This window comes from Monodelphis domestica, chromosome 4 (genome assembly GCF_027887165.1).
Source record: "Monodelphis domestica isolate mMonDom1 chromosome 4, mMonDom1.pri, whole genome shotgun sequence".
NCBI classification, from domain to species: Eukaryota; Metazoa; Chordata; class Mammalia; order Didelphimorphia; family Didelphidae; genus Monodelphis; species Monodelphis domestica.
Window position 1 is genome coordinate 231,694,769 of NC_077230.1, and position 121,896 is coordinate 231,816,664.

General features: G+C 45.3%; 3 protein-coding genes across 39 annotated transcripts in view; 2 read left to right on the plus strand and 1 right to left on the minus strand.

Annotated features, from left to right (window-relative positions):
• Positions 1–24,558, plus strand: part of DDX6 (DEAD-box helicase 6) — a 38,778-nt gene extending 14,220 nt beyond the window's left edge. For all 3 annotated transcript variants that reach the window (XM_001370589.4, XM_016433808.2, XM_016433809.2), the window contains exons 5-14: positions 6,128–6,257; positions 7,375–7,521; positions 8,084–8,178; positions 8,812–8,934; positions 10,208–10,336; positions 10,883–10,999; positions 12,643–12,706; positions 18,351–18,452; positions 18,956–19,138; positions 20,214–24,558. In XM_001370589.4, the coding sequence (XP_001370626.1) occupies positions 6,128–6,257; positions 7,375–7,521; positions 8,084–8,178; positions 8,812–8,934; positions 10,208–10,336; positions 10,883–10,999; positions 12,643–12,706; positions 18,351–18,452; positions 18,956–19,131 (1,083 nt within the window). In that variant the 3' untranslated portion in view covers positions 19,132–19,138; positions 20,214–24,558. The remainder of the gene's footprint in view (positions 1–6,127; positions 6,258–7,374; positions 7,522–8,083; positions 8,179–8,811; positions 8,935–10,207; positions 10,337–10,882; positions 11,000–12,642; positions 12,707–18,350; positions 18,453–18,955; positions 19,139–20,213) is intronic.
• Positions 24,559–46,599: 22,041 nt separating this feature from the next.
• On the plus strand, positions 46,600–60,176 carry TREH (trehalase). The gene is made up of 15 exons (XM_001380636.4): positions 46,600–46,860; positions 47,325–47,425; positions 51,086–51,230; positions 51,977–52,064; positions 52,378–52,478; positions 53,074–53,166; positions 53,524–53,640; positions 55,453–55,575; positions 56,876–56,925; positions 57,082–57,267; positions 57,617–57,834; positions 58,375–58,486; positions 59,156–59,268; positions 59,611–59,667; positions 59,884–60,176. Exons 1-15 carry the CDS (start codon positions 46,772–46,774, stop codon positions 60,022–60,024), a joined length of 1,734 nt encoding a protein of 577 aa, XP_001380673.1. The 5' UTR covers positions 46,600–46,771; the 3' UTR covers positions 60,025–60,176.
• Positions 60,177–60,382: 206 nt separating this feature from the next.
• PHLDB1 (pleckstrin homology like domain family B member 1) lies at positions 60,383–121,217 on the minus strand. Of its 35 annotated transcripts, none has more exons than XM_056794267.1 (26): positions 121,078–121,204; positions 115,551–115,631; positions 113,522–113,645; positions 112,220–112,390; positions 98,469–98,558; positions 95,276–96,615; positions 90,049–90,312; positions 89,050–89,190; positions 88,795–88,932; positions 85,059–85,187; positions 84,463–84,618; positions 78,074–78,184; positions 77,885–77,974; positions 76,507–76,650; positions 73,990–74,127; positions 71,467–71,607; positions 71,247–71,349; positions 70,445–70,489; positions 69,449–69,743; positions 69,255–69,345; positions 67,630–67,776; positions 64,888–65,004; positions 64,256–64,358; positions 62,942–63,027; positions 62,714–62,746; positions 60,383–61,926 (listed from the first exon to the last, which is right to left on the minus strand). In XM_056794267.1, the coding sequence occupies exons 2-26, from the start codon at positions 115,608–115,610 to the stop codon at positions 61,786–61,788; spliced, it is 4,398 nt and encodes a 1,465-aa protein (XP_056650245.1). In that variant the 5' UTR covers positions 115,611–115,631; positions 121,078–121,204; the 3' UTR covers positions 60,383–61,785. The 35 variants fall into 35 exon arrangements, with proteins under 35 accessions (XP_056650245.1, XP_056650243.1, XP_016289298.1 ...); XM_056794265.1 differs by having other exon boundaries at positions 98,433–98,558; XM_016433812.2 differs by lacking the exon at positions 121,078–121,204 and adding an exon at positions 118,708–119,131 and having other exon boundaries at positions 98,433–98,558.
• Between the last annotated feature and the right edge of the window lie 679 nt (positions 121,218–121,896).

Consider the following 121,896-nt stretch of genomic DNA (forward strand, 5'->3'; position numbering starts at 1 on the left):
CATCCCACATATCTACTCAGTTGCCAAATCTCATCATTTATTTTTCTACATTTTTTCTTAATTCTGGCCCTTATTACCTTTCACCTGAACTAGCCTCCTACTTGATCTCTCAGCTTCAATTCTTTGCCTATTTTAAATCTTCCTCTACACACTTACCAAAATAATTTTTCTGAAATGCAGGATTGATCCTTTAGGATTCAATATGAAGTCCTCTGACTTTTAAAAGTTCTTCACATCTTTTTTCATATTACTGTCCTCCATGTACTCTGTGGTCCTGCCATACTGGCCTTGTTGCTATCATCTTTGGAATGTGTACTCATTTCAATTTCTTGGAATCCTTTGCTTTTTTCAAGACTTCTTCAATATCACCTTGTGAAGGAAACTTTTTCTTGGCCCTTCTAGTTACTAGAACCTTTCCCTCTAAGGACTTGAATAATCCTGCTTTCTGTTCTTGTCATCCCTTGGGTTACACATAATGGTTTGGTAACTTTTTTTTTTTAACCTTATCTTCCGCCTAAGAATCAGTACTGAATATTATCAATTCCAAAGCGGTTGAGGAGTAAGTGCTAAGGAATGGGAGTTAAGTGACTTGCCCAGGGTTATATAGCTAAGAAGTATCTGAGACCAAATTTGAACCAAGGGCCTCCCGTCTCTGGGTCTGACTTTCTAGTTTCCTCTAGTTTGTTAACTTTCTCTGTGCTAGATAGATACAAAGGGAAAGGTAATGATAAGAAAGACTTAGTCCCTGACTGCCTGGCCATTACCATTTACTATTGTGGTTGTGCAAGTACAGTGTGCAAAGAAAGTACTTAAGAGAAGTGTTCTGCCCATAGTGTTTAGCAAATTATTGTTAAGCCTGTAGAAGTACAAATAAAGGACTAAGCAGTTCTAAGGAAGGAAAATTAATTTTTGACCTTGAAAGGAAAGGGTTAGAGATCACTAAGAGTTGGTCTCTGGGAACCTTTTTACCTACACCAGTCCTCCATTTCCTGTTTTGTAGCAGGTGTTAGACATCTCCCTTCAGTAAGACACTGACATCCAACCCCCATTCCTATGGTTGCCTTATATATAAAATAGTAATAATAATAATACTTATATTATCTCTTTCAAGGGGCCATTGTAGGAAAAGTTTTGATTTAATAGAACCATAGAAATTATTTGGCATTATTATAATAATAAAGTTACTGTAAACTTTGTATAATCCCTTTTTACAGATGGGGAAACTGAGGCTCAGGAAGATTAAATGAGTTGATACAATTAGTCACATAACTAATAAATAGCACACATTGAGGCAGATAAATTTCATGATCTAAACTATAGAGAATATTGAGATGCACTCTTACATAGTCTTCTGCCTCATGTTAAGGGTGAGGAAACTAAGGAAATTGGGTAACTTGCTGAGAATCAATAAATTTGAGTTCTTTAGTTTTCTAGCATTATGCAAAGGGGAAGATAGTCTTATGTTCATGACATTTAAGAGTAGAACCATAAGCTGGCATCAAGAAAAAAAACTTTAAATCCTATCTCTTCCTTCTTGGGATTTTGTCTTCTAATGAATCTATTTCTGCCTAAGCATGCTATTCCATCTTGCCCTGCATTATGGATGTTTTGACAGAATAACATGCAAGAACCCACTGAAAACATCGGGCTTAGTAGACCACAAATACATGTTGACTCACACCTATTCTACCCCATTTCTCCCCACTAATTACCCAAAACAAAACTAGGACTTGGAATAGACAGATCTCAAGACAGACAACCTAATAGAGAGAGTGGGGTTTTGTTTGTATTTTGTCACTGTCAAAAAGATAATTGTGGCTTTATATTTTAGGGAAGAGCAAAAAAACAAAAACAACAAAACTCAGATTTTTTTGAGTTGGCTTAGTAGAGAAAGACCCTTTTAAAGCTAAGGGCTCCAATTCATAATCTGGAGACCTTTTCTGTTGCCATATGTATTGAGTATGAAAATCAACTTTAACCTGACATGTCTTCTTCCCCACTTATTGGAAGAGCTCTTGGCATATTTAAACAATGAACTGAATTATGTAACGTGCTATGCTTCATAAATGGATATAGTACAGATCCATCATCACTATTAAGACAAATGTTTGAGGTTATTTTCTAGAGGTTGCTAGAAAGAACACAGAAAATTTTGATTTTTTGCCAGGAATAGAAATTTTGATAAAATATGAAATATATATATATAATTAAAAGTTCTTAGGCATCCTTTACAAATCTAAATCACTTTTTTATAAAGCCCTTACGTTCTCTGTCTTAGAATCAATACTGGTATTGGTTCCAAGGCAGAAAAGCAGTATGGGTGAGTAGGGATTAAGTGAATTTCTGGGGTCATGCAACTGAGAAGTATCTGATGCTAGATTTGTCTGTAAGACCTTCCATCACTAGGCCTGGCTCTTTATCCACTGAGATACCTAGCTTCCCCCGATCACAATGTTTTTTTAATACTTTGGTTTGCTCATAGACAAGTAAAGGAAGACATACATTCATTCAGCTCTTACAAATACAAATTTCTACTTTCTTTTTCATGAGTTTTTAGTAATTAAGAGTGTGCTGGTTAAGATTCTTATTTCTCATTCTTGCATAATAAATTAAAAGCACATTCAGTGTATATTATATTCCTAGACCTTTGAGGCCCAATATAGGAAGGCAGGAATATATTCACCAAAATTAAGATTAAAAATTCTCAACCAGACACCCACAACCTAGAAAAAAAGCACCAATTCTGTATTTTCATGCAAAAATAGTAGTGCCCCCTGGAGGCAGAATTAAATCTTTTTTTTTTCCCCATTGAAAAGTTCTACTACTATTGCCTGTGGTTGAATAGAGATTTCTATGATCTGTAGACCGTGAAACTATCTACAGCTTTACATAAAGAAATTCCCATTACATATTTTAAATAAATAATTTGGAGGAAATAGAGAGACAGGGAAACAATATGTGGACAACTACTTTATTGATCATTCTTTTTTAAATAATAATTTAATAATTAAACTTCTAAGTTTTAAGAACTTGCACCCTACTTCCCTATCCCCAAACCTAAACTTGAGGTTCCATGCCTCATTCCCCTTTTATTTTTTTTTTTGTTCTAACCAAGGCATAAATACCTAAAATGTCAGTTTAGATTCACATATATTTGAACATAAAAGAGCTATTCTCCATACAAAGCTTAAACACCCACACAATTACCATACTAGAGCCTGGAGCTTTATTCATTCCATTCTCTAATGAACTGAACCAATTAATTTTTTTAAACTTTATTGTTATAAGCCCTTTTCCTTCTGACTTAGTATTAATTCTGATTCAGAATAGCAGCAAGGGCTAGGCAATTGGGATTAAGTGACTTCCAGGTCACATAGCTAGAAAGTATCTGAGACTAGATTTGAACCCAGGTTCTCCTGACTCCAAGCCTGCAACTCTGGCTAGTGAGCCATTTAACTTACTCCCGAACTAATTAATTTTACTCTGTAAAATATGAAAGTTACTGTTCTCCATCTAAATAATGTGACCATTTTAGAGAGGTGCGCTGGAGCAACTGTGGAGCAACTGTATGGGATAGCTAAATAGAAATTTTGAATAGGAAGTAAAGAAGCAGATTGTCTGAGACTGAATGTAGGGAGGCAGAATATAATTCTTGTGCTCCCAAACACTGGTCTGGGAATCTGAGAATTGGAAACAGATCTTACAATCTGTATAGTAACGCCCTCCACAGCATCCTTCATTGAGTGGTTGTCTAGGCTTTACTTGAAGACCTACAATGAGGAGAAGACTGTTCCCTCTAAATCAGCTTCCTGCGGCTTCCACTCTTGCCTTTTGGAGCCAAGTAGAATCAAAAGGCCCAGGCTCTAATTCTATCTCTGCTGCTTATTTTTCAAGTTGTTGAATCTCTTTGGATCTTGAGTTTCCCCCACTGCCAAATAAGAGAGTTGAACTGCTTGGTCTCTATTGTGTTACAAATTAAATATTATAAGTCTACTTTAATTGACAGTCAACTAAGGTGTCAGATAATGCCTCAACTTCTACACAAAGGAACTTTATTGGTGTAGGTCTGATTGCTTCATAGGCTTTTTCCTTTTTTTAGCTTTGCATTGTGAAAAACTTTTATGGCCAAATTTGAAATGCTTACCTAAATAGTCATTTTAGCACCTCATGCCTTGGTGGGGAGGGATGAGAGAATTTTGAGAATTTTTTAAGTTTCACTGGGTTGGACCTTTGTCTAATGCTTTTCAAGATTTTTTTAATATTGGTTATTTTGTCAGGCTTTGGGCTAATAACTCTCATGATGGTGACTTAGTTTAATACCAGGGCACCCATCCCATGAGAATTTCCCAACAGGAGATAGAACTGCTGTTGGTATAGTCTGTCCAGCTTTCTAAGTTGTATGAATATCCTCTCATTTTCCTTTGCACCTTAATTTCCTTTAATTGTTTAATATGTGGATCTAATTCTACATAATCTATTATGACTGTTGCTTTTTCCAAGGGAATTATTCCAATCACCTATGTTCTTCTGAAAAGTTCTTGTGAATAGTAGAATTGAGAATTAATGTTAGTAGTGTGTCTGTGTTAATCAGATTGTAGCAGCCTCAGATCTATTATAGAAATGGTGGAAAGTTTAATATGCTCTAGCTGAGCATATTCCTTAAGTTGGATTTGATTAGCTATTGGCTGTAGGGATATGTGTGTACAACCATGCACAGAGAGAGAATTTACATATTACCCAAAATGTATTGCAGTCTCAGATGGCTATGTCCAACCTGCCATCCTGTATATTAGTATATGATACAAAAGAAAGCAAACTTGGCCTTCACTAAGGTTCTATTTCATTTTCTTATCTTGGTACTGAAGGGACTTAGATATTCTCTCTTTTTGGGCAGTGGGGAGGCAGTTGTTTTTAAACCTATACCTTCTGTCTTAGAATCTATATGAAATATTGGTTCTGAGGCAGAAGAGCAGTAGGAGCTAGGCAGTTGAGATTAAGTGACTTGTTGTGGGTCACACAGGTAGGAGATATCTAAGTCCAAATTTGAATCCAGGACCTCACACTTGTAAGCTTGATACTATCCAATGAACTGAACCTGCCCCCAGATACTCTCTTAAAGACTGTTAGTGAAATATAATTTGGAAAACTTTTGAATATGACCTGGTGATAAATTGATCTGTCACCCATGACTAGCCTAATTCAGTTTGGTTAGATTTATTCATTAGATCATTTGCCAGAATCTGGTGATAAATTTGTACCTTATGAAACCTTTTGCCATGGAGTGGAGGTAGTTGTAAAGGGTGTACACACAAAAGAAAGTATATATTATTGAAGTATTGAAGACCACGGATGCAAAATCTGAGTACATTTCCCACTCTTACACTTTTCCTCTATAATACCCTTCCCTATATATTTTACTTCCCATCTCTTCTGGGCCTGTTAATAGGCAATGCTCTCCTTCCTCAACTTCTGTTATATTAGTTATTAACTTTAGCATTCATTTGGTATTTAGCACATGTTACCTTGTATTTATTTTATCTTTTAATATGGAGAACCTGCAGTACAAAGATCCAGGACACTTCTGAAGGACTTAGGTCAAAGAATGCTATCCACCTCCAGAGAAAGAAGTGTTGGAGTCAGAATGCAGATGGAAGCATATGATTTTTCAATTGTTTATTTGGCTTTATGTTTAGAGATTTTGTTTTTATAAGATTATTCACAAAAATGAACAATATGGGAAAAAATAATAAAATTTTAAATATATATAGAGAGAACCTGTTTCTTCAACTAGATTATAAGTTCCATAAATATAGAAACCTAAAGTTTTATAATTTTGTATCGTCAGCACATAATACAGTACCTGTAATATGTACACACTAAGTTTCTATCTCTTGCACTGGATTTTAAACTACTACAGTGTCATATAATTGTTTGGCAATCAGGAAATATTATTAGTCAGTGATGATAATTTAAATGGGTCCTGATAAATCTGAATGTGCAATGTCAGACACTTGAAAGTGAACTTACATTTATGACAAAAAAGAATCATAAATCTTCAGTAGACTAGTGTGAAATATGCTCTAATGCTGCTTTAACATAATTTTGCATTGTTTTGTCCATTTTTTAGGAGGAGAGCATTCCCATTGCTTTATCTGGTAGGGATATCTTAGCTAGGGCTAAAAATGGAACTGGCAAGAGTGGTGCCTACCTCATTCCCTTACTTGAACGGCTAGACCTGAAGAAGGACAATATACAAGGTCAGTTGGAGAGGGATTTTCATATGGTAACATCAGAGAGGCTTTCTTTAAAAATCATGGGGGGTTTTATCAAACTGTTTAGGTAAACTGAAAAGCAATTGTAATTTGTATTGTTTGGCTAAGTTTTTTTAAATGAACATCTTTTTCAGGGTAAGACACCCTGGCAAATAAAACAAAGTTATCTTGATAGGCTGAGATAATATAGCATTTTAAAAAATTAACCTTAAATTTGTCATTCTAATTCACTTTCATAGAATTATATGTTTGCAAATAGACATTTATTCACAATAAGGTTATGCTTAGTGTTTGTAAAATGCAAGAATTTGGTTATTTAAATATTTTGAAAATGGTAATAATTATAGTACCTTTAATAGTCACGTGAACCCTTATTCTAGAGCAGAGGAGAAAGAGATTTAACTCTTCAGATCCTACTCCACCATATAGAAAGCTAAATAAAGAGAAGTTAAGAGAAAATTTAAAAAAAAACCTTTCCTAAATATTCTTAATCTACAATTAGCAAATAATCTACAATTATTAAAATAATTAAAATTTTTTCCTTCCTTATCTCTGTTCTCTCTATTTCCCCATGGTATAGTTTAGAGCCTTACAGTCTCAAGTCCTTGAGCCAAGGTTAGATATCATTAAGAGACCAGGTGATATAATTGAAAAAAAAAATTGGACTAATACTCAGAAGACTTTAAGTTCTAGTTCTGCTTTAGCTTACTCCTTAGTTTTATTACCTTAAGTAAGTCATTTAATCTCAATTTCAGTATCTGTAAATTCAGGATAATAATACTTGCCCCTGCCTGCCTTAAGGAATTGATATGAAGAGCAAATAAGATAATAAAGCACTTGAACTATAAAGTATTCTATGTTGTGTGGTTATGATGATGTCACCTCAGTCGAGAAGGAAATGAAAATATTCCTGAGTTATGTCCACATGGAACTTTGTAAAAATTTATTGAACATAGAAAGATTTAGTTCAGATTTTTGTGAGGCCTAAGAATCGAAGCTGTCAAGAAAGTTTTCTCATGGCTCCTTCAACCCTTTTGAGGAAGTAATTTACCATAAAAGCTAATGTGTTCTTTTTTATCTATTCTTTCTCTTTCCTGGTCAGCAATGGTGATTGTTCCTACTAGAGAATTAGCCCTACAGGTCAGTCAAATCTGCATCCAGGTCAGCAAACACATGGGAGGGGCCAAAGTGATGGCAACCACAGGAGGAACCAACTTACGTGATGACATAATGAGGCTTGATGACACAGGTAGGAAATTAGAATAAGGTGGTGATTTTTTCAGTGTCTGTGAAAATCTCTCAGGTATTCTTTTGCTTTCTCTCTTTAAAAAGGAGAGTTTGTGGGGTAAGCTAAAGATATTGATCATGCTTTATATGTGACATGGTCTTACATCACTGTGATAATAGGTACCTTGATGAACAAATTCCATGGGCTTAGAGAAGATTGGGGGGAAATCTCAGAAATTAGCAAGAATGCTTACTCAGGTGTTAGCATTTTGAGGATAGTCCAAGGCCTGGTTAACAGCAGAGTTCCAGTAACTTGGTCATTTTAGATTAGGAAAAACATTGCATGGCCTATAGCTATATGTAACCTCTGTGACCATACAGAGAATTATCTGAAGGCATCCTCCATCTTCATTCATCCTCCCTCTGAAGAGAAATAGAAGTATATTCTTTGAGAAAGTTAGGGATGGAGAAACTGCTTCAGTAAATTGAGAAGAATCCACTCCTAGAAGGTATCCTCTTCTTTAATAGACTTGTCCAATATGTAAGTTCACATAAGTGATATGTATTTTTAAAATCTCATGCAGTACATGTGGTGATTGCTACCCCTGGAAGAATTCTGGATCTCATCAAGAAAGGAGTAGCGAAGGTTGATCATGTCCAGATGATAGTATTGGATGAGGTAATTTCTCTTATTTGGGAAAAATACTATTCCAGGAATAATAATAGTAGCTGTCATTTATGTAGTTCTTTAAAGCTTATAAAAATATTATTATTTGATCCATTTAACTGCTAATGCATTGAACAATAGTTAATGCCTATTTCTCAGAGCTGTCACACTACTCACCTGTTTAGACCAACCTGATTTCCTTGTAAAATTTATTTACTCTTAGAAAGCAGTGGTTGATAAAAGTTCAGCTGTTTATTTTCCAACAAAAATACCAGTAGTTTAGTGTTGTTATTTTCCTACCAATCAATAAGGTTGAAGAGGAATCTTTGTTTTAGAAAGTAACCTCTTCATTAATAAAGTGGTTACTACACTAACACCAAACAATTGATTACTTTTACCACCTCTTCCAATGAAATATTTATGAAGAAACTCAACAAGCACAATTATCTTTCTCAAAAGGGTGACATTGAAGTTGAAGAATTTATCCTATTGTATTTTATACCATTGGAATATTAGGATTAATAACATAAAGAGCTTGTAGTCTAGAACTAGGAGAACTGTAAAAAGGACGAGTTGCCTCATATTGACACAAACTGGAAATTATTTGGGGTTTTGTTTTTAATTTTTTGTTCATTTATATTACAGGCAGATAAGTTGCTGTCCCAGGATTTTGTGCAGATAATGGAGGACATTATTCTCACGCTACCTAAAAACAGGCAGATTTTACTATATTCAGCCACTTTCCCTCTTAGTGTTCAGAAGTTCATGGTGAGTATAAATTGATTTATTTGGAAGCACTGCTGTATTGACATATCTATTTGCCTATGAAGAAATTTTTTTCTCACTACCCATGAGACATTTTTTATCCACTTTTAAGACTTGTCTATTTGGCTAATTTAGTATATTCAGCAAATAAGGTTGCTTGGTTCAACATTATGCTGCTAAAAAGATGACAAAAAATTTGACAAAAATTTTTAAGTTTCTGGAAAGACCTACGTGAACTGATTCAGAGTGAAATAAGGAGAACAAAGAGAACATTATACACAGTAATTGAAACATTGTGGGACAATCAAATGTAATTGACTACTACTAAGAGCAATGCAATGATCCAGGACAACTCTGAGAGACTTATGAGAAAGAATGCTATCCACATCTAGAGAGAACTTTGGGAATAGAAATCCAGATGAAAACATGATTTATCACTTGTTTATATGGGTATATGATTTGGAGTTTTGGTTTTTAAAAGATTATTACAAAAATGAATAATATGGAAATAGGATTTGAGTGATAATATGTGTATAACCCAGTGAAATTGCTTGTCAGCTCCGGGGAGGAAAGAGAGAGGGAGACAAAAAGAATCATGTAATCATGGAAAAAAAATTTTAAATTAAAAAAAGTTGTTACCTTTGGCATCTTATAGATACAGCTTTAAGTGTTAGATTTGATTGTACAATAAGTAACACAAGACATGTTGATTTGCACAATGATTCTCATATGTAAGTTACCTGAAAACAAGATTAAGAATAGTTGATTTTGTGTTTACATCTTTAAAATGTTCATTCCCTTTTAGCATCCTTCAGTTATAATTTGTTATTATTCAGTCATTTCAGTTGTGTCTGACTCTTCATGATTCCATTTTGGGTTTTCTTGGCAAAGATATTAGAGTGGTTTGCCTTTTCCTTCTCTGACTCATATTACAGAGGAGGAAGCTGAAGAAAACAAGGATAAATGGCATGCTCAGGGCCACACAGCTAGCAAGTGTCTGAGGCTAGATTTGAACTCATGTCTTCTAATTCCAGGCTTAGAACTCTCTCCCCTGCCCTACCCAATTGCCCCTCATCAGGGATGCCACCAGAATCTTTATCACAAAGATAATCATTAAAAGACTAAGGGATTTATCATGTGTCTTTATTATGAAGAACATGTATCCCCAATGAGTTTTTTTTTTAATCTAGTAGGAAATAGTATGGTTTTGTGTCCATTGATTATGCTCTGCTTTTATTCATTTCACTGTGGAAGTCTTCCTCTATTTTCTTCTCAGAATTCCCATTTGCAAAAACCCTATGAGATTAACCTGATGGAGGAACTAACTCTGAAGGGAGTAACCCAGTACTACGCCTATGTAACTGAGCGCCAGAAAGTACACTGCCTCAACACACTTTTCTCAAGGGTAAGAAATAAGCTTCAACTGTTAAACATCATACTTCAGTAAATTCCAACAACAAAATGTAGATGACTTGTATCAACAAGCAGCCATTTTCACACATTTTCACTGTATCAAGTTCCTAGCTTTTCTAGATTCTGTTGTAAAGGTACAGTCTCAGTTACTAATCTGAACTTGATATGATACAATGTTGTTTAATGAGTCTAAGCCGTTCTTAACTTGATTCTAAAACAAAATGGGCTTCTTATTTCATCTCAGACCTAGTAGTTTCATTTGTGGCAGTTATGAGAGTTAATCTGATATTAAGATGAAATTCTGAAAGGAAATGTGAAGTTTTTCTTTGATTTAAATTCTTTTCTGCCCACTAGACAGTAAAGAAAAAACACCCACACACCTGGTTAGAATTATTGTACTCTTGTGCATTTTGTGGAGGCAAGTTTCAGATAATGTACAATGGAAAGGTTTACTGTTTGCCAGTCAAGAACTCAAAACCTCTAGCAAATTAAATGAAGATTTTTGCCCTTCTTGCCAATATCTCTTTCCTGTGTTTAGCTCCAGATAAACCAGTCAATAATTTTCTGCAACTCCTCTCAACGTGTTGAACTATTAGCTAAGAAGATTTCCCAACTGGGCTATTCTTGCTTCTATATCCATGCTAAGATGAGGCAGGTGAGTGTGAAACTATATGACACTGAAGCTCACAGTACTTATTTTACTTTTAGAAGCATTGATAGTTATTTCCTAAATAGGTGGTTTTATTAAACTCTAATTGTTATATTAATTTAGGACATTTTTATTCTTCCCCTTAATGGATTCACTAGGGTTTGGTCTTTTTTCCTTCCTGAACCCATTAGAAAAAAGGATCCAACCTAGACTTCCCTAAGTTCTTCCCTGTACCAGAGCAACTGAATCTTAAACTTTTAGATTATAATTCTTTTGTTTATGACAACATTCTGAAAGTTCGCATGATGAAATGTTATCCCAAACTAACAAATGTTTATTTGTTCAGTTCTTGTGTACAAACTTAAGATCAAATACTCAAGAGACCTATTCTTTCTTTGGAATTTGGAAGTATGTCCAGATCACCAGTCATATATGCCATGAGCCAAGCATTAGAATCTCTCACTGAAAATGCATGTTTTAATTTTGAAGCAGATATTTCAGAAGGGGAAGAAAAATGGTCTAGAAACAGTCCATTAGGGTAACATTGCTTCTAAACATCACTTTGTCCTATAAGCACCAGAAATGTCACTAAAATATACTTCCTCTTATGGAAAATGACTGTTTTGGAATTCTCTCCATAAAGTCATAGATTTCAAGCAAGTAGGGAACAAAAAGACAGTCTGTTCTGTCCATCATAGCAATGAGGAGACTGATACCCAAAGAGAGTAAGTAATTTGCCCAAGACCACCCACTTAGTGAATGGCATAGCTCAAATTTGAACCCAGGTCATCTGAATCTAGCACTTCTTCCACTGCACCACACTTTCTCAAGTTTCTAAACTTATTTTAATTCACTGAATGTAACTGAAAACTTAAATATTTAAAACTAAAAATGCAGAATGTGAGATTTTAATGTTAGCTTCATTCTTCCATATACTCTATTCATATTTAGAGATCATACCAAAACTAAGTATCCGGCAAAGACAGTATAGTCGATGTTTAATAATTTACTTGAGAGCAGTTGGAGTGGTGAATGGAAAACTGGCTTTGGAGCCAGGAAGATCTGAGTTCAAGTCTTGACTCTGTCATGTACTGGCTCTGTGCGTGTCCAAGTCACTTTACCACCCACTGCTGTGGACCTCTCTTTAGACTGGAGAGAGGGTTGATATTAGTAGAGAGAGTTGCCTTATCTTGGAATTCTCCATACCAATGAAATAACAGATCCAATCCCTTTCTTCTCCCTATTGGTTTCAGTGGGTTATAAAAGCCACATTTAGAGCTTTAGCCTTTAGATAAAAGAAAAACCAAAGTAATTTAGAAAGCATATATTTGGCCATTAAAAAAATTTTTTTTAAGGATTTGAGCAAAATTTTAAAGGAACCCGAAATAAAATATTGTATGAAAACCAAATAAAGTTTTCAAAGTTGAGAACAAAACCTCAAGTTTAGTGAAAAACAAATATTTATTTCTAAGATAGGACACTGAATTTATTTACTCAGGTTTTTACTAATTATTTCTGTTTTGATATTTGTAAAGTTGCTCATAATTCTCTTCAGATATGAGGAAGAAGCAATTAATGGGGGAGACTTCTGTTCCTTATGTGATTTCATTAAACTTTTTAAATAAGATGACTTATTTATGTGTCTCCAGGAACACCGAAATCGTGTATTCCATGATTTCCGAAATGGCTTATGCCGTAATCTTGTTTGCACTGGTAAGAATTTTGTACCTCCTTTGCTCCTTATTTATCCTGTTCTGCTTTGATTTGCTTTTACTGTCCTGTCCCTTTTCTTCCCACCACTGCCACTGCCAGAATAATAACTAACATTGAGATTAAATACCATTTACTCTTAAAATTGTATTCTTTGTGAGAAATTACAAGAAAATTGTTCTGGCATTGAGATCTTATTCTTGCCTGTAAAATTTGCGTGGTTCTTTTGGTTTGGGTTTTTAGTTTTGTCGATTTGCTTGGTTTTGTTGTTGTTGTTGTTGTTGTTTTTCCCCCAAAGCTGAATTGGCGTACAACACAAATTGAATTATATTAAGGATCCACCTATATTTTTGTGATTTTGTTATTTTTTCCATACATAAATCTTATAAAACATAGTCTTGCTATATTGATATAAAATTGGTGACCTGTCATGTCACCTTCTCAAATATGACACCTGAACCTGTAGGATTTACTGCTATGTGATGATGATTCAGCAAAGGAGACTGAGAAAGAGCTGCCCTAGAGGTAGAGGTAGGAGGAGAACCAGGAGAGAGCCCTAGGAAGAAAACCAGAGAGCAGAGAAAACCTATGAGGTTTAGCTGAATCTTTTTTTCTTTTAATTCTTTGTTACAAGGGATAATAATTCACTAGATGGGGAAGGAATATCTTTAGAAATGAAGGTGATATAAAAACAAAAGATATCAATTTAAAGAAATTTTAACCCAAAGAATCCTCAGAGAAAAGAAAGGATAAATATTATGTACAAAAATATTGCATCTCTTTTTTGTAGCAGCATATAAAGGGTACCCATAAATTGGGGATTAGTTTAACAAGAGTATAATGGAATATTGGGCCACAAGAAATAATAAAGAGACCAAACCTGAGAGATCCTGTATGAACTGATGCCATATTAAGTTAGCAAAACCCAGAGATTTAAACAATAACCATATTGTAATGAAAAATAACTAAGACTTAAGAACTTTGATCAATTTAATTAGTGGCCACAGTTCTTAAAAAAAATGATAAAATATGTTCTTTACCTCCTGATGGTGACATGGTGAACTCAAGGTGCAGAACTGCAGGATGTGACATGTTTTTTGACAGCTATTATAGAGATACATCCTGTTCGACTATGCATATTTGATTCAAAGAGTTATGCTTTTCTTTTATTTGGGGTAGAGAGTGAGATAAGGAAGTCTGGCAAGAGGTGCCAAAATAGAAAAAAAAAAGTAAGAAAAGAGGGTCATTCTGTGCATTTAAAATGCACAGAAGAGAACAAAAGCAAAGTCAGTAGAAAAAAAACAGACAAGCAAGACAGCTTTAAAAAGCATGTGTTGAAATTGTATAACTTGACAGGCAAGGTATACATAATGCAGATTTGTGACTCCATGTTCAATAGAACTATTTTACTTTGTTTATGGAATTGTTTATTTGGTGTTAGGTTCGAAAGGAAAAGAAAAAAAAAGCATAGGAAAATAGCTCTAATAAGTTTGAAGTGATTATATGGTCAAGTGAATCCTTTTAGAGGATGGAGGAGGTCTGGAAATGCTTATAGGCATTAAGGATCCTAGGGGATTAAAGGTGAGATATAAGAAATGATCAAAAGGGAATTACTCCTGAAAGAAAAAAAGAGAATGGGTTCAAGGGCACAAGTTGAGGATCCAGCTTTCTTGGCAAGGCAAAGAGACCATGTTCCTGGTCTTCTGGGAACCTTATCACAAGGGGAGAGAATATGGGGTTATTGTGAGGAGATTTGAGGAGGGATTTAATTTTTCACACAAAGACAACTGGAGAAATATGAATTGCTCACAAGTAGGCTAAATCAATATAATAAAAATGACACGTTTTTCCTGTTAACTTATTCATTGCCATACCAAATTACCAAAGAATTATTTTCTAGAGCTAGAAATGATAATAAAATTCATCTAGAAGATCTAAGATCAAGGAATCAATGGAGGAAAAATAGGGCTAGCTATGCCAGATTTCAAACTATATTACAAAGTGGTAAATACAAATAGTCTGGTGCTGGTTACAGAATAGAGTGGTGGATCAGTGGAATAGATTAGGTACATAATACACAGTAGTAAATAACTGTCTGGTGTTTGATAAACCCAAGGATCTAAGTTTTTAGGATAAGAACTCACTGGCAAAAATTGCTGGGAAAATAGTTTGAAGTAAACTAGAAATAGACCAATATTTCACACTATATATACCAACATAAGGTGTAATTGATAAATGATTTCATCACGAAGAGTAATATAAGTAAATTGGAAGAGCATGGGGGCAATCAGATGTCTCAGTGAATAGAGAGTCAGGCCTGGAGATGGGAGGTCCTCGGTTCAAGTCTGGTCTCAAGGCATTTCCTACCTTGGAACTAATACTTAGTATTGAGTCTAAGAAAGAAAGTAAGAGATTTAGTCTGGTCTCAAGGCATTGCCTACCTAGTATTGAGTCTAAGATAGAAAGTAAGAGATTTTTTAAAAAATAAGGGAGCATAGAAAAATTTACCTGTCAGATCTATGAATAATGGAAGAATTTATGTCTAAACAAGAAATAGGATCATGGGAAGTAAAATAGATAATTCTGAAATAAAAAATAAACTTTTCTACAAACAAAACTATTGTAGCCAAAATTCAAAGGAAAGAAAGAAGAAAAAATGTATATCAAGTTTCTCTCATAAAGCACTCATTTCGCAAATCTATATAGGGAATTAAGCCAATTTTTTTTTGGTCATTACCCAATTTGTAAATGGTCAAACGATTTCAAATCATTTTCTTCAGAAGAAAAATTCAAAACTAGTAATCAAAGTTATCAAATCAACAAGTCTTGTGAAAAAATGCTCTAAATCACTATTGATTAGAGATACGCAAATCAACTGAGATAACCACTTCACACTTATCAGATTGGCTGGCATTGTCAGAAAAGAAAAAGGACATGCTAGAGGGAGTGTAGAAAAATTGGGATACTAATGAACTGTTGGTGACCAAATTTTGAATTAATCCAATCATTCTCCAGAACAATTTGAAACTATACCCAAAGAGTTATAAAACTTTGATACCCTTTGATCTAGCAATGGTATTATTAGATATTTATCCTAGATGGATTAAAGAAAAGGAAAAAGGACCTGTTTGCACAAAAATATCAATAGCAGTTCATTTGTGGTGTCAAAGAATTGGAAATTGAGAAGATGCTCATCAATTGAGGAAAAGCTAAACAAGTTTGATACATGGTTGTGATGGAATACTATTGTGATCTAAGAAATGACAAGCAGGATATTTTCCAGAAAATCTGGGAAGACTTAAATGAACTGATACAAAGTGAAGAGAACAGAATAGTAAACCATTGTACACAATATCAACAGTATTTATTGTAAGGATGATCAATTGTGAAAGACTTAGCTACAAGTGACCTAAGAAAATTGCAAAGGACCTGTGATTAGAAAAGTACTGTTTACTTGTAGAGAGATAACTGATGAACTCAATGCAACAATGAACTTCAATGCTGATTGAAGCATGCTTTTTAAACTTTATTGTTCGTGTGTGTGTGTGTGTGTGTGTGTGTGTGTGTGTGTGTTGCAACACAGCTAATAGGGAATTATATTTTGTGTGACTGTATAATTCATTTACTTCTTGCCTTCTCAAAGGGTGTGTGAGGAGCAGGAGGCAAAGAGAGAATTTGGAACTTAGAATTGTAAAATATGAATGGATTTTTTTGTTCCCTTTTTTATTTTTCCAATTACATGGTAAAAATTTAACATTTGTTTTTGAAAGGTTCAGTTCTGAATTCTCTCTCTACCCTTCCCCGGAACCTCATTGAGAAGGCAGGCTATTTCATATAGTTATATGTGTGGCCATGCAAAATATATTTCCCTAGTAGTCGTGTTGTAAAAGAAAATAGACCAAAAGAAAAACCATGAAAGAAATAGTATGCTTTGATTTGCTTTTGGATTCCATAAGTCCTTTGGAATTGTTCATTCACAGTTGATCATCATACAATTTTGCTGTTACTGTTCTGGTTTGGTTCACTTCATTTTGCATCAGTTCATGTAAGTTCAAGTTTTAAAAAAATGTCAAAAACATTTTTATACACAGTTGGGGAATATTGAAATAAAACTATTAAGAAAAAGAATAGATAGATGACAGATATTGCAAAGGAAAAATTATTAGGACTTGGTGACTAATATATTTTGGAGGAAGAGACAGAAAGATGCAAATTTTAAAGTCTTTTATGCCTGGGAGACTGTTATTGTCACTCTATTAAAAGGAGATTAGAATCAAGTTTAAGAGAGAAGATAGATTTTAGATGCATTAGGATCAGAGTAAAATGAATATGCAATTGGAAATGTCCAGTAGACCATGCAAGTCTGAGCCTGGAACTTTAGAGAAAATTGGGGACTCGAGGATACAGATCATCACTATGGTGATGACAAATGAAACCGTAGACTTCGGTGGGATCTCTGAGGGAGAGAGTATTTTTAAACTATTTTTATTTTAATAACATTTCCATATAAAATTCCCCAAGGTATAGAATCCAATTGTCTACCTCCCTTTTCCAGCTCCACCCCTTCCAGAGCTGACAAGCAATTCAATCTGGATTCTACATGTATTATTGTGCAAAACATTTCTGTATTCATTTTTGTAAGTGAATAATCTTATAAAACTAAAACCTCAAAACATATACCCAAATTGATTCTTAAGTCCCTCAGAATTGTTCTGCATCATTTTATTGCTGTTAGCAAAGTCTATCATATTTGATCATTCTACAATATTGCAGTTACTGTGTATGATGTGTTCCTGGTTCTGCTTATTTCACTCTGCATCAGTTCATGTAGGTCTTTCCAGCTCTTTTGAGAACATCCTGTAATAATGGTATTCCATCACCATCATATACCACAGTTTGTTCAGCCATTCCCCAATTGAGGGATGTCCCTTTAGTTTCCAATTCTTTGACACCAAAAAGAGAGGCTATAAATATTTTTGTACAAGTAGGTCCTTTCCCCTTTTTCATTAATCTCTTTAGAATACACACCTAGTAGTTGGTATTACTGGATCAAAAGGTATGCATTGTTTTATAGCCCTTTGAACATAATTCCTAATTGTCCTCTGAGAGAGGGAATGTTTTAAGAGAAGAATAGTGGGCCAAAGGTTGAACTTTTAAGGAACACTCAGATTTAGGAGTTAAGAAAAAGAGGGACTACTAGGTGAATGGGAAATCAAAGGAGAAGGGAATTTTAAGAAGGTTGGGAATAGTCACCAGCATCTGCTGCTACAGGGCACAAATGTAAGAATGACTGAGGGAAAAGAATAATTGTTGTCATTAGGCAGCATTAATAGTGGCCTTGGAGTATGTCATCACAGTTTAAAACCTTTTCAGTTTCATTCCTGAGCCCAGAGTTCTCTTATCCTTAGGGTATTCATATTTTCACATTTGCTTTAAACCGTCATTTCTCGCTTTTCAAAGATGTAGGAAATGAAAGTACATAAACAGATTTTTCCTATTAGGTGCATGCTAACTTAGAATAATGTTATTTTTGTTCAGGTGTATTTGCATAAGTTTAAATGGAATAAGACCACATAAAAAAGATGTTTAAAAGTGGTAGTGAAAAGAGTAATATTTGAACAGTAGCTTAAGGAAACTCTGTTTTCAGATCTGTTTACCCGAGGTATTGATATCCAAGCTGTGAATGTGGTGATAAACTTCGACTTTCCAAAGCTGGCAGAGACCTATCTCCATCGTATTGGCAGATCAGGTAAGGAAATGGAAGAAGGATATTCTTTAGTAAAGTTGGGTTTGCCTATGTATGATATGAATTTCTGGTTCTTTTGAACATGTGAAAGGTGATCTGAAGAGTTGGAGGGAAAAGTCTTAAAAGTTTCTAACTTTGAAGGATAATTGGATATAACTTAATCCTGCTTAGTATTAAATACCAGGAATTTAATCAGTTACTCATTTTTTTGGACCTCTTTACCAAGTTTTCTACTGTCTGCTTACTTGAGATAAAAATTTAACCTGTGTGAAACATGAATATTAAGCAGATAATCTCTCTGGTTGTACTATTTAAAGTTATGTATTTTGGTCATTTCAATTGTGTATCCATTTTGTCATGTGAAATACTGAAATCGAATTTACTTGATATGAAACCTGAAATTTGAGGAGAGCCAACAAGTAGTTTCATATATTCAAAATCATGTCAAATTGAAATATTCATTCCCTGTACACTAGTTTAAAATTTATTCTTTTCTCTCTTAACAGGTCGCTTTGGTCACCTTGGTTTGGCCATCAATTTGATCACATATGATGATCGATTCAATCTAAAAAGTATTGAGGAGCAACTGGGAACTGAAATTAAACCCATCCCAAGCAACATTGACAAGAGTCTGTATGTGGCAGAATACCACAGTGAGCCTGTAGAAGATGAGAAACCTTAACAAGCATGTGAGTATTTTACTATTATTTCTGAATGAAGAAAGAAGTAAAAATAGAAATAAGGCATTATTCTTTCATTTTTCCCCCTGAGATAGTGTTCTGGCCAATTTATGATATCTTAAGAGAGCAAAAGGGTGAAACTCTAGTAGTAAACCACTCCAATTATAAAGGTTCAGCAAGCATACACATATATCTCTAGTGAACTCTGCTCTCATTAGGGATCAATGTCTTTGTCTTGCGTTTAGCCTACTCAATGCAATAATAGTTTGTAGCAAAATCAAACTGTGCATTGGTTGAGAAGTGTATTTTAAAATAATACCCGACAAATGTAGTTATATGAAATAACTTTGGAGTTTGTCATGACAAAACTTAATTTGGTTTTTTAAATATACATTTATGAGAAGATACCTGTTATTCAAACTAATAATAAAAGGAAAACATAGTGTTGCTTAATAATTTTACATGAAAGGCACACATCCTACCCTTTTACTTTTCTCACTTCTGGGTATAAGCCTCTGAGCATTCACTCTGGCTACTGATGTTTGCACTAACAAATTAGATAAGAGTAGTTATTACTGTATCACAAGAAAATTAAATGAATAAATTAAGAGCTTATCATGACTACCTAATTCCTCTTTCATATTCTCACCTTTTTATTTAGAGGGATAAAGTCCTTATAAACAATTACTGATTTTAAAGAGTTAACTATTAAAAAATTTTTTTATTCAAAATTAGCTGTCAAGATTTTAAAACCTTATATCTTTGCCACTGTGGTATTGTAAGCAGGCCCAATTCAGATCTTTAAGATATCTTTTCTCTTGGTCTAATCGCTATAGATTGCCTGTGATAGTGAGAAAGATCGTTAAAAAACATTGCCAAAAGAATCATGCTCATCTAGTTTCTTTTGGGGGTACTAGCAGAAACTTCTTCTTATTCTAAAAAAGGAGATTCCCTAAAGGGATAGAAATTTATTGGGAACCCCTAGAGAAAACCCCTAACTCATAAAAGAGCTAGAGAAAACTTGGGGTGAAAGTCCTGGTTTACATTTCTTTCATTGATGTTAATTTCCTGTTTCTCCACTTAGGCTTTGACAAACTACAGAAGCCCATCTGGATCTGTGACACATCGTTTCTTTGGGAATGCTCTTCTCTTTGTGGGTTTTTCGTCTTCTTTTCGTTTTGGAACTATGAAGACTTAAAAAGAGCTCAGACTTTTTTTTTTCTTTTTAATCTGGCGGAGAGGAGAAAAAAGCTGAAAAGAAGGAATATACCTTTTTTGTTCCACTTGTTTGCACTGTGTGCTGACTGAACATTAGTTGCACTAACTGCTGGTTTTAAAAAATTTCTTCTGGGAGGCAGGGGAAGGAGGAAAAAAAAAAGGAAGAGGAGGGGAGAAACCCTGAAAAGAGAAGAATCTTGATAAACACAAGCTTGTCTACTATTTCAAAATCTCCAACAGTTGACTAGGAGTGCATTTCAACTTCTCCCTGGTTCTCATCCGTTTTTAAGCCTAAAGAGCTTGTTACTTATTTGTGCGAAGTGCCTTATGCTATGAGACCATTCAGAATATCATCTTTCAGACACAGCCCAAGGAATCAACAATGGCAATTCTTTCTTTTTTTTCCCTCTCCCCATCCCTTTTTGTTTTCAGGTCAGTCTCCTTCCCTTCCCCTCCTCATTCACCCAAATACTCAAGCCCAGGGCTGGGAAATGAAACATATTGGTAATGTTAAACACTTGTTTTTTGTTTGGTTTTTCATCGGAGGAGTTGATATGCAACAGCAGTTCACCCGCACTGTAAATACATGTATTTAAAAAAAACCCAAGTAAAAAAATCTGGGCTGAGTAGGTGCAACATCATCGCTCCCGAAGGAAAGAGCAGTCTATCATTGCAGGAGCCATATGACAAGCCTTTGTGCTCTTTAGCAGAACACTAAAGACTGGTTTACATAAGCCTCCATTAGTAGTTATGGCACTTGATGTGTAGACATGTCAGAGCCTTGACCCTCTTTCCTCTGTGGCAAAGCGTGTCCCATAGAAAATTGGATGTGTATACTTGTATAAACTTTGTAAATACGTTTTTTTCTGGGTTCATATATAACTTTTTTTTTATGAAGGTTGCTGGGATTAAGGGGATTAGACTGATTATGGGAGCAGCTAAAAATGAGAGGGGCTCAGTTTTTCGCAACACTAAACTCTAAAAAGTGCTCCGGCCTCTTACTGTAGAAAGCAGGCCTCTATGGGGAAATCCAAGAGTTGAGAAAGGGACTTTAGGGTGGGTGATAAGGGGTATTCACTTAAAACTTGCTGCCACACTACTCTACCCAATACTGTGGAGGAATCCTAGAGAGAGAACAAAGAAGCTTAAAAAATGTATAGCTCAAAATGTTTTTGAGATGCTTTCTGACATTCCTCCTTCCCCCCTCTTCAAAAATAAACAAAAAAACTTCATAAACTACATGCTCTGAAAAAGGGGGTAAAGATTAATCTACCTTGTAGAGTAAACATTCTAGCAGATGGTAGTATTGTTGAGCAGCATATATAAAGCACAGATTTGAGTTTCAGAATATTAGAAGATACCAGTTTATATAAACTGACTTCTGGAGCTTTTTTTCTGTGGATCATTTCTTTTAGTGTATGCATTTGTTGCCCCCAAACACCTTGATGAACAGATTTTGTGCAGGAATGGGCAAACCCTGAGACCTGTTAACTAAAAAGCTACAGAAAGCTGCTTGCCATCCTCTATGTTTTGGCATGATTTGCTGTCTGTCATTCTGCATTGTATATTGCTGGCAAACGCTTTATGGTCAATAGTGTTGCTTTAAATTGTGCCCCTCCCAATATGCTTGATGTTTGGCCTGATCTCCAGGCAAAAGGAGTGAGAAGAATCAAAACCAGTAAACTTTTTTGTTGTTGTTGTTTTGTTGTTGTTGTTGTTGGGGTTTTTTTTTCTTTTCTTTAATTCCCTTTTTAGCCCAGTGTACTGTAGTCAGTCAGGAGGCATCTTCAAACCACAACCTCACTTTCCCAACTCCAAGACAGTTTTTCCAGATCCATTGTTTTTAAAAAGCCCTAATATAATCAGATCCTATGTATTCTTCCATGTTTATCACCTGGACAAAAGAATTGATCTTATAAGTTATGGTTTTATTTTTTTTAACTATTCTTACTTTATTCTAAACAAAATTGTTTATAGACCGATCAGAAACCTGACCGGTGCCTCCTGATCAGACTTTACAATGATTCTTTTCCAACTGTGTAGCAAGAGCTGCGTTGCACAGTACAAACTCAGACAGTAATTAGAGCTATATGAGCCATATACTGTCTATCCAACAAATGTTAGGTACTAAATGTAAACAATAATTTAGGAAATAACTTTTTTGAGGGGGGAGGGAATATATGGGTAACAAATTTTGACCAAATTTTAAATTTTACCCTCGTACTGAAGCAGCTCATTTTTTTTTTCTGGCGAGACAAGAGGGATCATTTAATACAACAAAGATGGAGAAGCAAATGTAAATATAATTTTGTATCTCGCAACAGAGTTTGTGTGTGAGTGAACAAGCAGATCAGTCCCACTCTGCCAGTCATGGACTGTTCTGCCTGGTCCAGGATAGGTAAGCTCAATGCCATGCGCCATTGGATCCCTCTTGAAGCACAGATTTAAAATTGAAAGTATTACTAAAGCTCAGCCTCTGATGAGGAGTGGCACTTAAAATGTCTGGAGCACCATTATTGAACAGCTTTCTGTTAAGACTGTTGTCCAATTCTGGTTCTTGACTCTTGAATAGGAATTGCAAATGGAAAGATGCTCTAAAGAGCTAGGTAAAAAACCTGGTCTTTTGTTTTTATTTTTTTTTTAATCCCCTTGCAATAAGGAACATTGTAACTTTTGGGGGATATTCTCAGATTCCAATTTTGGGGTGTTTTGTTTTGGGGTTTTTATTTAACATCAACATTTTCCATTGGTTCATTTGGGTTAGAACAAGTCCTTATTTTTAATATTCAAACCATGGGTCTAGCATGTAGTTTGGCCTGTGGTAGTGCAGTTGGTGTAACAGAAAATATAACACTCTGCTGCTTCTCGGCCCATATTTTCCCCCTTATTCCCTCCTCAGTCCCCATTGGAAAAAAAAAATCAATCTTCTTCCCTTTTGAAATGGAATAAATTTTTGTCTAAATTGATCTTCCTGAGGAGGGAGAAGAAAGGGACAGAGGAACCTAGACTTGTTTCTCAATTATCTCCAATTTGGTCCCAAGTTCAATATGGGTTGGTCCCAATGGGTTGGTGGGTGGGTTGGTCATCAATATTTGTGTTCAGAATGAGATGAGAGCATCTTTCCTTTGCTGTGTGCTTTGTGCTTGTTTGTCACCAAGTGTGGGTAAGAACCAGACTGCTCAGCACAAAGCTCCTTCTATAACTGTTGGTATCAAAACATCTCATTCTGGTCACTTTTTTTGTTCATTTGTTTTTGTTTTAATAGGGATGGGAGGGCGGGTGTCTACACAAAGGATTTAGAGACACTTCAGAAGCTTGTAGCCTCACCATCAACTTCTCTCAACCACACTCTTGACCTCACAGATGAGTAGCAGCACAAAGGTGAAATAATTAAATTTTCCTTGTGATTTGAGCCTTGTTAGTTTAACTTGCCATTCGTTGTCATCCTAAATGTCTCTTTCCCCCTTTACTGCTGTGTATCAATTTTCTGGCAGTGTCTGGCCAGCATTGAATTCAACCAGCAACCAAACCACCAGCTCCACAGAGCAGTATTGGTTCATGGGAGCTAAAGCAATTTACTTTAGTAAACTAGAACTAAAGGCTCATCTGTTAGATTAGGGGTGTGTTTATGAAGAGGTGATGATTTATGAGGCTGAAAAGAACAAGTCTGGCACCTAGATTCTGCCCCATCTGTAGCTAGCAGATTCTAGAAGAAGTGTATCTAAATTCACCTGTGGACAATATGGGGTAGGGAAGGGGTGGGGGGAGGGGTGGGGTTATTAAGATACAGGCTACTGTATTTTAACCAATGATTGTGGGGGAGGGGTATCTGGAGAAAACAGTCACTATTCCCTTTATTGAAACAAAACTGGAACATGATTTTTTTTCTTAAAGAAACAGAAGCTATTATTTTTTGTTCAATTCAAATGGGAGACTTAAATCCAGTGTCCCTAGCCACAAGGGACCAGTTCCTTCCACTGAGAAGTAAACAGTGGGAACTCAAATTTGAAAACATTTGGGCAAGGGGAGAATTGGCTTTCTGTTAATTGGCTAATAGTCCAGTGGGGCTGTGTTTTTGATGGGATGTGGTGTATTCTATGTATATGGATATGGAGCCAAGAGTCTCCACTCAGTTCATAAAGTTCAGAAAAGATGGTTGGCAAAATCTTGATTTTGTTCATTTATCTCAATAAAAGCCCACTGGAACTCCAGCCCTCTGTGTGGTATTCATTCCTAGAAGTGTGTCAAGTTTTGATTCTTACCAAGACAGAATCTATTTTTGCTGAAATGATCCCAGAGAAAGCATTCTCGTAGATTCCTAATGAACATGGCAGCTGATGAAGACACCATGTCTTCATTTCTCTGAAGGAAAGAATGTGTTTCTTCCTTTGGTTCCCCCACTATGTTTTATTTTGCCTAAGTCAAACTTCACAACCAAAATGAAGAATCAAAGCAATGAAAGGACTGATTTAGAATAAGGGAGCCCAGATCCAAATTATAAACCAGTAAATTGGCTTCCATTTCAAGGATTGTACTCCAATAAAATAAGAATGTTTTGTTTAAAGGAGCTTTCAGAGAATATTGTTGGCAGGCACTTACATTTGTTGTGCAAAGACCCTATTATACTAAGTGATGCAAGAAATAAAATTTTAGAAAAGAAACAGTGATAATGTTGCTCAAAGCCCTTTTTTACAGTTAAATAAATAAAATGGTACATAGCTGATTAGCTACAGAGCTTTTTAAAAATTTTTAATAAGTTATGTCTGATTCAAGTGAAAGCGATAACAATATGGCACAGACATCAAAAACTAAAATAAAATTTTTTTGTATAAACTAAGTTAAGGTTTTAATGCAAACATTCAAGGAAACTTAATTTTCTAAAATAAACATGTCAATACTGGCCTTCCCAAAAAGAATCAGCCCAATAAATCAGGGACACTTAATCACCTTTCAGTTTCTTCATAACTGCCAATGGAAATTACTTGATTTTTTTCCCTTAAGTTTTTTGCCTGCATTTGTATTCATTGCTCACAATTTGGTGTTCATATTTTAATTCAGGAAAGTTGTGACTTTGCCTGAATTATCCTAATCATTTTACACCAAATCCAGTCTTGGGAAAAATAGTACATCACATGTTAAAACAAGGAAGAAATGAATCATTTTATTCTTCTAGCCCCTTATAACCCACTATGTTGCTGAAATGATGTCCTGAGTTAACAACATAGCTTTAAGGACTCCTTTTCTGTAGTTTAAGATATTCAGTATTTTCAATGTTCAGTAATAACTTTTTCCTTCAGGTTTTTAAAACTCGGTCTATGGCCCTGAAATAAATGAACAATACATCCAACTGTAAAATCACTCATCAAAACTACAAGTAATAGTATACTCTTATCATATATTAGGGTAGAAAACCAAAAAAGGCCACTGCTGCATGGATTTGCTATTCAGGCATAGCTAGATTTTTCAATATACTGAAGCCTACCACAGATGATTCGATTCAGTGTATTTCACAAGTCTTTTTCTTAATACACTACCAACTGGCAACAGAGCTTTAGAAGTTATAGATCATAGATTAAGAACTGGAAGGTACTTTAGAGTGAATCCAGTATTAATTTCTTAACCTATGTAGGAATCTTTCTACAGTGTCCTTGAAAAATAAGGAACTTTGAACCAACATGAAGTGATTTTGCCCATTGCATTGATGAAATCCAGATCCACTTAGTCTATACCATTTCCCTGACACACAACTAAAAATCTTATCAAACTCAAATTTGCATAGTTTGTTCTAGGTGATTCCATGCTGACCCTTTCAGATAACTCCTTCCCAAGGTTCTTCAGAGTATGAACACATAACATAAATTGTTTAGCAGGCTCCAGAATTTTGCCAACAATTGGTATCAAGTTATCAGTATTGAGGTTATAGAATCTAGTCCCCTACCTTCTAAAAAATTTTTAATTAACCTGGGTATCTCTTTCATTCTCCATGATTCCTCAAATCATCACTAATACTGGTTTTCTTATTAGGATTTCTCTAAAAACTGGATGTCAAAATTGACAGTTAATATAGATAATGATTAAAAAAAATCTCAGATGGGGTAGAAATTAGAATGAATTTAAACAGTGATAATTGTCAAATTCTACCTTCTAATTCAATGCTCTTTTCACTAAGTCTGCAAAGTTTTCAGCATGGAAGAGATAAGAATGCAACTTAGAAACAAAGCAACATAGACAAATATGTATCTTTGTTCTGGTAAATGCATTTGTTTTTCTGCCCTTTGAAGAGTTTTTTTTTTTTCACTCCATTACCTTTCATTTTTTATTCCCAGTTAATTTCAAGTTGAAGGAAATTTTGGGCTACCCATGCTAAAAAACCCTGGCTCTCTGTAGCAACAGGCATTTCAGATTCCCAAATAGGCAATTCTGGGGACAAAGTTTATATGCATGCTCTGGAAAACTAAAACTTACAAAACTAAATTCAATTTCTGTTGCTCTCACTTTGCGGCTGTTTCTTACTCTGTAAATTGGTGAAATTAGAATAGGTTAGGGTTTTTAACCTTTTTTTGTCATGGACCCCTTTGGCAGTCTGGTGAAGCCTATGGACCCCTTCTGAGAAAAAAAAATTAATTCATAATTGACAGAAATACTACATATTTCAATTTGAGATTAATGAGAGTAAAGGTGTTCACTTTTTTCATATCAGAGTTAGTCCCCTGAATTCTCTCTGGACCCCAGGTTGACAGCCCTTAGACTTAATTGATCCCAAGGACCTTTCCAATTCTTAAGATAGCATGATTCCCTAAGTTTTCAGCTCTCACTCTTTGGCAAGTCAGGTTCTCCAAACAGCAGAAGACAACTGATGACTCTCCTCAAAGTACTAGTGGTAATCTCAAAGAGGGGATTTTTTTTGTATTCTTGCTCATGAGATCTTAGCTGGTGTGCTACCATTTACTGTCAGCCAGTTAGTAAGTTTTTAAAAGAAAAGAGTATTTTACCCAGCAAATAAAGCAAGAATAATTGTTATCAAAACCGCCTCCCCGTCCCCTCAAACAACAAGCACACCCTCGTTCAACATACAAAAGATTGGCTGGAGTTGGGTCAAATACAGCACTTTGTAACCAAAGAGTAAACTCAGTTCTTTGTTCCTGGGAGTCTTTTTTTCCCTTTGTGGAATCCTCATGAAGTTCCCCCTTTAAGTATAGTTCTCAGCTAGTCTCTGAAGTAGCTACACCTTCCTTCTCTCTCTCTCTCAGCTCTGCTATTGGAAGACAACTACTTTCTCTCCTAATAACCACCATCCAACAGTCTTGTTGCTGGAATGCCCTATTAACAAGTAGGCCCCAAAGTGTAGCTAATTAGCCAATCAAGACATTTCCAGTGTCTTCTTCCCAGATATATTAAGGAATCATTTGCCTCTCTCTCCTCCCCTTTTTTCAGCTTCCTTTTGTGTGCTATCTTCCCTGCCCCACCCTCTTGCCCACAACTTTCCATAGCATTTTCTACCAGCTACACTGCTTTAGGGACTCCACTGGAACTTTCCAGCATGTCTACATTCCCCAGGAAACTAACTCATCATGGGGAAATCTCATCCTGCAAGACTGAATCTGCTTGATACATCCCATTGGTACCATCTGCTCTGATTGGACCCCCTAACTGGAGGGCAGGGCCATGGGCTCTAGGGCCTTCTTTTTAAGGAGGCAGCCTAGCATTATCTTCTCCCGTTTCCCTCCAGCTACACTGCTCTTGGACTTTAAAACCCTACCTAAAGCCGGCACCCACTATGGCCACTCCTCCCTCGTTTCCCCCTTCCTCGATGCTTTTCAGCTTCCTTTTCTCTGTTTTCTTTCCATTAAATTGTAAATTCTCAGAGGGGAGGGACTGTCTAATTTTTTAAAAACTTATATTTGTATCCCTGGCACTTAGCACAGTGCCTGGCACATAATAGGTGTTTAATAAATGTTTGCTGACTGATAGCACCAACTATTTCCTAATGCCACATGTGAAATCCTAATATAGTGTGATAAGGTCCCAAGTGCAGTCTATTCATCACATATGGCATGGGGGTATAACTAGCTTGATGAGAAGCAGAATAGTCATCTCTAATCTCTTCTCCCTCCATCCTTCTCCAAGGGAAACTTTAATTCCTAACAAAGAGAAGCAAGAAATTGGAGAGGCTACTGTGCTTCTGGGGAAAGGGGGTGCCAGGCTAGAATTTACCTAACTTGCTCTCTTAAATGTTGTTGTTTGGGGGCATAGCTGGGTGGTTCAGTGGATTGAGAGTCAGACCTAGAGACAGGAGGTCCTGAGTTCAAATGTGACCTTAGACACTTCTTAGCTGTGTGACCATGGACAAGTCACTTAATCCTCATTGCCTAGCCCTTACCACTCTTCTGCCTTAGAACCAATAGTGGAAGATAAGAGTTTTTAAAAAAAAAAAGTCTTAGTTGTGAGCCTGGGCAAGTCATTTAATCTCTGTTTGCCTTAGTCTCCTTAACTGTAAAATGGAGCTCATAATAGCACCTTCTTCACAGAGTTGTTGTGAAGATCAAATGAGATATTATCTATACAGTGCCTCATATGTAGTAGTTAAGTGGTATATTATTATGATTTTCATGAATTTCAGACCCCTACAGTAGACACACACACACACACACACACACACACACACACATATAGGAGAGGTGTTATCAGGCTAAGATTATATATAATAAAAATAATCAATATGATATATTACTTAATGAAATATAATTAATAATATAATAATATATATAATTCTAGCCTGATACTCCTCTCAAAACCTAGAGAAAAGAGTACCCATAGGGCAGCTAGGTGGCTCAATGGGTAAAAAATAGGCTCAAGCCCAGCCTAGAGATGGGAGATCTTGGGTTCAAATGTGGCCTCAGACACTTCCTAACTGTGTGACCCTGGGCAAAGTCTCATATTTAGTATTGATTCTAAGATGGAAGATAAAGGTTTAAAACAAACAAATAAAAAAGCAAAGATTGCGCATCCTCTGTGGTGTTTTTAGAGCTTGTTTGCTGCCTCCCCATTCTGTTCCCCAGCTTGTATATTGGTGATTCAGGCATTGCCCTTAGCTCAACACAGGCAATGCAAACCCCAGGTTATAACTATTCATGACTATCCTATTGTATAATTAGAAAATCTTGAACCCTTGAACTTCATCTCCCAGAATTCTTTTCCCTTCATTCATGTTAACATCTTTACATTATTGTTTTTAAGCTGTGTGTGACTCCTCCCTCGCTCTCTCTTTTTCCCCACATGTGCAGCTGGATGAACTCTTTTTCTCTAGCCTTTTATTTTTCTTTTTGCTTCAAGTTATTATTAATACATTTTATTAGATATTTTTTTAAAAGACCGTGAAGATAGGAAGAGCACCACAGGAAGAGAAGAGAGCTAAACACAGAACTCCACCCAATTTATCTCCTGTCTATATCAGCACAGAAGGACAGGAAGTGAGTGGGCTCCTGGGTAATGTAGTTCAAAGTTACAAAATTTTCTAATTACATACTATACATTTAGGAAATCTATTTGTATGTCACCTCTCTTGTATATGTGTGTGTGTATTTTAAACCCTTACCTTCCGTCTTGGAATCAGTACTGCATATTGATTCCAAAGCAGAATATCAGTAAGGGCTAGGCAAGAGGGGTTAAGTGACTTGCAGCTGAAAAGTGTCTGAGGTCTGATTTGAACCCAGGACCTCCCGTCTCCAGGTCTGGCTCTTTCTATATCCACTGAGCCACCCAGCTGCCCCCTACAAACATTTATATTCACTAGAGTGAGAAACCATGGCACTTGACAGTTACAAAATCTCTAAATTGACTGATCCCCAGTACTTATAAAGCACATACTCTATAGCAGATACTATGTAGACACTGGCAGGGGGAATGCGGGTACCAAGAGAAAAGAGAAACAGTTCTTTCCCTTAAGAAGCTTCCCTTCCACTGGGGGACACAATACACTCAAGGGTAGGAGGGCCAAGAACAGCTGGGAAAGGTCCTAGCAAACACACTGACAAATTCATTGTGGTCACCATCCTTTATCAGACCCTACAATTCAACCCACTGCAAAGTCAAGAATTCCAACTTCTTTTCTTCTTTAATTAAATGTATTTATTTTTAAGTATTTTTCCATGGTTATATGATTCATATTCTCTTCCTCCCCTCTTCCCAACCCCCTCCCAGAACTGACAAGCCATTCTACCAGGTTATACATCTATTGTCATTCACAACCTATTTCCATATTATTCATTTGTGTAAGAATCTTTTAAAACCAAAACCCTACATCTAATACCCATATAAACAAGTGATCAATCACCATGTTTTCTTCTGTGTTTCTGCTCCCACAGTTCTTCCTCTGGATGTGGATAGTGTTCTTTCTCCTAAGTCCCTCAGAATTGTCCTTTGGTATGTAAAGGGTGAATATTATGGTTGAGATTGAAAAAAATCTAAATTTAAATGGTCACCAAGGGAAATCCCAAATAATAAAATACCCAAGTCAGCTGCCAAATTTTTATGGTGATTTAATTACAACAGGAGGAAGAAAATATTAGAAGGAGAAAGAGAGAGGGAAAGAAAGAAAGAGGGAGAGAAGGAAAGGAGTTTAACTCAGAACCACTCTGGCTCAGGCTGAGCCAAAGCCGGCGTTAAGGCCTTGGAAAGCCAAGGCAAAGAAAGGAGTCAGTCCTTATCATTCACATGACTGGTCTGAAGGAAAGCTATCTGTGGGGCTCCTCCAAGCTCAAGCTCCAGGATCGAACTGAACTCTAGCCCTCCTCACAGGAAGTCACAAGAACTCCAGAGGCTGTTCTCTACCTCATTTCCTGCATCTCACATTTGCCAATGGTGGCTCAAGCTTGATTTAGGACAGTCCAGAGGTCTGTCCTTTTTTTGCACATGTCTGTTGAAGGCCATTTTCTTAGATGATTAAATCTTGAGTTTGATGCAGACCTTCCTAATCTTGTTAAACTAAGAAGGGAGGAGAAATGTAGTTTCCATCCAAGTATCTCTATTGTTATTGATCAGGAAATAGCTAAATCAGATCTTCTAAAGAATGGTCTGATTAGGGTGGAATAGTTTTGAAATTCACAGGTATTAGTAGTAGAGTCTATCACATCAAGAATTCCAACTTCTACAGGGACTAAGGAAACTCCCTGGAAATAGGTGTCTACTGGCAAATGCAGAGGTTTCTTATGACTGTGGCTTTGTTTTCAAGCTTTCCAAGCAAGCACCTGTCCATTCTACAAAAGCCTTGCCTAGATTTGCTGAAGCCAGCCCTGGTTCATGAATGAGGCAATGGACTAAGTCCTTAAAAATCTATTTCTATTTCTAGTCCCAATAATCATTTTTTAGAAATTCCAATAATCTTTAACTGATATCAAAGGAGCCAGTGTGAATTGCCCATTCTCATCCTTTCTCTCTTGATTCTTCTCCATCATAAACTCAACAAACAAGATCATTGAGCAGTTTGTCGATGTTGGTACCTGTTTCAATTGCAGCTGCCAAGTGCTTGAAAAGTCTTTTGCTGTCACAGATTCTTTTTTGGACATGACCACCTTCCTCGATTTTGGACATGACCACCTTCATCAAGGGTTTCTGGGACAGTTTCACTTTCTGTTCAGACGTTATTTTTTAAACATCTTTACCTTCTGTCTTAAAATCAGTTCTGAGGCAGAAACGTGATAAGGGTTAGGCAATTGGGATTAAGTGACTTGCCCAGACAGCTAGGAAGTGTCTGATGCTAATTTGAACCCAGAACCTCTTATCTCCAGGCCTGGCTATCTATGGAGCTGCCTGGCTGCCTCAATGACCAATTGTGAAGTATGTTTTTCATGATAATACATGTATAATGAAGATCAACATTGTAAACCTCAAATTTCCTTAGACTTATAAATGTTGGAAATTTCACCATTGGGATATTTCATACTTGGAAAATTTCTTACTGATAGTCTATTGGAATGGGAACTCCATTGGCATGGGAGGTTCCTTCTCTTCCCTTCTTAAGATTACTTTAGGACAGAAAACCTTTTGCTGAACAATGGAAAGGACTTTGACCTATGCTTAAGCATAGAACAGGAATTTCTTTGAGTCTTGATTGATTTTAGAATTGATACAATGGAGATACTTGGAATAAATCTCCACCCTATTCAGTCCTAATAGGATTGAGTAAGGGCTGCAGCCTAGATCAAAATTTAATTATTCCAATCTCTACCATACTCAAGTTAACAGGATTTAGAAAGGGCTGTAACAAAAGAGTAAAGATTTAATCATTTGAAAAATATGACCTTCAACAGACATGTGCAAAAGCCAGAAACCTCTGGGCGGTCCTGGGTTAAGCGAGAGCCTCCATTGACAGGGAAATTGATGAAGAGTGATTGGTAGATGTGAGGACTGAGGGGAGGCAACTTGGATGGTGTCCTTAAAGATAGGAGGGTCTGGAGACTCGAGAGGGAGGTGGTTGAGTTTTTGGTCGGTGGTTCCTGGGCTCTGAGGAAGCTTGCTCTGAAGGAAGCTGAAAGTGGGGGCCTCTGAGACTGTTTCTCCATTTTGGACATGTGAGTGAAAGGGACTGATCTCTTTTCTTTGCCCCAGCTATCTAAGGGCTTGGGCCTTTTGGCCCAGCCTAAACAGAAGGGGTATTTAAGCCCTATTCCCTTCTCTCCCCTTTCTCTCTCTATATATATCTCTAATTCCTTTCTTGCTCCTATTGTAATTAAACTCCAAAAAGGCTGACGGCTGACTTGAGTTTTTCATTTAGGAATTACATAGCTGATTCCTTGGCGACCTTAAATTAATATATATCAGTCTTTTAAAGTGATTCCCTTGTAACAACTTGCAACATCATTGGGAGGAGGGAGGGAAGGGAGGAAGGGAGACAATTTCAACTGTACAATTTGAGAAAATGTATGTTGAAGATTGTTACTACACGTAATTGGAAAAATAAAATATCTTTTTAAAAAAAAAGAGGCTCTGTAGACCTAGTACTTCGTTGGTCAGTTTCAGACTAGTGTCTCATGCTCTTCTCTTATTTTTTTAAAGTCTTATTGATTTGTTTTGTTTTTACATTATAGACATCTACTTATTATTCCTACTCCATGAGAGGTACCTTGTAATAAAGTAAATAGTTAAGTATAACCACAAATATGGTGAACTCATCTGAAAAGACACATAACATTCCACAGTTGTAGTACTCCTCCACCTCTCTATTTTTAATTTTTTTAATTAATAGAAGTCTATTTTCTTTCCCTCCTCACTGGGAAAAAAAAGAAAAGAAATTCCTCAGAACAAAAATGTATAATCAAGAAAAACAAATTCTCTCATTAGTTGCATACAAATGTGGATAATATGTTTCATCATTTGTCCTCTCCAATCGCCAATGGTCATTGTATTGAACATGGTTTTTATAGCTTTCAAAATTGTTCATCTTTAGACTGTTCTTGCAAAGTTTTTCTCTGGGCTCTGCTCATTTCTTGCTTCATCAGTTTATAATAGTCTCTAAAATTGTTTTTATAACATTGATGTCACAGTATAAATTATTTCCCTGGTTGTGGTCAGTTTATCCTGCATCAATAAGTTTCCTCATATCTACTGAAAGCAACTATTGCCTCATTTCTTATAACAAAATAGTATTCCATTATATTCTTTAGGATTAAGTTATTTAGTTTTTAGTTGATTTTTACCTTTTTTCAGCAGCTCTTTACTTATTATAAATTCTTGTTATATCATCATCAGAAATGGATATATCCAATATTTCCACTTCTGAATTTGTTTGTGTGATTGCTTATGCCCTAAGACATGGTTAGTTTTTGTAAAGGTGCATACATATTCCTATTCCCATTTGCTAATCACCAGAGAGCTATCATATCTAATTTTTCTCCTCTTCAGGTCCCTAACTTCTTTTTTTGTTTAGATTTATCTAGAACCAAAAGGGGCAAATTGAAGTTTGCCTTTCATATTCTATTCCTCCTGGTTATTAATTATATTTTCTCTTTTAGTACTTAAAAGCTTTATTATTCAGGGCATGTATGCTAAGTCTTGACATCAATTATCTATGTGATCTTTGAGCAAAAAGTAGTTTCCCTCATCTCTTTCAATTAAGGGATTTTTTGCTGTTAACATCTGAAATCATAATTGCTATCTCTATTTTTGTGTGTCTAGCTAAAACTTGGTATTTTACTCCAAACTATTATTTTAATTCTTTATGAGTCTTTAAGTTTCAAGTATGTTTCTTGTAAACAATATGTTGTTAGATGTTTTCCTTTCTAATTGATTCTGTGAACATCATCCATTTTATAAGTGAGTTCATCCCGTTCATATTCATAGTTATGATAATTAATTATTTATTTTCTCCCATTTTATTCTCTTTTTTTTCTTATATTTTTTCTTCATTAAGTTGTTACCCTTTACTTTTTTCTTTTATCTATCTTTTCATTGTCCCCTCTACAGGCTTAAAGTTTTTTAACTTGTGACTAATCTCTTCTGAATCTACCCTTCCTCTTATAGTCCTTTCCCCCCTTTTCCTATTGCTATCTGTATCCTTGTTGAGTGTATTCTTACACCAAAATCTGTGTGTGTGTGCATATATGTGTGTGTGTGTGTTTGTTCATTTTCTGCCAAGCTGTTCTCTGATACAATTTGCTGGTGTTTCAGGACCAGCTGCTCCCAGACAACTATGTGACTAGGTGTGAGAAAAATTTATTTTCATTACTGTTAAACCTTTGGTTCTAATTCTTTGTCCTTGAAACTTTCAGGGACTGAAGCCAAAGAAATCCCACAGAGTGCATAGGGCCTGCTGTGATGAGGCCCCCTTCTTCCCACTGAATGCTTAGATTTGCATGCAAAATGGAACTAGGGTAAAGAAGAAAAGCTGGCAGGGCCCTTTACTTCTACTCCACATTTCTGCCTTATTACCAATATCTACCAGCAAGAAATGTACCAATTCTTTTGTGCTACATCAAGGCTTACACAGACCCTACAGGTGGAAAGCACCCCTTCCTCTTCAACACTCAAAATCCTTAGCGTCCTCCAAAGTTTCACGCAGGTGTCATTTCTTCTGTGATCCTCCATGGTGGTTCTTTCCCTCTTCCAATCTCCTTGACTCTATTTACCTGTGTACAGGTCAAGCCCTACCCACTTCTACCACCACTCCCAGCACCCTGACCCTGGTAGAATAAGCTTCTTTGTTGTTGTTGTTTTTTAACCCTTTCCTTTTGTCTTAGAATCAATACTAAATCTCAGTTCCCAGGCAGAAGAGGGGTAAGGGCCAGTCATGGGGGTTAAGTGATTCGTCCAGGGTCACATAACTAGAAAGTGTCTGAGGTCATATTCAAACTGGGACCTCCCATCTTTAAGCCCGGTTCTCTGTCCACTGAGCTACCTAACTTCCTCTTGTGATGGGACCTGGGACCCCAGAAAAATCTTGGAGATGCCTGAGCCCTATAAAGGATACACAATAAACAGCCAGGCCTCAGGAATGCCTAGTGGCTGGAGACAGCCTGAATGCAGTCAAGGTGGCAGCTGTGTAAACACTAAGGTCTACACATTTATGATCTGAGCCCCTCCAGGAATGTCTCATCCTCCCAACTTGTTAACTCCTCACAGCAATGTGTAATAACTCACCTCATTGATACGTGCCTTCTGTTTGCACATCAGACACTGATAGATGGATATGTTATGTACCTCTGCCTGAACCCCAGACACCAAGGGCACCACATGCAGTAATGCATTTCCTCCTCCTTGGTCATCCCCCTCCTCACCTTTCTTTCTGGTCATTGAGTCTCTATTTTTCAAAGGTATAAAAATCCTGGACCCCCTGTCCTCCCTGGGGCAGTTTTACACCTTCACTCTTCCCCCTGGCCATTTAAACCTTTCTTCTAATAAATTTCTCTGTTTTATTTATTTTTAAACCCTGACCTTCCGTCTTGAAATCAATACTGTGTATTGGTTCCAAGGCAGAAGAGTGGTAAGGGCTAGGCAATGGGGGTCAAGTGACTTACCCAGGGTCACACAGCTAGGAAGTATCTGAGGTCAGATTTGAACCTTGGATCTACCCTCTCTAGGCTTGGCTCTCAATTCACTGAGCCACTCAGCTGCCCCCTCCTCTAAACAAATCTTATGAAACAGAGAATTTGGGGGCAGCTAGGTAGCTCAGTGGATTGAGAGCCAGGCCTAGAGAGGGTAGATCCAGGGTTCAAATATGGCCTCAGACACTTCCTAGCTGGGCAGGTCACTTAACCCCCATTGCCTGGCCCTTACCACTCTTCTGCCTTGGAACCAATACACAGTATTGATTCTGAGATGAAAGGTAAGGGTTTAGAGAAAATAAAAGAATTTTTAAAGCCCATAATTCTTTAAATAAGTATTCCACCCAGACCAGACAGGACAATCCCTCCCCACCCCACCCCACAACACCCTGAATGTAAGCTTCTTTTTCCCCCATATTATATTCATTTTTGTAATAGAGTAATCTTTTAAAGCCCAAGCCCCAAATCCTATACCCATATAAACAAATGATAAATCATATGTTTTCCTTCTGCATTTCTCCTCCCACAGTTCTTTCTCTAGCTGTGGATAGCATTCTTTCTCATAAATCCCTTGCTATTGTCCTGGATCATTGCATTGCTACTAGTAGAAAAATCAATCACATTTGATTGTCCCACAATGTTTCACTTTCCGTGTACAGTGTTCTTTTGGTTCTGCTTATTTCATTCCACATCAGTTCATGGAGGTCTTTCCAGGTCTTATAGACATCCATTGATTTATCTGAATGTAAGCTTCTTGAAAGCAAGGACCATGTGTTATTTTTGTCTTTGAGTCACTATTGTCTAGCACAAAACCTGACAGAATAGATGATTAAAAAATGCTTATTGAATTGAATTCGATTGGATTAAATTAGACTGAATTAAAATATCTGGTCTCCTGAACCACCTTACTAACTGAGCCTAGAGGAAGGGGAAGGGAGGGAAGAGGAGAGAAGGGAGCAGTTTTAACTGAGAGTAATAAAAACCACACATTTCTGTATCACTCTCATGTTTAGAAAGTGTTCTTCCATAATAATCTTTGATGAGAAGTCTAATGCTCCCCATGGAAATATTGACATTCTCATTTTATAGATGTAGACACTGAGACTCAGACTAGTTAACTAGGTTGCCCAAACTCATCGCTATTAAGTAAAAGAGCTGGGGTTCTTTTCCCAGCACCCCCAGTTGCCTCTTACCCAGGACCCTGGATTGATCTGAATTTTCCAGAATAATACAGAGGTCCTTTACTTTGCAGTGTTCAGGCCCCTAGGACTAATGACCTTCTCTCTCAAGTGGAAAGGAAGGGAGGGTTCTGGGATAGTCAGCTCATGGTGAGGATTTTAGTTGGCTCCTGGAGGTTGGGCAGACAGTGGGTGGGTGGGGCAGCAGAAGGGCAGATTTTGTGGAAGGCAGCAGACCAAGGCTGGCAGGTGCTCCTGCTCTCAGATGCACCCTGTAGAGCCACCCACAGCTTGGTGTCAGCTGCTGCTAAAAATGCTTACAAAACCCTGCAAACTCTAAAGGAGCCACAGATACAGCCTGAGTCTTGCCTGGCCCCCTCAGCTTTCAGTTCTCTGCACAGAGCTGCAGAAGAGATGTGGGCTGGGGAAGGAAAGAGAGTGAGATGCTTTAGATAAACAGCTGCTAGGTAGTTTGAGGTTTAGAGGGCAAAGAGTTTATAATAAACAAGAAAGGAACAAGGAACTGAATTCTGGGTCACTAATATTTTCTATTCAATCAGTGATTATCTTCACTCACTGGAGAAAACTTGACCTCCATGGATGATTGTAATGGGATACTCTTGTACTCTAAGAAAAGATGACTAGAAGACTTTCAGAAAAACCTGGAAAGACTTAAATGAACTGATGTAGAGTGAAGTGAGCAGAACCAGGAGAACGTTGAACACAGTAAAAGCAATATTGAACAAAAATGTTAAAGGGATTTTCTTAATTTCTTCCTCTGCCTAGCTTAGGAGGGGAGAGAGCAGGGTTTCTCAGTAGATCAGAGAACTGACAGGTTCAGTGAGCAGTGAGCCAGAGCTAAAGATTCCATTACCAAGAAGACCAGGACTCTGAGGAGAGGAAGTAGGAACTGCTTTCTGGCAGGAAAGTGGTAAAATGGGAGTTGGTCAGTGAGGAGATAAAAGGAAGTAGCTGCTGAGGGAAGGGATCTTTTGCTTCTAGGATCTGAGAGCAGGAGGTCTGGCTCTCAGGCAAATGGGATTTTAACAGGTTGCTGGCAGTTGGCTGGTAACAGTTGGCTGTCAATTGTTTTAGGGGGTTAGTTAGTTAATAACTTAAAGATAGAGTAGATTAGGTCTGGTGTGCCAGGTGGCAGAACGTGTCCTGAGAAGATAGTTAGAGATAGTATTAGGAAATTTTAGGTAGTTAGTAGGAATTATTTATTAGTGAGACTTAGTTTAGGTAGATTTATAAGGTATAAGATTAATACTCTCTTTTTCTTTTTTCTATCTTCCCATCTTTACTTCTTTCTAAATTAAACAAAGTTTTTTATTAAAACTGCTCTCCTCACTTTGTCAAACTCCTATATTTAACACTTACAATACTTTGTGAGCCAGCTGGGAGTTTTATTAACCTGTTATCTTCTTTTCCTCACTTTTCACTATACTATCCCTACAAAGGCAAAAAGTAGAAGTGCAGGAAATTTTTATAGGCAATTCAACATGGTGCTAGAAATTATGACACATGTAGTGAAGGAGGAGGTTCCAGCCTATTTCAAACAACTCCCATTCCCCGAGGGCACTGATGAGCTGGCACAGCTCACAGTTTCTGATTTCCTCTGGCTGTTGTTATTTTGGGGAGTATTTTTTCTGATAGGATTACTTCAAATATACCAAATTTACCAATTAATTTACCTAGTTCTCTTTAAGAAAAAGAAACAACGGAAAGAGACTCAAATTGCATACCTTGAAGATTGTATTTCTAAAATTATTTCTCAACCTACTGAAACTATCTCTCACTTTAATCAACCTATCTCTCTTATTGTTCCTACTATTCCTCCTTTCACCAATCCTATGACAGCTCAAGCAGAAACCCAAGAGAAAGAAACAACAAGAAATAATCAAGTTAGAATCTATTCCCCTTAAGAGCAGTACCAACCTTTAATCCTAAAGAAGTCAGTTACCATAAGACATCAAAAACTATTTACCCCTCAGGATATTGAGGAATTTAAGGGGAGTACCCCTTCTTTTGAGGATGAGCCAACAGCTGTTATCAAAAAGCTAGAAAGCATATGTCAAATTTTTGATCCAACCTGAATTGATTTTGAACATTTGTTAGAGGAGTTGTTAATAAAGAGTGAGAAACATAAGGTTATCTTGCTTGTTAATGAATCTTGGGGAAGAAGAGCAGTTCACTGGCCACTAAAAGACCCCAAATGGGATTTTAACAATGAATCTGATTACACTAGATTGTGTTAGGCTAGGGAGTCAGTTCTCAAAGCCATGAAGGTATGTTCTGACAGACCGGGTACCTGGACAAAGTTTGACAAACTCAGACAATAGATCAGTGAAAATCCTTCCCAGTTCATGGACAGACTTATAGAACAGAGAGAAAGATTTATAGACCTAGATTTGGCCAGAGAAAGGGATGTTAGACAATTGAGAAGACTGTGAAAAATTGTTGTAGGGTGGTGAAGGACTATTTCAAAACCAGCTGTCCTAACTGGCCAAATATGGACCTTGATGGATTAAGGAGAGTGGCTGAATATGTGTATAATGGGCATGAAAAAGAAAGATGAAGATGATAGTGTAGGCATTAAGAAAGAAGATAAAAGTATTAAAGGGAATACTTGGAAATAGAGATACAAATTATGAGGTAGCTATGGCCCCTTTGCGAGAATCTACAAACCAAATACCAACATGTTACTTATGTGGAAAAAGGAGACACAATTGCAGAAGCTGGACTTGAATATTCAATAATTTTAGAAATAATGGAAACTTTAGGAACAACTATTCTAGGAACAACAACTATTCTAGAAATAATAGCAACAGAAACAATTATAGAAATAACAATTATAGACATTATAATGATAGATAATCAAAATGAGACAAATGACATGTTACAATATATTCAAAATGGTGCTCATTCATGCAATAGCTGAAATGTAAATCCTCCTCAACAAGAGGAATCTCAGAGAGGTGCACACGGACCCTTATGAAGGTCTGAGAGGGGAGAAAGGACTCTGGAATCAAAGACTGAAACATTTGGTTTTCTAGACACCTATTTCTAGACACCAATATAATTACACCAGTCATCCCAGTCCATTCTCCCCTGAATAGCAACGAACAACATGTGACATTAAAAGTAGGAAATATGTTCTATGATTGTCTTCTAGATACTGGGGCATCAAGATCTGTGCTGATTAATATACCTGATTCTAACTATAATTCTAAAGGCTCTATCAATGTTGTCGGGTGGTCAGGAGCACCTCTGAAAGTCCCAAAGTTTTCACCATGAATGGTGTCTGTGGGACCTTTACCCATGGAACATTTGTTCCTTTTAATGCCTAGTTCCCCTGTGAATTTATTGGGGAGAGATCTTTTATGTAAATTAAGAGTCATGATAATATACACTCAAGATGGTTATATTACATTAGAACTACCTGAGGAATCTCTAAAGTTGTTCCCTGTACTCTTTCTAGATTGTCAGGAGGTGGATAAAACTCCCACCTTTGAAATACCAACAGATATACCCAAATCTCTCTGGGCTACATTTTCTTCCAATGTAGGCCTACTTAAATCAGCTATTCTGGTTCAAATTAAACAAAAGATGGCTGACCTCCTTCCATTTCTCCGTATCCATTATCAAAAGAGGCAATCAAGGGAATTTCCCCAGTGATTATTTCTTTAATTGAACAGAAAATAATAATCCTATGCAAATCAGAATACAATACACCTATCTCACCTATTAAAAAACTGAAATTAGATGAAAATGGAAAACCTGTTTATTAATTTGTTCAAGATCTAAGGGCTGTAAATAATCATATCATCAAAAGATACCCTGTGGTTCCAAGTCCATCCACCATTATTTCAGTATTGCACAATAATCAACTTTGAATGACTTGCTTATTCTCATCAACACATTGATACAAGACAATCCCAAAGGACTCACCTCTATAGAGGCCATCCACCTCTATAGAAAGATCTGATGGAATCTGAATGCAGATTGAAGCAGAACATTTTCCACTTTATTTTCATCATGTTTTGTTTTATTTTATTTTATTTTTGCCAATTTCATGTAATGACAAATTTCCACATAAGTTTTCCAAAGTTATATGATCCAAGTTGTCTCCCTCCCTTCCTCCCTCCCCACTTCTGGAGCTGGCAAGAAATTCATTCTGGGTTATATATGTATTATTGTGTAAAACATATTTCTATAATGTTCTTTTTTTTTTATCAAACCCTTACCTTCCATCTTAAAATAAATATGGGGGTTAAGGGACTGGCTCAGGATCATACAACTAGAAAGTGTCTGAGGTCAAATTTGAACTCAGGACCTCCTATCTCTAGACCTGGCTCTCTATCCACTGAGCCACCTAGCTGCCCCCAATATTGTTCATCTTTGTAAGTGAATAATCTTATAAAACCCAGACAAACAAGTGATAAATTATATGCTTTCATCTAAGCTTTTCATTCTAACACCAACAATTCTTTCTCTGGAGGTAGATAGCATTCTTCATTCTAAATCCCTCAGAATTGTCCTGGATCTTTGTATTGCTGAGAATAGCTAAGTCTCTCACAATTAATTATTTCACAGTATTGCTGTTGTGATGCATAATGTTCTCCTGCTTCTTCTTATTTCAGTCTGCATCAGTTCACATCATGGTCTTTTTAAAGATGTATCTTCATCCACAACATGACAATATGGAAATATATTTTATATGAAAACACATACTATAGAGAGTAAAGAAAGGAGCCTAGTCTACAAATATGAATCAGGTAGGAGATGAGTAATTTATTGCCACACAGAAAAGGGAATACAAAGCAATACAAACTGTGGATTAAATAACAATTCAGTGGTGTATCCCTACCAGTACAACTAGTTGGGATGCAAACCTCACTGGAGAGTTACTATTTTGTTTAAGATGATTAAACAGTTCATATCTTACTACCAGTAAGTGTAGCCCTTTCAAACACCCATTGAGATCTCCCTTCTAAAAGGGTCTATTGCTGACAATGTTTGCTACCACAATCACAGCCACCCCATTAAGTGCATCCCTTGTCGCCAGCACTCACAGTCTTCCTTTTTGTATAAAGGGAACCCCTTCCTCTTCAGATCGGGAACATTCTGCTCATCAGAACCAGCCCATTTGCTTGACTGGAACAGTCCAAATAGAGAGACTTTGATTGGTTCCTGAGATGTGATGGACCCGCACAGAGGGAAAGGAAGTGATATGGAGAAAAAAGACTATAAAAAACAAGACCAGAGAGAGAAGGGATCTTCTCTGGAGGTCTTTGGCTGGGGATCTTTCTGTGATCCAGTGTTGGTGGCTAGGGTGGAAGACACTCTGGTGGGCTGGTCAGATTAGAGTGGTAGGCTAGGAAATATTTTATTTACTTCCCTCCTTATTTCTTTATTAGACTATATTTATATTGAAATTATGTTGTTAAAAGCTACTATCATCCTCATGACTTAAAAGGTTAATTATTTTATAAACGACAACCACAATAATATTTTTAAACTAATATTATATTTCCAAATCAATTTCTAAATATTTCATTTGTTATATTAATTTTTCAATATTAAATTTTCTTTTCTTTTTCTGAACCTTTACTTTCTGTCTTAGTATCAATTCTAAGAAGAATGACAAGGGATAGGTAATTGGGGTTTAGTGACTTGTCCAGGGTCAACACAGTTAGGAAGTATCTAAATCCAGTCTTGAACCCAGGTCCTCCCCACTCCAAGCTTGGTACTCTATACACTGTGTTACCTAGCTGCCCCCAGCATTCACAATCTTTCCAGTACCTTGGGATAAGCATAAGCTGGATGCCAGAGGAAAATAAATACTAAAGGAGAAACTAGACAGCTAAGGACCTCCTGACTAGTTAGATCCACACTTTATGAGAGGAGAGGGTCCAGACCACTCTCCTGATATGGGGAAAGACCTTTCTACCAGCTCCATTTGCAACTGAAGTCACAACTTGTCTTCTCAAGAGCCACCTTCAAGAGATCTTTCCTTTTGCCAAATGTGACACTCCTTTCCCCATCAGCCTTTCCAGCTCAGGAGAAGCAGAAGAAGAATCAACCCAGGAGTGTATTTATCCCTGAAATAGGCACAAGCTCAAGATTCTACCAGCAGAGAATATCTATGCATGTTCCAAGGGAGGAACTTTCTCCTTTGCTGAAGAGAACCTTTCGACTTGGAAACCATCATCTTTTCCATAATTATCAACTCTACAAGGAAGGACTACATTGGCAGAGACTTGGGAATGTGTAGACTGGAGAAGAGAAGACTCGTGAAAGCATGGCAGCTATCTTCTAATTATTTGAAGGGCTATCTTATAGCCTTTTTTGATCCAAAAGAGCAGGATAGGGACCAGTAGATAGAAATGTTGTTGTTGCTCAGTCATTTGAGTCATGTCTGACTCTTTGTGACTCCATTTGGGGTTTTCTTGGCAAAGATCCTAGAGTGGTTTGCCATTTCCTTGTCTATTTCATTTGATAGATGAAGAAACTGAGGTTAAACGACTTGTCTAGGATTGTGCAGTTAGTAAGTACATGAGGCCAGATTTGAATTCAAGATGAGTCTTCCTAACTCCAGGCCTGGTGCTCTATCCACTCTGCCACCTAGCTGTCCCTAGATGAAGGTTACAGAGAGCTAAATTTTGGCTCCCTCTCAGGGAAAACTTCCTAACAATTATGTTTGTCCCAAAGTGGCATGGGCCACTTCTGGGGGTAGTCAGGGGGATTCTCCTCACAGGTGGCCTTCAAAGAAAGGCTAGAAAACCACTTGTCAGGGATAGTATAGAACAGTGATGGTGACTCTATGGTATGGGTGCCAGAGATGGCATATAGAGCATTTTCTGTGGGCACAAGCCCCCTCCCCCAATAAGTTTGTTTCTAGAAAAGCAGAGGGATTCAGTCAGAACTGCTCCCCTCTCCCTCTCCACCATGCCTGGAAATTGTTTCCCATTCCCCACCCCTCTGCCTAGCAGCCCAATGGGAGCACACAGGGGGTCTGGGCGGCAGCTCACAGGCGGCAGAGCTGGAGGGGAGCAGAGTGTTCAGGCCACTCTCCTCCCCCTCTCTACACTCACTGAGTGACAGAGCCATCCCCTCTGCCCAGAAGCCCAATGGGAGTGCTTCCTCCCTTCCCTGTGTGGGGTAAAAGGGTGGGGCAGAGTGTGCTTGGCACTCAATGTGGGGAGGGGCATGGCATGTGATCTCTGGGGTGGGGGCAGGCCCAGCACTCTATCTCTAAAAGGTTCACCATCACTGGTACAGGGGAATCCCTGTCCAGGCACAGTTATACTCTAGTACATTGCGTTCTATAAGAAGGCATGGATTCCTGGGGTTGGCACAAGGGAGCTCTCTCTTATTCCTATGACATTTTCTGGGTCCTGCCCTAGCTGCTCCATGCTTTTCTGGGTTTACCTTACCCAAAGGCATATTCTGCACCCCTTTAGGTTTGCCCATCTGTCGAGTGGTCAGGGATAAAAACCCTGCCTCCAACTAGTTTCATGTCCAATGTCTGTCCTGGAGGGATCGGCAGGCAGAGGAAAACATGGAAAGAATCTGGAAGGAGAAGATCATAGTCAGGAAAGGGAGCCCTCAGGAGCCATTCAGGCTGGCCAATATATCTGGGCAGAGCAGAGGTTGAACCAGCCTATTGGACGGAGCATGTTCAGAGTTGACTTTCCTGTTCTGGTCGGCTTTGTGAGAGTTTGAGGACTTGCTTCTGGCCCAGCGGTGAGCCAAGGCTTAAAGGTCTTAGAGTTTTAGTATGAAATAACAAACATGAATGTGCTCTTGTTCCTCATTCTGCCATATGACAACAGCATGGGGGGAGGTGCTGCATCAGTCAAAAAAAAAAAGAACTTCCAACTGGTGAATGCTTGGCTAAGACTCTCCATACAGCAAGTAGGGCACTCTGTAGACTCTCTGTGAAGGGAGGCCAAGGGTATGGACTAGGCTTCTTCCCTAGTGCACACCCATGACTCAACTAGGTGCGTCTTTTCTTCTTGATTTTTCCTTTCCTGAGTAGATGCTTTGAGCGTGTCTCTGAAGGGGGACGTGTCTAGGACAGGCCTTGTGAGCTCTAGAGCTGTGTAGCTCTTGGCCCCCACTGAGTCAGAGATGACTGGGGGCCTGGGTCACAAGGGGCAATAGCCGGCGATTATTCTAGGACTCTCTCTTCAAGATGAAAAGCACCAACAAAAGAACTGACTCGAGCCTAGCTGTGTATCACAAGATGTTTGCTAAGAGTTATTTGGACAGAAGTGAGAGGAAATTGGAGATACCCATTTAACAGCGTTGGAAACTGCTTTTTGTTCCAGTGAAGTTTAAGTACCAGCCTCTCGGGATTACTGACAATTTCTGTGTTCATGTAGAGCTGATGATTTACTAACAAGAGTTTTTGGTTAAGTTACTGAATCATCCTTAATGCATTGTGTTAATGCACACTTGGAGTCTTTTTATGTTTAGTCTTCCTTTTGTTGTAGGAATAAAGTATCTGTCCCATTTCTGATTGTCCATTGAATATCTTTTTTTACCTTTTTTTGGTGGGAGGCTCTAAATGTAGGCCTTAAGCAAATTTTCCCCTGGGCACCCAAATGGGGGGCTTTATGAGGAAAAGGAGCCCCCCTCTCATTAGAAGTTAGGCTCCTGGGGGCAGCTGAGTAGCTCAGTGAATTGAGAGCCAGACCTAGAGATGGGAGGTCCTAGGTTCAAATCTGACCTCAGCCACTTCCTAGCTGGGTGACCCTGGGCAAGTCACGTGACCCCCATTGCCTAGCCCTTACCACTCTTCTGCCTTGGAGCCAATACACAGTATTGACTCCAAGATGGAAGGTAAGGGTTAAAAAAAAAAAAAGAAGAAGAAGTTAGGTTCCCCTGGGCTGGATCCAGAATGAGAAGTAGCACAGCACCCCGAGTCAGGCGGGCCCAGAAGTGGCCACTCAAGTTAGGTCTGTATTTCATCTTCCGATCCCTCCGCTCCCCCAATAGATTGTACAGGCTAAGGAAAGGAGGAGTGAAGAGGAAGGGTGAGTTGGGTTCTCAGGCCCAAATCGACCAGCCAGGACGTGTCAGAACCAGGTGTCGTGCCTCACCCAATTCCTGTTATAGACTTCCTCCCTGGACTTTGACAGCAGATTACAGGGCAGGAAGGACTCTGCCCTTCCCAACTCTTGGCGGCTCAGTGCCCAACCATGCAGGGAAGGAATGGGATACTGCAACTGGTCCTCCTGCTGGGGCTGGAGCTTGGACTGGAGGGGGCCTTGCCCCCACCCTGTGACAGGTATCTGGGCCCGGGGGTAGGGGAGGAAAGGGGAAAGAGAAGAGCAAGGAAGCCTGAGATCCCGAAGGCTGGGCAGTTGGAGAAAGCCACATCTCTTGATGGTTTGAGCTCCGCCAGCTTTCTGGGAGAAATGTGCTGGGGCAGAGCATCCAGGACCACAGAGACGTCGGATTGCTTTCTAGAGACAGGAAGAGAGCCATCTCTGAGATGTGGAGGTTGTGGGCATCCTGGCTCCCTCTTAGGGGGAGCCCACATTACTGGGGAATGAAAAGAAAGTCATAACCAGGCTGAAAAGGAAGTGAGGGCTCTACGATCCCCATTTCTCCACTTCTCCATGCCAACTCTTCCTGCTTCAGGCTACCCCCGGGGGACCTGCATCCCTCAGAGAACGAGCAAGTGGTCTGTCACTGTCTCTGACCCTCTCTGCTCTCCTGCCTGGGGGCCTGCTCCCTCTTCTCTCCCAGTCAGATCTACTGCTCCGGCGAGCTCCTCCGGCGGGTTCAGATGGCCAAGCTGTACCGGGATGACAAGCACTTTGTTGATATGCCTCTGAACACGACTCCAGGTGAGCACGACCTATGGGGGCCGAGAGAAACTAAGTATCAGGCAAAGGGGATGCGACGCTCTTTGTCTCCCAGTGGGTCTTGCCATGGGCTCCCATTCTGGCAAAAGAGAGAGTTTCCTACTTATGTTCGGGGGCTGATCATGGGGGGCCGGCACCATGGGCCCTTGGGAGGAGAGGCGGCCTCAACTTAGAGTCTGCGGAGTTTTTAAACACAGAACTGCACATTTTTATTATGTAGGGTTCGCTTTGTGAATGGCTTTCCTGGGAAAGAGGGATTAGATGTGTTCTGCTTGATTCCAAAAGGCAGACCCGGGACCCGGGGTGTTTGTTGCAGGGAGGCAGATTCTGAAATCAATATAAGGAACAAGTTTTGGCAAATGCTACCATCAGTTCTTGATTTATTGTTTGACTGTTTGCTGGAATTAAGGAAGCATTAGTAAAGCAGATTAAACTTAAAAAGCATATCATGCATGAAAAAAGTAAGGACCAGCTTTGTAGAAGTGCGAATATTGTATACCAGAAAGAATTCAGGAGTAGAAGTCAGGACATCTGGGTCTGCATCTCAGCTCTTGCAGAGACTACCTGGATGACCGGGACCCCAAGCCCCGCAAGCCTCCAGAACCTTAGCTCCCAGGCCTAGTAAGACTCCCACTTGTCTGTATCATGTCCCTGACGTGACGACAGAAAGGGCTTCTAGAAATCTTTTGGAGCCTTTCTCTTGATCAGTGAGCTCTTTAGGGTCTATCTGGATTTTCTTAGTGGAGCAAAGGCCCCAGCCAAGGAGGGGCTGCTGGGCTGCTGCCCCAAGGCTAGCCTAGCTAAGCTCCAGGAGACTTATTAGCAGGTGAGTCACAGCAGGGAGACTATATCAACCACAACCAAGATCATCTGGCAATCAACAAGCACTGGTGAAATCATAGATCGATCGACATTTATTAATGTTAATCAACAACCACTTCTTTTTTTTAATTGTTATGACTCATTTTGTTTTTAATTGAAATTTTTACTTAATTAATTAAGAAAAATTGTCCCTGGTTGCATGATTCATGTTCTTCTCCCCTCCTCCCACCCCCTCCAGTAGCCAACACGCAATTCCACTGGGTTTTACATGTGCCATTGATCCAGACCTAGCTCCATATTATTGACATTTGCACTGGGGTGATCATTTAGAGTCTACATCCCCAATCACATCCCCATTGACCCTTGTGATCAAGGAGTTTCAACAACCATTTCTTAAGGATCTATTGTGCACCATGTACTGGGTACTCAGTCCAAAAACAGAGTAGTCCCCTTCTCTCAGGGAGTTTAGCTCCTCATGTTGCTAAAGCGCTGAAAGAATCAATTTGAATCAATGACTCCAAGTGGAAGGAATTTCTTTAATTTTTTTATTCTGAACTTACCAAAACCCAAAAACAAACAAATTAAGCCAAAAAAACCCAAAAACCCTTCATATACCCATTTCCATATATAAAATAGAATAGAGGAAGAAGATGTGGATCTTGATTCTATACCTCTTGCTTTTTAAAAAAAAAGTATATAAGAAGAGGCCGCTTGGTGACTCAGTGGATAGAGCACCAGGCCTGGAGATGGGAGGTCCTGTGTGAGCCTGGGCAAGTCACTTAACCCCAATTGCCTAGTTTTTATTCCTCTTCTCCCTTGGAACTAATACATGGTATTTTTTTCTAAGACAGAAGGTAAGGGTTTAAAAAAAAGAATGGAAAAAAGGATAGAATAAATTCAACCCAACACTCAAAACTGTCCTTGTCTGTGCTTCCTTCTGGACTGCTTTTTCTGTAGACCTTTGTACTCTTTTAAAAATGTTTCGATGTCCTTCCTCTTTTTCCTTTCTTCCTTTTTTTGTACCATCATAGCTACCATCTCCCACTCCCCTTCCCAAACAAAATTAAATACAGAAAAAAATTCCTTGTAACACATTAACAGAGTCAAGCAAAGCACAGTCACACAGCGGCCATGTCTAAAAATGTTTGTCTCTTTCTGGACCTGAGTCCGTCACCTCCATCAGGAGATGAATACTGGAGACATGAGCGGGGACGCATTGATCAAAATTCAAAGACAAACACACTTTCTTTTTTTCTTTACAATCCATATGGAAATTGTTTTCTTGATTCACCCATTTTACTTATCAATTCATACCCTCCAGGACTCTTTCCAGTCATCTCTTTCGTCATTTCTTGACTTACTCTCTAGATTTAATTACTGAATTGGGGCTTTAGTGCCAAGAACCAGGCTGTCTCCTGCTCTGCTTTGGTGTGAGTGAGGTGGTCAGTTCTGCTTCGTCCGGCCTCTTGAGCCGATCTCCTCCTGGAGTTGGCCCCAGCCCTGGATCTTTGAGATTCAAAGTGATGGGTCTTCCGGGATCTCTGGAGTATTTCCAGACAGGGTGCTGATCTCCAAGCTCCTCTGGGTCCCAGCATAAGCCATACTCACTGTGATCACTCCTGGGTTGAGCTGAATCATTTTTCATTCTTGTCTGACTCTTCATGACTCCATTTCAAGTTTTCTTGGCAAAACCACTGGAGTGGTTTGCCATTTCCTTCTTTGGCTCATTTGACAGATGAGGAAACTGAGGCAAACAGGGTGAAGTGACTTGCTACGGGTCACACAGTTAGTAGGTGTCTGAGACTGAATTTGAACACAAGAAGATGAGTGTTCCTGGCTCCAGGCCCAGCACTCTCTTCACTGTGCTCCCTAGCTGCCTCATGATCACTCCTGCTCCCTTGCAAATTCTCTCCAGTATCAATTGATCCCCCACCCTGGGGCTTTCTTGGGGAGGCCCTCTTGCTCTTGCTGCCTCTAGACAGAGAGTACCTTGCAGGCTACACGTGTCACTGGTCACAGTAGGAGGCTATGTGGCTTTCTGTATGTGAATGACTTTAGCTGTAGAACTCTTGGTAAGCCACTTAACCCTGTTTGCCTCAGTTTCTCATCTGTAACTAGAACTAGAGAAGAAAATGGCCAAATACCATAAAAGCACCTATTTCAGAGAGTTGTAAGGATCAAATGAGATTTTTTAAATCCCCCAAAACAGCACAGTTGTGGGGGCAGCTGGGTAGCTCTGTGGATTGAGAGCCAGGCCCAGAGATGGGAGGTCCTGGGTTCAAATTTGACCTCTGACACTTCTCAGCTGTGTAACCCTGGGCAAGTCACTTAACCCCCATTGCCTAGGCTTACTGCTCTTCTGCCTTGGAAGCAGTACACAGTATTTATTCCAAGATAGAAGGTAAGGGTTTAAAAAACAAACTAACAAAAAAACAGCACAGTTCTTGGCACATAGTAAACACAATAAATGCCCATTCCCTTCCCTCCGTCCCTGATTTTTGTGTAGCTGTAGGGTGGAAGAAGCCACTGTAGTTCCTCATTGGATTTCTTTCAATCATTATATGGTATGGTGCGATTTTTAAGTTTTTTAGTTATAAAGGAGCTACACACTTTGCCTCCATTCAGGCCACCATCTTGCCGGAAGTTGAAATGGACTTCTTAGCAAGGTTGTTCTTCATCCCTAGATGCCTTCAAGTAGAGGCCGTGCGGCCAACCCTTCGAGATTCGTGTCTCTAAGGGAGGTTGGACTGGCAAGGTCCCTTTTTCACTTTGGAGAGACATTGGCAGAGGCCATTCAGGATGGCCTTTCTTGTCCCCTAGACCAGGTTCTCAAGGACTTTAGTACGCTGCTCAGCTCCAGTGGAGGCTACATCTCTCGGGATCTGCTGAAGAGCTTCGTTATGGAACACTTCAATGACCCGGGGCAGGAAATGGAAACTTGGATTCCTGAGGACTGGAGAGACAGGTACACTAACTGTCCGGGTGATGTTCCGAATGAAGGCAAGGCGGTCCAAAGACTATTTCTCTGACCAGAGGTTACAAAAAGCTAATCCTGGGGTTGTTGTCTTACAGCCCCAAATTCTTTCTTTTTTTTAATTTGGTCAATTTCAAACATTATTCCTTGGTTACAAAAATCACATTGTTTCCCTCCCCCCCACCCCCTACCCTTCCCGCAGTAGACACGCAAATCCACTGGGTATTACTTGTGTCCTTGATCAGAACCTATTTCCATGTTGTTGTTTGCACTAGGATGTTCATTTAGAGTCTCCATCCCCAGTCATATCCCCTCGATCCATGTATTCCAGCAGTTGTTTTTCTTCTGTGTTTCTACTCCCACAGTTCTTCCTCTGCATGTGGCTAGTGTTTTTTCTTCTAGATCCCTGCAGAATGTTCTGGATCACTGCATTGCCACTAATGGAGAAGTCCATTACATTCAATTGTACCACAGTGTATCAGTCTCTGTGTACAATGTTCTCCTGGTTCTGCTCCTCTCGCTCTGCATCACTTCCTGGAGGTTGTTCCAGTCTCCATGGAATTCCTCCACTTTATTATTCCTTTGAGCACAATAGTATTCCATCACCAACATATACCACAATTTGTTCAGCCATTCCCCAATTGAAGGGCATCCCCTCATTCCAATTTTTTGACCCCACAAAGAGCGCAGCTAGAATATTTTTGTACATGTATTTTCCCTTATTATCTCTTTGGCAGCCCCAAATTCTTACAGAACATTCTGGACCCCAAACTCCGAGCATGGGCAAAGGATCTGCATAATCTGTGGAAGAAGTTGGGAAGGAAGGTACTAAAAGATGAGACCCTTGGGAGAGGATGGAGACCCAGGCTAGAGAGAGGGGCTTTTTTAGTGGAGTCCCTGGAGCTTGTAGACCTGTGAGGCCTGAAAGCAGATTTTCATTTCTTCTTGGCTTCTGCCCCAGCGAGGGAATCCCTCCAGGCTCTCAGCTCATTTCCAGAGCAGAGATGACAGACCCATGCCTGGTCATCTCTTTCCTGGCTCCACTTGTAGACACTGAGAAACCCTACCAGACCACTTCCCTCTCTGCTCCCACCCCCAAGAGGGTCATCCACTCACACTCCTGTGTTCCTCCCCACAGATGAAACTCGAGGTTGGGAGGCAGCCTGACCGCTACTCTCTACTCTATGCAGCTCAGCCCTTCATTGTGCCCGGCGGACGCTTTATTGAGTTCTACTATTGGTGAGGAGCCACACTCCCTCTGGGGAAGAAGGGAGGAGCACTTGGGTCCTGGGGACAGTCAGAGACTCCACGGCACGCTTGGCATCTCATGCTGCCCCTTCCTCAACTTAATCCCTTTGGGGCCCAAGATGGCATGGAAGAGGGGAAGGGAACGGGCAGAGCTGGTGCTTGGGGAGCGCTTGGGATTTTTTAAATGATATTTTATTTTTTCCAGTTACACGTAATAGTCATTTTTAACTTTATTTCCCTGAATTTTGAGTTCCAAGTTCTTTCCTTCTCCCCTTCCCTCCCTGAGTCGGTAAGCAATTTGATCTGGGTTATACATGTGCGTTCACACAAAACCAATGCCCACATGCTAGGACCTCTTGGATGTTGCTCCTTTCTCTCCATTGTAAGGGAGGCAGTGCCATTTAATGGAACATCCACTGGCTGGGGGACCACAAGCCTTGGGTGCTAGTCTGCGCCCATCTTGCGGGGTGACTAAGGAAGTCACTCCACCTCCTCCGGCTTCTTATTTCTCTTTGTGAAAATCAGGAGCCAGGCCTAGATGATTGCGAGGGTCCCTTCCAGCTCAGCTTTGTTCCCCTTCCCACAGGGACTCCTTTTGGGTAATACAAGGGCTGCTCCTGTCGGAGATGCCTCAAACAGTCAAGGGCATGTTGCAGAACTTCCTAGATATTGTGGAACGGTAAGCACGGGGGGTTTGGGGAGGGATGGGACAGCTGGGGGACTCAGTACTGGAGACAGGAGGTCCTGGGTTCAAATCTGACCTCGGACACTTCCTAGCGGTGTAGCCCTGAGCGAGTCACTTAACCCCCATTGCCTAACCCTGACTGCTCTTCTTGCCTTGGAACGATTCTTAGTATTGATTCTAAGACAAAAAGTAAAGGTCTAATATTTAAAAAAGAAATATAACAAAGAGCATGGTCAGGAGAGCACCAGGATAGGAGAGATGGCGGCAGGAGCTGGAGCCGGGCATGGGAGAGGGGCAGGCTGGGAGAAAAGGAGCAGCCCCCATCCTCTGGAGTACTGGCTATCTCAACAGCTACGGACACATTCCCAATGGGGGTCGAGTGTACTACCTCCAGCGGAGCCAGCCCCCGCTCTTGACGCTCATGATGGACCGATACTTGGCATACACCAACGACACGGACTTCCTCAGGTGGGTTCTGCCTGCCTCTGACAGTCAGGGCTCGGGTTTATTGAGGGCTCGCACTTTGGCAACACGCTTCCCTCATGACTCTGCGTGAAGTCAGGGGTAAAAATACTGCTGGTCCCATTTTGTAGATGAGAAACTGAGCTTCAGAGAAATCAAAGGAACTAGCCAAGTTACAAAGCTCGCAAGACTGAGTGAAAATGTGACCGACATCTCTTGCCTTGGAGTGTTCTAACCCTGGGCCCCACATCCCATCGGTATAACGGCTAAGGACACATTTGTATGGCCTGCCAAGGCTTCCTTAGAGGACTTTCTTCACAGTGGGCCACTCTCCATTTTAAAGAGAAGGAGTTTGTTTTTAAACAGAAAGGAGTTTTCCGTTATAAAGCTAACAAACACCAAAGCTGGATTTGAACCCATATTTCCTTTTTTTAAACCTACATTTCAATACTTCATGTGATGTAATGTGGCATTGTTGCTAGAGAGCTGGCTTTGGATCTGGGAAGACCTGTCTTGGGTTCAAGTCCTGCCTCTAATACCTAATGGCCCTGCAATCCATAGCAAGTTATATTGCCTCTCTAAGCAAGTCTCTAAGACTAGAATTTGCAGAAAGGGTGCTGATTTACGTTGGTGGGGAGAGTCTCCTCATCTGGGAGTTCTCTACATCAGTGAAATCACAGGTCCAGCCCCTACTCCCATCTCTTGATTCTTGGCTCCACACTTTCCACAACACCACAGGGCCCTCCCACCCCTGCTGTGGTACCTTACACCCAAACAGAAGCCTCAGTGACCTCCCAGAGAATAACAAGACACACAGAGAAAAGAGGGAAGGGGAGAGGCAGATGGACAGAGAGAGAGGCTGAGAGAGAGGAGGCAGAAAGCCAGAGAAGCAGAGACAGACGGGTCAGAGAGATAGACAAATAGATGGGGAGAGGGGGAAAGAGAGAGAGGAAGAGGAAGAGAGAAAGATGGGGGGGGAGAGAGAGGGGGGAGGGAAAGAGGGAGGGGGAGAGAGGGAGGGGGCAAACTTCTAATTAGACAAATTGTCAATTTCAACACAATGACAACTGATTTAGGAGTGTGAATTTAGTATTCTAGTCACTGAAAATAAGGCCTCACATTGTCGATCTCATACAAGCTGATTTCACCTGATGGAGGAAGGAAAAGAAGATGAGGGGAGGGAAAGAGGGAGAGAGAGACACACACAGACAGACAGAGAGACACACAGAGACAGACAGACAGGCAGGCAGAGAGGGAGAGAGAAAGGGAGAGGGAGACAGAGAGAGAGAGAGGCAGAGAGAGAGTGTGTGTGAGACAGACAGACACAGAGACAGACAGACAGACAGGCAGAGAGGGAGAGAGAGAGAAAGGGAGAGGGAGACAGAGAGAGATAGAGGCAGAGAGAGAGTGTATGTGAGACACAGAGACAAAGAAAGACAGAGAGTGTGTGTGAGACAGACAGACACAGAGACAGACAGACAGACAGGCAGAGAGGGAGAGAGAGAGAAAGGGAGAGGGAGACAGAGAGAGATAGAGGCAGAGAGAGAGTGTGTGTGAGACAGAGAGACAAAGAAAGACAGAGAGTGTGTGTGAGACAGACACAGAGAGAGAGAGACGGAGACAGAGACAGAAAAGGAGAGAGAGGCTGAGTGAAAGAAAGAGGGAGAGAAAGGGGAAGGGAGAAACAGAGAGAGAGACAGAGGGAGAGGGAGAGAGAGGAGAGAGGCAGAGACAGAGGCATTGGATTGCTCAAGGACAAGAAGAGAGAGCCCAGAGTTCCTGAGCAGTGGCCGAGCTGATGCTGGTTCTTCCACCCAGGGCCAGCCTCGGCACCCTGCACCGGGAGCTGGAGTTCTGGAGGCATAACAGAAGTGTCAACATCAGCCACAAGGGGGCGAGCTATACCCTGAATCGCTACCATGTACCCTATGGGGGACCCAGGTGAGGCAGAGTCGTCCTTCCTGATGCTCACAATCCGTGTTCTTTCCCCAAGCCCTTCTTGGGGCACCTTGGAGAGGCCCGGGAGATGCGTGGTCCCCTCAGGACTTCTGGGAGGCCGGGCGAACGCCAAGAGGTCGTCTCCTCCCAAGGGTGATTCAACAAGAATCTCTACACTCCTCCCCCAAACAAGGGGCTGTCCAGCCTGTGTGCAAAGACCACCCATTCCACTTCAAGAGTGGAATTACTACTTCCAGTATTTTCCCTGAGGTTTTGGTTGTTGTTGTTGTTTTACAACTTACTCCCATTGCTCTAGTTCTGTCCGCTGGGGCCAGAGCGATATTGCCCCTCTTCTACCGAACAGCCCATCAAAGACGTAAGGACAGCCGCTGTGTTCTCCCTTTATCCCTACTTCCAAGTTTTCTCTTCTTCAGCCCAAAGGACCTCCGTTCCTTCAATTAGCCCTCATCTGGCATGAGCTCAAGCCCCCTCCTCTTGACATGCGCCAACATCTTTCCTTACAAAGTGCCGAGAACTAAATAGAGAACTCCAGGATGGGGCTGGGATGGAGCCAGCTCCAATTGGCATTCGAGAGGCAACGGTTAAAACTCCAATATGAGCTTTACACCTCCGAAATCATCAATTACGTCCAATAGAAGCTAATTTTATTATTTTGTTGATTGTTTTGACTTAAGAAAGTGTTAAAATTGGGGGCAGCTGGGTGGCTCAGTGGATCGAGAGTCAGGCCTAGAGATGGGAGGTCCTGGGTTCCAATCAGACCTCAGCTACTTCCTAGCTGGGTGACCCTGGACAAGCCACTTAACCCCCATTGCCTAGCCTTTACTGATCTTCCATCTTGGAACCAATGCATAGTATTGATTCCAAGATGAAGGCAGGGGTTAAAAAAAAAGTGTTAAAATTGCAGATTAAATTGAAAGGTTTGTAAGTGTCCATTTTTTTTCTCCCTGAGCCTGCTTGTTAAACATTTACCTAGCGCACAGCTGTTTTATTCTATAAACAATGCTTGAGTTCAATAAGAAGTTCAGTAGATGGTTCAGGGAATCAAGTCATCACCAGACTGGAGGCTAATAATAACTCATTTATAGAAAACTGTCGTTTTAAGGTTTACCAAGTGTTTTGCATCTCTTATCTCACTGGAGCCACCCCTGATCCCAGCACCCACCCTGCCTGGCCTCTAGTGATTCTTGTGGCCCAGAAGTCTTCCTTGAGTCCCGGCCCCCAGCGCCACTCCAACACCCCCACCCCGGCCCTTCCTGCAGGCTGCCCTTCTCTTTTCCTGTAGGCCAGAATCCTACAGCAAAGACCAAGAACTGGCAGAGCTTCTACCAGAAGGTAAAATAGCAGCCGCTTCGGGCCTGGATGGCTCTCTCACCCACGTGACTGTGGCTCTTCCGGGGGTGAAGTATTTGTCTGTCTGGGCCAGCGCCGGCCCCGTCTAGAATCGGGACCGGCTATGCCCGGTTCAGTTACCCTCCTCTGCCCACACAGATGCCCGCGAGTCCCTGTGGGCAGAACTGAAGGCTGGCGCTGAATCAGGCTGGGATTTCTCCTCCCGATGGTTTGTGGGCAGCAACTATCTGCTTGACATCAAAACTAGCCAGGTGGTCCCTGTCGACCTAAACGCCTTCCTGTGCCAGGCGGAGGGGTTGCTGGCTGCCTTCTATGCCACGCTAGGTAAGGAGCTCTAGTGGACAAGTCTTACTCAGGGGCCCGGAGACCGTCTGGAATTAAGATCCGCAACAAACACCCCAATGACTTCTCTTGTTGGGTGTGCGGCCTCGCATTCCGGGCTGGCCCAGGGGAGCTGCTCCCTTCCCCCTCTGCCCTGCCCCCAACGTGAGCCCTTCTCCCTCCACTCTGGGGTAACGCGGGGCGCTCACGTTGCTTTGGGGCCCTCAAACCTGAAGACCTTCGCCAGTGCTGCTCTGAGCCCTTCACCCTTCTGTGCAAGATGCGTAACTCCACAGCATCCTGGCTCTGTTCAAAAAGCCCTCCGGCCTTTCCTCGTCTGCTTACTTTAAAGGGAACACGTCCATGGCCCAGGTCTATGAAGACGCGCGGGCTCGACGAAAGGCAGCCATGGAGGCGCTTCTGTGGAATGAGACGTTGGGCGCCTGGTTTGACTTTAACTTGGAGAGCAGGCAACAAAACCACGCGTTCTACCCCACCAACCTCAGCCCACTCTGGGCAGGCTGCTTCTCTGATCCTGCTGTAGTCATAAAGAATGTCAAGTACCTAGAGGTGAGGAGGAGGGATCTGGAAGCCTGGGAGGCTGGATTTCTGCACTACAAAACATGGGGTCACAGACCAAGAGCAGAGAGGAATCTTAGAGGCCAGCTAGTCCCACTCCCTTCATTTTACAGATAAGGAAACTGAGGCTCAGGGAGGTTGCGACTCGCCTAACATTCCACAAGATCTCTGGCTCTGACTTCTTGTTTGATCTCTTCTCTGGGTCTCCCTTTCCTCATTTATAAAATGATGGGATCGGATTAGGAGATCTCTCAGGACCTCAGTTTCTAAACCCTAGATTTAGATTCTTAGAAGGCAAATGGCAGCTTCTTTCCTGGAGTCTCCCACCCTGATGGAATCCCTACATCCACCAGAGGGCAGCTTTGAGTCTAACAGGCAAACCAAGAAAGGCTCTAGGCGTGGGGGGGTCTCTTTGTCCCCAACTAGGTTGTTTCCAGTCTCCCTTTGCTGGGGGGCTGGTCTGTCTCCTGTATTCATAAGCCCAGCCAAGACTTCCCACATGGCCATCACCATTGTCTTCGGTTCCTTCAGGACAACAAGATATTGACCTATAAACATGGCATTCCAACATCCCTCCAGATAAGTGGCCAACAGTGGGACTTTCCTAATGCTTGGGCCCCTCTTCAGGATCTGGTTGTCAAAGGTAGAGAGCATCCAAATGGGGGGAGATGGGAGGGAGAGGGAGAGGGATTCTCTTGGGCTCTTGTGGGCTGGGGAGGGGACTGAATGCCTTCTGTAGGGCAAGGTAAGTTCCATTCCAGAATAATGGGCCCTAAGCACAGATTCTGGGGCTGCTACCTAAGTTACTGCAGGCCATTTAATTTCTCTTTGCCTCTGTTTCCTCATCTCTGAAATGAGGGGCTGCACTAGAGTTGCTTCCTGCTGTCCTGTTCCTTCGTGTCCTTTTGGCCATCAGGAGCTAATTCAGGCCAAGTTTGCCTCTTCCCCTATCCCTAGCATACTTACTTTTCCCCCCTTTTTTAAAAAAAAATCTTTCTTAGTAACAATTCTAAGACAAAAGGGCAAGGGCTAGGCAATCAGAATTAAGTGGCTTGCCTAGGGTCACACAGCTAGGCAGTATCTGGGGCCGGATTTGAACCCATGTCTTTCCAACCCCAGGCCTAACGCTCTATCTACTGAGTCACCTAACTGCTTCCGCCACCCCTACCCCCAGCATACTTTCTTGGTCCTGCCAGGGCAGACCCTATTTTTCTTTTAACATTCCCATCCTAATCTACTCCTGCATTGGTCCTGGGGATGAGAGAAGGGGTTCTGGGAACCAATCAAGACTCTGTTGGGATTTCGGGGACAGGTTTGGCAGAATCCAACTCACGCCAGGCCCAGGAAATGGCCTTTCAGCTGGCCCAGAACTGGATCCGGACCAACTTTGCTGTCTATCAGAAAAACAAAGTCATGTATGAGAAGGTAATAAGATCTTCCTAAGTCCCTTCTCCCTCCATAGCCCTACTATTGAGGGTCCTTCCTCTTACCTGGGTCGGAAGCCACACGATTAATTACTTGGGGGCATCAGGATAATGGCAGCCTCCTGGAACTGCCCGGCCTTGGCCTGGCCGAGCCAGCAGTTACCTTGGAATGGTTTCAAAGGCTTGGGGAAGGACGGCTGCCTTTAATTCATGACCATCTCTCCTCTTCCCACCTCCTCCCTGTCCATAATCCCAAGCCTGGGGCTGGCAGTTTGCTTTAGTGGGAGGGGGAGGTCCTTTGGCCACTGCCTGCCCATTATCCCAACCTCCTTCTTTCTTCCAGTATGACATCAACATGGACTCTGGGGAGCCTGGTGGTGGAGGAGAGTATGAAGTGCAGGTAACGGTGCCAGCCACCCAAGGCAGAGGTTGGAGGAGGCAGAACTGGCAAAGGAATGGGGGGTGGCCCTCTAATATGGAGAGAGTGCCTGTGCCGGGAGTGGTTGGTACAGAGGAAAGGTCTGTGGGATGGAGATGGGGCCTGGACCAGGTGAGAGTTTTCATGGGGGAAAGCCATCCCTTCCACTTGATTGGCTGTGCCTCCCCCTACCCACAGGAGGGCTTCGGCTGGACCAATGGGGTTGCCCTGAAATTCCTGAATCAATATGGTGACCGGCTGACTTCTGGGTCGGGATCCACGATGTTCGGTACCAGCTGCCTGCTCCTGGCCCTTTTGCTTCTGGGTTTGCTCTGCTGACATGGAAGGGCTGGGCCTGGGAATGTCTTGCACCAAGGGGACATATTCCTTGGGAGAATGCACGTGACTTCCAGTAGATTACAAGTCTTTCACAGGCTGGGACTTCCATTTTTTTGTCTATATATATCCAATAAACCATCTCTCCCGTGCCATCTGAGCCCCAGGTCCTTCACTGTTTCTGAAGGCCAAGAGTTGGACTAGAATGGTTGGGGATGGGGATTGTTTAAGGCATGGGAGGGTAAACCAAGTCACTTCAGAGCCTGAGAATCCATTGAAGGGCCATAATGTGTTCCATAAGGATCACTTCTCCCATCACCATTCTTCCCTCCCCCCACCTCCCCACATCAGGCCCTTCTGCTGATTATTTCAAATGGTTTATTGTTTTTGCTGATCTGTTTACAAATACTGGGGGGGGGAACCCATCAATCAACCCCAGCCTGGACCCAGGCAACTCGGGCCCCAAGCAAACGGGGAAGAAAGGCAGGAAGGGAAGAAAGTCTGGACTGGAGAGAGGGAATAGTGTTAAGGCCTAAAGGGCTAGGACCAGTATGGGTGGGAGCCTGGTATTCCCTGCCACATTCCTGAGGCCAAAATGGGGTAGGACACAGCTGGTGAGGGGGGTTGGGGGTGCACAGTTCATCCCCCCCCCACTGGTTCTTTTCACCTTGGGGGCTGCTTATTCTCTTCCTAGAAGTGGGGGTGAGGGTGGGCATTTAATGAACTCCTCTCCTCCCAGGAAAACAATCTAAAGAGACAGACCTTGCCCTGGGCAAGGATGTGCCCCAAGACAGGCTTCATCACTCACCCCAGACCCTGCACCTCCTTTTTGGGTCTCCATACCCCTAGACCCTGGCAACCTCTGGCTCCAGTCAAGGCACGAGTGGAGGGGGAAGGGGCCCAGACCTAGGGCCAGGCAGGGCTAGTGCATCGGGGCCTGGTGGTAAGAGAATGGCGAGGGGGAGAGGGAAGGGTGGTCAGGTCCCCTCTCCCGGGGGTGAGATGTCCAAGGGCCTTAGAGTAAAGAAATCATGAGCAAGTAGCCTTGGGAAGACTGGGGGGTACAGCCCAAAAGGGGGGTCCAGAGCCAGGAGGGTTGAGGAAAGAGCAATGCTGGGAATGGGGTGGAGGGACAACTATGGAATAAGCATGGCTCTAAATCGCTGGAGATGGGGCTGTGACCACAGTAATGGTACCACTTCCTCTGTCGTGAACAAAATCATAAAAAATAAACTGGGGAAGGGAGAGGAGAGAGACCCAGGGGCCTTGGGAACTAAGCCCTGGTACCACCCCGTCTGCTTCCTCCGGGGTGTGGCTGCGCTCAGCCCTCAAGGCCCCTGGGAAGGGGGCTGAGATGAAGAGGGGATCTTTGGCAGATTCTGGTACCTTAAGCTTATCCTTTCCAAGAGAGAAAAGGGGCCAGGAAGACACAGGGACCTTCATCCTCCGTCCCAGACGCCAGCCAGCACAGGCCATGGGAATGGCCCTCGGCCCGATCTGTTCCTTGGAGGGCTCCTGAGGGGCCCAGGGAGACCCAAGGAGGACACCCACCCACATCCCCACTTCCCCTCCTGGCCGCACCGGAAGCCCAGAGCCCTGACTCTGGAAGGCGTGAGAAGCTTGCTGGAGGTTAGCAAAGTGTCTTCCCCAGACCATCAAATCCAGGCTCTCCCCTCCTGGGGGATGTCCAGATCTCCCAGTCTAGATCTGGGCGTAAGTCCCAAGCCTCCCCAGCAGGGGCACAGGGAGGCCCATCCCTCCAGGTCAGTTCATGAACTGGGTGTAGCCCTCGGCGCCGGTGACGATGACGTCCATCCAGATGCGCATGGCCTCGGGGGAAGGCGCGACCATATAGTACAGCCGGTCGTGGGTCTTGACACAGAAGGTCAGGGCAGGATTGGGACTCTGTAGAGGAAGGAAGAGGCGTCTGGTGCCAGCCCCCGGCCCTGCCGGCACCCAGGCAGACAGGAACAGGCCTGGCGTGTGCCCCCAGCCCGGGGGTTCAGACCGAGGCCAGACCCGGGGCCAGGCTGGCCCCCTCTCCGGCGCTCCTTTCCTGATCTGTCTCGCCCGTCCTCAGAGCCTCCTTCTGGGCAGACCCGGGCATTCTCCCTGTGCCCCCGCCCCAAAGAGACGGAGGAAGGCCAGGGAAGGCGAGTCACCCCCCCCAGGCAACTAGAAAGAAGAGCCAGAGCCGAGGCCGACCCCCCACAGCAAGGATCCAGAACCGCAGTTAGACACACTTAGGCAGCTGGGAGACAAGAGTGTCAAGGGGTGGTTAGGAGCTGGGAGCGGGTGGGATGAGCCCCAGGGAAGCAGGCCAAGCTGGGGGTGAAGGATCCGGACCCTGGAGAGGAGGAGGGGCTCCCCGGTTCAGGCGCGGCCCTGCCCCCCCTGCTTGAAGGTTTTGCCTTCCTCTCCCCAGCTTTTGGCTTCCCGCCCACCCACTCAAATGATGCCTCCTCAGAGATGGCCATCTCACTCCCCTCCTCCTACCCCCAAAGGCGCCAGGCAGCTGCCACTGCGGGCCGGAGGAGTCTAAGAGCATGCCCGCCCCTCGTGGGCAGTCCGGGTGGCCCCGCCAGCTTGCCCACCTCTCCCTGCCACTCTGCCATCCGCTGCAGCCCGGGGGAGGCCAGGGGAAGGAGGGGCAGCGCTGATGAAAGGACTGCGGGTTGGAATGCGGGGGTACCTCAGTCACCAGGCTGAAGCTGAGAAATCTCTTCTGGGGAGGGGTCGGGGGGAGGGAAAGAAAGGAGAACACGTCAAGGAGAGCCGTGGAAGAAGTCAGAGCTTGGAGTTCCTGAGCCCCTCCTGACACCTGCCGGGTCCTGCCAGTGGCTACACCCTCCCCCCTCCAGGAGGCCGGCCGCCGGCTCCCCCGGGGTCAGGCTCTCAGAGGACCGCCTTCTCCCCTCACCTTGGCAGCACTTCGAAGGTGGTCGTAGTATACCTCCTCGATGGCCTGGAAATAGATGACCCCCTTGAGCTTCGTTTCATGCTTGTCTGTGAAGAGAGAGACACAGGACTGACGCGCAGGGACAACAAAGCCGGGGAGGCCGGAGAGGCAGGAATCCCGCCTCTAGCAGCCTCAGTTTCCTTCTCTGTGAATGGGAGACGACCCTTGCCTGTCCTCCGACCCCTTCTCTGGAAGGTAAGGGTTCAAAGAATAAGTAATGGCTGACATTTCTATCGCAGGAAAAAGGAGGCAGAGGAGACGGAATGTCACGCCAGGAGTGGCCCCCGGGATACCTGGGTTTGAACCTTGCTTCACAAATGTACTAGGTGTTTGACCCTGGGCAAATGGCTTTACTGCTCCTAGCCTCAGTCTTCCTCACCTGTAAAATAGGGCTAATAATAGCACCTGGTCACAAAGAGCCAGACGTGACTGAAGCGGCAGAACAACAAATTATAGGGTAATTGTGAGGCGCAAAGGAGATAATTTATGAAAATTGCTTGTCAAGCCTTAAAGCGATAAATAAATGTTAGTTATTATCATTCCCCATTCTACATTTGGGGGAACTGAAGACCTCAGAAGTTAAATGACTTACCCAGTTAAGAAGAGAATCCCCAGGGGCAGCTGGGTGGCTCAGTGGATGGAGAGCCAGGCCTAGAGATGGGAGGTCTTGGGTTCAAGTCTAGCCTCAGACACTTCCCAGCTGGGTGCCCTGGGCAAGTCACTTAACCCCCATGGCCTAGCCCTAACCACTCTTCTGTCTTGGAACCAATTCACGGGACTAAGTCTAAGATGATAAGGGATTAAAAAAAAGAGAGAGAATCCCTAGTGAGAATGCGGAACTCCAGGCCGTAGGGTTCTTTCCACAGCACCCATTGGGGTAATCTGTAATGTTCTGGTTTCTTAATCTTAATTAATTTTTAAATTTAATTTTTTTAATTAAATGAGGAAGGAGAGGAAAAGGAGTAACTTGCCATTTACCTGAAAGTCAGAATGCCAGGAACACCATTTCTGGGACCCAGTTGAAGCCCAGAAGAAGGTTAAAAAAAAAAAAGCCCTTCATGTTGTCAAAATCCTCGTTTTTAATCTAGGAGGAACCTGGAAAGATCATTTGGTTACGGGAATTTGAAGGGAGAAGCTGAGTCCTGAAGAGGGCTGAGCCCAGCCTGAGACGGCTGAGCCACCCAGCTGCCTCCATGGGTTAGCTGCTGTTAGGATAAAGAATAGCGTGACTTCCAGCCACCCAGCGGGAGCACACGCAGGAGGGGCCGCACTTACCGGCGTAGTAGGAGAGGGTGCGCTTGAGCCGGTCAAAGACAAACCAACGCTTCTTCCAGGACTTTATCTTGCCCCCCATCTTGACCAGATAGCCCCGGCAGACCTGGTGAGAGCCCAGACAACAGGAGACCTCGGACCGGCACGCACACCCCGCCTCCTGGGCAGCTGCTTCTCCCAGTGAGGACTGCGCGGGGGAGGGTCCGAGGCCAGACCCCAACTTCCTCGGCTTTTTAAAAAAGCACAAGGGGAGCGGGCCGGAGGCAGGGGGAGGGCATCTGAATGGTGGAACCCTGATGGGGGACCGGAGAAGAGCCCAGGGGAGACGATTCTAGGGCTAGCACGTGCTTAGTCCAGTCCTTTCTTTTTACAATTGAGGAAACCGAGGCCCACACAAGTTAGGTGTCTTGCTTAAGGCAGCGTGGCGATCGGGATTTGAATCCGCGTCCTTTGACAACAAAGTTGCCCCTCGGTCGCTGAGACGGCGCGCCCCGTGAGGTGGGCCTCCAGTCTTCCAGGACCACGGCACCCCTTCCGGCTCAGGCCAGAGCCCCTCTGCATGCCCGCTGCCCTGTCCCTGGCTCCCCCCGGCCGGGCTAGGAGCAGCGAGGAGGGGCGGCTCATACACACTGTACCTTGCTGCTCAGCACCACGTGCAAGCAGGTGTCCACGCCGTGGCCCGAGGACTCGATGTGCGTCTTCAGGTCAAAGTCCTCCTTGCGGATGGGCAGGTATCGGGTGAGGGGCCGTGCCTACGGGAGAAGAGGGGAAAGGGGGAGGATGTCAGGGACGTCTCCTCACTCCCTGCTCTGACTCGTCTTGGGGAGCCTCTTCTTCCTTCCCGGGCCAAAATGCTCAAGCAGCCTCCGTGGTCCTCTCCGGGCCCACCTCAGTGGGGCCCTCCTATCCCTCACAGGGGGCCGCGGAGGCTACGTGGACATTGGTCCTGGCTGCACCCGACTCGCCGTGTGACCTGGGACAAGCTCCTGGGGGGCCGCTGCAGTCAGGAGGTCCTGGGCCCAAGGACGCTTGCAGATCGCCTAGCCCTTGCCTCTCCGCCTCAGAACTGACGCCGGACAGAAGACGAGGGCTCCAAACCAACGAGTGACGGGACCTCTTGGGTCCTCCCGCCGCCCTACCCTTTCTTTCCTCTTTCCATCATTCCTAGAGCCAACAGGAGAGGAGACGCAAACTACCTTGGAACAATGGGCCGGACACAAAGCCACCTGGGATTAGTGTGCTGCTCTCTCGAGGATGTTCCTCCGTGACTAACTAGAACCCGCTAACGCTTCGCGTGCGCCCCCTCATCTGGGCACAGACCTCTGGTGCAGGCCACTGGCCAGGCTCTTCCCAGCACCATCATTCTAAGACTTGAATTCCTGTTCCTGGATGGAGTTCTCTTTTCTGAACAATCTCTCCCTAAGGAGAAATGCACGTGATGACAACAGGCGCGCTGGGACCAGGGCCTTCCATTTCACAGAAGCCAGCGATTCCTGGATTTGCCCTGAAGTCAGCCACGAGTCATCACTGTTTCCTGCAGGGTCAACAGCTACAGCACAGCCCTCTGACATTCTGAAGAGGGACCCTCCATTCAGCCTACTCTGCTTACTGAGGCAGGAAAAGCGGATACGCATTTTAGAAAGATTTTCAACATTAAGCTTAAAATAAACAATTTTCTGGTTAGTTCTCAAACTTGACAATTTAACTCGGAAAATTTAACGGAGTCATCTCCTAAGCAAAGTCCACAAGATGATAAAAGAAAGAAAAATCTTAGTTAGAAGAAAACTTAGGGGTTATCTGACTCAACCTTCTGAACCACTGATGACTCTCCACTATGCCATCCCTGAAGGGTGACCACCTCTACTCGGTCTGAATACTCCCAGGAACAGGGAACTCACTCCCTGAATAACTCTTGTTAGGAAGTCCTTTTTTCTCAATGTATGAATGACTGCACCTGTGATTTCATCCATGTTGGGAGCTCCCATCAGAAGCTCCCCCAACCACTGAAGATCCAAATTTTCTTCAGCAACTGATAGACTTAGAAAGTTGCCTCGGAACCCTGAAGACTTAAATGATTTTCCAGTATATCTATATCTATAGATAGAGTGATGGATGGATGGATAGGTAGGATAGGAACACAGACCTTCTGCCTAATGCCAGCTCTCCTTCCACCCACCATATGCCTGGGGCTCCTCGTTCTCCCTTCTGGAGTCACACAGAATAAATCGAATCCCATTTCTATATGACAGCTTTTCAAACCCATGGATAAAGCTAGTTATCGCCTAGCCCACAAGTCCTTTCTTCTCCAGGCGAAATAGCCCCATAGAATCTCCTATGTCATGGTTCTGAATAGGTGCCAACTTGACCCTCTTAAAATCTAGTCCACAAAAATGAACACAGTCTTCCAGCTCTGGTCAGACTGTACCTCTACCTGAATTTTATTTATGTATTTTGAGGCAAATAGGGTGACGTGACTTGTCACACAGCTAGGAAGTGGCTGAGGCTGGATTTGAATTCAGGCCTTCCTGACTCCAAGCCCAGCACTCTTTCCACTGTATCACCTTGTGGTCCCTGTACCTGAGTTTTTAAGCTTCATTCCATAGGAAAAGAGGGATCTGGGACTCCCATCTCCTGGTCTAACTCTAGCAGACCCTGAGTCCCAGGAGAGTGGCAGAAGAAACTCAAACCTTTCCTTCTTCCCCCAAGGGGCATGAAATACCACATTAGCCTAGGAGATGTGGAAAAATTGATGGAAGGTTTCTCCTAAACAAAAGCATGCTTTATGGCCTGAGAAGGATAGCGGTGGCTTGAAATCCAGGAAGAACGGAGTTCAAGTCTGCCTCTAACATGTAAGGCTGTATGACTCTAGAGAAGCCATTTAGTTTCTCAGGGCTATAGGGAACTCTCTTAAGTCCAAATTGTAGAAAAAGGTACTGACCTACACTGGTCAAAGGAGTTACCAATTTTGTTGTTATTTTTCAGTTGTGTCTGACTCTTCATTACCCCATTTGGGGTTTTCTGGGCAGATCCTGGAGTGGTTTGTCATTTCATTTTCCAGCTCATCTTACAGATAAGGAAACTGAGGCGAGTAAAATTAGGTGAGCTGCCCAGGGATCACACAGCTGGTAAGTGTCTGAAGGCGGATTTGAACTCAAGGAGAGAAGTCTGATTCCGAGCCCAGTGCGCCATCCACTGTGCCACCTCACTGCCCGCTGCTACCCCTAAGACATCCCAGGTTCAGTGTCCCTTACCCAGTGCCTCGAGTGCCTATGTGCACACACGCACACGGACCTCCAGACCCCCATGTCTGGCTCACCAGTGGGAGGCCCCGGGTCCCCCCTCTCTGGGACCGTCTCCCAGCCCCAGGGCCCACACACCTGGGAGAAGTGCTTTTCCCTCATCTTGACCTCCTTCTCCACCATCTGCTGCCTCCGGGCGCTCTCACTCTGGAGCCGCCTTTCCACCTGCTCCCGCCTCCTCCGCTCCTCCTCCAGGGCCTGCCGCCGTAGCTCCATCTCCCGTTCCTGTGTCCTCAGTGGGCAGAAGGAAGGAGGGTGAGGTCCCAGAGCCTCTCACACCCTTCCCAACAGATCGGTGTAAGTGCCCGTCCTCTCAACTCTTATTCCTTGCCTCTTATACTTCTTTCAGGACATGTCACTACAAAAGACCCAGGTTCAAATCCCAGCTCTGATACTTATTTGCTCTACAACCTTGGGCAAATCAATTCTCAAATCAAAGATTCTATTTCCTCATCTGTAAAATGGGGATGAGAGCACTTGCATGACAGAGCTCTTAAGAAGAATATTTTGCGAACTACAAAAAAGGAAATATGGCCATCGTCATCCCTAGCATCAGGCAACCAAGAGGGCCCCAGGAAGCAGACTCTGGGGTGATGTGGGAGGGGAAGGTCACATTTCCTCCTCAGGGGAGGACGTGCCTGGAGACTGCTGTCGCACACCGCGCCTATCAGGCCTATCCCTCTCTTGGGACCCTTCTCCCAAACCGGGAGGAAAAAGGGGACAAGATTCTGAAGGCTGCGGAGGCTCCTTCCCAGCGTGCCTGCACCTGGATTCATGTTCTCCACGCTCCTCCTACAAATGAATCTGCAGGTGATTTACCTTGGTCGAACAGACGTCCTCTCCAGGAGGGAGGGCTCTTGGCCTCTTTAGGGCCTCGTACACAGGAGGTGCTTAATAGATACTTGCCTCATTATTCAACTTGCCCAGATCTCCAAAGCAGAGTTCAGAGCCCCCTCTGTGACGGGGCTGACAAAAGGTGGCATCCCTGCTCCCGAGGCCTACCTTCCTCCACACGGGTTTCCTAACCACCCCGGGTCCTGGTCACGTCCCTCCTCAGGACTCCTGGAGCACGGACCGAATCGCTCATGGACCCATTCGTGTGACCTTTGATTCTTAATTTTATTTGGTTGCTCTATTTTTTGTTTTTATTTCCCCTTCATTTCTGAATACTTTCTGAAATTCTGAAGTTCTTCCCTTGACCCCATCCTTGACACAGATTTCACTTGTGGCAAAGAGAAAAAAGTTTGGCAAAACCAAAAATCAACCCCTTTTTATGGCATTTGAGCTCTTCTGTGTCTGTAGTTTCCCACTTCTCCAAAGCAGGGAGGAAGCTTTTGCCTTCTTTTTCACACACAGAGAAGGGATTCTGTTAATTTTGTCCAATCACCTGCATGTTCCACTCAGGAAGCAAGGATATTGGGGAACAGGAAGAAAGATAACAAATGTTTACTAAACTTGCCATATGCTAGGCACCATTCTAAGCACTTTATAAAAATGATCTCATTTATCTCACAACTCTGGGAAGAGGCGCTATTATTATCCCCATTTTATAGATGAGGAAACTGAGGCAAACAAGGGTTAAATGACTTGCCTGGAGTCCCACAGCTAGTAAGTGTCTGAGGTTGGGTTTGAACTCAGATCTTCCTGACGGCAGGCCCAGCCCCTTCCCTCCCAATCCAGCCCACTTCCCCCATCGGGCTCACCCTAGATTCTATGAGCCGACTCTTCTCAGCATGGGCTTCCTTTAGCATCTTCTCCATCTCCTCAATCTTCCCCATGTCCATTCCACTGGCACTGAGGGGGAGGGAAAGGAGAGGTAGGCCCACCATGGGAGGGGCCAGGGGCCAGGCCAGGCGCTGGGAGAGGGCCCGGGGGCAGTGCCCACGGCAGGCATTACCTGGACATGTTATCAGGGGAGCAGGCCGAGTTGCCCCCTGTGGAGATGCTGGTCTCCATGCTGTCTGAGCTCTCCAGGCTCAGCGTGTCGTAGGCATGCTCCCCCTCCTCTGCCCGATCCCGGCTGGCGGGCAGGTGATGCAGGATGGAGTGGTGCATGAGAGGGGGGAAGCCCGCGGAGGCCGGGGGGTAAAGGGCCGCCCCGTGCAAGGCCTCCCACTGGCACTGGGCTTCTGCCGCGGCCTTCTGTTTGAGCTCGGCCAGCCGCCGCCTCTGCTCCTCAATCACCTGCTGCCCTGCACGGGGAAGAGAGCGTCACGGTGGGCCCAGAGCCCAGAGGGGAGCCGACGCTCAGCTCCCCGGAGAAGTGCGATGGGACCCCTGGACAGGGCCTCCGGGGGAAGGAGCCCACCAGCGGCGGCTGCTGGCCCTGGCGGTTCCCCGCAGGATGCCCTCCCTCAGGAGGCTTCAGACACCCAGCAGCCAGCTCAGTGCCTCCAGCTCCCCCAGCCTCCTGCCCGCTCGGGGTCCATCCCACAGACCCTCCCTGTGGTCAGTGGTTGGCCAGCCTCTTCCATCTTGCAGCCAGGAGCCAGAGAGGCTGGGGAGAGCACATGCATCACACCCCCTTGGAAAGCAACGCCAGTCACAGGCAGGCTCCCTGGCTTGCCAGTCGGGCCTTGCTCAGGCCCTGCAACAGCAGCCAGGATGGAAAAGGACAGAAAGGGTAAGTGACGGGGGACAGACACAGGGGCCAGACGCGAGAAGACAGGAGAGAGGCACGATGCCCCCAAGAGTTCGGGGTAGAGGCTACTTCCACTCCCCACAAAGGCCAGGGCCCCAACACAGCTAAGCATGAGAGCCCTCGGCCCCGGGAGCCAAGGGCTCCGGCACGGGGCCTGGCGGGGTGGGAGATCTGCCGTCATGCAGCTGCCACGGGGGAGGGAGGGAGGAATCGTCGGGCCAGAAGCAATGCCCACAGTGCCCACCGCTCTACCTGCTGTGTCGTCGAGAGGCAGGGGCGCTGCAGGAAGTGACTGGCCTGGCACGGGGGCAGCCGGACAGAGGATGGGGGTGGGCAGAAAGGAGACACAGAGGGCACGAGAGGAGAGAAAGGCACAGACGTGGGCTTTCAAAACATTTGTGATTCCAAAACACAGGACATGGGAGGCAAGGAAGGGAGGGCACACGGAAACCAGGGATTTCTGGTCCCTGAAGCGGAGTCCGGGATGCTCTCCCCCAGGGCTCCCCCAGGGGTCTCGCCTACTTACTGGAACTTCTAGGGAAGAGGAGGCTATGTCCTGAGTGGTCAGTTTGGTTCTGTTATTAAATACCTACTATGTGCAAGGCAATGCTCCCAATGGGTCACGATCTATCTCCACCCTCTTTCTCCTCTATCTCCACACCTCCTGTGTGTGTGTGTGTGTGTGTGTGTGTGTGTGTGTCTGTCTGTCTGTCTCTCAAATCCTTCCTGCTAGGGGGCAGTTAGGTGGCTCAATGGATTGACAGCCAGGCCTGGAGACAGGAGGTTCTGGGTTCAAATGTGGCCTCAAATACTTCCTAGGCAACTCGCTTAACCCCCTTTGCCTAACCTTTCCCACTCTTCCGTCTTGGACCCAATACCCAGTATTGATTCCAAGATGGAAGGTAAGGGCTTAAGATAATAAAACAAAACCCCTCCCGCTGTGGGCTAGGGTCCTAACTCAAATAAGCAGTCTTTGTGAAGGAGCAGGCTTGGGGCACCAGGAGTGGGGGGAGCTGTGATGTGGAGGCCCAAGCCGGGACGCACTGGCACTCACCCTTCTGCTGCAGGGCCAGCTGCCTCTTGGTCTCGATGTCCTGTAGGGTGGCTGCCAGGTTACGGGGCAGGCTCCCGGTGCCATTCTGGCTCAGGAGGGCACTCTGTAAGGGAAATGAAGCACATCGGAGTCTTGGCAGGGAGACAGGAACCCCTTCTGATGAGTCTGATGGCGCCCACCCCCATACACCCTCTGTAGAGCCCCAATAGGCCCCCCAGACCTTAGGGGAGGGGCTGCGGCCCAGGGTAGCCACGCTGAGCTGAGAGGATGAGGACGATGAGCCAGAGGACGAGGGGATGGGCCCGCTGCGGGTACGAGGCAGGGGGCTGCCAGCTTCACTCTCCATCTTGGAACGGTAAACCTAGGAGAGAGGAGCAGAGCTCACTCGGTGCAGCCCGCGTCCCCCTCTCAAACCACGGACCCAGGAGGGGCTGGTCTCTGACAGATGGTTTATCTTCTCCTGTTGGCCCCTCAGGCCCCCTCCTCCCCACTGAGGCCTGCCTTCCTGAGCAGCATCTCCTGATGCGAGCCCCTCTTTTCCCTGTCTGGATCTATCTGATGAGGGTCTTGGAAAAGGTCAGATGTAGCAATTCATGCTAATGCATTTCAATGGCTTGAAAAGTTCCAACAGGAATCGGACTATTTTCTTCTTGTCTCCATGTGGCAAAAGGAATAACTGGGTGGAAGCTGAAGAGACAAGTTTAGACTTCTTAATGATACTCATGTGTAGAATAAGCTGTTTTGGGAAGGTAGTGAGCTTCTGGTCATTAGACATCTTTAAGCAGAGGCCTGGATGACCACTTGCTGGAGATATTATAGAGGTGATTCCTGTCCAGGTATGGGCTGAATCACTTGAATCCTTACCTCCCAAACCCCCTTACACCTTCACTTATCTTCACTTCCTTCAATCCAGTCTCTGGGATTTAACCAGTTGGCCAAGACCAACCCTATCCCTCGTAGCCTCAATCTCATTCTCTCCCTCTCTTCTCTAGGAGCTCATCTATTGATCATCTATTCTCTTCACATGATTTTCCATATCTCCTCTATCAGCTTCTTCTCATGCTAGGCCATGGTCATCCTTCAAAGATCATCCCATGGTTCTGTTATCCACTCAAATTACTATCCCATTTCCCCCTCTGATACTAAAATCCTGGTGTCATCTACAATCACTACATTCTCTTGTCCATCTTGTCTCTCTCCTTCAAGTTCAATGAACCCAGCTACAAAATCTGATGACCTACTGCTGGAGCAGGAATGCAGATGAAAGCATACGATTTTTCGCTTGTTTATTTGGGTATATGCTTGGGGGTTTTGGTTTTATAAGATTATTCACTTATAAAAATGAATAATATGGAAATGTGTTTTGCATGGTACATGTATAACCCAGATCGAATTGCTTGCCAGTGCCAGGAGGAAGGAGGAAAGTAAGAGAGGGAGCTAGTTTGGGTCATATAACTTTGGAGAACAAAATCTGATAACCTTTTAAATTCAGTCTTCATCCTCTTTGATCTTTCTGACCCAGGGGAATGACTCTTTAATGGTAGAATTTCAGGGACCATTGAAATGATTGGCAGGTAGAAGGCCAGGGGGTGAGAGAACTGGGGAATAAATAGGCCTTTCCAATGTTCCTCAAGTTATAGAAACCTTGTTGGCAATTGCTCCTTTGTCCCAAACTATACCCTCTATGGTTCTGAGTAGGATTTGATTCTCTATCTCAATTCTCAAGGCCTCTCCACCATTTTATGTTTAATGATTCTCTCTCTCTCTCTCCCTCTCTCCTTCTCTCTCTCTCTTTCTCCCTCTCTCTCTCTTTCTCTCCTTCTCTCTCCCTCTCTCTTCCTCTCTCTCCCTCTCTCTCCCTCTCCCCCATCTCCCTCTCTCTCCCTCCCTCCCTCTCTCTCTCTCTCTCTCTCTCTCTCTCCTCTCTCCCTCCCTCTCTCTTTCTCTCCTTCTCTCTCTCTCTCTCTCTCTCTCTCTCTCTCTCTCTCTCTCTCTCTCTCTCTCTCTCTCTCTCTCTCTCCCCCTCTCTCTCTCTTTCTCTCCTTCTCTCTCCCTCTCTCTCTCTCTCTCTCTCCTTCTCTCTCTCTCCCTCTCTCTCTCTCATATCTATCGCACAATGTCAAGCACATAGAAGAGCTCAAAGAATGATTATTTATTGAATATCCTGACCCTGTGTGAACTGCCCATTGCTTGGACATTATTGGACAGTAAGATGTGGCAAATTTGATCTGGGAAATATCAGTCTCAAAGGATGTAATCTCATACTCAGAGTTATGTAAAGGTGCTACTCAATAGACAAAGCCTCCCAATCCCAACTCCAGCTACAAGTGTAAGTGAAAAGCATCTCATATTTGGAGCTGGGCTCAGAGAGGAGTGGCTGAGTGGAATCTGCCTCACATAGCATGGTGCTGAGAATACAGTGAGTAATCAATAAGTATCTACTGACCAAAAGAGCTTCACTCTCCTTCTCACCCTGGTTCCAGTTCCTTAGAGGAGGTGCCAATTTAGCACTTCCCTTGGATCTTTCATTTCTCTTCATCCATTTCATCCTAGCTTTTGATTGCAGAACAGTCCACTTCTCAGAACTTCATAGACCCCAGCCAAAGTCCCATTCTCATACTCCACCTCTGTTTTTATCAGCTAAGGATGTTCTACTCAGTCCTAGGTGAGAGCTCACCAGGAGTAAGAGAACAGAATGGAGCAGAGTTGGAGTTAGGGTTGAATTGGGGACGGGGCATGTTACCTGCAGCTGTCGGGATGCTTTGGCAGGCAGAGGTGGAGGGGAGGAGCGGGGGGAGGCAGATGGGCCAGCCCCGAGCCCTGTCATGAGCTCCTGGTACCACTGCTCTAAGTCTAGGGCAGGAAGTAACAGCTTCTCCATCTGGAGAAAAAGGGGGAAGAGAGGGAGAAGGGAAAAGAGGGAGGAGAAAGGAAAAAAGAGACATAGAGGAAGAAGAGAAGGAAGGAGGAAAAACAAAGAGAAGAGGGGTAAAGGAAGAGAAGAAAAAAGAGGGGGAAGAGGAGGAAAAGGGAAAACAGGAGAGGAATGAAGGGAAGGGAAAAAGATGAGAGATCAGGAAGAAAATAGTAAAGACAAACATGAGGAAAGAGAAGGGTGGGAAATAAAGGAATATAAAGAGAATGAAGAGAAACACAGTGAGAAAGCCATTACAGTAAAGATACAGAGAGCAAAGAGAAGCCAAGGCCTTAGAACAGAACCCCATCACCACAGAAATACCTTTATGCCAACCATAACCCCCACCAGTGCCTTGTGTATAGCTCCATATGCCCTGGGCACTGCTACCTAACCCCAGTAGACTGGCAAGCTGGGGTAGGCAGGAGCAGAGCTTCTGATGTTGGCAGCCCCAAGAGCCACACTGCAGCCTTGGCACACACACAGACACACCCACGGATGATTGTATGGGGAGGGGTAGAAACAGGGAGAAGCAACAATATGGGAATCACAAACCTCGGGTAAGACGGAGGAGGAGGTAGAAGAGGAGAAAGATGGCGGCCTAGTAGGAAGGCAGGTGGCTTGAGGCGCAGCTTGGAAGGCAGAGCCTGGGAGGGGAGGGCCGAGTGTGGGGGCTGGGGACATGGGCACAGGGCCCGTTTGGCCACTGCCCCAAATTTCCTTTAGCTGTTCAAGCGTCACATACTTGGGGGCACAAGGCATGGGAGGGAAAGTGAGAAGTTAACAGAAAAGCAATGCCCAAGAGAAAGAAGCCCCCTAGCAAGTGGTAAGGGAAAGGAAAGGAGATGAAGGATCAAGTAGAAGGAGTTTGCCTGCTAGCTGGAATTCCTATAGCATCCAGGGCACCCAGTGAGCTGGGGTTTCCTATGCCCCTTGGGGTTCTCTCAATGTCAGTAGGAAGTCTAGGGCATTCCATAGGCCATTAATTGCTGAATAGGCTTTGAGATGCCTTGGGAGAAAAGAAAATAGCTATCTCCAACCCACCCCTATGCCAGCCCCATGCCAAGCCACCCCCAGCCCTCTCCTTTGGGGGCACAGGGTCATGTGCCTTTTGAGAAATAGTTTCTTGAGTCACTGCTGATGTCTCCTTTGGTGTGCAATCCAGAAAGGTCTAGAACAATTTGGGGGCCCACTTGGCACACAATGAACATCATTGGGCATATTCAATGATGGGTACCTCATTGGCAGGCAGGGAAAGAGCGAGAGCATGGGGGAGAGGCGCAGAAGCACTGGGGTCCAAGCGGGAACAGAGCTGGAGAACATCTGCCAGACTCACATATTCCTAGACCACATGGCAAGAACGAGGAGGAGGAGGAGGAGGGAGAAGAGATTAGCAGCACCCTGCCCTGGCACCAGGCATCCAACACTTCAAGCCAAGCCAAAAGCCCAATAGTCCATGCCAGGCATCCAAATCCAAAATGGGACAGAGGAACGGAAACTGCTTAGTTTTCTCCCACAAGATCCACAACCCTGGCACCTTTTGTCTCCATAGCCTGGGGATGCCAAAGCTACCCAGTGCTCGTGTCACTGGGGTGACCCATTGGTTTCTAACTCTCCTAGCTATAGGGAACCACAGCACTCCACACTGGCAGTGGGCTTGTCCAAGGTCAATGACAGGAAGCCTACAGACATGCCACTCGGTGCCCACTAAAAACCAGGACTTCAAGGTATCCAAGGTCCACATGCCTACCAAGGAGCGGGCACCCCAATGCCTGGAACACACACATGCAACCTCAGCAAACCAGCAACAACGCTGCTCAGAGCCATCGTGGACCTCCATCTACCCTCAAGAAGGCGGAGGAAAGGAAGGTAAGGCCAGGAGGTACCATCGAGAAGATAAGAGAGCGCCCAGGAAGAGACCCTGAGCAGGGATCAGCTCAAGATCCTCTCAGAAAAGCTAGCACGGTGCCTGGATGCTTGGTGCCCCGAGCAGGGACACGCCAGCCAACCATCTCCAGGAGGGAGCGGGCCACACACCACCAGTCACAAGAGAAAAGGAAGAACGGGGAGAATTCATTTGCTTTAAGATGGGAGATGAATGAAGTACAAATGTGAGCAAACAAACACAATCTGGCCTGTTGGTTTGGCATGGGTCAAGCAGACGCATTAGGTTAGGAAAAGAATCTCTTTCACACACACACACGGAGAGTTCCAAACTCTGGAGCCAAAGCCATCATCCCGTGTTTGCCCCCAAGCTCGTTCTCCAGCGCCCCCACAAGAGGGGTGGAGCGGCACGAATGGGGCCAAGCAGGCACAGGCAGCAGGCATGCAGTGAGCAGTGATTACCTCTTGCGTCTTGGGGCAGAGCTGGGTGGAGGCAGGTGGGGTTAGGGGGCCAGCGGCGGCCCTGGGTGGGGATGGCCTGGGGAACGACCCCAGAGCCTCAGTCTCCAGCCCCAGCTCTGAGGACTCAGAGATATGCAGATCATCCTACAGAGAGGGGTTGTGGTGAGTAGGGGGTCCTCACGGCTTACTCTCAGTTCAGTCACCCACCCCAGGCCCCAGGCGCACTGTGTGTGGGAAAGGAAGAAGTCGGGGGCAGGGGGGTCACCGGCCAAGGGAGGCTCTAGGGAGAGACCATAGGGAGCGGGCGGCTGCGAATCCCAGGGCTAGCAGCCCTGTGGCCCCTCCAGGCCCACGGACACGGGCCCAGACTTCACGCCAGACAGAGCGGAAAGAGTACTGTTCCCAGCTGTGCACGGCAAATTCTTGACTTTAACACAGACTAGCTGTGTTACCCTGGGCAAACTGTTTAACCTTTCTAAGCCTCAGGCTTCTCGTGGTAACATGAAGATAAGACGACTCCAGCAGGGTCCTTGGGAAAATCAGGAAGGGTTTTGTAAACCGAAAAGCACTTCAGAAAAGCAAACACTGATGACTGTATTTTGTTGGGGGGTTTAAACCCTCCCCTTCTGACTTAGAATCAATACCATGTATCAGTTCCAAGGCAGAAGAGTGGTCAGGGCTAGGCCATGGGGGTTCAGTGACTTGCCCAGGGTCACACAGCTGGGAAGTGTCTGAGGCCACATTGGAACCCAGGACCTCCCGTCTCTAGGCCTGGTTCTCACTCCGCTGAGCCACCCAGCTGCATTTTGGAAAAGGCCCCAGCGTCTACTTCAGAGTCACCAGCTTAGATCCAGATTTCAAAACTTGCCTTAACCTCTACCTGCTTCTCTACAGATATGGAAAGTCTACAGTTGTAGAGCACGACACGGAAGGCCGGATTTTTTATCTGACGTCTATACACTGGTTGCTTTTGTGGGATTTCCCCCCCGCTTTACGTGTCTGCTAGGGGAGAGTCCCATATGTCAGTGACGCAAAAACAAGAGGTGTCGGTGAGATTTACAAAAATAAATACAAACCAGACCCCAAGTCCCGTTGCCAGAGAACTGCCTCCAGTCCCAGCCTCACGACGCCTCCTATCAGCCACGTAGACCCCAAATCTCTTAGCTGCCCCTTGAGGCAGAGATCTCCTCTTCCCTCTGCCAACCCCCGGATGTTCCCGAGCTTTAGGCTGCCTCGCCCCACGGAGGCAGCCTGAGTACCAGGACCAGTGGGGGAGCCCGGGACAGAGCTCAACTCCCAGCCCTCAACGTCGGCCATGCCTGCATCCCTGACTGCTTCCCCCAGCACGGACACCATCACCCTCCAAGCCACACGTTACCTCTTTGAGTGCTGCTGTGGCCTTAGGGAAAGGCCTCCCCCCAGTGAGTGCCTGGTAGCGTCTCTCCAGGGCTGCCAATTTCTCCTTCTCCTAAGTGCAGGGAATGGGGAGAGACGTCTCGAGGGGGCTCCTTGCAGCCCGAGCCCCTCATCTCTCCCTGGCCCGCTGCCGGCCCCAGCCCCACAGTACCTTGTGCAGCAGCTGCAGGGAGGAGTTCTTCTCCCGGGCCAGCCGCTCCGACTCCTGGACGGCCTGGGCCCGGATCTGCGTGGCCTGCGTCTCCAGCACCGCTAGGCGCTCCTGGGGAAGGGCACAGAAGGAGAGCCAGTCAGACTGCAGAACAGGGATGGCCTGGACATGATAGATGCGTTTGTAAATGCAGCTGCGTTTTAGCACGGAGGACACCAAGACACACAAATGAGAGTCCTTGCATATGTTCTAAAGAGGAGTTTTGGGGTTCGGCCATTTCAGTGGTTTCTGCTTCTTCCCCATTTTGGAGTTTCCTTGGAATGATGCTAGAGTGGTTTGCCATTTCTTTCTCCAGCTCACTTTACAGGTAAGGTTTGAGGCAAATAGGATGAAGTGACTTGTCCAGGGTCACACAGCTAGTAAGTGTCTGAGGCCAGATTTGACCTTAGAAAGATGAGTGTTCCTGACTTCAAGACCTGATGTTCTATCCACTGTGCCATCTAACAGCTCCTCTACTGAGGGAAACAATGTGCAAATAGATGAGTAAATACAAACTAATTTAAGAACAGCACAAATAACCAAGTCAATCAAAGAGGCTATCTAGAAGGAGGTAGCACCTGAGCTCATCAAGCCTTGAAGGAAGCCAAAGACTCCAGGTGGAAGCATTCTGGGCACGGGGAACAGTCTGTATAAAACCAGGTTGGTAGTATGGCAGGTTGAGTTCTGGGAACAGCTGGGAGGCCAGTGTAGCAGGATACAGAATGCAGGACAGGGTTAGGAGGGTCCTGGGTTCAAATCTGGTCTCAGACACTTTCTAACTGTGTGACCCTTAATCCAAAGTGCCTAGCCCTTACTGTTCTTCTGCCTTGGAACTGATACTCAGTAGTGATTCTAAGACATGAGGTAAAGGTTTTTTAAAAATGAGAGACATGGCTAGAAAGGAGGAGGCCAGGAGATATAATGGTAGAAAAAGAGGGATAGACAATGTGGGGGAACCCACAAGAGAGCAAGTCTTGAAAACTTAGCTTCTTACAATCTGTGAGGAAGAAGGATTATCTTCTGCCAACTTTAGAAGTGAACTAGATTTTAGGTTGACTGATTCCTCTTAATAGATGATTGGGACAACTGTAATATTACCTTTTACAAGTCCTTCACCCCCCCACCCCCTTTTCTCCTTGGTAACCACTACTAGATCCTCCTATGAGTTTATCGCTTTGGTTATCCCCTCTCTCCTGGTTCAGCTCCTCATCACCTCTGGATTCTAGCAATCACCTCCTAATTGGTCTTGCTGATCAGTCTCTCCCTCTTCCAAGTCCAGTTTCCATACAGCTGCCAAATTGATATCCCTAAAGGCCAGGTCTGATCATTAGACTATGAGCTCTTTGAAGACAGGGACTGTTTGTGTATCTTTTTCTGTCCCCAGAACTTATTAGCACAATATCTGACACACAGTAGGCTATTCAATGAATGCTTATTGACAGGCTGATTGATCATGCCACTCACCTAGCTAAAGAAGCTCTAATAACTCCCTACCATCTCTCAAGTTAAAAATACAAATTATTTTCTTTGACATTCAAAGCCCTTCACAATCTGGTTCCCAAACTAACTTTCCAAAATAAATTTATATTACTCTCTCTCATGCAATAAATCTATATTACAATCAGATTGGCTTACTTTTAGAGCCAGATGGAACCTACATTATGTATTTACTTAAGTGTCCATGCTATTTTCTCTTAGGAGAATGCAAGTTCCTTGAGATCAGAGACTTTTTCAATGCTTTTTATACTCCCCAGGACCCAACACTGTGCCTGGTACATACTGGGTAATTATGGCCACTGAATTGAGCTAAGGGAAAGGATATAGCTAATTAGCCAATGACTAAGGAGAATATACCTCTAAAAAATGGGAAACAGAAAAGACAATGATTCTTATTACTACTCTTTGTTAGAGAAATTTAAACAATATAAAAGTAGTTGCCACAAGAAGGTTAAAAGAGCCTAAAATAATAGCAAAGAGACAAGGCAGTCAAAAGTGACACAAATTTAGACTATAACCTCATTTGCAAAGCATTTTGGAAGCAGATGACAGAAGATTAAAAAGCATTACTTCAAAAACAAACAAACAACAAAAAGCAATGGAGAGGGAAATCATCCTTTTGAAAAAAATAGCACATCTAGATCCAGCAATACCATTAGTGGGTCTCTTTCCCAAGGAGATCAGGGAAAAAGGAAGAAGGCCTATATGTTCCAAAATATTTATAACAGCTCTCTATGCGGTGGCAAAGGTTTGGAAATGAAGGGGATGCTCTTTGATTAAGGAATGGAGATCGTGATGTAATACTACTGTGCCATAAGAAACTATGAGCAGGCTAATTTTAAAACAAAACAACTTGGAAAGATCTACACAGGATCATGAACAGCAAAATGAATAGAACCAAGAGAATATCAAATGCAGCTACAGATTTGATACTTGAAGAATAAATTGTGAATGTTATCTCCAATAAGATACAAATATATATGTATCCAGGCTATAACAAATGGTTGGATGGAAAGTCCCATTGTGTGCATGTGCACACATTTACACAGAGAGACAATGAACAAGGCCCAGAATTGAAAAAGAGGAGGAAATGGGGATTTAGGAAACTGAAGTAGGGGCAGAATTAAGATGGTGGCTTAGTAGCAGCAAAAGCCTTAACTGCTCTGGGAAGCCTTCCAAATCACCCTTAAAATAGCACCTCAAACCAACTTAAGTCACGGAACCAAAAAGGAGATGGCATGAAGGGCTTTCCTGCAGAAAACTACTTGAAAAGTAGGCTAAGGTTGTCGTTTTTCACAAGATAAGGGGGAACCAGAAATAAAAGTACACATAGAGAAGTACAAACTGATCACCCCCCACCTATTGCACCAGATTCTGAGCCTGGGCATAGGCCAACTTTGGGATCCTGGGACCTTATCTAAGCCATCAGCAGAGTACCCCACACCCACCTGTTGAAGTCCCAAGCTCTGGCACAAGCCCGCAGTGTAGCCCTTGACCCTTTCAAGCCTGTGGTGAAGCCCCTACCCCAGGTCAAAATAGCTCACAGTCCTCTGAGTCCTGCAAGCCATCAGCAGAGGAGATAGAATCAACAGTTTTCAGAAACTCACAGTCCACAAGCAAAAAGAAGCTGGGAAAATGAGCAAACAGTAAAAGAAACACCTAACCAAAGAAAATTTTTATGGAGACAAAGAAGAGCAACGCATGGACTCAGTAGGGAAGAGGGAGATCAAAGCAATCACATACAAAACTTCTTGATTTCAGGTATTGTTAGAGCTCAGAAAGGAATTTTAAAATCAACTAAGAGAGGAGGAAGAAAAATGGGAAAAAGAAATGAAAGTAATATAAAGAAAATAACAACCAAAAAAGTAAAATTGGTCAAGTGGAAAAAGATGCATAAAAATCCAATGAAGAAAAGAGTTCCATGAAAAATAGAATGGACCAAATTGCAAAGGAGGATCAACAAGCCATGGAAGAAAATCAGTCTTTAAATATTAGAATTTGGAAAATAGAAGCTAATGACTTTATGATGCAGCAAGAAACAATAAAACAGGGGGCAGCTGGGTGGCTCAGTGGAGTGAGAGCCAGGCCTAGAGATGGGAGGTCCCAGGTTCAAATCTGGCGTCAGACACTTCCCAGCTGTGTGATCCTGGGCAAGTCACTTAACCCGTATTTCCTAGCCCTTACCACTTTTCTGCCTTGGAACCAATACACAATCTTAATTCAAAACTGACTATATTCTTTCAAGGGAAAATATGGCCATTTAATAAAATAGAAGATTTCTAAGCATTTTTGAAGGAAACTTAAGCTCTTCCACCAATCCCAAGCTGCTCCATTCAACAAAAACCCCTCTTTTAAAACATTATTATTACTTGGTAGTGATTCTATTCATCATCACAAGAAGAATAGCTTTTAAAATGTGTTCTTAATGCTGCCATTTAGCATTGCAATATTGCATGTAGTTGCCTTATAGCATATAGAACAACCTGATATCAGGAAAATCGAAACTGCATCAACCAATTCAAGAGGGATGTGAGGGGAAGGGAGGGGGCAGGGAGATCAATTGGCTGTGGATTAGAGCCAGAGACGATTGACATGCAAGAAAAGGTATAAAAGATATCCCTAAGGAAAACAGAAGCAGAGAAACCTATCCACAAAATATTTTGAAAAGAGAGAGGAAGAGGACAGCTAGGTGGCACAGTGGATAAAATGCCAAGCCTAGAGTCAGGAGGAGCTGGGTTTAAATTTGGCTTCAGATACTTTCTAGCTGAGTGACCCTGGGAAAGTCACGTAACCCTGTTTGTCCTTCTGTCTTAGAACTGATACTTGGGCAGAAGATGAGAGTTAGAAAAAAGAAACGTGAGAGGAAGGCCTCCCCACATGTTGGGCAGGTTGTTTATGCAGATCAAAGGATGAAGGGCTGTTCCAGAGTTATTAACTGTACAGCCAGAAGGGGGCGCCCTGTCCAAATGAGATCATGGACCCATTGAAAGATGCTTAGAGCACCACAAATGCTTTCCAGTTGGTTTATTATAAAATGGGCAAATCACCTAGGCACTTCATTCATGAGATTTAACAGAGCTTGTGGTTCTCTCCATAGGACAACAGAACTGTGAAGGAATAAGACAAGACTGAGGACTGAATAATAATAATAATAATAATAATAATAGATAAAATTTATATGGCACTTTAAGATTTGCAAGTGTTACCTCACTTGATCTTCAAGACAATCTTGTGGGATGGGTGCTATTATCACCCTCAGTTTATGGATGAGAAAACTGAGACTGAGAGAGGACAAGGGACTTGCCCAGGACCACATAGCCAGTCAGTGGATGAGGCAGGATTTGAACTCAGGTCTTCCTGACTAGCTATTATACTGCTTAGCTGCCTGTCTGAGCTTACTTATTGTTCATTCCCATTCCTCCTTCCCTGAGCAATCATTGAAAATGGGAAGATGAATTGCAATCAGTTGGATTTACAAGGAAGAAATTGGAGAAAGGGGGACTTCCAGATATCTCCCAGTTACCCCTACACTCCTCTACTGAGTTTCTTGCCTCTTTCCTTCCCCCCTCCCTTCCTCTCTCCTCTCTTCCTTCCTTCCTTTTCCTCGTTTTCTTTCTCTCCCTCTTTTCTTTTTTCTTTTTCCTTTCCCCTCTTAGTATCAATTCTAAGACAGGACAATAAGGGCCAGGTAATTGAGGTGAAGTGACTTGCCCAGGGTCACACAGCTAGGAAGTGTCTGAGGCCAAATTTGTCTATTAAATACGGTTAAAGGGTACCACAATCATCCCAGGCACTCGGGCTCAAAGCCTCAGTATTATCCTTATTTCCCTCTCACCTCACATATCCAATCTGATGCTAAATCTTATCATTTCTATCTTCCTAGTATCTCTCACCTTTTCTCCCTGGAATAGCCACCCCCTAGCTCTGGCCTCATCCCTTCTCACCTGGCCTATGTTAGCAGCCTTCTAGCCAGTCTCCTCACCACAAATCTCTCACCACTCCTATCCATCCTCCCAAGAGGACTTTCCTAAACTACAGAGATGACCTCCTTCTCAATGAGCTCCAGCGGCTCTCCCATACCACCAGAAGCAAATAAAAAAACTCTTGTTTCAAATTTAAAGCCCTTCACAAACTGGCCCTTGCCCATCTTTGCATTATTATTTTTTTAACCCTTACCTCCCATCTTGGAATCAATACTGTGTATTGGCTCCAAGGCAGAAGAGCAGTAAAGGCTAGGCAATGGGGGTTAAGTGACTTGCCCAGGGTCACACAGCTGGGACGTGTCTGAGGTCAGATTTGAACCCAGGACCTCCCGTCTCTAGGCCTGGCTCTCAATGCCCTGAGCCACCTCACTGCACCCCTAGGCACTGTGTTTATGGCTTACTCCCTTCTCTACATTCTCTAGCCTGGCTTCGTGGGCCACACATGACATCTCCTCTCTCCTCCACGCCTGGAAGGCTCTGCCCCTCACGCCCCCCTCTCGATTTCCTTGGCTTCTTGCAAGCCTCAGCCCAAATCAGGCATCTGTCCAAGGCCCTCCAGCTCCCCCTTTTCATCTATTTGGATGTGCGTATAGAACGTGGAGCTAGCTACTTACATGCTGCCTTTCCTATTAGACGGCTGGCTGTAGGACCAGGCCCCAGGCTTCTTTTGTGCCCCCAGAAGCCAGCACAGTGCCTGGGGTCCAAGCACACATCCCTATGTTGTATCTGCTTAATAAATGCTTGTTTTCTGGCTGGCCGCAGGCTACCTCTTTCCAGGCACTTCCCGGGATATCCCCAGGCTCACAAGGAGCCCGGGAGGGTCCAGGCTGACCTGACGGCCCAGGGAAGGGCTTTGGAGGGGGCTCCCACCTTTCTCTTGGCAATGCTCCGATGCAGCTCTGCCCTGCTGTGGAGCAATCCCTGGCTCGCCAGCTCCCGTTCTTCCTCTAGGCGGCTTTCCTTCTCCAGCTGCTGGAATTCCAAGTCTTCGAAGAGTTTCATCTCTGTTTCCAAAGCCTCAGCTTCCTTTGACAACAATGGTTGGGGAGAGGTTGGGGGCTCAGTGGTAGTCCAGGGAGCCGTCTGGGGCCTGCAGGGCCAGACTAGCGGGGAGGCAGCAGGCATTTCTGGGACTGGGAAGGAACAACGTACACCCTCCCCTGGGCACAGCGTTCCCCTTAGGCCCCTTTATGGTACCAAAAGGGCATCTTGGTTCTCAGGCCTAAGGCGGCAGGAAGCACAGAAACATCAGTGAACCAGGGCGGGAGGAAGATGGCAAGGGCCAAGCCGTCCTACGACCTCTCCTCTTCAGAGCCTTTGAGGCGTGCCTCCTCCAGGGTCTGGCCATGCTGCCCGATGGCGCTGCCCACTCTGCTCTCTGCTCCGCTCGAGGGAGGGCCCTGGAGGGCAGCTCCGAGACCATGGCAGGGGAGTCAGGATAGGGGCTAGTGGTTTGGGAAACTGACCCTTCTCAGCTGCTCCTGTAACTGTTCCCGAACAGACTCGGGGCAGTTATCGAGCTGTGTCTTGAGCTCATCATACAGCGCCTGGCGGGCCTCCAGCTCACTCCGTCCCACGGCCAGCTCCACCCTCTCCTGGAGGGAGGGGGGAAGGGGTATACAACACAAAAAGGGGAAAAACAGAACACACACTTCTAACTCCATGCCATGCGGTGGGGGATGGGAAAGGGAGAGGGGTGGGGGGGGAGGGCAGTGGAGAGTGAGAGGAACAAGATGAAAGGGAGGAAAAGAGAAAGAGGGGAGCTGTGAAGAGGGAGAAGAGAAAAAAGGAAGGGAAGATGGGAAGAGGAGAGAAGAAGAATGAGGAAAGAGGAAATAAAAATAAACAAAGAAGAAAAATCAAGGAGAAAGAAGAAGAGGAGACAGGAGAAAAAAACAGAGTGGGGATCAGAGCAAAGAAAAAGGGCAACAGGGAAGGGAGAAGGTGGGGAGTTACGGATCAAGGGCAGAAAAATGATTGTGGAGAAGGAGAAAGGAGTAATGGTGGGGAAGGGGCCAAGGATGGGCTTTGGTCTCAGGAGGTTCCTTAAAGTAGAAAATTTTAAGTGGGTATGACACTGATGCCAACAGGTTGGTTTTCATACCAGACCAGCTGTGGCCACAGTTTGTTCCATACATATCACAAATAAAGAGATTTTGGCTTGCTCCCTCCCTCCTTTGCACCCACCAGTACCCAGAGACCAAAGTCTAACCTGGGGAAGAAGGTTAAATTAGTGGATGTACGTATGGAGGGGGAGGGGAAGCTGAGGTTATTAATGCAGCAGCTGACAGAATTGGGGACCCCAGCACCCTCTCCTCTCTCCACCCTCCCACCCCCACCCCCACCCCTCACTCAGCCTTCTTTGCCCTCCCACCCAGGATGTAGAGAGATGCTGGCATCTGAGGTCTGAACCAAGGGCTGGGCTGAGGACTGCAATTAGTGTGGCCGTTGCCATGGTAATCAGAGCCCCAGGAATGGGTAAGGGAGGAGGGTAGATGGCTCAGTCTGGGGAAGAGATGACACCTTTAGGGGTGGGGGTGGGAAAGAAGGGAGGAGTTCGTGAGTCACCCTATGGGAAAGGATGGGCAGAGGAGAAATAGTTATTATTGACTCCCAACCCTGGGAGCCTGGGCTGGAAGAAGAGAGCTCACTAAGGCCAATCAGCCAGCCCCTTCATGGCTGGGAAGACCCCCTGAATAATCCCAAGGGAAGGCGAATCAAGCCAACACCCAACAGTACCCTCCTAGGAGGCTGGACTTAAGCTAAATCCCAGGCACTTAACTATAACCTTGAAGTATCAAAGAACCCAAAACTTGGAATATAAACTCAGACTGACAAGGAGGTTTGGGGCACATGTGTCTTCCTCCCTTCCCAGCCTCCTCCTCTCTGGAAGCACTATCTTCCCCTGTCTGCAAGCTTTGGGGGCACGGGTTGCCTTTCTCTTTGGGTTTAGCCTTTTAGTGTTCTCTGCTAGAGTATCTATTTCCTTAGCTCTATTTCCATCCTCAGGGTTTTTCTCTTCACCACAGCAGCTGAAGTCCTCGGTTCTGGGCATGGTACCCAAAAGAAAGTCTAGTCTTGGGGTTCTAAACCTGGGATCCATGAACTTGTTTTTAATATTTGGATAACTGAATTTCAATATAATTGTTTTCCTTTGTAAGCCTCTACAGTTCATTTTATGCATTTAAAACTGGTGTTCTGAGAAGGCTTCACCAAAGAGGTTCATGACCCCAAAAAGGAAGAGGACCTCTGAATTAGGGATAGACAACTACCAGGCTGACAAGCAACTCTCTTCCCTTCCCTGTCCTGTAAGAAGCTGCGGCAGGTGCTCTAACATGGCTATGCCATCCCTGACAGGTTCTTTATATATATATATATCTTAGCATCAATTATTGCTTCCTTTCTTCCTTCCCCATTGCCTTCCATCTTAGAATCAACACTGTATATTGGTTCCAAGACAGAGCAACAGTAGGGGCTAGGTAATGAAGGTTAAGTGACTTGTCCATGTCACATAGCTCGGAAGTGATTCCAGGTCTTCTTGACTCCAGCTTGGTGCTCTACTCATTGTGCTACCTAGCTGCCCACCTGCCAGGCTCTTCTTGTCCCAGGTATAGTCAAATAATTGGGGTGATGGTGGGGAAGGTGCTGATTGTTTTCCCTTTGCTCCCAAAACTATTCACTGTTCCTGACTGCCACTGTCTCTGGGAGTAGCTTCCCCTCCTGATCCCCTGGTGGTCCTCTATTCTAATGCACACATCATATAATAATATATACCCTAGTTATTTCTATTCACCCCTAACTCTTGCTAGATTGTAAGCTCCTTGAGGGAAGGGCCTGGGTCTTAACTAAATGCTGTATTTTGCCCATATACATAGTGCCTAGCACAGTGCTCCACAGAGAAAGAAATGATGGTTTCTTGAGTGACTAATACCTGGAAGTTTCAGGTGGTGATTATTCTAAGATGTGGTCAAGGTCCTCCAGCACTGAACCTCCTCTGCCCCACAGTGTTATGTCTTCTACACCCAGTTTCCTTCCCTCATTCTTTTTTTAGTTGGGGCCCCGGGGTCCCACACCAAGAAGAGAAGGAAACAGCATTAGAGGGGAGAGGCCAGAGACACACAGGTGCCCATGGAGTTAGTTCAGAAGTGGGCAAAGCTAGAGAGCTGCCCTAGGGGCACTGGGCACAACTCCTACCTAGGGCAGCACTGACAGTTAGGATGGCATGCGGAGGGCCTACAGAGGACCCAGGACAATTATTAGAGGGGTGTTAGTGCAGGCCTGGTTGGCAAGCATGGGATTAATCCGGCACAGACTTTGGGAGTGTGGTTTGGGGGGCCCAGAGCCCAATGCTCCAAAAAAAGAAAAAAAATGTCAAAGAAAAAATAGTTCCTCAAAAAAGGTGAGGAAGAAGAGGAAAAGACTTGCAGAAATTCCAAGAGGGGAAAAGACCCTCAAAAAAATGTCAGATCCAGAAACAAATGTCCCCCTCTTCACTTCAGACCCCTTGGCATGGTGTTGGGCTCTTCAGGCTCAGCTGGCATGACACCTGTGGGACGGAGTGGCCCTGCAGGCTGGCACAAGATCTGAAAGGTTCAGGGGCAGAAAGCTGGGACTATTGGGGATAGAAAAAACTGCATATTCCAGAAAACAGGTACTGGGGGGTAGGGAGAGGGGCACAAAAGATCAGAGGACAAAGAAAGTAACATTTGGTGGTCATATTTAGAGCTGAGTCCATATTAACTGGGTCTGGGCATTAAGGGAACTTTGCCTGCTAGGGCACCAGGCATTAGGGCTGGGCCATAGAAAATCTCAGCAAAGCCTGGAGGGAAGAGGCATCCAAAACTAAATGACTCCTCTACTCCAATGATGTTTCCTCTACCAAAAAGGAGGTTCTAGACCTTTGCAAAGGATAAGCCCAGATACCTAGGAAATACCCAGGGGAAACCAGCATTGGCAAAGGCCCTGATACCCAGAGGCAGCAGAGAGAGTCCTAGAAAGAGGAGAGGCCCAGATACCAGTCCAGCACCCTGACAGTGCCCCTGCCCAAGCTGGCATCCTCCACAAGGAATGAAGTTCCATGACTTATAAGAGTGGCCTAGAGAACCCCCAACCCCAGTGGAAAGGGTGATACGGCACCAACTTTCCATTTTTCATGGGCAGTGGGTGCCTCAGATGTGGCTGAGGTATCCTCTTTCAGGTTACCTTGTCCCTCTCCTTCTGCATGCCCGTCTCCAGCACCAGCAACTTCTCCTGCACCTGGTCCACAGCTTTCTGCTCCTTCTGCAGCAGTGCTCGCTCTGCCTCCCGCTCCCCCTGAAGCAGTGCCCGTTCCATCTCAGCCTGTAGGCACAGCCCAAGGTCTGTGTCACAATCAGGGAGTCCAAACCCTCCATCCTGAGGGCAGGAGGGTGGTGAGTCTTCTCCAAGGCCGACAGCCTATCCTCTAGGCATACTCACCTCTCTTGTCGATTCCTGGAGCTGGTGCTCCAGTTCCTTCACTCTGCCCTTGAGTTGCTCCACTCGCCCAAGTGCCTTTGCCCGCTCCTCCTCCAGAGCCAACACCTCACCCTGAAGCTTGGAGCCTGGAGCATCTTCATGCTATAGAATAGAGAATTAATTAGACTTGGAGGTACTGGGTCAAGCTTTGGGCCCCCTCGGGGTATCAGAATGGAAGATGGTAGGAAAAACAGCCATCTGTTTGCACCAGCTCCCCCTGTTCCCTGTCCAAGGAACCCCTCAGAAAAGGCTGACTCACTCAAAGTGAGCAATGATTTATAGTAGGAATGCCAAATCTAGGCGGGGCCTCAAGGCCAATGTTGGGGGGTCATAAAAAGTTTATGGTCTACAAAACCTAGAAAATTATCTCCTATCCCACTTTTCCCCCCCCATCCATATTCAACACTCCCTCTCTCTTCTCATCCTTCCCTGTCTCCTTCCTCCCAACATCCTATCCCTGATCCTCAGAATCCACAAATTTCCACATAAATTTTCTGAAGTTATATAATCCAAACTGTCTTCTTCCCCCCTTCCCTCCCCCTCCTGGAGCTAGCAAGCAACTCAATCTTCATTCTCCTTTTCCCCTATATTGAATCATTCCATATCTCACTTCTTTCCCTATCATACTATCTCAACCCATTTCCATCCCACTTTCTAGAACCTAATTTCCCCTCCCAGGCCCTTCCTCTTCTTGTCCCCAACTCTGGTACCTACCCACCCACCCTTCCAATTCCCCAAATCTCTCCCCTTTCTGGATTCCTTCCCACCACCTCCCATGCTATCTTTTATTTGAACTCTCCCTCCTATCTTCCCCTGCCACCCCTCACTCTTAGATTCCCTCCACCATCCTAGCCCTCATTTCAAACCTGTTCTCTGTCCTCACTGAACCCCACCCCAGACGGTTGTTGCCCTCCCCTTCCCATTGTCTCCTAGCTCCAGACCTGGGGTTCGACCCCTCACCTCTTGCTGGGTGCTCTCAGTACTGCTGCATTCTTCCTTCAGATTCTCCTCATCAGAGCGCTCCACACTCTCCCAGAGCCTCTGGGTGGCCCCACTGGGCTCCTCAGTGCCACATCCAGAGATGCTCCTAGAGGGCCTTCTGCCTGCCAGTGCCAATGCCATGGCAGCTTCGCCAATGCTAGGCAGCTCTCCTACCTCAGAGCCCCCATCCGCCCGGCTGTACTCAGCACACAAGTTCAAGATGGTCTCCAGACGTTGACGTTCCTAGGGAGAGGGAGCAAGACTAAAGGCCCCGCACACCCTGCCACTAAGCCTGGTCATAACTCCTACCTCCAAGTGATGAGAAAGCTTAGACCACGGAATCTGGAACTAGAGAGACCTTAGATGTTATCTGGTCCCTCTCCCCTCTGATGCCTACATGGCCTTACCCTCTGGGAGCCTCAGTTTCCTCCTCTGTAAAATGAGTAGGTTAGATGGTCTCTGAGGTTCCTTCAATCCTCCCCCAAAGTCAGGGGAGAGCACAGAATCCAGGGAGCGGATAGGGAGAGGTCCAGAGGACACAGCTAGATCTTCCCAGCCCTAAGTCTAGAATTCTATCCTCTATGACTGCCCTGCTGCCGGGTCGCCATCATGCCAATCCCCAATCCCCCAGAAGGAGCAGGGGACAGGAGACTCTTCTGGCACTGCCTATGATACTTGGTATAAATCTGGCGAGTGTCTTCCAAGAGCCTCTACTCTCTGCCTCATCATGTCCAACCTCCAAGAGCGGGGGGGAGAATGAAGAGAGGAGAAAGCAATGACAACCTTCAAGTGGGTCGAGTCACTGGAGGCCCTCCTTCTGCCTGTCCACATGAGCAGCCATTCTTCCCCACCCCAACCCTGGCTCCCTTTCACTTTTCATTCTGCACCCCAATGGGCGCTGGCAAAGAAAATGGTCAGACACCCAGACACGCCGCCAGTTAAAAGTGTAAAAACACAGATGAGGACAGAAACAGGGAGATATTCAAAGCACACTGGGGCAGGGATACAGCTTTATCTTCCCCTTCCTACCTGAGTCCCAAATCAACATGAGCCTTGGGCACCGTGCCAATGGGAAGGGCTCATGCTCAATCTCACTGAAGGAACAAGGGATAGAAAGCTTTCCTGAACCCAAGGCTTACAGGTCCCCATCTGGGTCTGGTTGGACCCTCAATCGTTGCCCTCTTAGCCCCACCCTAGTCACCGGAACATAGCCACCACCTCTCCTCAGGAACCTGAAGGAAGAGGGCCAAGGCATGCCCCTAAGGTGCCCATGGACCCCAAGGCACGTCCCCAAGCAAGAGACTGTGCGCACCTCACCCCCTCCCCAAAAGACACCCCCGCCCGGCCAAAGGTACTTTTTTCCCTCCAGACCCCCAGCCCTCCTTTCTCCCTTCATCTCCCACCAGCTCAGCCCAGGATCTCACCCAGCCTCTCTCCTGTTCTGTGCCCTGTTCCATGGCCAAAAAGACCCGGAACCTAGTCCTGCCGCCCCAGGAGGCTGGGCCCTCTTGCCTCCTCCCCCTGCCTCAGGACACAGATAAGCAGCTGCTACAGAGATGGGAGGGGCAGGCACTTTCCAAGCCTTAAAGTGGCAGGTTGGGGCAGGTCAGAGCCCAGGAGATGTGGAAAGCCGGGGAAAGTGAACTGGACCCACTACTCAGTTCCATTATCTCCCCTGCCTGTTCTTTGCCTGGGACAGGGACATCCCAGGATCTAGTCTAGACTAGCAAGAAAATCGGAGGGGAGCCCCTTCTGGGGAGCGGGGAATTCTCTTCCAGATCTGAGCAGAAATAGTGAGGGTGGGAAAGATGATAAAGAGAATCTGCTCTCCTCCTTCATGTTCTACCAGCTTTCCCCTGGCCCTCCCTTTCCCTGAGCTATCCTGGGAATCCCAGGCCCCCACCCAGCTCAGATGCCAGCTCAGAGACAGCTGCCCAGAGTCCTTCCCATCCCCCAGACCCCTCCACATAAGGAGAGAAATTCCTACAGACAGACCTGGTCCTAAGGGCCAAGAGTTCCCTTTACTCACTAAACAAGCTCCCTTCTCATCTGGCCCCTTACTTGGTCAAGAGAGCATCAAAGTTTAGAAGAGGGCAGAGGGGCACCTCCATGGCTCAGCAGATTGAAAGCCAGTCCTAGAGATGGGAGGTCCTGGATTCAAATCTGGCCTTAGACACCTCCTAGCTCTGTGACCCTGGGCAAGTCACTTCACCCCCATTTCCTAGCCATTACCACTCTTCTGCCTTGGAACCAATACACAGTATTGATATAAAGACAGAAAGTAAGGGAGAAAGTAAGGGAGAAAGAAAGAAAGTAAGGGAGAAAGAAAGAAAGTAAGGGAGAAAGAAAGAAAGTAAGGGAGAAAGAAAGAAAGTAAGGGAGAAAGTAAGGGAGAAAGAAAGAAAGTAAGGGAGAAAGAAAGAAAGTAAGGGAGAAAGAAAGAAAGTAAGGGAGAAAGAAAGAAAGTAAGGGAGAAAGAAAGAAAGTAAGGGAGAAAGAAAGAAAGAAAGAAAGAAAGAAAGAAAGAAAGAAAGAAAGAAAGAAAGAAAGAAAGAAAGAAAGAAAGAAAGAAAGAAAGAAAGAAAGAAAGAAAGAAAGAAAGAAAGAAAGAAAGAAAGAAAGAAAGAAAGAAAGAAAGAAAGAAAGAAAGAAAGAAAGAAAGAAAGAAAGAAAGAAAGAAAGAGAAAGAAAGAGAGGTATCTATCTCAGTCTGATCCTGGCAATGGGCTGGGTTGTGGGATGACAGGTTGGTTTCTGACAGAGAGAAGCCTACCTGTCACTGCCCCAAGAATCCCTCCTGTCCAGAGCTTGCCCCAATCTATCCCCTTATCACTTGGCAGAGCTGTTCTCTGCTTAGACAGCTGCTTATTCAACTAAGCCCCATTCTTTTAGACTTGGGAGGGGAGGAGACCCCTAAGGGAGAAGAAAAAAGGAGAGGCACCTGGGCCCTTAAAGAGCTTCCATCATTACACTCTTCACTGATGATATTAATAATAATGTCACATTTCTTTTTTCTTTTTTTTAACTCAAACTTTCTGAATTATGATTGATTCTAAGACAGAAAAGTGACAAGGGCTAGGCAATGGGGGTTAAATAACTTGCCCAGGGTCACACTGCTAAAAAGTGTATGAGACCAGATTTGAGCCCAGGTCCTCCCAACTTGAGGCCTGGAGCTCTATCCACTATGTTACCTAGCTGCCCCAAATAATGTCACATTTCAATTGTGCTTTAAGATTTACAAAGCACTTTTCCCTTGATAACCTTGATAGTGAGTATTATTATTACTCCTCTTTTACAAATCAGAAAATTGAGGCTTTAAAAGGTTAAATAACTTATAGTCATACAGCTAGTAAATATCTTGTAAATCATAAAATATTTTATAAATGTGAGTTCCAGGCAGCTCTATGACCCTGGGCAAGTCATCTAACCCAGAGGTGTTAAAAATTCAGCCATCGGATAGCATGTGGCCCATAAGCCTCATGAGTGAACCAAACCAGATTAAAATATAATTGGGAAATGTTTAATAAAATAAAGAAAAATGTGATATTTATTATAAAGAAAATATTACATTTAAAACTGAACCAATGTGGTCCACAGGGATCTTTATATATAAATTAGTGGTCCTCATTCCTATTTGAGTTGACATCACTGATCTAATCCTTATAGTTTCTTCATTTTAAAACGTGGATAAGATGGAACCTACCACACGGGGCTAGTCAAATGAATAATATATATAAAGTGCTCTGAAATCCAGCTTGGATACTTCCTAGCTGTGTGACTTTGGGCAAGTCACTTAATCCCAACTGCCTAGCCCTTACTACTCTTCTGCCTTGGAACTGATAGAAAGTAAGCATATTTTAAAGAAAATAAAAAATAAATGCTTTGCAAACCTTAAAGTACTATTGACATTTACTTATTTACGTGTCAGTTATTATTACTAGTAGTTGTCATCCTTGTCATATCAAATGTCAAAGTTATGAACACTGGTCTCCTGACTCCAGAATTTCTGAAGACCCACCCTAGCCATGCCAGAATGACATTTATCCTGGTATAGTTTAAATGGAGGGCTAGGAGTCAGGAGACTTGGGTTCTAATCTTAGATCTACCACTAACTAGCTATTCAATTTTGGGTAAATCGCTAATCTTCTCTGGATCTCAGGTCCTCATCTATATTGGCATTTAAATTATTCTAAGGCCTCTTTGATTCCATTATTGGGCTTATAACCCAAGGAAGTCATCAATAGGAAGAAAGTCCCCATAGACATCAAAATATTTGTAACAGCAGGTTAGCTAAGATTGGAAATGAAGTAGATGCTCATCACTTGGGGAGGGACTAAACAAATTGTGGTACATGAATATAATGGGATAAGACCATGCTGTAAAGAAATGATGTGTGTGACAAACACAGAGACACTTGGGAAGATTTATATGAACTGATGCAGAGTGAGGTAAGCAGAACCAGGAAAACAATGTACACTGTAATTGCAACAACAAAAAATGTAAAGAACAACCATACACCAAAAAATAAAAAGTGAATTAACAAAATTATAAATATTAAGCATGACTCAAATGAAGATTTAGAAGAAGATACCCTGAACCCATCCCTTCTGGCTATTCCAGGTCTAAATCTCATCAGTGTCTTACATTCCCCAATCTTTGCCCCATCAGGTCTACAGTTGTTATACATTGTATATGTGTTGGGACTTTTTCAATATTTAGATCAGTTCTGTTTTTTTTTTCTTCTTTGAAAGTAATACTAATTGCAGCAGCTAGGTGGTTCAATAGAGAACTAGGGCTAGAGATAAGAGATCCTGGGTTCAAATCTGACCTCAGACTCTTCCTAGCTATGAGAACATGGGCAAGTCATTTAACCCCCATTGCCTAACCTTTACTGTTCTTCTGTCTTGGAATCAATACTTAGTACTGATTCTAAGATGGAAGGTAAGGGTTAGGGGGAAAAAAGAAGAGAGAAATACTAATTGTTATATGGAAAGGTTCTCTGAGAGGATGAGGATGGAAGGATAGGGGGATAATTCCGACGATAAAGAAACAGAAGACCTTAATAAAAATTAAAAAATAAAAACTTTTAAAGGTCTTTTTCATTTCAAACATTTGAGAGATGGGGGTTCTGGGACAAGGAACACAGGCCACCTGGGACAGTACCCCCCCTTCCCCCCATCATTCCCAGGCTCACTGGCTCACTCACCAGCCGCTCCATCTCCTGCTCACGAAGCCGCTCCTGCCTCTGGCGGCGGTGGTACTCCAGCAAGTCGTCCTCATTGTCACTGATTTCAGTGATGCTGTTCTTTCTCTCCCGGGGAGCTGGCACCCGGAGCTCCCCACTGGAGAGTTTCCTCTGTGCCCGAGGACTCTGCCTGGGCGAGGCCCCAGTTAAGGAGCCAAGACTGTAGGCAGGACTTAATCCACCCCCGAAACTGCCCTTTCGAGGCACCACAGATTCTCCTAGTGTGGGGGAGGGGCTCCTGGTCCGACGGCCCCTCCCTCCCAGGGTAAGGGTGAAGTCTTCCGAGGAAGCCGCGTGTGCTGCCCAGCGACGGGTCCTGGGACTCTCCGCCATCTCCCTGGTCAGTTTAGGGTCCGGAGTGGCCCGGGCAGGCATAGGAGACAGTGGGGAGGCCCGCCGGGAAAGGGACGGGCTCAGGGGCGGGAGTTCACGCATGCTCTCCGGGCCTCCCCGCCGGCCCAGGCGTGGACTCTCTGGCGGCTGCAAGGTGCGGGTCCCCATCCCATCTGAGAAGGTTCTGCCCACCAGCTGGCGGGAGGGGCTGGCCGTCAGGACTCGCTCAGTGCCCGGCAGCTCCCGGAAGGGGCTAGGGGGCCGCTCTTGGAGGGTGCTGGCCTTGCTCCGGGGGGCTGGGATGGGAGGCTGGAACTTGGGGCTGCCAGTGGACTGGCTTCGTGCTCCGCCATCGGGGTATTCGCTCAGGCTGATGGCCACAACAGGTAGAGACACCCCAAGCCGGGGGCTCTCGGTGGCTTTTCGGGCCTCTGCCAGCACTGTAGCAGCAGGACTGTCAGTCAGCAGACCTCGCCGCCCTGGGCTTGGAGGCCCTTCATGGATCCCTTTCCTGCCCAGCCGGGGGCTCTCTGCAGGGCGGGCACCACCGGGGCGGATCTGGGGGGGCTGTAAGGCCAGATGGTAGCTTGAGGAGCGGGCAGGGACCAGGGGAGGAATGGCCGGGCTTGGTTCCTGCCCTCCGGGTGAGTGGCTGGCACAGCTGCCGCTACTGGCAGGTGAGGAGAGAGGAGAAAAGGGGGGGGAGGTGTTCTCATAGCTGGAGCCCACAGACATGGCCCCCGGGCTAATAGGCGGCGAGAGTGTGTAGCGCCCACCATTGGAGAGCGGGGAGCTTGCAGGGACCTTCTTGCCAGGGGCTCCCGGCTCCTCCAACACCAGGGAGTCCATGATGTCCTGAAGGTCCTTCTCAATGGAGCTCACCAGGGAGCTGTGGCTCGCACAAGCGGCATTACCCCGGCTGGGGGGCTGAGGGGGGTGGTTCCCATTCACCAGGCTCTCTGACTCAGCTGGGACAGAGCACACCGAGGTCACGTGGTAAGTCGAGTCGGAAGCTTTCCCGGGATCCAGCCCCGGGCCCTACCACCTAATCAGCTTTCCCCTTCCTCTCCCATGGCACAGGGGTGGTGCCTGTTCTAGGCTGGGCTCCGATTCTGGCTCTCTGTGTGGCCTCGGGCAAATGGCTCATTCTCCCTAAAACTCAGTTTCTTTCACTTCTAAAGCGGGAATGCCGGAATAAAGTATGTCTGAAGTTCCTTTCAGCTCATTTCTCATCCGGAAGTCCCTCACTAAGCACCTCCCAGTGCCTCTATTTCCCCAGCCTCACTTACCTTCCGGGCAAGAATAGGTTCTGACAGTGTGCTAGGAGAGAAGTCTACCAGGAAACTGGGCCAGGTAACCCGAAAGGGGCACATCCTGGCAAAGCCTAGGCTAGGAAACTTGGGACATTCCCCCATCCAATTCAGGGGAGGCCAAAGAGGGGGAAAAAGTCCCCTGCCCACCCCCCAACCTCCCAAAGGAGGAAGGGGAGATAGGAGGTGGCACCATCTGCAACCAATCAGCAACAGTTAAAGGCCAGAGGGGCGGAATCTAGTGCTAATGGCCAGTTCCTGGAAACTAAAGCAGACATCTAGGTACAGCTCTGTGGTTCCAATTATCCCCATTAAGCTGCTAGCCACAGGAGCTCTCTATCCCTGCCCTGCCCTGCCCTGCCCCTCCTTTCCTCCTACTGCCACCCTGGCGGCTCTAAAGCCACTGCTGGCCTCAGTCAAATAAGCCTGCAGCAAGGCTGAAGGGCTGGGGAGGGAAGGAAGGAGAAAGAGGGAAAGGAACTGAGGCAAGGTGTAGCCCAGGAACTCCATTTTATAAGCTTCCAGAAAGAAGAAAAAGTGTTGAGGGCCAGAAAGGAAAGGAAGCCATTCGTGCCACAACGCCATCATGGAAACCCCAAGGTAGAGTTAAGGAGCCTGGGATAAAACAACAGGCAGGGGGGAGTGGGCATTTTCCTGGGCATAGGTGGCACTGGCCTGAGCCACCCAGATTATTCTGTCTCCGTTCCCCCACATCTCCTGTCTAGGCCTGAATTTAGTGGCTAGGGAAGCTATCTATCCTTCCTATTCTTGGCACCAAAAGTAATAACATGGAAGGGTCATAGGTCAAGAGAATGTCTCTTTCCCCCACCCCATGTTAGCTGTATGGGGTAGGGAGCAGACCCAGGCCCCACGGGGGGATCTGGATCCTCTCCTACAAGAATCAATAATTCACACACACGCCTCAGCTGCTGGACTGACTACTGACTGGCAGGGCCACCTCCAGGGGTGGAGCATGAGGCAGAGTCTCAGTGCTTGCCAGCAAGCAGGAACCAATCTAGCCAGTTTATGGGCATTTGACTGAAAGCATCCTCCAGTCTTCTGCCTCCCCTCAGGCTACCAGGGAGGGGAAAGGCAAGGGGCATCAGCAGTAGCATAACTAGAGGGTTCAGGCCTTAGACCCTGCTTGGCACCACACCATGTGGCGTGAAGCTGGCAAAGCTCTCTTTTCTCCTAGGCACATGATCCCCAGGAAAATCTGAAACCAGCCAATTGGCACTGCCCTGGATCTGCCCCAGAGCCTCTCCTGCCTGGCATCCCTTCTGCCTGCTGGGCACTCAGTAGATGACAGGGAGCCAAACTCACTGTATTGTCCTGTGCTGACACTCCAAGTGTGCTCAGGGTGGGAGGGGGCAGCCCTCCTGGAGCACCTTGATGGACACGAGGAGTGGCTCTAACTTTAGCTCTTTGCCAGGCCAGGCAGGCTTCATGATTCCACCTTATTCTGTAGTACATACCTAGAGCAGGGGTATAGGGTGCTCCAGGGCCCCTACCTCCTGACGGGATCATACTTTTCATCCACTTGGCTTCTGCTGGGTGGTTAAATCGGAGGAAAGTGGATTGACCCAGGCACAGCATGCAGCCTGGAAAAGAGGAGAAAGCCAGAATTCAGAACTAGAAATGCCCATTTTTATTTAGCCCCCCCTTCAACCTGAACCTCCAGGCCAAGAGGCAGTCCTGGGGCCCCAGAGCACATACAGGCATTTGCACATTGGCTACACCCTTCCTTACACTCACTTATTTATACACCAACTAAAACGGAGTCATGAACAAACATTCATGTGTGTCCATAAAGGTAAACAAGTCACCCCTTCCCCTACAAACACACATCCATGCCTAGCATATTGAACTAAATGGCAGAAGGCCCATGTTCTAGTCCAACATCTATCACTTTGAAAATATATGAAGGATGGCTAGGTGACTCAGTGGATTGAGAGTCAAGTCTAACTATGGGAGGTCCTAGGTTCAAATCTGGCCTCAGACACATCCTTGCTGTGTGACCCTGGGCAAGTCACTTAAACCCCCATTGCCTAGTCCTTACTGCTCTTCTGCCTTGGAACTGATACTTAGTATTGATTCTAAGATGGAAAATAAGGGTTAAAAAAATGGTCTTGGACAAATGATGTGAGTATTTAAACCTTGATTTCTTCCTCTGTACAGTAGGGAAATCTGCCCTACCTAGTTCATATAGTAGTTGTGAAGATCAGACAAGATAATGTGAAAGGGTTTTATGGATTGTAAAGTGCCAGACCATGGATTCCTTTAAAAAAAATTTTTTAAACCCTCTGAGGCCAAATTTGAACCCAGGACTTCTCATTTCTAAGTTTGGCTCTCTATCCACTGAACCACCTAGCTGACCCTATCCCAGGAATTCTTAATCATTTATGTGTGAATGAACTCCTTTGGGAGTCTTGTAAAGTCTATGATCCCCTTCTCAGAATAATGTTTTTAAATGTATAAAATTAAATAGAATTACAAAAGAATCCAGTTACATTGAAGTAAAAATATTTACCAGCATATTAAAAACACAAGTTCACAGACCATAGGTGAAAAATCCTTTAGGATGAATACTCTCCTACTTGGACATGTGTCCATTTCATATGTTTGTGTATTCATGTGCCACCTTCTGGATGATTCAGTTTTAAAGTGGATCACTTACAGATTTGGGGGGGAGGAAGGATATGACAAGGAACAACTGCAGAGCCAGGAGACTCTCCTACCAAAAACTGTAGATTATTTCTGGTTCTGCTCTTGGCTGACAGTGTGGCTCAGTGAGACGTGCTTTCTTTCTGAACTAGAGAGACTCTTGACACCCAACGAGACTAGGGAAAGAAGTAAGGTGGTCGAGGACTAGGTCCAATTCCTGGTTCTGCCATTTACTGGTTTTGTGACCTTTCATCTCCAAGGTCCTCAACTATAAAACCATGACTTTGAAGTCTCTTCCAGCCCTAACATTCTGTGATTAAGAGCTTTGGACCAGAAGATACTTTGTCAGGAAGACGGTGGGAAGGGCAAGAAAACACAGAACATTGGAACCAGAGTCACCCAAGTGGAGACCACTGGACCCTGCCCTCACGAAGCCAGTCCCCAGCCTCCAAGCCTAACACATTCCTAAGCAGAGGCACAAGCCTGGTCCTGCTCAAGCAGTCAAGGAAATTGGAGCAGCAGCCACGGAATGTAGCCGGGAGCACCAAGGAGTGTGCACCAAAGCAGGTGTGCCTGCAGGCGTCCTGGGCACGAGTTAGCAAATTTTTTTCCACTTCCATCACTACCACTGAGCCAGCTGCCCTATGGTCTCCCACTCAAATAGGTTCCTGAGAGAGGTATCCCATTGGAGAGAGGCAGAGGGGACAGATGATTCTGGGGATATCCTCAGGAGTCCATGTCTACTGTCACTCCCCGCCCTCCCCTCTGCCCACACATACACCCTTCATCCCCCACCAGTTTGCCTAACCTGGTACCACCTGGCACCCTCAAGCTCTATGCCAATATGCAGTTGAGGCTGGCAAGGAAGACTGCATTCTTGGACGCTGAGACAGTTTTGCTCAGGCAGGCAACAAGGGTAGGGGGCATCTCAGGCCACGTGTCTGCCCTGGCAATTCCCTCTGCCCTGCAGGGAAGGGAGCTGGTAACTGCTGATGCGTCTAGATGCCAGGGCCATAGTCGAAGCTGTGGAAGGAGTTTTTAGTTTTGTCTTAAGACTCTAGGATGGTCAATAATCAGAGGCGACTGCAGCTGCCTGGGTACCAGTGCCACTGACAATACTACCAGCTGCCTTGGATACAAAAGTGCTTTCCTCCTCTCCTCCCCAGGGCAGAGAATGTCTGAATTTGGCCACTTCATATGCCCCCAGGCTCTCCTGGGAGCTCTAAGACATGCTGGAATCAAGAACCCCAAAAGATGACAATCAGACGGAGATATCTGTAGCCCTACCACTGGTCACATTATTCTCAGCATGGGGATAACCATAAACTTTACTAATCAGTACAAATAACAAGCTAGCTATTTTGAGCTATCTGCTTGCTCCTCGCCCCACCCCCTGCCCCCACACACATACTTTACAGCCATTTAACAAGCTAATTAATGAGCTGCTCTTAGTAACTGGCCCAAGTTCCAAACAGACTGCTTAACCCCAAGAAAGGAGAGAAAAGGGGTGCTTAGCAAGATGTACAGTGCGATGGAAGAAGGGAAGGGAGGTAGAAAGGGCAGATATGAATGGCTCCTTGGCTCCCTAGCCCACCCAAAGAGCATGCAGACAGGGTGGGACCCTGGTGACTGAATCCCACCCACTCCGTCCCTCCCTCTTCCCTCCAGCAGAGGGGGTGTGACCACATTTCCTCCAGGGCTATAAATAGGGGATGCCAGGCAGTGGGGTGAGGGCTGTATTAATAGAGTGGGAAGGAGGTTCGAAGGACAGACGCTGTAGGGCTCTGGACCAAATTAACTTTCTATTTGTACTTGGTGAGAGGAAAGATCTGGAGGCCCGCTGGCTGCCCCCAACTTGCCCCAGGGCCCATTTGAGCCCGGATTCTTCTTCCATCCTCTATTCTCGCTCCTAACTCATCTTGGTTCCCCCCCAGGACTGTTTTTCCTCCCAAACCAGGGAACTCGGGAACAATATCTCTCCCACCCACCAGAGACAGGATCATATACCCCCAATGTGCCACAGTGTCCAGCTATTCTGCTGGGTGCCATAGTGGGGTCGGGGGTGGGGTTGGGGTGGTATATTTGGAACAAGAGGGGAGGTACCAAAGGTGAGGGAAGCGAGCTTGCCTGGGAAAGGCATCCAAGACAAACAGACGGGCAGCCACCTATTTCACTCGGCCAGAAAGAAAGGCAGAAGGAAACATCGGAAGTGAGGCTGGAGCAGAGAAGAGAACACTGGAGGGGGCTTCACAGTCCCTTCCGGATACCTCCGATCAGAGACCCTTTCCCTACGCGCCTCCCCACGCCTTTCCACCCTACCCCCTTCCGTCCAGAACAGGATGAGGAGTTCAGTGAAGGGGTCTTTCTAGCCTCTCATCCCCAGCCCAATGCTCGAGTAAGAGTCGCCCTCTCTCCGGGAGGGATTGAGAATGACTGAGCTTTGGTACCCAACTTAACAGTGCCGGCGGAGCCTAAGATTCAGAGACCCACGCCGGGAGCCGCGGAGCCACGACAGCACCATTGCCCCGAGGCAGCCCGCCCTGTGCTGGGCGAGCACACACTCCACTAACAGCAGCTGGAAGGGAAGAAGCACCCCCGCCTGCTCCAGCACCCCCGATCACCCCCACACGCAGTGCAGCGTGGCTCCCATTGCCCCGGCCACTCTCCCCGCCTCCGGCTCCCCGGCCTCTGCTTGGCTCCGAGCCAGTAACTCACCAGCCGAGCCTGGACCTCCCTGGGCACTCGGGATCCTGCTCCAGCTCCGGCCCGGCCAGGCTCGGCCCGGCCCCCCGGCTCCGGCTCCCGCTCCGGCTCCACCGCCCGGCCCAGGGGCCTATTGAGGGGGCGGGCCTGACCTCCCGCACAGCCACTGGAGCGGACCGGGGCGGGGCCGGGGCCGGGCTGGGGCTGGGGCTGAGGCTGGGGCCGGGGCTTGGGAGGTGGGGGGAAGAAGGGAGGAGGGACAAAGGAGAGGCGGAGGGAGGGGAAGAGGAAGTGATGGAGGACTGGGGAAGGGAGGAGAGGAGAGAGGGAGAGGACCAAGGGAGATGGATAAGGAGATGGAGATGGATGGGGAAGAGAAAAAAAGCAACACGCGGACTCCCAGAGTCCACCGTTCTAAGGGGCGGGGGTAGAGAAGGGACTTCGGAGGAAAAAGGATGAGGAGACGGGGCAAAGCCACGGGCAACAAAGCAGTCCTGAGTGGTGGTGGAGGGAGAACGAAGTTGTAGGGTGCTCCGAGGTAAGGATGACAAGAGACTACAAGTGTCTCCACCCACCACCCACCCTTCCTAGGAAGCTGGAGAGAGGCTTAGGAGTCGGGACTACACTCTACCAGTGACTTGCTATGTGTCCTTGGGCAACCGAGATGGAGCCCGAAAGGATTATTCACATTTTATAGGTGAAGAAAATGAGAAAAGGAGAAAGAGATGGAGTTGGATTGTGAAGATTTGGGTTCAAACTGTGTCTGCTTTTTATCAAGTGACCCTGGTAAATCCCTTCTCTGGGATTCCCTTTTCTCATGGTCTATATATAGTACTCCAATTCCAAACCAACCATCCTTATGGGGCTAAGCCACAGAGCTTTTAAGTACTGGGCCCTCCACTTGAACCTAAGTATTATAATACCCAGTCCAGGGTTCTTTGATCTATAAAAACAGCTGACACTTATATAGCACTTTATATATTTTAACTCATTTGAGCTTCACAACATTCCTGAGAGTTAGATACTATTACTATCATCCCCATTTTGCAGATAAGGAAAATGGAGGCAGGCAGTGGTTAAAAGACTTGTCCAGGGAGAATGTCTGGGGCAGAATTCAAATTCAGGTCTTCTTGATTCCAAACCCAGAACTCTTATGCACGGTGCCTTTAATCTATCCTTTTGTTGTTTCGTCATTTCAGTTGTGTCTGACTTTTTGTGACCCCATTTGGGGTTTTCTTGGCAAAGATACTACAGTGGTTCACCATTTCCTTCTCTGGCTCATTTTACAGATGTGAAAACTGAGGCAAAGTAGGTTAAGTGGCATGCCCAGGAACATACAGCTAGTGAGTATCTGAGGCTGGATTTGAACTCACTTTTCCCTGATTCCAGGCCCAGCACTCTATCTACTGTGACATCTGGCTGCCCCCAATACTACTTGCCTCTATAAATTACTCCTCTCTGGGCCTCAGTTTCCTTATTTACAGAATGAGATAATTTTGAAGGCTCCTTACAGCTGTCATTCTGTGTTGGGAGGAAAGGAGGAAGTGGGGAAGAAGACCCTGAAGAGAAAGTCTGAAGAATCACTAGGGACCTCACTGGGCAGTCAGGTTTGACATCCCCTTCATAGCTCTCTATAAGAAATGACCAGAGCGATGTTACCTCCGAATCTCCAAGACTTCTGTGGAGAGGAAGGGCTGATGATGATGATGATGATGATAATGATAGCATTTATATACGACTGAGCTTTGCAAATATTCTTTGCAAAAAGCTTTGAACATCTCATTTGATCCTCACAACAAACCTGGGAAACGGATGCTATTATTATGCCCATTTTACAAATGAGAAAACTGAGGAAGACAGGAGCGACTTGCCCCAGCATCTCACAACTAATAAATATTTATAACCAGATTTGAACTCAGATTTTCCTGACTGTAGAACTAGAGCTCTTTCCACTGTACTACCTATCTGCTGGGTATGCCTGTAACATGCAGGCAGCTGGAGAAATCAGCCTTCCTCTCTCCCCTCATTCAACAAATCCCCCCCAAACACACCCACATGGTTTGCAGGGATCAGGTCCAGCTCTTTCTAGGTTCTCTCAGCCTCCCAGTATGACCGGATATATTGTTCAAGCCAGCAGCCTATTTCAACAGCTGGGCTCCGGGCGCTCCACTCCTCCCTATCCCATCCCGGGAATCACTGAGTTACCTTGTAGCTGGAACTCCCAAGGTCACGGCAGGGAGGGCCTCAGAGCTAGCCAGCCGGCCAGACACAACACCACCCCAACCACCCTCCCTAAAAGGAAGTCTGTGACACACAGTGAACCAAACCAGGTCTTACGTGCCCACATAAAGATAGACGCTTCCCCACAAACACAGATCCTTTCTCTGTGCTTTTTCCTGGCGAGATTTCCCTCTCCTCAACCTCACACATTCTCATAGTTTGAACACAACCTTAGAAGTTGTCCCGTCCAGCTTTCTCATTTGACAAATGAGGAAACTAAGGCTGAGAGAGGTTAAATTATTTGCTTGTTACACAGCCAGAGCTGGGCCTTGAACCCAAGTTTTCTCTTTTCATTGGATCATGGTGCCTTTTACAGGCAAACACTTTCTTTCATACACACACACACAGAAATATGAGCATTTCTTGTACAACTCTTCTCACTTTCCTATAGTACTGTCTTCTCTCACACAAGCACTGACACCCACACGATACTCTCAACCACATACACACACACAGAGCCCTGGAGAGATTCTGGAATGTGACTCAGACTTCCAGAGAAATAACCAGGCACACTTTCCATCCCTGAAGAGCCCCTCTTCTTCTGGAGGAAGCAGGAGGAACCAAAGAATGTCAGATGCAGAGTGGGGAAAGCCTTTTTTTTTTTTTTACAAAGAAATCTCAGCAGGAAGAATGATTCACCCATCTGGAAACTATGACAACAAGCTGGACAGATACAGGCCAATGCAAGAAAATGCTTGCCAAGATGGAATATGACAGAAGGCCACGTAAGGGAGGAAAATTTTCACCACCTCCTCTTTTTCCTGGTTTGTTCCAGTCTCACAAGAAAGAGATGGGGCTTCTCTTCCTCTTCCCAGAAGGAATCTCAAAGGATCATAGAACTAGAGGTAGATGGGCCCTTAGGTGCCATCTAGAGTCCAGCTATCTCATTTTACAGATGAGAAAATTGAGGCCCAGAGACTTGTTTAAAGTAAAAAAAACAAAAAACAAAAAAACCTAGAAAATGGCTGGGATTTGAACTGAGGCCTCTGAATCTAGATCCAATATTCCTTCTACATCAGAGGATAACGGCATCCCGATGATCCTTGGGTTATGGACCCAGCATGTACCTCTAAGCTGCTCTAAATTACTGAGGAAGTAAAGGATGTCCTCCCAGATTCCAGTGATAGACAGTAATATGACCCCAAAATCCCCTTCTCTTGCTCTGGCATAAGCTACTACCCGTCTAGAATGGTGTCCCAGGCCTCTCCTATAAGAGGGGAATGATGACATCCTGGGATTTTTAGTAATGTGATTTTTTTATCTCTCCTCCAAAGCCTTCTTAGCCTTTCTGTCTTTTTTAAACCCTTATCTTCTATTTTAGTATCAGTTCAAAGACACAAGAACAGAAAGGGTTGGCAACTGGGATTAAGTGATTTGCTCAGGGTCACACAGATTTGAACCCAAGTTGTCCTGACTCTAGCACTTGCCATTTATCCACATTCTATCTAGCTGCTCCTTAGCTTTTCCATACAATTGTCCACACAGACCAGTCCTTGTGGCCCCAGGGTGGGAAGGCCTGGTCTCAGATAGACACCTAGCCTCTGAAGTTGTTTTATCCCTTATTCTGAACAAAGAAATCAGGCCAGGAGGTAGTAAAGTATGCAGAAGGGTGGAGGGAGAACTAGGAGCCCCTTCATTTATATTCTCTTCCCCCACCATGCCAGGATAAAGTTGGCATCTGCTTTTATCCCCCTCCTTTCATAGGCATGTGCCTGCCTGAGGAGCCTGTCACTGCCATCATTGCTTTGGCATCATGCCCAGGATGAGGCTTTGAGGGCATGGTCCAGTCAGAGATGACCTCCTCAGGGAGGCTTCTTCCTTCCAAAGCGGGTGGTTGGGTACCTGCTGAAGGCTTGGATTAGAAGACACTTCCCAAAGGTGGTGTGATAAAGAAAAAAAATGATGGACTTGGATTTAAGAGACCTGGGTTCACATCCTTCAGACTCTTACCCACAGTGTGACTGCAGGTAAATTGATTTAATTTCTTAGAATTTTGATTTGCTCACATGTAAAATGGGAATAATAAATACTTTTATTATCTACTTCATGGAAACATTATAAACAAAGTACATTATAAAGCCTAAAGCATTAAGAAAATTTAGTTTCTATTATTTTTCTTTTTTAAAACCCTTACCTGCTGTCTTGGAATTGATATTAAGCATAGGTTCCAAGCCAGAAGAGCGTCAAAGTCTAGGCAACTGGGGTTAAGTGACTTACCCAGGGTCACACAGCTAGGACCTAGACTTGCTCTCTATCCACACTGAGCCACCTAGCCACCCCATTATTATTGTGTTCTATATATACATATATTGTCATTCTCGGTCACTGAGAGACTACCACTACATATACATATGGGCCCTTCATACCATATGCATGTCCATTCATAGGCATAGTTATATGAATAATTAAGTACATAGATAAGGTAATATATATATACATAAAGGTATATTCAGGCAAGATTCTCCTAAAATAGATTTTTACATGTTACTTGTACTTTACTGGTACATATATAGTTCTGAGAGGCAGAAGACAGGCTTTGGAGTCAGGAAGAAGTATCTCCAAGTCCTGCCTCTGACACATTAGTTGTGTGATCACAGACAAATCACTTAACCTCTCATGGCTTCCAGGCAATCTCTAAGACTACAAGTTATAGATGAGTTGTTAATTTGCATTAGTGGAAGAAGTTTCCATCCAAGAAGTTCTCCACATTGATGAAATATTTCACAGGTCTGGGCAGGGGGAAAATATGGATAGATAGATAAAAAGATATGGATATCGATATATCTATCGATTAATCTTTCAACCTATGTATCTATCCCTCCATCTATATCTATCTACCTATCTATCCATCCATCTTTCCATCTATCTCTATCCATCCCTCCATCTATCTATCCATCCCTCCATCTATCTATCTATCCATCTATCTATCTATCTATCCCTCCATCTATATCTATCTACCTATCTATCCATCCATCCTTCCATCTATCTCTATCCATCCCTCTATCTATCTATCTATCTATCTATCTATCTATCTATCTATCTATCCCTCCATCTATATCTATCTACCTATCTATCCATCCATCTTTCCATCTATCTCTATCCATCCCTCCATCTATCTATCTATCCATCTATCTATCTATCTATCCCTCCATCTATATCTATCTACCTATCTATCCATCCATCCTTCCATCTATCTCTATCCATCCCTCCATCTATCTATCTATCCATCTATCTATCTATCTATCTATCCCTCCATCTATATCTATCTACCTATCTATCCATCCATCTTTCCATCTATCTCTATCCATCCCTCCATCTATCTATCTATCCATCTATCTATCTATCTATCCCTCCATCTATATCTATCTACCTATCTATCCATCCATCCTTCCATCTATCTCTATCCATCCCTCCATCTATCTATCTATCCATCCATCTTTCCATCCCTCCATCTATCCATTCATTCCCTCCATCTATCTATCCATCTATCTCTATCTAGCCATCCATCCTTCCATCCCTTCATCTCTATCTATCTAATTATCTATCCACCTAATTATCTATCTTATCTAATCTATCTACTTAATTATCTATCTAATTATTTATCTATTCATCTATCTTAATTGGTTGACCCAGTGGATAGTGTGCCAAGCCTGGAATCAGGAAGACTCATCTTCCTGAACAACAAGATATGTGTGTGCGTGTACATATATATGTAATATATATAATATGTGCGGCTTAAAATATGTGTGGCTAGATACATAGCTATGCGAGCCCAGAAATGATTCCCAAACTCACACAGATGCACAAACATATACTGAAGTCTGTAAACACATACTAAAATATACAAACACACAGAGATAGCACATGTACGTCTGAGCCACACAGTCTCCAGGGAGATGAACTCTGAAGAATGTCCGGAGCTGGGCCAGCAACCAGAGGTGGGGGGGGGGGGAGGCATGAGGGGGCTGGTGCCTTGCTCTAGAGATGAAACAAGGAAAACCCTCAGCTCTCAAGCCTCAGGGAGGGGGAGGAGACAGGATGTAGAACACCGGCTCCTTTGTGTCTCTCTACAAGCCCCCCCCAACTTGCTCCCCAGACTGCCAAACCCCTAAGAGACAGGCTAGTCCAGACAAGGAGGCTGGGAGTAGGGTGGGCTTCCAGGAAAATGGGGTTGGGGGCCTGGGGCTGGTCCCTGTCCTTCTATGAGTCCGAGGAGAAGAGGAGGAGATAACATCTGGACAAAGGAAGGGAGAGTAGAGCCACATGGTGGCTATGGAAAGAAAGGAGTCATTAGGGTCACAGGAAATTCTTAAGGCTGGTCCAGCATTGGCTTCAGACACTCCCACTTCTCAGTGAATTAATGGGTCATTGTATAGATTGTTTGTGCACTTGTGGAGGAAAGGCATTTGGGGACCCTGGATTTTTTTTTTTTACTCTACTTAGTATGTATGTACTGGCATGTTCATATATATGCATGTGACATGACAATGACATGTAGGGAAAAGCTGAAGCTGAGTCATTATTGATGACCCCAGATTTTCTGTTTCAACTCCTTATTTTCTTGCCACCCCGACCCCTTTTCTCAATACCTCTCCCCTCTAATTGTTTTTGTCTGTGGAGGGAAATGTTCCAAAGTCACAGAATGTCAGAACTGGAAGTGATACATTAAAGATCATCTAGTCTGTCAGATGAGGAAACTGAGACCTTGCAAAGAAGTTTTTGTCCAAGGTCACATGGGCAGTAAATAACAGAGCTTTGATTCTAAACCGGCTTTTCTGATTCCAAACCCAGAGCTATTTCCACTATGCCACATTGCCTGCTTTCTTTGGAGACCTCGATGGCCCCCAAAGGTCAGAGCCTTCCCCAAAGTCAGTCAGATTGTCACGATGCAAGGATAGGCTGATTTCTCTTTAGCACAGGTCAGAGAAAAAAGTGGGGAACAGGCATCAAAGCCACTTGTACCAACTATTAAAGAGGGAGGCTAAATATTATTCTTTGAGAATAGATAATGAAACATACCTCCCTCTTATTGGCATAGTGGCAGGGGCTACCAGGGTAAAACATTTTTGCTTAACTGTCTTTCTTTTGTTACAAAGGAAGGTTTGGTTTGTACAGATGGGTAATATCTGAAAATGACTGTAATGTAAAAACAAAAGACAGTAATAAAGCATAACACACACACACACACACACACACACACACATATATATATATATATATATTTTTTTTTTAACCTTTACCTTCTGTCTTGGAATCATGGGTATTGGTTCCAAGGCAGAAGAGTGGTAAGGGCTAGGCAATGGGGGTTAAGTGACTTGCCCAAGGTCATACAGCTAGGAAGTGTCTGAGGACAGATTTGAATTCAGGACCTCCCATCTCTAGACCTGGTTCTCAATCCACTGAGCCACCCAGCTACCCCCAAAAAATATTTAAAAAAAAAAAGGAAGTTTAGATAGGGAGGGCAGGACTTCTCATTTTTGCAGAGCATCAACTACTAATATCGACAAATCAGTCAAATTAAATCAATCACCAAACACTTATTAATCACCTAAAATATGCCAAGCATTCTGCTAGACCCAGGGGATATAGAGACAAAAGGAAAATGATCTCTACCCTCAGTAACAACAATCCACATTTAGATAAACCTTTCTATAAATCACTCTGTGAGACAGACAATTCAAGGACTATTATCCCCTTTTACAGTTGGGACCACCAAGTCCCAGGGAGCTTTAATACAGGATTTGCCCAAGCTACAGCTATGTGTCAAAACCAGGACTCAAACACAGATACTCTGACCATAAATATTGCTTGCATTGACTTCTAATGGAATTGTTGATCAAAGGCCTCAGAGGGATGTGACCAGACAGAGGGTCAGGAGCCCAAGAAAAGGGAAAAGGAGGTACAGTGTACCTTCCACGCAAGACCCACCAGATGCAAAGAGGACCCCTTTCCTTCACAGAGTCTGGCTTGGCTCTGAGTCTCCATCCCCACCCACAATCCCAATCCACCCTTCCCTTAACCTGCTCTTTTTCCTACCATGCTGGCCAAAGGGAAGAAATGAGGCTAGATTCCCTGTTTCTGTGGCAACCAAAACCTGTATACAACAGCAGAATCAAGGGAAAACCCTCACCCACTCTGGTAACTATAGAAATCAGGGGCTCCGTTTTCAGGGTTACCAAACATTTTACTCTGCCATGGATACTCTATTGCTATAGGAAACGGTGAAGGTGGGGCCAATCTCCAAGGCAACCAGGATGCTACTGTTGGTTGTACAATATTTTGACAGGGAGAATATCTTCCCTGCCTCCCTCCTTGTGGTTCTAGTAACCAATGGCGCCTCCGAAGGAGATCATGTCCTGCCTTTCCTCTCCACAGAGGGATGCCCAGAAGCCCAGCTCCCAGTGGTGCCTAGTTCCTTCTTACTCTCAAACAAACAGCATCATTGTTCCCATTCCTCACTGCTCCAGCTGATGCCTTTTGCAGCTGTCACGCCACCTTCCCCAGTGCCCTTTGACAACTAATGATGTAACTCCCTGCCTTTGCCAGGGGCTGTGGGGTGACCAGGAGAAGAGAGAAGGCTGAAGCCAGGAGTGGGAATGGGCACTCCACTTGGAATCTCCATTCTGGTCCTGGTTCTTCTAATGACCAAATGTGACCTTGGGTTAATCATCTCCTCTCTCTCAGTTTCAGTCTTCTCATCTGTAAAATGGGGATAATCCCAGGGGCACTTGTAGCATATTCAGTGGATAGAGAACTGGATCTGGAGTCCAGAAGAATCCTAGAATCTTATCTCTGGCAATGACTAAGAGACCTTGGGTAAGTCAGGTCATTTTGAGCCTCAGTGTCCTAATCTGTTAAAAGGAGATACTAATAACTCTAGTGCCTATATGGATAAACTCATATATGTAAGTATTTTACGAACATCAGAGTTTGCTATAAATGACTGCTGGTATTATTACTAGGCTCTCAGAAGGTCTGTTAGGGTCTGATGAGCACATATTTGAGAGTTTTGTAACTGCAGAGAGGCCAATCTAATACCTGGTATTGCTATCACTACCATCCATCAGCACTGGGAAAGAAGGGAGACCAGTAACGGGCAGTGTGTGATTAGAAAATCTTGTACCCTTGGACTTCATCTCCCAGCATCCTTTCCCTTAGGTCTTCCCGTTTATGTCTGTTGCATGTGTATATAGTTGGATGTCCCCTCCTCTCCCTTTTCCCCATGTGGGCGGCTCTGTTTCTTTAGCCTTTTATTTTCCTTTTTGCTTCAAGTTATTGTTATTAAATCTTGTTAAATATAATACTTGGAGTATTTGGGATGTTAATTTTTAATCTACAGCAGAGAGACTGAGGGCAGGAATGGCTAGGGGGATTTTTCCCTCCCTCCAGTCCCAATGTCTCCTCCAGATGGAAGACTTGAAGGCTTTGTACATATCCCCAGAACCTTCTTCAATATTCCAGGGATAAGCCCTACCCCCAGGTAGTGCCCATAACACCACCAAGCCTGGGGTTTTACCAGCACCTGAACCTCCATCCAATTAGAAGCTCCCTTTTAGCCCCCTGCCCTCAGGCCCTCTCAATCTATGAGCAGATTGGGGGCCTTCCAGAGCCTTACCCTGGGTGAGACGGGTGGGCTGGTGGATGGGGAGCCCATCGATGGTGCAGGCATTGCCACAGGGGTACAGGGTGAGGGTCCCTCGCAGGTTCTCAATGTAGCAGTGCTCAGGGGCTAGGCCAGGGCCCTGGAGTGAGATATCCTTGGTAGCAGAGCCGATCACTGTCCTTCCTAGGGGAGGTGGGGAAGGGGGGAGGAATAGAGTCAGTGGCGTTTGCCCTGGCAGGAAATAGCAGAGAGCCAGAGCTGGTGCTATATGACTTCCTCCTGCTTCCTCTCCTAAAAGGGAAGAGAATGATCCCTGATCTCCACACACACACACACACACACACTTTTATTGGGCATCGTTGGTGCAGAGAATACCCTGGAGAATGGAAGGAGAGGGAAGCCCAGACCTAAAATCTGGGTGGAGGAAGATGTAAAACTATAATCTAACTTTCCCTACAAATAGACTCCTTCTCCATCCTCCTGCCCTCCCGCCCTCCACCCCCAACCCCATCTCTCCCTGTCCTAGGCAGTCTCTTTCCAGGCCTTCCTCCTCCCCTCCTCCCCTCCAGACAGGCCCCAGCCCTGGTGCACTTCACCTTGTCCTTCCTTTCTTCCCAGGGTCCCTTCTAGATGTAGCTTTTTGTTCTGCCCCGGTCTACCCAATTTCTCCTGCCCTCCCTTCTTTCCCTCCCTCTCTTCATTAGCTCCCTCCCAGATCCATCCTCTCCTCCTCACAGCTTTTGCACACCTACACAGCTTCCCTACACCCCACCCCTAGCAAAGCCCCTGGGGCTGGTATTTGGAGAATGCCGGGAATGTAGGATCACCCCGGCAACAAGTGCAGCTCCGGAAGGAGGGAGGAGGAGGAGGAAGAGAGAGGAAAGGAGGGAGGGAGGGATGGAGCTAGAGGGCAAAAGAGATGCTGGGTCAGGGCCTCATTTCTGGAGCTTGCCCTCAACTCACCCCACTCCCCGTCCAAGCCAGTTTTTTCCTGAAGACTCCTGGGATAGGGTCCTCCCTCCCTCTCCCTATTCTGCATCTCCCATACTTCAAACCCCCAGTCCCAGGGTCCTTGCTTCTCCCCAGGCTCCCTACTTTCTCATTTGAGCTTTAATCCCAGCCATCAGAGAACTAACTAGATTAGCTTTGGGAGAGGGCATCAGCAGAGAAGCTGAGTAGTGGGAGGGGGGCACAGCCCCACGATGGTCCTGATTTCTTGGTGAGGAGAACCCTGGGCCCCGAAGGGCTTGTGTGCATGAGGTTTAGGGGGTGCTCTCCGGGGTAGCCTGGCCCAGATGTTTTCTCCTGACTCACCTTCCTCCAGTGGCAGAAGAGTGATGGCGGTGCTCAACCGCCCGCTGCCCAGGCTCACCAGGTGCGGCTTGTCCGTCTGCACCTTCAGCCCTTTGCCAGTCTCTATGAGATCCAGGGGTCCATTCTGGGAGGAGGGAACACCATGGATATACAAGGAGTGGAGACACCAAACCTCAGTCCAGTTCTCACTGCTTTGGCCATCTACCCTTCACACACAAACAACATCCTCCTCCCCAAATAGTCCATCTAGCCCACCCTGTTCTGTCAGCTTCTCCTTGTTGAGTGAGGTAGGAGATTAAGAGGGAGCAAAGCCCCAAGACCTACTGCCCACGGTCTGTGGAATCTTAGGATCACAGGAGTCACCCCTAAATAGGTTTCTGATATTTACTGGTTTGCATGGGCAAGTCACTTACACTTTAATCAATCAGTGAATCAATCAGCCTTTATTGTGGCTCGTCTATCGGGACTGATTCTTTGTGACTAGCTATCTGTGGGGTTTTCTTGGCAAGGATATTGGGATGGTTTGCTATTTCCTTCTCCAGTGAATCCTTTTGTCAGGCAATCAGAGGTTAAGTGACTTGCCCAGGGTCACACAGCTAGGAGATGTCTGAGGCTGGATTGGAACTCAGGTCTTCCTGACCTGTGCTCTTAACCGCTGAACCACAGCTGCATCTATATTTATCATATGCCTGGTACTGTACTAGGTTCCCAAAGACAAAATGAAGCCATTCCTGCCCTCAAGGAGCAGGCTGCTTTGAAGATGATTCAGGGAAGCAGGGAACTCACTACCTAACACTACCTACCTTCTTAGATTGATGTCAGAATCAAGTGAGATAAAGTATTTAAACCTTAAGGTGATTCACCAATCAGTGCTGGCTGTTCTTTTCTCAGAGCTGGTGTGAAGAAAGGGCTTTGTTAAATTAACCACAGGGGGGCAGTTGGGTGGCTCAGTGTATAAAAAGCCAGACCTGGAGACCTGAGGTCCTGGGTTCAAATGTGACCTCAGACACTTTCTGGCTGTTGTGACTCTAGGCAAGCCCCTGAACCCCAATTGTCTAGCCCTTGACTCTCTTCTGCCTTAGAATCAATACTCTGTATCAATTCTAAAACAAATGGTAAAGTCTTTAAAAATGCTTTTAGAAAACAAAATAAACCACATAGTACTACATCAAGTGAATGATGATGATGATGATGATATCTGCCCTTAGGAGGAAGGGAGAAGTAGTAGACGAAGAGCCAGCCTCAAAGTCAGGAAGTCCTGTGTTCAGATCCCGTCTCTGAGAAATATCCCATATACCAATATTATCATGCTATCTCCCTTTCTTGGAAGTCAAGGACTAATTCATCATCATAACATTGCATCATCAGAGTCTGGCAGAGGACCTGTCACATAATTATTGACTCACTGGTTACTGTGTGACCCTGAGCAACTTACTTAACCTCTCAGTGTCTTGGGGCACTAACTCTACAAGCTGAAAAGCTGGGGGGGGGTGCCTTGTCCACATTGATAAAGCCCCAGGCCTGGTCTTAGCAGACTATCAATTCCTTGAGGGCTGGTGCTGTTGGTTTCTTTATATGTCCAGTGACTCGCACACAGTAGGTGCTTAATAAATGTTTGTAGGATTGAATTAGACTGAGACCTGGCTAGGATTTGGAGGTAAATGTGTTGAGGGTTGGAGAGAGGTGAGATATCCAGGGAGAAGAGGGGAAGAAAAGGACCCAGCTCCAAATGGCTTCCAACAGTTCCAAGAATCCCTTGGAAATGAGTTCCAGGTCTTTTCTGGGAATATTCTATGAGTGAACCACTTAACCAGATTCAATTAAGGAGTAAGCTGTTAGTAGGATTCTGAGGCTTGAGAAAAGATGGCAGATTCACTATCTCTCTCCCAGCTCCAACCACTAGCCTTTTCTTAGACCGGATGGACACAAAAACAGACCAAGTTCTTGCTAACTGTCAGCCCTACCCCTCAGTCTACCCACCCCAGCCTCTGTCTCTCCTGTTCCCAAATGCCACCTGTGGACGACTCACCTGAACTCTGGCTTGGATCTTGCGCCCAGAGCCCACTGTATTTCTGTTGAAAGCATCCATGGCCCTGTGTTTCCAGAACTCCTGAAGGCATAGAAAAGGAGGGGTTAGGCTGAAGGTGCCAGTGGGGGGAGGGAAGGAACAGAGAGTGTGTTCAAGATCTGTGCCCATCACCAGGGTCTCAGGACATGGAGACATGCCAGAAGCAGCCCCTTGTGCCTGCACATGCAGACAAAGAGGAGCCCAGAGGAGAAGAGCACGTTATCAGAGCTCTTCTTTGGTTCCACATCACTGCTACCCCTCGGGGAAGTGGTCTCCATTTTCTGAGACCAGCCTCACCCTCAGCCTGACTTTAGGCATGTCACATTCGGATCACCCTGCTTTCTCTTCAGAGTCCTGTCTGTATACCCCCGTCTTAATCCTAAAGCCAATAATGAACAGCCCTAGAGGTTCACTGTACTCCAGTTGCTTGTCTTAGCAGCTTGGGGTACCCAGATCTTCACATAATTGTTGCAGGGGATGGGTGTGTAGAAAGTGGGGAAGGTGAGGGCTGGGATCTCCCAGGGAAACAGTACCTTTCTGAGAACAGGAACCTAGAGAGACTCATCCAAATACACTGTAGCTGGAAGACACACAGGTGGGTGGCACAGCTAAAGCTGTGGCAGGAAGGGAGGTTCTCAACTCCCTCTCCTAGTCCCTCCCTCTCTCTCTCTTTGTCTCCTCTCCCAGGGGTCTCAGGAGGATCTATTTTCTTAAAGGGGACACAACAACAACAATTAGTTTTCCCTGGCAACTCATAAACATACTCCTGTCCCAGATCCTAACCTAGCCTCTCCAGAAAAAGGAAAAAGAAAAACCACCCCACTTTTATTTCTAATGCTTCCAACCCTCCTCACACCTCCAGCACCAAAACTCAGTGGGGAGCATATTGGGATTGTGGTAACTAAACTGATTGGGTGACATGGAGGCCACATAGAGGCACTAGAAGGATGAAGGCTGAGAGTTTTCTGGGCATCACCATTCACCATATGATGTCTTCTTCAGGTAGAGTAAATTTTTCTCTTCCACTCATTTATCAAGGACCAGAGTTGTATACAAACACATATATGTACCGATTTGTGCTTACTTGCAGGTTTCTTACATACCCTGACAATGGCAAAAAAGAAGAAAAAATCCCTTGTTTGATGTTATTGAGAAAAGTTAGAGGTAGAAGAGAGGAAGGGGAAGTCAGGGAACCCAGATCAGTGCTGCCTTTCTTTTCTAGCCAATAATCGGCCAATTTGGAGAGGAAGCAACAGCAGGAGCCAGGAGCACAGCCTCAGACTCTGGCATAAGGGACTAAAGGGCTAAGCCAGGGGTGTTACTAATTTTACCCTCCTGGCTCCCACCCTTCCGGGCTTGGATTGCAACGTCACCATTTCCACCCAAGCTGGAGGGAAAGAGTCTGGAACTGGCCCCAGGACCCACCCTGGACTAAATAGCAAGAGAGAGTCTGTAAAAGAGGTGCAATTTGACTAGACACAACCCTAGGGTGCCAGGCTACTGACTAGTTTCAGGGGACTCAGGCCACTGCTACTCCCTCCCTCTGGACCTGAAGAGAAGTCCTACCTCAGGTTGTGAATGATTTTAAAACCTCAAATATTCTCTGTGTGGGTGGAGGGAGGTGACCCCCAAAAGGCTGGAATGAATGTGATGGCTATATAGGTAGGGTAGGAGGGGCAGAAATTAAACTAAAGGGGGAAGAAAGGTGAAGTGGAAGAAATTTCATCAGAGATGCTAATAATGAAGGAATGAGAGAGAGAGAGAGAGAGAGAGAGAGAGAGAGAGAGAGAGAGAGAGAGAGAGAGAGAAGTGACATAGAGCCAAAAAGAGCCAGAAGAGACGTAGAGAGGAGGGAAGATGCTGTGACTCAGAAGCAGAAGAGGTCCTGAGACATGGAATTCCCTATTAGTAGGAAGAGAAACTAAATGAACTGGAGCCCTTTCTGATAAGAGAGCTTTTCTCTTCATTCCAAAGTAGCCTCTCCAGATTTGAGAGACCGCGCTAGGCTCCTACTCTCCAGATCCGCTCCCCCCCACCCCATCATTTTACCCATGGGGGGGGTTAGCCAGGGGGACCCCAGGGTGCCCCCTGCCGGCTAACTCCTCCTCAGCGGAGCGTTACAGCTCCTGACCCAACCGGTGGAGTCCAGCTGGAGCCCGGAGGACTGTAATTACCCACCCCACCCCTCCTTCATAGGCTTTTCTGGGAAGTACAGCTCGTCCCGCAGCCCAAAAAAGGTCCCTGCGGTGTAACCCAGGCTCAAGTTGAAGGGGCGGGGGCGGGGACCCTTCCCTGTAGTTGCTTCTTACCCCTAGATCGGGCGTGGCTCGCTGGGGGGAGCCCAGCCCACCTCACCCCGATCCACAATTCCCTACACAAGCAACTGGTATTCTCTCTGGGCTCAGGTTGGCTGCAATTTGTTGTTATTGTCAGGTATTAGCTTGGAGAATACGAGGCACCCTGTGATTTGGAGGAACCCCGTAGAAAAAGAGCAAAGACAGACGTCGCCGGCAGATCCTGAACCGGTTCCAATGGCCCAGCTAACCTAGACAGGGTACCGAAACTCAGGCACAATACTGTATGAAGGTACCCGTTAGCAACTCCTCAACCGAGTCTTTGAAAGTTCTGATCGAAGTCCCTCCCTCACCCCACCCAGGTCAGCCTGCCTCCCTCCTTTCTCTTCCAGTAGGGGTCGCGGAAGAAGGGGCTCTCTAGAAAGGTGGGGCCACCCAGCCTTAATACCTTGGGGTTCCCAAGGTTCTTGTTCGGCATTTTCTCCCCTGCCCAAAGAGAAAGAGGAAGGGGGGGGGGGGCAGAGAGGAAATATTAAAACGGAAGTCAGACCTAAGAAAGTCAAACCTTAAATAAATTTAAAAAAAAGAATAGGCTCTCAAGGTCTCCGTGATTTAGGTCTAAATAGTCCTCCTAAATCAAAGAAAGGGGTAAAAAATAAAGCCCGTAGCCACAGAGACCAGAATGGAAGAGATCCAGGTACTTCTCCTTCACTGTTTCTTGGGGCCATGATGGCCGGACTTGGATGTCTGCTCTCAAAATGACCCCAGGCCCCGCTCTGTTCTCCAAACTCCCCAACCTTCCCTTTGTGCACTTCTCCCTTTACCTGTCCCCGGGAGAAATGACCCCGCTCTGGCCCCGATCGCTGCATGGCAAGCCAGACTTCTGGGCTAAATTGCACTCCAGCCAGCTCCTGCCTGACCAACGCCTTCCCTCTGTTCCTACCGCTCACATCCGCTCCTCCGGCCAAGGATCGGCCCAGGAGAGAGGAAGGAGACTGGAGAGGAAGGAAACTGAGGCCAGAAGCGGGAGGAGCAAAAGCGAGTTATCTGCCAGAAGAACACTAGACAAGGGAGTGAAGAGGAGAGCCTGGAAGGGGAAGATGAGGCCCGGAGGGACAGTATGGGAGACGGAGGGATAACAGGGCAGTGGGAACCGACGAAAAGAGATTGGGGTATTGAAAGCGCGACTGAAGGGGAGTTGAGAAAGAGAAAACTCAGTCAAACAGAAGAGGAGACAAGGAAGGTATGTGGTGTCTGAGAAACTGAGGCTGAGATCTGAGGCTCAGGCCGCGGGGGAGGTAGAAAAGAACCTTGGAAGGCGGCCAGTTGATTGCTTGCTTGGGTGATTGGCTGCCTGAGGAGGGGGGGGGGGACAGGAGACTGACTGGACGTGAGGCCAAATCACTGAGGCGTCAGCTCCCCAGGCTTCCAGGTACCCGGGCACCTGGTTCTGCTTCCCTAGCTCTCCCTCCCTCCTTCCTTTTCTCCCCCTCTCCCTCTGGGCAGGAGGCTGTGCCGTGCGTCCCCCTCCCCTTCCTAGTTCTGGCCTGGGACAAGGCGGCAGTGTTGGGACCTCAGCCGCAAACGGCCCCGCCCGGCCCCGGCTGAGGGACAAGAGTCCTTTCTTCGGCTCGGTCCGGCTGGGCTGGGGAGAAGGCGCCGCTTGTTCGGCTGGGAAGCAGCCTGGCCTGCCGGGGAACTCGGGGGGAGGGGGGGAGGGGGCTGGGGCTACACGCCCCTAGGCCCTCCCTCTCCGGTAAAGGCAAGCACACTGTCTCTGGCAGAGCCTGAAACGAGGTTAGGGGGAGGCGACCTGTCTGCTTCTGCAGCCCCTGAGGGGCTAGCTGTCGGTTACTGCTAGCCAGTTGTGTACCCCCTCTCCCGCCCCCGCCGCCGCCGATGAGTCAATGCTAGCGAGCAGCCCCGACAGCTGAGTTAACCCGCAGAATGCATGCCGATCCGGCCCGCTAGCTTCCTGATCGCCCACCGGGGTTCCTTCCTCTCCTATCCCCGACTCCGTTTTCTGGCCCCTCAGTCCCGGGTCTGATGGTCCAGTATTAGCCCACGATGGCGATGCAGAGTGAGGGTTGGAATAGAGGAAGTCAACCCCAGACTCTGCCCAACTTTTATCCTGCTCTCATCTCGCTCTTTGGAGTCTCATCTGGGTCAGGGCGGCTCCTCCAAGAGCCCTGTCACTTCTTGACAGCTCCTGATTCCGTCTCTGTCCCCCTCTCCATTCACCCTCGTTTCTTTGGCTTGGTCGAGTGCTTCCACAGCTCCAGGAAAGGATCCGGTTGGGATTCGAACCCAGGACTCACCTGGCATCCTTGGCTAATGAAACTGGCTGTCTTGAACCCCTACGTCCCTTACAGCTTTTCCTCCCTGGTAGTTCCAGAATCGGGGCCATCTGCTAGAGAGGGTCCAGAAAACCCAGACCTGCTCCCCAAATGTTAAAGAAACCCCAAGTGTCCCGGGCCTCCCCGTGGAGCGCAGCCTTCAGGCAGCCTCAGCCCTCAACGCTTCCCTCTCACTTTCCTGGACTCTCTCCGGGATAACGAGGCTTAATTGTAGGAGTCGGGTCATTGGGCTCCAGGGGGAAGCGTCGGAGTTCCCCTTCTAAGTCCGTCTCCCGATTCCCTGGATTCCCGGCCCCCCTTCAGCCTAGTCACTGGCCGCGTAGGAGGGTGATGAGCCAGCTAGGAAAGAGAAGTGGCTGCCCCCGAATCCCGCCTCCTCCACTCCCTTCCCGCACCCCAACTTCCTTTCCTGACCAGCCCTGGGGTGCAAGCCTTGGGGTTGAGGCGTCCCAGTCGGGCTTCTGTCTTTTCTCTACTCCTACCTAGAAGCCAGAGTCCCCAGAGCTAGGGAGAACCTCGAGGAAAGTTGGAGAACGAGAAGGCGGAGCCTTTTCGAGGTCCGGATACCCTCCAGGTGGGCTGACGGGTGGGGGAAGCGAGAGCTCCCTCTAGCAGTGGTGGGCGCCTCCCGACCCAGCCTCGCTTCTGGTCAGGAATCGGGGTGCGGGGTGAAGGAAGGAGGCTTAAGCCCTTTTCAACACCATCACCACCTCCTCTACCCCTAGCACCCCCTTCCCAACTTGTCTTCTGCATTAAGCCAAATCCCGACGTTCGCCACCCCTTTCAGGTCCCCAGCCTCAGGTGAGAGAAGATCCGCGGGGAGGGGGGTGCTCCTACCTGGGGGAGGGCGGGCGGCAGGGTTCTTCCGTCGCCCTGGCCGCTTCGAGCTCCAGCTCCAGGACGGGGTTGTTTCTCCGCTGGAGCCCGGAGAGGAGGAGAGGACTCCGGGACCGCCCCACCAGGCGAGGACCCGCCCCCCATCTCAGTCTTATTCCTCCTCCCCCCGCACCCCCCCCCCGCCCCTCGCCCCCGCCACCAGCAGCAGTAAGAGGCCAGAGAAGCCGCCCTTGTTGTAGGGTTGGAGGCTGAGGCACCCCCCCTCTTCCTGCAGCTGCACCTCCCCTGGGCTGTACAGCCTTGGCTTTGTTCTCTGCAGCTGGGCTCCCCCCTCCTGGGCTGGCCTCCCCCCATTTTCCAGATCACCCCTCCCTTCAAGTTCTCAATAATGGTGCATGGAGGGGTGCCTCTGGGAGCTCCCACGGGTCCCCAGGCTTCCCCATCTTCAAAATCACCAGTGCCCCCAAGAATCCTCTTCAAACTGACCTCCAGTTCATCAGGTGTCCTTGTCCCCTTCCCACTCGCCAGTTCTGAGCACCCAGAAGTGAGGGGCTGCAGGAGGCGACTCTGGCTGCAGCCCTGCACCACACTTGTCCCGGCTGGGGGGGGGGGAGATCCTCCCTGCACCCCCCCCCCCCAGGGGGAAGCTTAGAGGAAAGGAAGTGGGGCTGGAAACCCAAGAGCAATCTAGAAATGGAACCTGGCTGGAGCTGTTACCCTGGGAAACCCAATGCTAGCCTGAGACGGGAGATTGTCAACCTAGAGCTTAGCCTTTGCAAGGCCAAAAAGCTGCTCATGTTCACACCAGACCCGGGTGCT

What these genes read in the sequence shown, in the direction of transcription:
- PHLDB1 (XM_016433812.2), bottom strand. Translation starts at nt 118,752, where the DNA reads ATGCAGCGATCGGGGCCAGAGCGGGGTCATTTCTCCCGGGGACAG. An exon ending in AAGCATCCCGACAGCTGCAG is followed by an intron (nt 71,608 to 73,989) that starts GTAACATGCCCC and finishes CCTCTCTCCTAG; the next exon opens with GTTTACCGTTCCAAGATGGA. An exon ending in GCCGCAGCCCCTCCCCTAAG is followed by an intron (nt 71,350 to 71,466) that starts GTCTGGGGGGCC and finishes TTTCCCTTACAG; the next exon opens with AGTGCCCTCCTGAGCCAGAA.
- TREH (XM_001380636.4), top strand. Translation starts at nt 46,772, where the DNA reads ATGCAGGGAAGGAATGGGATACTGCAACTGGTCCTCCTGCTGGGGCTG. An exon ending in GGCAGAGCTTCTACCAGAAG is followed by an intron (nt 56,926 to 57,081) that starts GTAAAATAGCAG and finishes CTGCCCACACAG; the next exon opens with ATGCCCGCGAGTCCCTGTGG. An exon ending in TGCCTTCTATGCCACGCTAG is followed by an intron (nt 57,268 to 57,616) that starts GTAAGGAGCTCT and finishes CTTACTTTAAAG; the next exon opens with GGAACACGTCCATGGCCCAG.